This window comes from Cnephaeus nilssonii (genome assembly GCF_951640355.1).
Source record: "Cnephaeus nilssonii genome assembly, chromosome: 2".
Lineage (NCBI taxonomy): Eukaryota > Metazoa > Chordata > Mammalia > Chiroptera > Vespertilionidae > Cnephaeus > Cnephaeus nilssonii.
Genome location: NC_137073.1, coordinates 6,511,542 through 6,653,313, shown reverse-complemented (window position 1 = coordinate 6,653,313; position 141,772 = coordinate 6,511,542). Strand labels below are relative to the sequence as shown.

Genomic DNA, 141,772 nt, shown 5'->3' with positions numbered 1-141,772 from the left:
TCTCTGGGAGCGCTGGCTGCCAGGGAAGACACCCAGCCTTCACGTAGCTGTGCGGAGAGCCCAGCCTTCCAGGTCTCCCTGTCCACGTGCCACCCCTGTGAGCCAAGTCAAGTTGGACCTGCAGCCCTGTCTGCCCGCTGAACACCACAGTGGCCTCGGTCTACACGCATGCAGGATTGCCTGCTGAGCCTTGCCGCAGCCCGGGCCCACGGTCACCAGGTCAGTTCCATGGAGTGGCAGTTGTCTTGAGCCACCATGAATTAGGGTGATCCGCTGCGCCGTGACGCATCACATGACAGGCAGTGACTCCCTGGGAGGGTAGACTCTCCTGCCCGTTGACCTCAAGTGAGAGTGTGACCTGCTTCGGCCAGGGTGTCCAAGCAGACAGGGCGCACGCGGGTCCGCACAGACGCCTAGCCATTGTTCCCTGCAGCTCCTCGGCTTTCCCTCCCGTGGGAATGGCCTGTTCTGACGGGGCTGCGCCTGCAGCCTGGGTCCTGCGGCATGAAGTCACGTGGAGCAGAGTTGCAACTGACCCACAGGCAGCAGCATCGGTACCGAGTGAGCAAGAAGTCCCCTCCTGCTGTTACAAGCCATGGAGATGAGGTACAGGTCCTCCGCGGCCACAGCCACCCCTAGGTGAGGCACTGCACGCCATTCCTCTCTCCCCTTTCATCGTTACTGGGAAAGCTCGTTTTCCACGATAATGCCCATGAAAGAACACCCAAACCCATAGGAAAGTTTTGTAAGAGCTTATTTGAGCCAAATTGTTGAGGACATGCCTGAAAGCAAGATCTCAAGGGATTGAGAAAATGCTCCGGAAAATGGCAGGTTTGCCGTTTCTTTTATGCATTAGAATCAAAGGGGATACCAAAAGAGAGTTACAGGAAATCCACTGGTGGCCGCTAAGGAGGCGCGGGGGGCGGCGGGGGGGGGGGGGATGCGGGGGCAGGGGTAGCCAAGCCGGGAAATCTAGGACTGAATGAACACAAAGCTAAGTGGAGGAACGCACGCTTCGCTCACATTGGCAGGCACAGCATAGTTAGCTAACGTCCACAGCACACAGAGATGGAATTGGGCAGTGAGGTGACGATGCGGGGTTCTGGGGTCTGTGCTGCGGTGCTGATGGTTTGCCCGCAAGGGGTCTGGGGCAGACAGTTACTGTGACATCTCGAAGGCATGTTCTCCTAGATCATGAGAACAGTGGCAGGGCTCACTTAAGGTAAAGACTGATCTTTGCCAAGGAAGCTATAGGCCTGGGACATGACCACCTGCCATGACCTGACCAGTCGGGGACGTTTATGTTCAGACCATTCTGCATTGTTACTTTTGGCCACTGAGTTTGTGAGTCCTGCCATGCAGGCCCCCCCCACCCCCGAGCTTGTCAGATGTAGTAAAAGGCCCCCTTTCCATTCACAATAGAGTGAAAATGTCACATATGTTTCTGGCATCCCCGACAGCTACAGGTATTCTTGTTCTGACCCGTGACAAGTAAAGGGCAGTCTTTGAGGGGGGTGGACTTTGGTGAAAATTTTCCTCAGTGATCAAAATAGAGGGACATAAAAGGAATTGTGTATCTCTAGCCACTCAGACACCCTTTCTACACGCTATCCTATGAGGACGCAATGGCTAGAGCTACAGCAGCCACCTTGAAACCATGAGTAAAAAATCCTGAGAATTAAAAGCCAAAATATACCAAGGAGTGGAAAGTAAATAAGACCTTGGATCCTTGCCCTAGATGGTTTTGGACTGAAGGTCCCAGGTTCGATTCTGGTCAAGGGCACGTACCTCAGTTGCAGGCTCGATCCCCGGCCCTGCAACCAATTGATATTTCTCTCTCTCAGTCTCTCCCCATCCCATCCACTCTCTCTAAAAATCAATGGAAGAAGTATCCTCCTGTGAGGATTAACAACAACAGATAGATCTTGGATCCTTAAAATTGTTAGCCATTCAACAATTCTAAGACTGCCTACCACCAAAAAAAATCTTATAATGTGAGATAATTATCTTAATTGTTTAAGCCACTGTTAGTTTGTAATTCTGTTATTTGTAGCAAACCAAACTAATTAGCATATAATTATCTGTTGATTTTGCCTGCCCATATATAGCCCTCTTCTTCTGGTAACAGCATTCTGGTTTTTCTTTAGGGAATCAGCACACCACACACACACACACACACACACACACACACACACACGCACACAGAGTGAGATTGCACTCTCCAGTGTCTGGGGTGAACATGTGACCAGGCTGGCCAATCAGAATGGTGCATCCACCTGGCTGCAGTGAGGGGCTGAGGTTCGCTTCTGGGAGCTTGGGCAGGACTGTGTGGAGAGCTCTTCATTGCGATTGCTGCTTGAGCATGAAACCAGCACAAAGAAAAGCAGAGCTGAGACAGAAAAAGACTCATTTCTGACGACACCATGGAGCCTCGAGGACTCAAATTTTCCTGGTCTACCTTTGGACTTTCCTTCCAGGTATATGAACCAATAAAATTTTATTCTTCTATAAACTGGTTAACAGCGAAAAAAAATCCTATCATAGACCAGAGTTCTAGTTGACAGATAAGGCCCAGGGGCCTCCTCGGAAGTAAAGCAGGGGTGGGGATGGAGAGGGTAGGGGAAGGACAAGACACAGCAGCTCTGCCAGGTCGCTGCTGTTGGTACCTGCCTCTCACAGATCACAGGGCGCCTGCGAGCAGGACCTGCCGACTCAGTGACCAGAAGCAACAATGCAGAATGGTCTGAAGGGCAAAGTGCCCTCCCCAAGGTTGTACGGAGAATAATTAAAAGGGCCCAGACACAGTCTCAGAGCTCCGAACCTCAAGTTGTTTCTACTGAACCACACCCATTCTCAGGCAGGGCTATAGCAGGAGCCAGGCCTGCACATTGCCTGGTGAATATCGAGAGTTTTATTGGCGTTGGCTGGGTGGGGCTGAGGGCAACTTAGCTTCCTTCTATTTGAGAGTCGGGTTCAGAATTCTGACTGTCTTCCTGGTCAGCTAGGAAGAGGCAATGGTCGCCACCATAGGTCCCCCCAGTGTCGCCACTTGGGTCCTCTGCTTGCTCCTCTCCCTCGGGCTCCCTGCACACACTGTCTCAGTCAGTCACCTTGGCAACGGAAGGGGCTTGGTCTGGAGCTCCCATCTTCTCTCCAGGATATTTAGATGGCTTCTTCCAGAAAATGCCAGCTCAGCCCCGGCCCTTCCCAGCAGCTCTGGTGGAGCAAGTGGAACAGCTCCAGTGCCCCCCACAGCACTCTGGGCCCCACTCCAGTGAGGATCCGGGCCCAGACCCAGCGTCGCTGCACCCCGGCATGGCACATACCCTCCCCTGAGGACTCTGTCATCTCAGCCCAGCATGTGGGCAAGCTCAAGCCGGCCCCACTCCTGCCCCAGCCCTCCAAGCTCACAGTCTTACCAGGTCTGGACACAAGTGTCAGCAGAAGACAGTTGCTTTCAGCATGTCCAGCTCCGTAGTACAGCGTCTGTCCAATAGCCCTGCCACTCATCCCGGGACCTGACCTGGGGAAGGGCCTCCATTTCCCTGGCCAAGCTCTCCCGATCCCAGTCTGACCAGCAGGCAGCCTGAGGCCCAGGATGTCCAGCCACCGAGGCTGCCTCCACAATGGTCCCACAGGACGCAGACTCCCAGGACCACTTCCTCACAGCTGCCCCAGCCCGCAGCTCCCCACGTGTGGGAAGCAGACCCCTCATGCACACACGGTGACTTCCTGGGGGTAACACTGCAGCTTTAAATCACACTGACTCTTGCCCTTTTAGGCAAAGGAAACTAAGGAGAAAATAAACAAATGGGACTACATCAAAATAAAAAGCTTCTGCACAGCAAAAGAAACCACATCAAAATGAAAAGGGAGCCGAAACCGGTTTGGCTCAGTGGATAGAGCTTCGGCCTGCGGACTCAAGGGTCCCAGGTTCGATTCCGGTCAAGGGCATGTACCTTGGTTGCGGACACATCCCCAGTAGGGGGTGTGCAAGAGGCAGCTGATCAATGTTTCTCTCTTATCGATGTTTCTAACTCTCTATCCTTCTTTCTTCCTCTCTGTAAAAAATCAATAAAAAATATATATTTTTAAAAATGAAAAGGGAACCCACTGCATGGGAGAACATATTTGCCAATGATACGTCTGATAAGGGGTTAATATCCAAAATATATAAAGTACTCATACAACTTAGCAAAAGGAAAACAAACAACCCAATTTAAGAATGGGAAGAAGACCTAAATAGACATTTCTCCAAAGAGGACATACAAATGGCCAAGAGACATATGAAAAAAATGCTCATCGTTGCCGAGCTGGCATGGCTCAGTGGTTGAGCATCGACCTATGAACCAGGAGGTCACAGTTCGATTCCCAGTCAGGGCACATGCCCAAGTTGTGGCTCAATCCCCAGTGTGAGGGGTGCAGGAGGCAGCCTATCAATGATTTTCTCTCATCATTGATGTTTCTATCTCTCTGCCTTCCTCTCTGAAGTCAATAAATATAATAAATATATATATTTTTGTTTTAAATGTTCAAAGTTACTAAACATCAGAGAAATGCAAACTAAAACCACAATGAGATATCACTTCACACCTTTCAGAATGGCTACCATCAATAAATAAACAAACAAGTGCTGGCGAGAATGTGGAGAAAAGGGAACCCTCATGCACTGCTAGTGAAGAATGCAGATTGGTGCAGCCACCATGGAAAACAGCATGGAGTTGCCTCAAAAATTTAAAAATGGAACTTCCCTTTGACACAGTGATCCCACTTCTGGGAATATATCCTGAAACCCCTGAAATGCCAATCAGAAAAAATATATGCACCCCTATGTTCAGAGCAATGTTATTTACAATAGCCAAGATCTGGAAACAGCCCATCAGTAGATGAGTGGATAAAAAAGCTGTGGGACATTTACACAATGGGATACTGTGCAGCTGTAAAAGGGAGGTGTCTCTTACCCTTTGGGGCAGCCTGGATGGACCTGGAGACTATTATGCTAAGTGAAATAAGCCAAACTGAGAAAGACAAATATCACATGATCTCACTTATTTGTGGAATCTGATGAACAAAATGAATTGACCAACAAAATAAGACCTGAAGCATGGAGGCATGAAACAGACTGACCATACTCGGTGTGGAAATGGGGGGACAATAAGATATAAACCAAAGCACTTATACACTTACTAGAGGCCCGGTGCATGAATTCGTGCACCCGTGGGGTCCCTCGGCCTGGCCTGCAGACATCGGGCTGAAACCGGCAGTCCAATGCCACCTGCCACTCCTGCCTACTGCTCCCGCTTATCCTGGCCCTGCTATGCCTGCCTCGGGGTTGTGCCCAGTCAGTCCCGATTGGGAGAGGCTTGCATGCCGCAGCGGCACTCGCCAGCCATGAGCCCTGAGTCTGGCGCCCATTAGTCAACTGAGCAGTGCTCCCACTGTGGGAGTGCACTGACCACCAAGGGGCAGCTCCTGCATTGAGTGTCTGCCCCCTGGTGTCCAGTGCATGTCATAACAACCGGTCGACAGGTCGTTCAGTCGCTTAGGCTTTTTTAAAAAATATATATTTTATTGATGTTTTTACAGACAGGAAGGGAGAGGGAGAGAGAGCTAGAAACATTGATGAGAGAGAAATATCGATCAGCTGCCTCCTGCACACCCCTCACTGGGGATGTGCCCGCAACCAAGGTACATGCCCTTGACTGGAATCGAACCTGGGACCCTTGAGTCCGCAGGCCAACACTCTATCCACTGAGCCAAACCGGTCAGGGCTAGGATTTTATGTATAGAGATGTGCATAGCCCATGGACAGGGCAATAGGGTGGTAAAAGCCTGGGGGTGGGGGTAGGGAGGGAAATGGGAGACATCTGTAATACTATCAACAATTAAAAAAATATTTATTAAAAGAACAAAAATGAATAAATAAATAAAGCACACTGATCCACACAGTGAAAGGTGTTCCCTTTGCAGTTTTTTTGCCATCCTTTGGGTCACAAAGAGAATCTCTGTTTGGGGCAGGCACTTGCAAATCTCGCTTTTTAAAATATATATATATATATGTCAGAGAGGAAGGGAGAGAGAGATAGAAACATCAATGATGAGAGAGAATCATTGATTGGCTGCCTCCTGCATGCTCCCTACTGGGGATCGAGCCCTCAACCTAGGCATGTGCCCTGACTGGGAATCGAACTGTGACCTCCTGGTTCATAGGCGTGGCCGGGCTAATCTCCCTTTTTTATATTGGGTGTGTGTGTGTGTGTGTCTTTATTTTTGGCAGTTGGGGCTGATTTCTAATGTGCGGGGGTGATATTCAGTTTCCTTTATAAACTCAAATCTATTGTGTACATTTTAAATGAGCCCTTTCATAGACAAATAATAAGTAAGTATGGCACGGATTACAGGAACTGTGCGGTGATAATGAGGGTGGTAAACAAACGAGAGATTTGGCATCTGTGCTCACAGCACAGGGCTCCCCACTGGTGTCCTGAGGACCCCCAGAAACAAATCCACAGGCTTTTCTGGGCTTGATGTCCAGAGAGTGAGGTCCAAAAGCCTGTGCCCTGGCCGCCAGACTGCTGCTCCCTCTGCAGGACCGTCTCCCCGTCCTGAGCGAGGGAGGGGTCCGGGCGCTTTCATGCCCTCTGCTCCCCCTTCCACCAGAACAGGAGTGCAGTCTTGGGGATCCCCCAGTGACCCCCCCTGGTCGCTGGCACGGAGCAGGAGTGGATGGGAGGCCCAGGGTCTGCTCGGCGCTGTGGACACTGGGGAACCTCTGACGGACGCTGTCACTAGGAGTCGGTCTGGCTGGAAGCTTTAGGTCAGTGTTTCTAAAAGTTTGGTCTTTGGATGTCCCACATCTCTACTTTAAAATAGAGATTTTGGCGCTCTCCCTCCCAGGAACACGCCTTGTCTTTCCCTGCCCCTGCCCCTCCCCCTCCCTGCCCCAGGCACTTTACCATCAGCTTCCTCATTTCCAATCCCTGAGGGCCCTTCCTTTACCTCCATAACTGGTTTCCTCAGCCCCTTTCTTCTAGGAATGACTGCTTCTACCTCTGTGATTTACAAGAAAAATTGGTTTATTTGCATTACGCTTATTAATTTGTGCAGTTATTCAGTGTCTGGTAAGTTAATGTTCAAGAAAAAATATTAATTTTTATTAAAATGTTCTATTATTTTATGTTAACGATTACTGATTTATTTCAGCCCTTTGTATTCAGCATGTCTCTATCGAAATAAACCTACATTTCTTTTTTTTTTCTTTTTTTTTTTTATTGATTTTTTACAGAGAGGAAGGGAGAGGGATAGAGAGCTAGAAACATCGATGTGAGAGAAACATCGATCAGTTGCCTCCTGCACACCCCCCACTGGGGATGTGCCCGCAACCAAGGTACATGCCCTTGACCGGAATCGAACCTGGGACCCTTCAGTCCGAAGGCCGACGCTCTATCCACTGAGCCAAACCGGTTTCGGCTAAACCTACATTTCTATGAAAATTGAAGCTTTTGTTTTGTTGTGGCCCACATAAACTTACACCTTGTTTATTTGGCCCACGTTAGCCTTTGAGTTTGACATGCTTACTGTAGAAAGTCTGTAAAATGAATTTGGAACTGTCGATATAATGGTTAGGTCTGATCAAATAATTGAATCAGCACCCCCACGCCTGGGAACTGACATTTAGATCACTTTACAACCAACATTCCCTTTCGCTTAGACCAGCAGTCGCCAACCTTTCAGACCTCACGGACACCAGTGGTCCACGGACCACCGGTTGGCGACCGCTGGCTTAGACCACATTCCACTTGCTAAGACCGTCATCCTTCCCCTCGGGACCTTCCTAGGATCCGGACCCGCCCAGAGAGTTCTCCATCCAGAAAAAGCCTGCCCAGAGTCCTTTAAAATCTCTGACTCCCCACCCTGGGTGCTAGCACCATTTGGGGGCTCAGCCCATCTAGTATCCAGGTGACCTGGTTTGCAATCCCTTACTACTTTCGGCCTCCTGCATTCCTTTCAACGATCCTAGCAATTATGTCTTGTGCTTTGCTCAAGTTATGTTTCTTCAAACTGAAAGCGTGTCTAAAATGTCTTCGTCCAAGTCCATCTAAGAAATGCTGGTTGTTTGCTTTTTTGTTTATTATTGGAAATTGAGGTTTCTAAGAGTTCAAAGTTCAAATTAAGTTGGAAAGAAATTGTATGGTTTTGGTAATAGGATGTATAAGGTATGGAAATATATTTTGAAGGGAAAAGAAAGTGAATTGTTTTAAAGCTGGTTGTTTCTGAATGAGTAAAGAGAGTTGGGAAAGTTGTAGAAAGGTTTGTGAATGTTATAGAAGGTTTGTAAAGAGAAATGTTAAAAGGAAGTTATATAAATGACAGGCCAAATTGAAACTAAACTTAATACAGTAAATACATTGCTCTTAATTTGACTCTTTAATAAAAATGACAGTGATTTTAGGGGGAAAATGTGTTTCAGTAGACTCTAAAATACAGTTATCAATATTAGCCTCTACTTCAAAGTTTTATTTTTCACCTATGAGTTGAACTGGATCCTGAATTTTTCTAGTGTTCTTAAATATTTGACTACAACCCTCCAAACTAATGTTTCATTTTTCTCCAATCCTTTGACTTGGAATTAGTGAGAATTAAATGTTTTTTTTTCCTTCCACTGGACCATTTTTCCTAATTCTTGTCATTCTAGCTTTTGCCCCAATAAATTTTTTAAATAATATTTTTTATTGATTTTTTAGAGAGAAGGAAAGACAGAGAGAAATATCACCCAGGCTGGGGAGGAGGCCGCAACCAAGACATGTGCCCTGGACCAGAATCGAACCCAGGAGTCTTCTGTCCACAGGCCCATGCTCTATCCACTGAACCAAACCAGCTAGGCTGCCCCAATACGATTTATAACAGGGTTTGTCTCCACCAGGCTACAAGCCCTACTCACACTCAGGAAATACCACCTCTAGACACCATCGCCACCTCCTTGCCTGCCCAGGCCTCTTCGCCCCCTGACAGAGAGCGAGGAACTCTTGGCTCTGAAGAAAAACGTCACCCCTTTTCAGCAGGAAGCAGCTACAGAAGAGACCCTGTGCCCCTTTTCTCAGAAAGAATTCAGAGGCAAGGTCCTTGAGGGGGACATTGCAGGCAGTTAGACAGACATGAGCACAGTAAGGACATGGACCAGGTACTGGGGGTCACCAGGGAGGAAAGCCCCAAGTGCCAAGCAACAGGACAATCAATTGTAGGGTTTGGACCTCGCCCCCAGGGTGGCTCTTCCTCCCCTAGCACATCAATGGTCATGTGGTTTGGACCCCTCCCTACAGATAACATCTAGGCCTCAGTTGTTAGTTCAGCTCCAGGTCCAGCTGCGGTGAATGAGGACGCCCTGCCCTGGTGCCGGCCAATCAGTGGAGACCACAACCCTGAAAGGACACACCTGGAAAACTGCTGGCTATTTTAGTAAGATCTTCCCCTGGGACCTCCCCTAAAATCTCCACCTCCAAAACCCGTAGGAGGGAGGACCTGTGTGCTCGCCCTCCTGGGAGAACACCTGTGCCTTCCCCATTTCCTTCCCCTTTCCCTCCCGCTCCCGCCAGGCACCTTACATCACCGCCCTCACTCCCGGGCTCCACGGCCGGCCTTTACCGCTATAAATTGCTCTAAGCCCATTTCATCTAGGAATTACTTCTACCTCTGTGAGTTACCAAATAACTGTTCTCTTACAAACATAAATAAATAAATGAATAGATGATAGATAGATAGATAGATAGATAGATAGATAGATAGATAATAGATAGATAGATAGATAGATAGATAGATAGATAGATATAGATTTTTCTGGAGACTCAAGGAGCTCTCAAAAGGGGCCAAGGGTCTGAGCATTTTAATTCACGATATTTACCATCAACAAAATTTGAGAAACACTATAATGAGAAAAATAGACCCGTTATAAAGAAAGTCAGCCACCATCTATCATCTCTCTCCTCTATTTCTCTTTATATACAAATCTTCCCCACATTGCCTGGAAACAAGAGCCACTCTGAGTTTTATCCCCCCATATCCCCCCCCCCCCCCGCCTTTAACAGGCCCAGAGACTAAACCAACACCCTCAACCACAAAGTCTGTGTTCAGGTGACAGTCCTGACCAAAACCACAAAATCCCTCAGAAATCAAACACCCTCTTTGCTTCCTCCCCTGAACTAGGAGGCTCCTCTGTCAGAGTCACCCTGCAATGGGAACGCTAGCGTTGGAACGGGCTAGTGCCCACCGACAGTACCAGAGGCCCAAACGCACAGTCCTGCCCCGTGACCTCAGACTCCCAACGTCAGCAAATGCCAGGAGTCAGACACTCCCCCACGCAGCCCTCTCACAGCATCCACAGCACAGGCAGTGTGCGCCCCGTTCTGGAGGGTGCGCTCCGTCTGAGGCGGGCTTTGTCCAGAAGCGCCGGAGACAAGGCGCTGAGAGCCGGGTACTGGTGAAGTGACCCAGGAAGCACTGGCGGCAGGGAGACAGGACCAGCGGGGCCAGCCCAGGGCTCTCACAGCAGGGTAGCGCTGGGGCAAATGAGGCCCTGCCTGCTGGAGGTTTCTGAGACTGAAGAGAACGTGCCTGTAAGTTGTCCCTTCTGAGGGTAAGAAACAGTACTGACCACAATGTCTATCTGCCATTGGCTGAGGCCTGCTCCAAGGGTCAGTAGCTCCCTGGCGCTTCAACCTGCCCTTCACACAGGCTGCATGCATGCATAGCCAGCAAAGCCCTTGGGCAGTGTCACCCATGTTTGTGGGAAGAAGCCATTGAGGATCCTCAAAAAATTAAAATAGCCCTGGCTGGTTTGGCTCAGTGGATAGAGTGTCGGACTGCGGACTGTGGACTGCAGACTGCGGACTGAAGGGTCCCAGATCAATTCCAGTCAAGGGCATGTAACTCGTTTGCAGGCTTGATCCTGGCTCTAGTTGGGGGCCCATGCTGGAGGCAAGCAATGGATGTCTCTCTCACATCGCTGTTTCCGTCTCTCTCTCTGTCTGTCCTCCTCCCTTTCACTCTAAAAATCAATGGAAAAATAGCCTCGGGTGAGGATTAACATAAAATAAAATAGAACTACCATATGATCCAGCAGTCCTCTCCTGGATAACTACCCACAGGAAATGAAATCAGGGTCTCAAAGACACTGCACCCCATGTTCACTGCAGCCTTATTCACAGCAGCCAGGACATGGGAACAACCCAAATGTCTATCAACAGATGCATGTGGCGCGTACTATTCCAGTGTATGCTTGGCTCAGTGGATAGAGCGTCAGCCCGAGGACTGAAGGGTCCCAGATTCGATTCCAATCAGGGGCATGTACCTCAGTTGCAGGCTCAATCCCTACCCTGGTCAGGGCACGTGTAGGAGGCAACCAATCGACGTGTCTCTCTCACATTGATGTTTCTCTCAGTCTCTCTTTCCCTTCCACTTTCTCCAAAATCAATGGAAAAGTATCCTCCGGTGAGGATTACAAAAACAAAAAAGAGGAAATCCTACCCTTTGTGATAATATGGGGGGACCTGGAAGCATTATGCTATGTAAAATAAGGCAGCTACAGCATTCTTTCGGATGGCTTCTGTTAAATAAGGCCTCTAAAATAGTCAAAGGTATAAACAGAATGGTGGTTACCAGGGGATGGGGCAGGGGGACATAGGAAATCGCTGTTCAATGGATATAAAGCTACAGTTATACATGGTAAGTTCCAGAGCTCTGCTGTACCTGTATTAATAAGGTTCTGTGCACTTAAAAATTTGTTAAGCAGGTAGGCCTCATCGTAAGTGTTCTTACCACATAAATACAAAAACAAAACAAACAAAAAAAAACACTAAAAAACAAAGGGATTTTTTTTTTTTTTTGGAGATGACTGTGTATAACCTTAATTATGTCCAAACTCATCAAATTGTGTGCATTATGTGTTGCATACCAATTATAGCTCACGAAAGCTGGGGTCGGGAGCACTGGCACACGCAGTAGGTGAAGCCTGGCTGGTGCGCTAACCACAGGCTCTCCTAGGCCGCAAAGCCCTGCCTGTCGCCTTTGCCAATGTCTGCAGTGTGTGCGTTCCCACCACAGCCAATTCCACGGTGCGGTGCGACATTACTCCAGGCAGAGTTAGGGAGAGATGAGCACAGTTGCTCTCACGTGTTGATACAAGACAACTCTAGCACAGTCCTGGGCGAGGGCATGGCCAGGGCACCCAGCATCTCCCATAGCTACAGCCAAAGTGCTTTGCTACAGACCTAGGATCTTATAATTTTATGTGACTTTCACACTCCTTTTGTGAAAGATGTCAATCTAAACACCTTACCATTAAAAACAAAGGATTTACTCTCAAAAACTTTGATTTCATACTATAGAAAGGTATGTCTTATTTATAATTTATTATCTCTCTCCTCCCCTCACCCAAATCACACCAGCACGCACCCATGGGACCAAGAGAAAACCCATTTAAGAAGACCTCATGGTCAACTTCACAGTGATAGTAGCTCTTGTTCTGCCTGACCAGCACAGACAAGAGCTAATAGCCCTTCATTGTCCTGTAAGCAATCATCCCTTACCCCATCCTGAGTCCTCAGCACCTAAAATTCCCTGGCTCTAGCAGTTAGCACATGACACAGGTCTGGCCAATCAGAACGTTCCATTCTCCTGGAGAAGGGACCAGCCCAGGGAGCTAATGACACTCCTTGCTAGAAATTGTTGAAAAAGAAAACCTGTTCCCACTGGACTACCGAGGAGGCCAGGAGCCGCTGGTGGCCGTCTCCACCAGGAGGAAAGACCCTTCTAGAATGAAGCCGACACACACACAAATGAGAGAGAGGCTATCTGAGTCAGAGAGCATCATCTGAGCTCTCAGCTCCAGCTCTGCCTGGGGACACTTCCAGACTTTTACATGAGCCCACCACACCCCCCTTTTAACTGAAGTCCCTTTGATTTGGGATTTCAGTCGCTTGCGCCCAAAATATTGTTGGCTGATTTATAGATCTGAGATCAAATGAGTTGGACTTTAGAACACACCCATCCAGCTTTGTCGCCTGGAGCCTAAATAGAGTTCGGTGTAGAAGAATCGTTTATTGGAGCCCATCCCTCCGTGGGGGCTGAGAATGAACACCAGACAGAACTGGTCTTTTCAAGCTGGCCAGACGCACAAAGAAGGTCACTTCAGGATCCGGATGCTCATCTTCTGCTCAATGTTCATCTTCTCCAGGGACTGGTGGAGATGGGTGGCAGTTAAGAGAACTTGAACTCCAGCCCTCTATTCTTCCAACTTCCTCTCCCATCCCCAAGGCCCCCAGGGAACCCCTCTCTTTCTGCCCTCTTCCTCCAGGCTTCATTTCCCATGTCCATCTGTCCTAGGAACTCATACTTCCAACTCCTCAGGCCCCAAGGGCATTCTGACCTTGGTGAACTCCAGGAAGGACACAGCCCCATCCCCATCTTCATCGGCCTCCTGCACCGTGCGGTCAGTAATGCTTTCCAACTGCTCTTCTGTCACCTGTACCCCAACCATTAGCCGGAGTACCTGGGAGGTGGAGGAAAGAGACGGCCATAAAGAGGAGGCACAGGGACTACTAGCACCCTCCCCGAACCTTGTCCATATCACCCCAAAAGTTACAAAGTTATTAACAATTTCATAACCCACTCCTCATCCTTTGTTCACCCCCTTCCCACCATATCCACCAATAGTTTCCCCTACTGCTTCTCAATGTAAACCCTCACTATCCCTCATTCACCTCAACAGTATGCCCAGGCCCATTACTCACCTGCAGTCTCAGAACCCAGCCTCCACCCCATCCTCCACCTCATCCTCTAACCATTCCCAAATCCCCACTTCATTACATGTATCCCAGTTTTTCAATCTCAGCACCATTGCCCTCTGGGGCCAGATAACTCCTTGCTGGGGGAGGAGGGGCTATCCTTTGTAGTGTAATGTTTAGCAGCATTCCTGACTTCCACCCACTAGGTGCCAGTCCCACCACCCCGCGCCCCAGCTGTGATAACCAAAATGTCTCTAGATATCGGCGATGTCATTCAGGGGCAAAATCACCCCCAGCTGAACCACTGGTCTATTCCCAACCTCATACCCAACTGCTTCCCCATCTCTCAACTAACCCACACTCCAGCCCCACCCATTCCCATTGCCCAGGCCACACTCCAATCATCCGCATCCCCAAACCACCCCCCACAACCATTCCATTCAACCCCCCCCCTCCCCCTGCACACGTCACATCTCTGCTCTTGTGTCCTCCCAACCTGTAGCATCTCGTGCCTGGAGATCTTTCCATCTCGATCCAGGTCGTAGAGCTGAAATGCAACTGGGAAGAAAGTGGAGGGGAAAGGAAGGTGGGTTTCCCTCGGTTCTCCTCCAGAAGATCACGGAGGGGCGGGGAGGTCATAAGGGCTCACAAAGGGAGTGGGAAGTGCCTGGGGCCCTCACTGGTGTGGAAAATCTGGGGTCTCTCTTGGGGGGACCCTACCAACTCACAGCGAAGTTTGTTCATTCTGCTGTTGAGGGGTTCGGGTTCCTTGGGGTCCCGGGTTCCTGTGTCTTCATCATCTACAGGTCGGAAATGAGCCAGGACTCTGGCAAAGTCGGGGAAATCCACTCGCAGGCTCCTGGAAGGGTGGGGAAGGGGTGAAGCGGAGGCAGTGGTTGCCTTGGCCCTGCTTCCGCCCCCATCCCTATTCTCCCCCACCCAATCTCCCCCACCAACTCACCCCCACTTATTCTCTCCCCACCCAATCTCCCCCAACCATTCTGCCCACCCCCAATCTCCCCCATCCATTCTCCCACACCCAATCTCCCCCCACCCAATCTCCCCACATCTCCCCCACCCATTCTTGCCCCCACCCAACCTCCCCCACCCATTCTCCCCCCACCCAATCCCCGCACCCATTCTCCCCCACCCAATCTTTCCCCACTCAATCTCCCCCACCCAATCTCCCTCACTCATTCTCCTCCACCCAATATCCCCCACCCATTCTCCCCCACCAAATCTCCCTCACTCATTCCCCCCCACCCATTCTCCCTCACTCAATCTCCCCCACCCAATCTCCCCCACCCATCCCCCCCCCAACCAATCTCCCCCACTCATTCTCCCCCACCCAATCTCCCCCACCCAATCTCCCCCATCCATTCTCCCCCACCCATTCTCCCCCACCCAATCTCCCACACCCATTCTCCCCCACCCATTCTCCCCCACCCAATCTCCCACACCCATTCTCCCCCACCCATTCTCCCCCACCCAATCTCCCACACCCATTCTCCCCCACCAATCTCCCCCACCCAATCTCCCCAATCTCTCCCACTCATTCTCCCCCACCCAATCTCCCACACCCAATCTCCCCCATCCATTCTCCCCCACCCATTCTCCCCCACTCAATCTCCCCCACCCATTCTCCTCCCAACCAATCTCTCCCACCCATTCTCCCCCACCCAATCTCCCTCACTCATTCTCCCCCACCAAATCTCCCTCACTCATTCTCCCCCACCCAATCTTTCCCCACTCAATCTCCCCCACCCATTCTCCCCCACCCAATCTCCCCCACCCATTCTCCCCCCACAGTGCCACAAAAGCTTTTCCCTCCATCTCCCTCACCCATCAGGGAAGAAGCTGTCTATAATGCGATCCCCCAGGGGGTTCACGGCCAGCGCCCCGATCTGCTGCAGGTCCACTCGGCTGGAAAGGAGGTTCAAAGTGAGGAGGGAGGGAGGATGGAGACGGAAGATGAAGGGTCAAGGGGGCACGGGGAGGTCACAGGTCACCCCCTCACCTCAGGTAGCCCTTCTTGTTACTGTCCAGGGCCCGGAACCGGTGGTAGAGGCGGAGCAGGGTGGCCTGCGAGACTGAGGGCGGGAAGGCGACAGGGTGAGGCCCCCCGGGAGCTCAGGGGCCGGCCGGCCGGAGGGTGCGTGCTGCTCGGACCCGGCGCGGCCGGAGGTTGGGAGCGGCGTGCGCGCACCCGGAGGCTCTCCCGCCCCGCGCTCCCCTACGGGACCACCCGGCCACGCCACCCCTCGCCTCCGGGCCGGCACAACCCTGGTGCCCGAGCTCGGGGACCCCGCCCCGCGATCAGCCTCCCGCCGGCCCGCCCGCAGCCGGCGCCCCGCTCACAGCCGGTCTCCCGCCGAATGCTGTCCGCGTCGGGGACCTGCGCCGCGCGCGAGCCGCCGGAGCCCATGGCGCGCCGCCCGGACCGGGACGCTCTGTCCTCCCGCCCAGCGCGGCCGCCGGGTGCCCCGGGCCGAAGGCCACCGGCCTGGCGGGGCTCCAAGCTCCTGCACCCCGGCGGCCCGCCTCCCTCCGGCCCGGCGAAAGGAAGGCAACGCCCTGAGTGGCGGGGCAGAGGGCGGCGCGGAGCGCGGCTGCTGCAGGCCCAGGTGCGCGGTCGGCGCGGGAGAGGCTGGGCGAGGCTGGGCGAGGCCGGTCCCGCCCGCCCTCCGGGTCCTGCCCGCCGCCCCTCCCGGCCCGCGTTCCCACGCTCGGCCCCGCCGTCAGGCCGCCTCCCGCGGGCCCGGCCCTCCCAGCCCCGGGCTCCCGGGTGCCCGCGAGTAAGGCTGGGGGTCCCGACCTTCTTCCTCTGCGCACGGAACACAGGCCCTTCCGGGAGGGGGAGCGGAGTCAGCGTGTAGGTCCAGGCCCCAAGGGCCCAGCCGGGGCCCTCCCCAGGCAGGAGGGCCAGAGGGAGAGGGGTCAAGGACTCCCAAAAAGGGGGGGAAGGGGGGGTCCCGAGGCGCAGAGTGGGCGCTGGGTTGAGTGGAAGGAGCGCTGCATTTGGGCACTTGCATTGCCGCCCAGCTAGGCCACTGGCTGTCTCTTTTGTTTGGTCCACAGACGCTGCTGTTTAATGAGTCAGTGCTTTCCAATCAGGGGACTGGACCAAAACCAGATTCCCTGCTTCCCCGAGAGACCAGGAGTCCGACACCTCCCGGCCCGCGCTGCTGCCTGGCGCCCCTGGTTGCAGCTGGGAGAGCTGCCAAGTTCAAATGGAGCTCGGAGCGCTGTCCTGGTGCTGCAGTGCCCACCCAGCCCAAGCCTCTCGCTCTGAGCCCCAAGGGCTCTGGTAGATGCCCAGCCTGGGACTGACTCAGACCTCCGGCCGGCCCTCAGAGATGATGGGAATCCACAGACGGAGAGGCTTACACACTCACTGTGATGTGCGAAAGGAAGAACGGTGTGACGGCAGCAACATGGGCTCGGGGGTTTCAAGCACCCCGCTGTGCTGAGCGCTCGCTTGCATTAGCACACACACTCCACAGCACCTGCTAAACTGTTCCCCTGCTTTAAAAAAAAAAATTATATATATATATATATATATATATATATATATATATATATATATCTTATTGATTTCAGAGAGGAAGAGAGAGAGAGAAACATCAATGATGAGAGAGAATCATGGGCAGCTTCCTGCACGCCCCCTACTGGGGATGGAGCCCACAACCAGGGCATGTGACCTTGACCAGAATTGAACCCGGGACCCTTCAGTCCACAGGCCCACGCTCTATCCACTGAGCCACACCGGCTAGGGCTGTTTTCCTGCTTTCATGTGGCGGAGGCTGCTCAGAGAGAGCCAGATGTGAGCTATTGTAAAGCATGAGAGGGAACCACATGGCCCCCAAGGGATTTATGTATCAGGCACAGGTAGACATACAGTTTATGACTAGATGTACAGTATGTCAGCCATGTTAAAATTTCTCAGGAGAGGGGTAATTAAGAGGGGAAACTGTTCCTTAAGTGGGGACAATAATGAAAAAAGAAAGGCTGAGAAACTTGGCTGTAAAAGAACAAGCACCCCAGGTGTCCAGTGTGACTTTATCCTTCCCTGCCCCTCCCCCAACACAGTCACACATATACACATCCCCCAGGGGCCGCTCATTACTAGGGTTCAAGTTCATCCCCGCCCTGGAGAGAGAAAAGCTGGAGAAACAGTTGAAGCTCCAGCCCCAGGCAGAGACTTGCATCAGAGAAGCCTTGAAAATATTGATCTAAGAAGTGCTTGCTTCTCTTTCTGGTACCCCAAGGATTAAGCAAGTGGCAGAAGGAATGCTTGGTTCCCTTTCTCTCTCTCTCTCTCTCTCTCTCTCTCTCTCTCTCTCACACACACACACACACACACACACACACACACACTCCGGTACGCTGGGATCAGGCTGGGAGTGCAGTTGGGTTAGGTTCTGAACCAGGAGGGGGTACGGGTTCCTGGGACTTTGCAATAATCACCTCAGGCCAGCGTGGGATGCTGATCTTGGAAAGGGCCTCTACAGCTGTAATCTCTGAGTCAGCGCCACTTGAAGTAAATCGGGCCAGAGAGGAATTAACTACTCCCATCCCCGAGCCTACAGGAACACCTGCTGGAACCCACTCCTCTTCGCACACAAGTAGCATTTCCATCAGCTTCACGATATTCGTAGCCGCCTCCGTTCGGGGCATTGAAAGGGGAGATGTTTGGGGAGGATTTCACCTGCAGAACCAAATGGACTGGATTCAGGCTGAGGTTTGTTTTTTGCTTTTAAGCTGTATTAAATGTGCTAGCTGTTCTCAATGAAGGAATACTAAGATTCAAGTGGTGGGAAATGCAGATGCAAGAATAGTCAGGAAAATATAGAACTCTTACCACTCAACAACAAAAAAGACAAGTATCCCAACTATAAAAAAATGTTTTCATTGCTTTGTTTTTTAAATATTGGTCCACCTGGAACTTATATAAATCTCAAACATTAGTTAAGCAAACAATGCAAACCTATCTAAAAGAACTTTAAAGCTTACAGAGCTTTGAAAGTTCTTTAAAGTTCAACTTCTACACTGGATCTTAGCCAAAAGGCCGAGAAGCGATAAAAGTTCAACTTCTAGAAATATTGCAGAATAAACATTCTTTACAAGACTTTGAAGAGTTTGACTGAATTTTGAAATTATCATAGTGTGATAAAATGGACTGAAGAGGCAGAAACCAAAGTCATATGACCTTATCTTCCAACATAAATGATGTCAGTTAGGAAAAATGTAAATTATTTTTCTGGTAGATACTTTTACCCAGCTCTCTGGTCTGTTATAAAATGGCACATTCCAAATATTATTATAAGCAGAGAGCACGCCTTTCCTAACCATTTATGTCCATATATTCCCATGACTATGAATATTAAAGTGTTTACTGCCTTGAGCTCAATCAAGGTGTGGTGTGACTTTACAGTGAATCCTTTACTATCCTGTAAGGTCACGGCATAACTGATTTTATGTAGAATGGGTAGTTCTCATTTCTTAACTAGCTGCTCTGCTCTTGCTCGCCCACATTGGTACAGTATCCACGGTCACTCCTTGTCCTGCCGGGACCAGCGTCCCTCCACTTCCACGCGCCCCTTGGGAAAGGAAGCAGGAAAAGCTGCCCAGGGCTGTGTTGCCCGGTTTCCATCACCCAGTCAGATAAGGCCTGTGCACGGCAAGGCTTAGGACCTTCCCTCAGGACAGTCCCCCTGGACGTTGGAGAGCAAGTGACCACTTCGTCGGCTTTTCAGGAGGTTCTTGGGTGAATCAGGCCCCTCCTGCCGGGCCTGTCCAGCAGGTGGGGAAACGTGGGTAAAAGGCGGAGGAGTTCCATTTCTGCCGCTTCTCCATCAGGTGTGTGAGCACCAGCCGCGCCCCCCTCGGGTTTGTGACCATTGGCTGACTTCGGGGCTCAGGTCATCTGACAGAGCTTTTCCAGTTTTGCTCTCTCCTTCCCTGGCGAGGTTTCAGAACGTTCTCGGGGTATCTGCTGGCCTGTTCACCCTGTGCCTCTTGTTTTATTCCCCACAAGCTTTCACCTCTTCTCATTCTTCTTGTCTCCTTTCAGATAAACTTGGGAAGATTTAAATGAGGTAGCCATGAAGTAGTCACAGAAATAATTAAAGTAAGAAGAGCAAGCAGTAAGAAAATCCAGTCACACAGCACATTTATCTTTAATTCTTAGATCCGGGTCCCGAGCGGGAGCTCCAGAAATGAGGGGCCAGCAGAGAGGAGAAAAATGCCATCGTCCCCATGGATGCCATGGCAGCAAAAGCCCCAAGTCCAGGTGGAGGGAACCCAATTTTTAAATGAGCACAAAAACTTGCATAGATATTGCTCCAAAGAAGACATACAAATGGCCAATAAGCACACACACACAACATCATTAGTCATCAGGGAGATCCAAATAAAACCATACTGAGATATCACTTCACACCCACTAGACTGGCTGGAAATTAAAACAAAACAAAACAAAACAAAAACAACCGAAAATAGCAAGTCCTGGCCAGGACGCAGAACCCTCATGTATTGCCGGTAGAAATGTAGAATGGTGTGGTTGCTGTGGAGAGCAGTTTGGAGATTTCTCAGTGAGGGAGACACAACTTCCCTGTGAGCAATTCCACTCCTAAGTGTATAGCCCAAAGAATTAAAGCAGGTGCTCAAACAGAAACCTAGACATGAATATTCATAGCAGCATTACTTATAAATGAATGTAGTAGGTTTATATAATAGAACATTTTTTAGCCATAAAAAGGGATGAAGTACTGACACATGCCATACATGGATAAACCAGGAAACCACTACATTAAGGAAATAATCCAGTCCCAAAAGACCACATATTTTATGATTACATTTATTATAAAATGTCAAGAATAAGCAATCTATAGAGACAGTATATTCGTGGTGGCTTGGGACTAGGGGAGCCAGAGGGAAAGGTGGTTATAGCTAAAGGGTATGGCGTTTGTTTCTGAGGTGGTGAAATGTTCTAACATTGACCGCGGTGATGGTTGCATGTTTCTGGGTGCAATTTAAAGGGTGAATTATGCTATGTGAATTATGTCCCAATAAAGCTATTTTTTTTAAAAAAAGACAAGAATAGCCAGGAAAGCTCTGGAGGTTGAACTAACTCTAACGGATTTTTAAATACATTTAAAGGTCCAATAAGAAATGTGGAAATAGTGCAGGAATATACTGTATATAGACAGATAAAAAACACAAGAAAGTCAGAAATAGACCCAATACATATGGGAATTTGGCGTGTGATAAAAGTCACATTTCAAATCAGTAGGGAAATGTGGATTACTCAATAAAAAACACTTGGGACATCTGCCTTTTTGGGGGGAAATAAAGCTTCTTGTATCAAAATTAATTCCAGATAGAATAGAGGTTTAAATGCTAAACAAAACCATCCAATAGCAGAATAACACTTAGATAGATTTTGTTCCCATCCTGAACCGGAGAAGGCCTCGCAGGGTCTTACAGAGTCTTTTGGGCTGCAGGTTTTATTTAATTTATTTTATTTTAAGACACAGTTGTAGGGTTCTCAGCTGGAAAATGAGATAAAGCCATTTCTGTTTTGACCGCATCACAAGAATCGTTCTGGCTGCTGTGTGTAGATTTAACTGGGCAAGGAGGCAGCTGAGGGCCACAACAGTTCAAGAGGTGAGGGTGACCAGGGTGTGGCAGTGAAGGTTGTGAGAAGGGGTCACATTTGGGCCCCATTTTGAAAGGAGAGTCCACAAGATTTGTGATGTACCGGATGGAAGAAATGAGAGAAAGAGAGGCATCAAAGGTAACTCCAAGGTTTTAGTACTAAGCAACTGGAAGGTGCCATAGCTGAGATAGTGAAACAAGAAAGGAGTACCTTTCAAAGGAAGAAAAATGTAAAGTCTTTGTACTGCTCATTATACATCCTAATACAAATATCACATAGTTAATCAGATGTGCGAGTGTGGATTTCAAGAGAGAAGTTGGGACAAGGGTTATGTTTTCTATGTTGTGTTTTTACTTCCATTCATCTCAAAGTATTTTCTAATTTTCGCTGTGATTTCTTTGACCCATCGCTGTTTGAGAGTGTGTTTCGTTTCCTCATGTTTGTTAATTTTCCAGTTTTCCTTCTCTTATTGATTTCTAGTTTCATTCCATTATAACCAGAAAGAATGCTTTGTAAGATTTCAGTACTTTCAAACGCATTGACACTTGTTTTGTGGAATAGCATTGGACTTGTCCTGAAGACGGTTCCATGGGCATTGAGAAGAAGTATTATCTGCCATTTGGGTAGAGTCTTCTATATGTCTATTTAGTCTAGTTGTTTATAATGTTGTTTCAAGTCTTCTGTTTCCTTATTGATCTTCTGTCCAGATGTTCCATCAAATAGTAAGAGTATTGAATTATCAAACTATTATTGTAGAACTATTAGTCCCTTCAATTCTGTCGATGCTTGCTTTATATAGTTTGGGGGCTCTATTGTTTGTTGCATAGCTACACTAATAAAAGAGAAAGAATCAAATTGACCATACCTTTGTGACATCCACCAGCCAATCAGGAGTGAGTATGTAAATTAATACAACAAAGGTGGCATGTTAATTTGCATATGCAGGCGCTGAGCAGCGGGGGGCAGGGCGGGGTGCTTGCATCGTCTCCAGGGCGATGATACAGGTGTTCCGCACCGCCCCAGCAGCTCCGGGCCACTGGGCAGCCTGGGAAGGTGGGAAGGCGGCTCCGGCTGGAGTGAAGGCGGTGCCGGCAGCCAGGGGAAGGAAGGCCCATTCCTGCACGAATCTTTGTGCATCGGGCCTCTAGTATGTGTATAATTGTTATATCTTATTGGGGAATTAACAGGACTATATATTTTGGGAGTTATCAGTGTGTAGATAGTATTAAAACTATGAAATTTGATAAGATCATCTACGATGTGAATGAAGGGAGAAGAGAAGGCCCAGGACTAAGCACTGGGAACCCTCCAACATTTAGAATTTGTGAAGAAGAGAAGGAATTGACAAGGAGGTTAGAAGGAGTGGCCAGTGAAGGAGAAGGAAAATCCAGAGGATGGCTGTCCAGCTAAGTGAAGAAAGTAAGTCTGGTAGTAAGAATCAATATATTCAGCCCGGCTGGCACGGCTCCGTGGTTGAGTGTCGACTTGTGAACCAGGAGGTCACGGTTCAATTCCCAGTCAGGGCACATGCCTGGGTTGCAGGCTCAATCCCCAGTGTGAGGTGTACAGGGGGCAGCCGATCAAATGATTCTGTCTCATCATTGATGTTTCTATCTCTCTCTCCCTGTCCCTCTCTGAAATCAATAAAAACATAATTTTAAAGAAAGAATCAATATACTTATGCATGGAAGTTCACAGCTCAAATGCCAAGCTGGAGTTACAGGGCCGTGGTGTGGATTAGCTCTATCAAGGGTTGGCACACTTCTGCCAAGGTCTGACTATTTGAGGCTGGGTAAATCCCACAGTCTCTGTCACAGCTACACAATTCTGCTGTTGTGCAAAAAGCAGCCACAGGCAATTCTTAAACAAATGGATGTTGCTGTGCTCCAGTAAAACTTTACTTATAGACACTAAATTTTGAAATTTATACCATTTCCAGGTGTCACAAAATATTGTGGGGTTTTTCAACTATCTAAAAATGTAAACACTATTCTTAGCTTGTGGGCCAGATGAAAACAGGCAGGTGGTTGGTCTGGCCCATGGGCCATTGTTTGAAAATCTGCTCTAGATTATAACTTCTGTTCTCTATAGTTCTGTGCTCAGAAAACCAATACACTTTCTCTTTTAAGTTCCCCAGGGAAATGAGAATTTGCATGAAGACTGGCTTAAACTGGAACCCAGTGGATTTACCATCTTGAGTGTCTCAGAGGCTAATGGATGGCTGTGGAGACACCTGGCTTTAACCCAACAGTACCAAGCCATCATTTTGATAGACCCTTAGGGCAATTTCGCCCATCTGGGGAAGGAATCTCAGAACTAAAGCCAAAGGGGAGAGAAGGCTAGAGAATCGGTTTTGGGAAAGGGCATGAAGTAAGACAGTTCTGGAGGGCATGACAGCAGGAGTCATCCCTGGAACAGTGCAAGAATGACCTGGCTGACCTTGTAATTCCTAGGTGTATAGAAGGTAGATAACTAAAAAGAAGCTATAAAAAAAAGAGAAAAGAACACTTCCTACAAACTGATAAAGAGAGATCTCCAAGATGATTTAAATGAAAAGAGTAAATTGCAGAACAGTGTGAATAAATATGCTATCTTTTCTGTAAAAGGTTGGGAAATTCATCCTATATAATAAAAGCCTAATATGCAAATTGTCCCCTTGGGCGGTCGTTCGACTGGGGGTTCGACCGCTCGCTATGACGTGCGCTGACCACCAGGTGGCAGCACAGAACATAACTGGCATCGGCGACACAGTGCTGGCAGCGGCTGCAGTGGAGGCACTGCTGGCCCTGATGGACCTCAACAAGAGCGGACCGTGGCGGGATGGTGGAGCAGATGAGCGGGTGGCACCAGGCCAAGGCAGGGCTGCAGGGCTGCAAGGCTGGGGGTGCAAGCTGGGTCCTGATCCCCACAGGCCACCCTGATGGACCCCACCCATACACAAATTCATGTACCAGGCCTCTAGTTATCCTGTCTAATAAAAGAGAAGCATGCAAATTGACCATACCTCCGCTACGTCCACCAGCCAATCGGAGCGAGTATGCAAATTAACTTAACCAAGATGGCGGTGGCCATGGAGCTGGAGCGAGCAGGAGGCTTGGGTTGCCCCCTGCAATGGAGGAAGCCAAGCTTCCTGCCCGCCCTGGCAGGCCCTGGCTTCCACTCAAGGCTACAAAGTTTCAATTATAGAAAATAAATAAATTCCAGATACCTGCTTCCAGCCGGCCCTGGCCTCTGCTCAAGGAGGTGCTGAAAAGAAAAAGAAAAAAAGGAGGGGCTGGGAGCTTGGGTCGCTGGGGGCCATGGCCAGCCTGCAAACAGCCATCAGCCCCTCACCCAGGCTGGCCAGGCACCCCAGCGGGACCCCCACCCTGATCTGGGACACCCTTCAGGGCAAACCAGCCGGCCCCCACCCGTGCACCAGGCATCTATCTATACCAGTGGTTCTCAATCTTTTTAATGCTGCAACCCTTTAATACAGTTCCTCATGTTGTGGTGACCCGCAACATGAGGAACTATATTAAAGGGTCACAGCATTAGAAAGGTTGAGAACCACTGATATATACTAATAAAAGGGTAATATGCTAATTAGACTGGGAGACCTTCCAGGAGACCTTCCGGACGTTCTTCTGGACAAAGCCATGGTGGCAGGGCCAAGGTAGAGGTGGTTAGAGGCCAAGAGGGGACAGCAGTTGTGGGTGATCAGGCTGGTGGGGGGCAGGGCCGTTGGGGTAAGCAGACCAGCAGGGGGTCAGTTGGGGGTGAGCAGGCCAGCAGGGGGGCAGTTGGGGGTGAGCAGGCCAGTAGGGAGGGAACGTGGGGGTGAGCAGGCCAGCAGGGGGGGCAGTTGGGGGTGAGCACACTGGCACAGGGGGCAGTTGGAGGTGATCAGGCTGGCAGGGAGGGGGCATTTGGGGGCGAGCAGGCTGGTGGCAGGGGGCAGTTGGGGGCGAGCAGGATGGCAGGCAGAGTGTTAGGAGCAATCAGGCAGGCAGGCAGGCAGGTGAGCGGTTAGGAGCCAGCAGTCCCAGATTGCGAGAGGGATGTCCAACTGCCGGTTTAGGCCCGATCCCTGTAAACCAGCAATAGGACATCCTTCGAGGGGTCCCAGATTGGAGAGGGTGCAGGCCGGGCTGAGGAACACCCCCGCCCCATGCACAAATTTCATGCACTTGGCCACTAGTATATATATAATTTGCATAAGAAAATCTGGAAGATACCTAAGAAACTGGTCAAAGAGGTTACCTGGAAGGTGGGAGGGAGGACACGGCCCAGGATGGGCAATAGCACTGGAGGGGACTTTCAGACAGTTGAAGGCTGTCTCAAATAAACACAGTGGCTGCCACAGGACCAGACAAGGAGCCAGGCCGCCTCCCCACACTGAGGCTCCTTCGTTTCACATCTTGGTTGATTTTGATAACTGACCACTTGTTTTTTCTCTTGCCTGTTTTAAATGCTCTCTTAGGTTTTACATGCACCAGTAAAGAGTGCATGTAAAACCTAAGAGAGCATTTAAAACAGGCAAGAGAAAAAACAAGTGGTCAGTTATGATGCCCTGGAACATACAAGACCCCCTCAGTGGTATGATGCCCTGGAACATACAAGACCCCCGCGAGGTCCCAGGTAGAGAGAGCGTGCTCAGGCCTGGGGTTCTGTTTTTATTGGGGTCAAGGGCCTGTAAGTAATAAACTCTTTCCTGTTGAAGTTTCCTAAGGGTTTTTGCTGAAGGGTGTTTTGCAATTGTGATAAGAAGCACAAGGGTCAATCCAGTTGCAACGTTGGTTTGGAAAGGGAAGATGTCTGTGGGAAACAGGCATTCCCAGCAGAGGGCATTGCTACCAATAGACTGAGACCCGCCCAAAACAGTCATGTGTTGGCCCTAGGGCAGCTAGGATGACACTAGGCAGTAGAAAATTTTCAGCCCCATTATAATCTCATGAGACCACCATCATATATGATCATCATTCACCAGAACATCATTATGCAGTGCATGACTAATGTCCCATCTGTAATGCTTTAACCCATAATTATCTTGAAACTCAAAACAATGATGCTGAGTGAAAGCCAGACCCCCTCAAAAAAGAGTTTAAACTGTATGATGCCATTTATATAAAACTCCACAAAATATAAATCAATTCATAGTGAAAGAAAGCAGCTCATGGCTGATGGTGGACAGAGGAGCAGGAATGGCGGGAAGGAGCAATTACAAAGGCACACTGGGAAACTTCTGGGCATGGCGGTTATGTTCACAATCTTGATTGTGTGGTGGTTTCATGGGTGTATGCATATATCAAAACATTAAGTTGTGCCCGGCCAGCATGGCTCAGTGGTTGAGTGTCAACCTATGATCCTGGAGGTCACGGTTGATTCCTGGTCAGGGCACATGCCCGGGTTGTGGGCTTGATTCCCAGTGTGGGGAGTGCAGGCGGCAGCCGATCAATGATTCTCTCATCATTGATGTTTCTATTTCTCTCTCCCATTCCCTTACTCTCTAAAATAAATAAAAATGTATACCGTATTTTCCGGCGTATAAGACGACTTTTTAACCCAGGAAAATATTCTATACGCCCAGTAGTCTTATACGCCGGAAAATATGGTATATTTTTTAAAAACATCAAATTGAGCACTTTTAATATGTGCATTTTGTCAATTACACCTCAATAGTTTTTAATTTCACCATTTTTCTCTATTTTTAATTTCAATTTTGTTATATTTTATAACATGTACACCTATAATATTAGGACAGAAATTATGAATATAATTTACCAATGAAACTTTCTCATTGGAAGAGGTGTGTGATCACAAATGCATGGAACTACCTGGTTGAAGCCTGTGGCAAAGCCAGCTAGTGGCAAAGCCCACATGCTTAATTGCTGCACTTTACTGCCCCCTGCTGTCAGCAGGTTTTGTGGCCACTCCTTGACCTTCTAGACTTGCTTAGGATTTTAATGAGGAAATATGAATTCAGAGGCAAAGATTTTTATCAAAGATCCAGCTAGAACCAAATTATTCTACATAAAACACTCACATATAACCATGCATACACATACACACTCACACATATGCCCACACATACACATATATGCACACACACATAACCATGCATACATAACATATACACAATACACATGCACTCGTATACATATACACATGAATACACACCCCACACACGCACACATATACACACACATACACAAACACACACTCACTGCGGCTGGAAAATAGTGGTGGGAATCACAGTGCCTGTACACAAATAGACACTACACAACAGCATAGTTGCTCAGTAAGCCTGAAGCTGATGTGGAAAGGATTGTGTTTGGGGAATAAGGTTTCTATTACAATATATTTTATTACAAAAATTAATCAAAACTACCTGGGGGGGTGTCCTGGCTGCGAGGGGGGGGAATGAGAGATATCTGTAATTCTATCAACAAAAAAATATATATTTTAAAAATTTAAACAAACTGTTGTGCAGGAAGCCATCCTATTTTGACCATATGTCCATTGGCCTGCTTCTCTATTTGTTTTTAACCTTTTATTGAAATACATATACCCAGTGGTGTGTGGGTATATTTTTTAAAATATATTTTTGTATTGATTTCAGAGAGGAAGGGAGAGGGAGAGACAGAAACATCAAAGATGAGAGAGAATCACTGATAGGCTGCCTCCTGCAGGTCCCCCACTGGGGATTGAGCTCACAGCCCAGGTATGTGCCCTGACAGGGAATCCAACGGTGACCTCCTGGTTCGTACATAGGTCAACGCTCAACCATTGAGCCGCACGGGCTGCACGTGTGGGTACATTTTGAACAACCTGCTCTCTAAACACAGATCTGACATGCTCGGGTGGTTGGTATTTTTGTTTACATTAACAACTAGGAAGAGGAATGCAAAACCACGTTTCAGAACTTCACTCATTCTTCAGTGATACGAGCAACTTCTTGGCTGAATCAGATAAGAGGTTTTGAATACTGGAAGACTGTTTCCTTGATTTGTTCTGCCATTCACAGATAAAACACACTTTTAAGTTTAATCTGCATTATTAATATTTTCTTCATCGCTTTAAATCTAGGCAATCAACAAGATAACAAATCCAGCCCTGATCTACAGTGCCTGCTGATTTCCATGGTGTAAATATCCCACCATGGCTGACGTCAGCGGCTAATGTGATGTCACTGAGCATGGGATTGGGACGTGAAGCATGGTAGCACCACTCTGTAGTGTTCCACGTACAGATACCACAGATGTACATGACCTCCAGGGCAGAGAGAACAGAAAAATAATCAGGAGTATTTATTATTTTTGTTTTAGATGTAACATATTTAATTGTAAGTTTATGTGATTTAATTTTTAATGGCGGCCGTAATGAACTGACAGCTCACAAACTTCCGGAAAATGTAATGATGGGCGCTCGCGAAGCGACCCCCGCACACCAGTGAAATACAGGCAAAGTGTGCGCCTGCAACACGCGCCCGGGTCGGGAGAGACGCGAGCCTCCTGGCGCCTCCGGTCACCAGCCCCCTCTTCCCGGCGCCTCCGTGATAACCAATCCCTGACCCAAAGCCAGGGGTGAGTGTGCCTGCTCTGTGGGCACCCCGGGCACCCTCACCCTGCCTTCCAAGTGTGCCCACTGGAGGCAGACCCGCAGGACACGCCCCCAAACGCTGTCGGAGCTGACTCGCCCTCCTCCAACAGAGCCTGCGGGTTCCTGGCGCCCAGGGAGGAGGGGGGGGGGGGCGTACAGGACCCCGTTTGGGCAGAGGACCCAGCTGGGGCCGGGGCCTGGGACCTGGGCGTGCTCTGCCCGGAGCTGGCTGTCTCCTTGCAGTGCAGACCGCTTCTGCCCAGGCCCTGACCGGCCCAGCGGCCGCACGGGCTCCTCTCCCTGGACCAGGTGCTCCACACACAAGCACAGGCGGCAGGAACGGAGGTTACGCTCACAGCCGCGCCGGCCAAGCAGAGCCAGGTCTGAATCTGCCACTTCACTGACTTTGTTTGCAAGAACTTGTCCACTTTGTTAACGTGGGTGAACTGACCGCTGTGAAACTTACTTGGGTCATCTGTGGAACCGGAGCAAAGAAACCCTCCTGGCAAGTTAGTTCATGGATTAAGGAAGGTAATGTACACTGAGTGGCCAGATTACAATGATCTCTGAACACATAATAATCTGGCCACTCAGTGTATATCCTATAAAATAAGATGGCCAGCAGGGCATAGCAGTTGGAAGGGACCAAGCCTGCAAGGGAAGGCAGTTGGGGGCGATCAGGCCAGCATGGGAGGGCAGTTAGGGGTGACCAGGCCGGCAGAGGAGGGAAGTTGGGGGCAAACAGGCTGGCAGGGGAGCAGTTAGACATCAATCAGGCTGGCATGGGAGTGGTTAGGGGGTGATCAGGCTGGCAGGCAGAAGCAGTTAGGGGCAATCAGGAAGGCAGGCAGGTGAGCAGTTGGGAGCCAGCAGTCCTGGATTGTGAGAGGGATGTCCGACTGCCCATTTAGACCCGATCCCGGTGGGATCAGGCCTAAACGGGCAGTCGGACATCCCTCGAGGGGTCCCAGATTGGAGAGGGTGCAGGGTGAGCTGAGGGACACCCCCCCATGCACGAATTCCGTGCACCGGGCCTCTAGTATGTGTATATATATATATATATATATATATATATATATATATATATATATACACTGAGTGGCCAGATTATTATGTGTTCAGAGATCATAATAATCTGGCCACTCAGTGTATGTAACGCAAGGAGAGGGCCTTATATTTTTTCAGCAACCCTACTTGACACTCGGAGGATGGAGCTGTGAAGGCTTTCTGGCGGGCTGAATGCTCAGACTGGTGGGGTGTGGGACACGGGGGCTGCAGTTGCTGTGCATGGTACCTAGCTACTGCACTTGGCTAAGGACTCTCACAGCACGTGGTGTGCACAGCGACTTTTACATAAATGGGACAGAGCCGTGAGGTGTGTTTTTTAACAGCTTTTTTAAAAACTTTTTTTTTTTTTTGCTGATTTTACTCCTTCATTAATATACCATATCCCCTCCAGTCTACCACAAAACATTTGCTAACAAATCGATATATTGCTTCTGTGTTTTTATCCATACTCATATAAAATAATCTGCATCTCTATGGCTTTACAGAAATGGCTCCTACAATAACGGTCACCCACACATAACTAAAGCACGAGCTTTCCGACAGGCGCTACTTGGAATCTTCATGGTGACAAGTTCAGGCCCCTTTCCTTTGGAATAAAGTGAGTTCATTGTCCAAAACAGTAGATTCCTATGATGTCTGCAGCTTGCAATTCTTACTCAGTTGTAAGTCCTGGAGCATCTTTCCAGCGAATGAACACACTGCTGTTTGTAGCGGCTGCCTCGAGCGCAGGGTTCTGTAAAGAGGTGAGCAGTTTCTCCGTGGAGGGGTGCTTGCTCTGTTTCTAGGAACAGTGCTGCCATAGCACCCTTATACTGTCACCATTACACGCATTTTTATTGATTTTAGAGAGGAAGGGAGAGGGAGAGAGAGACAGAAACATCAATGATGAGAGAGAATCATCCTGCACACACCCCCGCTGGGGTTCAAGCCTGCAACCTGGGCATGTGCCCTTGACTGGAATCGAACCCGGGACCCTTCAGTCAGCAGGCCAATGCTCTATCCACTGAGCCAAACCAGCTAGGGCCATTATAAGCATTTTAAATATATATATATATATATATATATATATATATATATATATATATACACATTTTATGTAAAAATATTTTTCTATGGGAGTTTTCCAGGTCAAATGGGTCTTGCATTTTTATTTTAAACAATTGTTTCCAGATTGCATTCTAAAAAGTCTGTGAAAATTTACATTTCCGCCAGCCCCATGGGACAGCGTGCTCTTCGTCAAGCCCTGGCGGCAGTGGGCGTGGCCTTCTTCTGTGTGCTTGAGGTGCTTTTCCTGTTTCTTGTGGACATTCCTATGCATTTGAAAGTAGATAAAACAGTATGATGAGCCCCCTAATACTCACAAGTCAGCTTCCACAGTTATCAGCACCTGCCATCACGCAACCTTCTTTTTAATGTTTGCCAATATATGGGCATAATGTCATATGTTACTTTTTAAGTATTTGTTACTTTTAAAATTTTTATTTAACCATTTCCCTGACTGCTAGTGATTTTGAATGCGTTTTTGAATGGTTAAAGTGGTTCTGATGTAAGTGCCTACTCATAGCCTTTGCATATTTTGAGGTTGTTTTTTTTCTTGTCGATTTATACAAGCAGTGTGTATGTGTTAATCTTTATCTTCTATGTTGCTCATATTTTTCTAATCATGTGTTTATTTATGGTATCTTTTGCCCTTCTAATGTTTTTTTTTTTCTATACTGGAGGCCCGGTGCACGGATTCGTGCATGGTGGGGTCCCTCGGCCTGGCCTGAGATCGGGGCCAATCGGGGCGTCTCGCCCACTCCTGATCAGGGCAATGGGGGCCGGCCAGCCCCGGAGGGACCACAGGAGGGCTCCAGGACATATCCAGCCCTCTCGCCCAGTCCCTATCAGCCTGACCCCAGCAGCAAGTTAACCTACCGGTTGGAGGGTCTGCCATCTGGTGGTCAGTGCATGTCATAGCAACTGGTCCAGTGATTGACCAAATGGTCAACAAATCCGTCGGACACTTAGCATATTATGCTTTTACTAGAGGCCCAGTGCACGAAATTTGTGCACTCGGGGGGGGGGGGGTGTCCCTCAGCCCAGATTGCAAGAGGGTGCAGGCCAGGCCAAGGGACCCCACTGGTGCATGATAGGGGTTGGGAGAGACATGGGAAGTTGGCCAGCTGGGGAGGAAGTGTGGGAAGGCTCCAGGGCATGTCCAGCCCATCTCGCTCAGTCCCAATCGGCCGGACCCCAGCAGCAAGCTAACCTACTGGTCAGAGTGTCTGTCCCCTGGTGGTCAGTGCACATCATAGTGAGCAGTTGAGCGGCCTTAGCATATCATTAGCATATGACGCTTTGATTGGTTGAATGGCCAACTGGACACTTAGCATATTAGGCTTTTATTATATAGGATTATATAGGATGTTACAAATATATATTTTTTTTCTTTTATAGCTTCTACATCTTTTGTGCTGCTTAAGAAAATACCCACAAGCCCGGCCAGTGTGGCTCAGTTGGTTGAGCCTCATCCCATGCACCAAGAGGTCGCTGGTTCGATTCCAGGGGGCGGGGGGGGGGGCGGTGCAGGAGGCAACTTATAGATGATTCTCTCTCATCATTGATGTTTCTATCTCTCTCTTCTTCTCCCTTTCTCTCTGAAATCAATAAAAATATGTTTTAAAAAAAGAAGAACAAATAAAAATGCAGGTGAGCATGTGAGTGTTGCCATGAGTTTGGAGCAGCAATCCCTAAGGTCTCTGGGAACATGAGGAGGGGTTGCTGCGCCGAGGGCAGGTGGAGGATCCGTGGGTGCCCAGCCAACGGGCTCTGGAATAGGAACAAAAGATGGTTGGTATCATCTTTCCAGAACAGGATTTAGTTGGGTTGGAGGCAGAGCGAGGAAACTGAGATCACCAGTCATAGCGGACACTGGTCATAGCCTGCCACCTCCCCTCTAGAGACCCCGGCACCCCGCCCCCAATTGCTGAGCGTGGTTACTAAGGGCTCAGCCACTGGAAGCTGCCGTACCTGGGAGACCATAGCCAGCCCCTGGGAGCGGCCAGCAGCCCAGGCTGGCAGGCCCGGAGCACCAAAGCTGGCCTGCGGGACTCCCTGTGGGAGAGGCTGAAGGTCCCTCCAGCCGAGCCCCCATGCCGCTGGCTTCTTTCTCCTCTCCCTCCCACTCCCCCACAGTCCCCTGGGCTCTGCTTCTAGGAAACCCAGCTTGGGACGGGGATGCTGTCGGGGGTCAGTTGGGAGGGCTGCGCTGGACAAGCACCAGGAAGGGGCTGGAAGGGTGGGCAGAGTGCGGGGCGGAAGCAGTGTCCTTCAGGTCAGGGGCCGGTACAGGGAGGATGAAGGGATGGCGGCTGCGGGTGGGAAGGCAAAGCCCTTCGGAGCTGTGAGGAGGTCCGGGTGGGGGTCCGTCACTGCAGAGGCTCTGTCACCAGGCGGAGGGGAGGCTCTGAGCCGGCTGGCGGGGGTCCCGGCTGTGCGTGAGGTGCGGAGGGCCGAGGGGGACACGGGGGGCGAGACGAAGGCGGCAGAGCCAGGCTTCTGGCCTCAGATCGGCCAGGATTTTATACCGGATGAGGGAGAAGCGGCAGGCGAACCGACAGCCGATTGGACCCCTGGGCCAGCCGGTGGGTCTGCAGCCGCGAGGCCGGCCGTGCAGCGCCCCCCGCGGGGGACCAGCCGGTCTGCGGGGCAGCTCCGACTGAATGAGTGCGGGAGTCGGCCCCGCCGGCCGGGCACCCCCCGCAGAGGCCACGCCCTCGCAGAGCGCGCCCCGAGGGCCGGCCGCGACCCCGACCTGCAGTCCTGCGCCCCGTGTTCGGGTGTTCGCTGGGGCACCGCGGGGTGAGCTGGAGCTGCGTGCGCGGCGCTCGGCCGTGCTGGCGGGGCTGCCTCCCGGGAGCCCGCGCTGGCCTCGCGAGGGGCCGGGGCCGGCGGGTGGCGGGAGGGGCGGCGGGAGGGGTGCGCCAGCCCCGCGCACCCAGCGGGCCGCCGGGGCGGAGTCTCCGGGCTGAGCGGCCGCGCTGTCGCCGGGAGGCGCGCGGGGACCGGCCGAGCTGCTGCCCGGCCATGGCGAGCGCGGCCGGCGGGGCGGGCGGGCGGCTGGGGCTGCGGCTCGGGCTCCGGCTCTGGCTCCCGCTGGCGGCGCTGCTGGGGACGGCGGCGCGGCAGGTGAGAAGGGGCGCCGCCGCCTCCCAGGTCAGGTCCGTGGGCGCGGGGGGCGCGGGGGGCGCGGGGGCTGGAGCCGCGGGGCGGCAGGGCGCCTCGCCCTCCTCGGCCCGGTGACCCCGTGGGTCCCTGCGAGTGAAAACCTCTCCGTTTGGGGGAGTTGCCGGCGTGGAAAGGCGCGGGGGACCCAACACCCCGCCTGCCCAGCTCCGGTGCGGACTGCGGACGGGTGGGCGCGGGCGCTGGCTTTGCCTCGGGAAATGGGGCAACCGAAGGGTCCTCGGAGAAATGCGCCCGTGCCCAGTGTTACAGCCATTACCGGGGCCACACGTGCCTCCCTCCCCCAGAACGGCCGGGCTGAGGACCGGGGAGCCCGCCCGAGGGGAGGGGGCGCAGGCCGGGAGGGAGGCGCCCAGAAAAGCCTCGGGGGCAGGAGGCCCAGCCCGGACCCGGGCGGGGCGGCGCCGGCGCTGAGCTCTCCGGCCTGGAGCCCCGGGAAGGTAACGGACCCGCCAGTGGGCGCCCCACGCCCAGCGCCAGCGCTGAGTCCACCCCAGGGCTGCCAAGTGGGAATGTGAGCCCAGTGCGCTGACATCTGGTGTTTCCAGGAAAATGTGAAAAATCAGAGATCCAGATTTTAAGTAAAACCTTTCCAGTATTTTAATTGGCAGTTAATTTAAAAACTAATTTTAAATGCGATTGCGGTCAAACAACAGTCCTCTGTGAGCCAGGGCTCCGCGGCTCCTCCCACGCGGTGCAGGTGGCAGACCGGAGGGCGGCAGCTCCCTGACTCTCCACCCAGACCCAGGGTCCTGGGGCGGACGTGGCTCTGCCGGGGTGGCGGGCCACCCGGATGTGAGGGCTGCTGCCGGAGCTCAGCCTCACCCTGTTTGTCCAAGGAGGGGCGGGAGCCGGAGCTGGCCCAGCAGGGCCAGGTGGAAAAGCGGCTCCAGCCTCCCCAGCACCCCAGCCTCGATTGGGGGGGCCGCAGCCTGGCACCCAAAGCGCTGAGCTGGCCTGGGGAGGAAGGAAGGGGCCCTCCTCCGGAGAGGCAGACGGTGTGGCCAAGGAGAAAGAGACCTGTGCTGGGATGTCCGAGATGGTGGTTCCAGTCCCAGTCCTGCCGTTAGCTACCTGCGCGGCCCATGCCTTACCTTCCTGCGCGTCTCCCTCACCTCACAAAGGTGAGAGCACAGCCTGGCCTCCCAGGCCTAAGGACCAGCCGCAGTGCCTTCGATGTAAAGGTCTTCCTTCTCCTTTGGGGAACCCAGAAGGAACTGGGTGGGGGCGGGGAGGCACTTTGGACACAGCGGGAGCTGGGAGGTCTGGGCTCCGCTGTAATGGGTCCCTCTCCAGGGTCAAGGAGATCAATGGGCGGAGCCAGCAGCTTCCCCAGTCATCCTTCCTTCTCCCTCTGTCTCCAGGGGACCAAGGAGTCACAGCCAGCCCTGCCTGGGGCAAGAGCAAGGGACGGCCCCAGGCCTCCCAGAGGGTGACTTTGTTTCCCACTGCAGGTCCAGACCCTCGGGCCGGAGAGCCTCCTGCTTGTGTCCACCTTGGACGGGAGCCTCCACGCACTCAGCAAGCAGACAGGGGACGTGAAGTGGACACTGAGGGATGGTGAGCAAGGGCCGGTCACTCCTTCCTCCTTGGACCCCGCGTTAGAGTGGTGTCACTATGACATGGAGGGTAAGAACATGGGTCTAGAATCCCACAAGCCAGTGTCTGCAGCAGCTTCGCCACTTAGCAGCTGTGTGGCCTTGGGAGAGTCACTCTGCCGCTCTGAACATCAAGGTCCTCACTGTAGAATGAAGCCAAGGGTAACGGCCCTCCCTCGCAGAGCTCTCAGGGAGATTACAGTACACGCATGTCACATGCTTGGGCTGGGCCTGGCACTCGGCAAGCACCCAGTGAGTAGGCGCTATGATTGTTGGTGGGAGTCCGGAGGGGGCAACTCATGCTCCCCGTCCCTGTCCCTGCAGATCCCATCATCCAAGGGCCAATGTACGTCACAGAGTAAGTGAACCTGCAGCCTTTTAAGGAGGGGGCTTCTGGGAGATGGCTGTGGTGTCTGGAGGGAGTGTGGATGGGGGTGGGGGTGCATGATAGACGTAAGGGAGCACTGGGCCCAGAGCTCTGTGGTGCGTCCTGCAAGGGGTGGCTCCTACTCGCTAGGAAGTTGGAGGGAAAGGGCGTCTTTATGAAACCAGGACACGTGCATCCAACCCCCTCCCCCCGCCCCCATTCCTCTCTGCTCACAGAACGGCCTTTCTCTCAGACCCAGCTGATGGCAGCCTGTACACCTTGGGGACCCAGAAACAGCAGGGATTGATGGTGTGTTTCCTTCCGTCCTTGGAGGTGGGAGAGCCCGGGGCGTTTGTTAGGCAGAGCACTGAGGGGGCAGAGCAACAGTCTGGCTGGAATCTGAGTGTTCTCCAGAGGATGCCAGGGCTCGGCACACAACGGGAAGGTGTACAGCCTCACCCAGCGCACGCTCCCTTCTCCCTTCTCCAGCCTCACCCAGCGCACGCTCCCTTCTCCCTTCTCCAGCCTCACCCAGCAGATGCTCCCTTCTCCCTTCTCCAGCCTCACCCAGCGCACGCTCCCTTCTCCCTTCTCCAGCCTCACCCAGCAGACGCTCCCTTCTCCCTTCTCCAGCCTCACCCAGCGCACGCTCCCTTCTCCCTTCTCCAGCCTCACCCAGCGCACGCTCCCTTCTCCCTTCTCCAGCCTCACCCAGCGCACGCTCCCTTCTCCCTTCTCCCTTCTCCAGCCTCACCCAGCGCACGCTCCCTTCTCCCTTCTCCAGCCTCACCCAGCGCACGCTCCCTTCTCCCTTCTCCAGCCTCACCCAGCAGATGCTCCCTTCTCCCTTCTCCAGCCTCACCCAGCGCACGCTCCCTTCTCCCTTCTCCAGCCTCACCCAGCACACGCTCCCTTCTCCCTTCTCCAGCCTCACCCAGCGCACGCTCCCTTCTCCCTTCTCCAGCCTCACCCAGCGCACGCTCCCTTCTCCCTTCTCCAGCCTCACCCAGCGCACGCTCCCTTCTCCCTTCTCCCTTCTCCAGCCTCACCCAGCGCACGCTCCCTTCTCCCTTCTCCAGCCTCACCCAGCACACGCTCCCTTCTCCCTTCTCCAGCCTCACCCAGCGCACGCTCCCTTCTCCCTTCTCCAGCCTCACCCAGCACACGCTCCCTTCTCCCTTCTCCAGCCTCACCCAGCGCACGCTCCCTTCTCCCTTCTCCCTTCTCCAGCCTCACCCAGCACACACTCCCTTCTCCCTTCTCCCTTCTCCAGCCTCACCCAGCGCACGCTCCCTTCTCCCTTCTCCCTTCTCCAGCCTCACCCAGCAGACGCTCCCTTCTCCCTTCTCCAGCCTCATCCCACAGCGCCCTCTTTCTTGTCTTTCTTGCTTACTAGGGGGGTTGGGGTCTGCACATTGTACCATCCTGGAGACTCGAGTGGCTGGAGGGGCTACCGCACGCAGCCTGACATCCTGGCATCCGGTGGCTTGAATGAATGAATGAGTGAATGAATGAACTTCCCGCATCCGCAGCAGGTGCCCTCAGTCCCTTCAGGAACAGGGCCTTCCCCGTCCAGGTGGTGAGGGCCTCTTGGTGGTCCTCTATGCCCAGGAGCCCAGTTCTCTTCCCGTAGGACTGTGTCTCTGGGACACGTCTGGCAACAGCGCTGTATATGCAGTTTTGAGCTTTTTCTGTGTGTGTAACTTCTCATTTTGATATAATTTCAACTAGAAGAAAAAAATGCAAGAATAGTACAAAGAAATTCTTTATTCCCTTCACCCAGATTCATTAATTTTAACATCATATTTGCTTTATTGTTCTCTCTCGGTAGATGATAAATAGATTAATAGATAGAATGCTGAGAATATTGCATTTTTTCATACAAAATGCCTTTTTCTGAACCTTTCAAGAGCGAGTTGCAGGCACTATGCCCTTTACTTCTAAAGCGTCGTTGTGTATTTCTGAGAACAAGGCCTTTTTCCCACGTAGCCTGCGTGTAAATGACTGACGCCAGGAAGTTTACAATGGTGCATAGCATCACCTATTCGCAGCGCTTATTAGTTCTGCCAAGTGTCTCAGTGTTTCCTGCCCAGGGTCCCCGCCAGAGGCACCGGCCCAGGTGGTTGCCGTGTCTCTCGGTGTCCGTAAATCCACAGCCGTTCCCCTGCTTCTCAAAGGCAGAGCCCAGCTACTAGCCTCTCTGGGAAATGAAACAATAATAACCACTAGGAGAGGCTGTGTGAGTTCTTCCGCTCTCACTCCTCCCTGGAATGTTTCCCTCCTCAGAAACTGCCGTTCACCATCCCCGAGCTGGTCCACGCCTCCCCGTGCCGCAGCTCCGATGGCGTCTTCTACACGGGTAAGCAGCTCTCCAGCCCCAGCCTGTGGGGCCGGCCCGGCACCAGGGACGGGGACCTGGGTCCTGACGGGCCAGCGGGGCACAGGAGGAACCCTCTCCCGGCCATCTTGAGGGCTGGCACACTCTCCGCCTCCACAGGCCGAAAGCAGGACGCCTGGTTTGTGGTGGACCCTGAGTCAGGGGAGACACAGATGACACTGACCACAGAAGGCACCTCTACGCCCCGCCTCTACATCGGCCGCACGCGTGAGTCAGGCCCCAGCTGCTCCCCAGCCCCGGACAGCCCCCCCACTTTTGCTCTATCCAGGCCTGGCAATTGCTATCCAAGTTGAGTTGGGCCAGTCTGTCAATTTGTCAGTCAACGAATATTTCACTGAACAAAGAGCTGGAGATAGAGCAGCAACCAAGATAGACCTGGTTCCTGGGATGCCCCAGCCTCTACCCCAGGCTGGGTGCTCAGAAGCCCCACCCCCACAAGATGAGACCCGCTGAGGTGGGCATGGGAGGAGCATCAGGCGGGCATGCCTGGTAACCTTGCTTCGGGGCATCCTCAGAGTACACGGTCACCATGCAGGACCCCCAGGCCCCCGGCCAGCGCTGGAACACCACCTACCGCCGCTACTCAGCACCCCCCATGGACGACTCCCCTGGGAAATGTGAGTGCCACCTTTCTCTGGAGCAGTGTCCCCAACTCAGGGATCCCTGAGTGGCATCCATGACCAAGCTCACCACATTTTTACCCATTTGACCACTTCAGGGACCCCACACACTGAATGACCCCCTCAACACCCAGCATGACCCTCCTGTACCCTGAGCAGCCCTGACATCTTCACTCCTCCATACTCCAACTGAGCCAAACCAGGTCTCCCTACATCCTGGGTGACTCCAAGCAATCCACACATCCTGAGCAGTCCCCAAGTGTCCTAAGTGACCCCCAATGTTGAATGACCCCTGAAAGATGACCCTGAGTGACCTTTCCCCAGATAACCCTGACCACCTTCTTGATATTATGACTGTCCAACCAGACTTGCTGATTTACCGCACAGGTGCCCCTTGGCACCCCCTGGTTCCCTGACTCCATCACTTCACATGAGAGATGATGACACTGACACATCACAAGTGGCACCCCCAGGGCCCTGACTGACCTCCTTCACACTCCAAGTGATACCCAAGCGACCCACATGCCTCCAAGTCACCCTGTTACTCATCCTAAGTGGTCATCAGTCAGAGCATGAGTGACTGACTGCTCCACATCCTAAGTGATCTCTGTCAAGCAACACGAGTCACCTTCAGATGACCTTGACTGACCCCTACATTCTACACAGCTCCCAGTTGACCCAAGGGATCAAAGTGCCCCCAGTGAAATGACTGACCTTCCCATGTCCTGCAACCCTCCAGGTGATCTCATCTGAGCTCCACACCTGAGTGACCCTCCTGATGGTCCACCCCCAGCGCAGCTCCCCAGCCCAAGAGGCTCTGAGGTGCCTCCGTCAGAGCTCCCTGAGCACATCTCCATCTTTCTTGGCAGACATGAGCCACCTGGCATCCTGTGGGATGGGCCTGCTGCTAACGGTGGACCCAGGAAGCGGGGCAGTGCTGTGGACACAAGACTTGGGTGTGCCTGTGATGGGCATCTACACCTGGCACCAGGACAGCCTGCACCAGCTACCCCATCTCACACTGGCGCGGGACACCCTGCACTTCCTAGCCCTCCGCTGGGGCCACATCCGACTGCCTGCCTCCCGCCCCCAGAACACAGCCACCCACTTCTCTGTCTTGGACATCCAGCTGCTGTAGGTGCTCATGCCTGGGGACTGGGACTGGGGAGGACCCTCTGGAAGGATTGTAGCCCAGGCCCAATGGACAGGCATGAGGTCTGACCATGACATACCAGTACAGTTGAACTAGGGGTCAAACTATTTCAAGCTGGCTATTGACCAGCCAGTTTGGCTATTAATAAATAACTAGTGCCCTCATCACCCCTTGTGTGTTCCAGGACCCCCAGATAGCCCCACTGTTCAGCAAGTGACAGGGTCAGATCTGGCCGAGGAGGGGCCTCCCGGTCTCCACTCCAGTGCTGCAGCGGGCACCTGTTCTGCTTGGCAGGTGCTGTGCCTTATTGGTTGTTTGAGACTAACCGTCACCCTGCCTTAAAGCACTCAGAGCCTTAGAGTCCCCATCTTAGGGAGCCGAGAGACAGGCTGGGAAAATCAAGGATTATCCTCTCATTCAGTTTGTTCTGCAAATACTAACTGAGCACTTACTGTGTACCAGTCACTTGTTAGGCTCTGGGAATACAGTAATGCTGTCAGTGTTCCTACCTGCAGAAATCTTAGAGTCTAGTAGAGGAGACAGGTGTGTGAAGAGGCAATTGTGGTGTGCTAGAGGGTGGGATAATAGAGTAGGTTTGCCACGGGGATGTGCGGGAAGAGCACCTACATTGAGATGGGGGCAGGAGGGAGTGGCGGGACACTTCCTGGAGGAAAGGGCATCTAAATAGAAGAAACCTAAAGGATAAATAGGAAAAGGGGGGGGGGCGCTTCAAAACAACAAACATTTACTACTTTTCAAGCTTCTGTGCGTCAGCTGGCTGGTGTTCGGGTCTGGGAGGATTTAGTTAATGTGTGCGGTCAGCTGGTGGCTTGGCTGAGTCTGGATGCCCTAGGATGGTCTCACTCACCTGTCTCATAGTGGATGGGCTATTGCTTAGAGGGTGTCAGATAAGGTCTCTCTGACCTCGTCAGGCTAGCCTGGGCTTCCTCCATGGTGGACTTGGGGTTCCAAAGAACACACGTGAGGACAAGCCCCTTTACACAAGCACTTCTAAAGCCTCTACTTGTATCACATTGGCGATGGTCTCACTGTCCCAAGCAAGTCCCATGGCCAAGACCAGAACTGACGTGGGAGGGGACAATACAAGAACATGGTGCAACTGAAACACCACAGCCATTACTCATCCCTCTCCCCCTCCTCTCCCCCACCAGGATGACGCTGTATATAGGGAAGGACGAAGCCGGCTTCTATGTTTCCAAAGCACTGGTTCACACAGGGGTGGCCTTAGTGGTGAGAAGGGGTCTCTGAGGGGCTGGAAAGAGGGGCTGGAGCAGGAGAGCCCCCTCACTCATGACTCTCCATCTTCTGCCGCAGCCTCGTGGACTGACCCTGGCCTCCATGGATGGCCCCACCACAGATGAGGTGACACTTCAGGTCTCAGGAGAGCGAGAGGGCTCACCTAGCACGGCTGTCCGATACCCCTCAGGCAGTGTGGCCCTCCCTAGCCAGTGGCTGCTCATTGGTGAGATTCCCTAGCTCAAATTTGGGATCGATGACAATGAAGGAAGTGATCCTGGCTTCTGATCTGGAAGACTGAGGTCACCTTCAGCCCACGGACTTTCCCCTGCCCTTTAGGACACCATGAGCCACCCCCAGTCCTGCACACCACCATGCTGAGAGTCCATCCCACCCCCGGGAGTAGAACTGCTGAAACTAGACCCTCCAAGAGCCTGCAGGCCCCAGCCCTATTATTGGAGGTCAGTGCTAAAAGGGCAGAGGGCACCCTGGCTGGGTTGGCTGGTTTGATAGAGTGTTAACCCACGGACTGAAGGGTCCCAGGTTCGATTCCAGTCATAACTGGGCACATAACTTGGTTGCAGGTTTGGTCCCTGGCCCCAGTCAGGGCATGTCCTGGAGGCAACGAATCAATGTGTCTCTCTCACATCTATGTTTTTCTCTCTGTCTGTCCCCCTCCCTTCCACTCACTCTAAAAATAAATGGAAAAATATCCTCAGGTGATGATTAACCAAAAAAATAAACACATAAAAGGGCAGAGGGCTTGGAGGGAGACTTGGCAGGTGAGTGGGCAGCTATAGGACATTTCCCTCAGCCTTCTATGAATAACATTTGGAGTGGGCCAATTGACCTCACACAATTTCCCAAAAGGAAAACTATTTTTGTTGTTAGATGTGTCAAAAAGATATTGGTCATCTAAACTGTGAAACATGGGTCACAGTTTTCTTTACTCTTTTTCAGTGTAAAAGTTACAAAATGGTTATCAAGTGAGAAAGTTAAAACAGAAAACCTATGAAAGCATGCTCTCCTAGGAGAGAATTGGACAAAAATCACTAGTAGTTCAGGGTTAGAAGGAACAGCCATGCCCGGCCAGCATGGCTCAGTGGTTGAGTGGTGACCTATGAACAAGATCAAGGTTTGATTCCCAGTCGGAGCACATGCCTGGGTTGGGGGCTTGATTTCCAGTGTGGGGCCTGCAGGAGGCAGCCAATTAATGATTCTCTCATCATTGATGTCTCTGTCTCTCTCTCTCTCCCTCTCCCTCTATGAAATCAATTTTATTTATTTTTTATTAATTTCCGAGAGGAAGGGAGAGGGAGAGAGAGAGAAAAAAACCATCAATGATGAGAGAGAATCATTGATCAGCTGCCTCCTGCACTCCCCCCACTGGGGATCAAGCTCACAACCCGGGCATATGCCATGACTGGAATCAAACCAGAGAATTCCTGGTTCATAGGTGGACGCTCAACCACTGAGCCACGCCAGCCAGACTATGAAATCAATTTTTAAAAAAATTTTTTAAAGAAGGAACAGCCATGACCTGGAACAATAATTCTCAAGTCTGGTTGCTCATTAGAATCGCTGGATGCCCACTCCAGCCCCATGAATTAAGAATCTCTGGAGATTGATATCTACATTTTTTGTGTTGCCTCAAAACTATCTATTTTTTAGTGACACCCAGGAGATGCTGGTCACCAGCTAGGTTTGGGGCACCCTGATGCTTCAGGACCACGGAGAGCGCCCGCTCTACACCGTGCGGGCACTCATCGCTGCCCCTTCAGCACCACGGAGAGCGCCCTGTCCCCCACCACACGGGCCACTCACTCACTGCCCCTTAAACCAAACCCAGCCCTGTACTGGTGACAAAGGGTTTCCCAGTGACAGCAGGTGCTGAGTGAAAGCGCATGTGTTCCCAGCTCCTGAGTCTGAGTCGGGAGGAACCTTGGGACCTGGAGCTGCACCCTGAAGAGAACACCGCAGACCTGTATCTAGGACTGGGACCCCAAGACCTGCTGGTGGCCAGCCTCACTGCAGTCCTCCTGGGAGGGTGGATTCTCTTCTTCATGAGGCAGGTAAGCCTACCACCCAACCTTGGGTCTGTCGTAGGGGAGCCCGGGGAGAGCTCTGCCCCTCCTTTCCAAGACACTCAGCACTCCGATTCTGCCCCTGCCTTCCTCCCAGCGGCGCCCGAGCCCCTGTTACTGTGCTGTCTATGTCCGTAGTCCGGTGCAGGGCAACTCGGGCACAGCTGCTGGGACCCCCACGGGCAGGGCCTAGCAGGGCTGAGCCCTCCTGCGCCCTATGTTTCAGCAGCAGCAGCTGGCGGAGAAGCAGCAGCAGGCCCTCCTGGCACCTGCGGGCCCCCCTCCCACCTCACAGGGTGCTCTGCCCCAGCTCCCCGGGACCACCCCTCAGGACCAGAAGAGGCTACAAAGCCCCTCGGAGCAAACCCAGCCACTGGAAGACCCTGAAGGTGAGCTTAAGTGACAGGAAAGGGCTTGTCAAGGACAGAGAGTCGGTTTGTTAGGAGCCACTAGTGGAGTCGCTGAGCCTGAATGAGTTAGGGAGATAGTTTGAATAGTGCCTGCTATGTAGCTGAGCACTCTAGAAAGGTTTGCCGTTCTTTTTTATTATCGTCAGAGATTCTGGGTCAGACAGAACTGGGTGTGGACCCAGCACCATCTGTCACATGGAAATGATAACACCTAGTGACATCACCTCATTGGGAGAGACCACCCCATCATTATTAAATCACACAGAGGTGCCCGGCAGGGTGGCTCAGTTGGTTAGAGTGTTGTCCCCTGCACCAATAGGTTGCAGGTCCGATTCCCAGTCAGGGTACATACCTAGATTCTGGTTTCAATCCCCAGTTGGGGCTTGTACAGGAGGTAGCTTCTCTCTCTCTCTCTCTCTCTCTCTCTCTCTCTCTCTCTCTCCTGTATCTCTCTTTCTTTCAAATCAATAAAAACATATCCTCAGGTGCGGATTAAATTTTTTTAAATCAGCCCTGGCCGGGTGGTTCAGTTGATTGAAGCATCGTCCTGTGCACCAAAAGGTGATCGATTTGATTCCCAGTCAGGGCACATGCCTGGGTTGTGGCTCAATCTCTGGTAGGGGCCATGCAGGAGGAAGCCAAATGATGTTTCTCTCTCTCTCTCCCTTTCTCTTCCTCTCTCCCTAAAAATCAATAAAAAATTATTCTTTAAAAAAAATTTTATTTTTTAATTTGTCTTTTTAAAATATATTTTTATTTATTTCAGAGAGGAAGGGAGAGGGAGAGAGATAGAAACATCAATGATGAGAAAGAATCATTGATTGGCTGCCTCCTGCATGCCCCCTGCTGGGGATCGAGCCCACAACCCGGGCATGTGCCCTTGACTGGAATCGAATCCAGGACCCTTCAGTACACAGGCCAATGCTCTGTCCACTGAGCCAAATCAGCTAGGGCTAAAACACATACACACACACACACACACACACACACACACACACACACACACAAACTATTTAAAATCATACAGAGGTGATGGTATTAATATGTGTGCTAAAATAATATCATATTTGGTAACAGTGACAGTAAATTACCTAGATACCATTTGGTACCATTTCCCCTCTTCAGAGCTTTTTATTTTCTAAACATTCTCTTTTTCTCAATTTGCTCCTATAAACAGTCCCTTCAAGCCTCCTCTGGTACACAGACTGCCCTTGGGCCTTCCCCGTGCTCTCACTGGTCTCCTTCTACCAGTTCAGGCTACTTCTTCTTTGGCTCTGGGCGGGGCTGTCCTTCAGTCCTTCGCACAAACTGCTACTGGCACCTCCTGGTCACCGCTCAAACCACAGCCTCATGCCGTGGAGCCTAAACTCAGGCTGAAGTCCAACCGACACGTGGCTCGATGCTGCTCCCAACTTATACCTACGTGTTCACCTTCCTCTGCGGAGAGGGAACAGCTATCCTTCCTCAGGGGTCACCTCTTTTAGGAGGTCCCGCACCGAGCCCTTACAGGCTCTGGGGAGCTCCACTGCACCCCGACACACTCATCTCCTTGGTCCTTTGGACCTGAGCAGTCTTTCCCTAGACACCCCAGGTGGTTCTCGTCCGATGGCCCTGTACTGTCCTGTTGCTCTCACCACCACAGCCCATTAGGCCCCAGTCACTGACAGGATGTCCATTCCGCCCCAGGCGTCCTCTCAAGTACTTACACGTCACATCACCAGGCATCCTCAGAGGCGGGAGGATGCTGAACCCCAGCCCTGGCTCAGCCAGGACACCTTGTCATATAAAACACCTACTTTTTTACCCACTATAAAAAATAATCAAAGTGATCGCAGTCATTCAGTGCAAGCATCTAAGAACACAAAACACCCAGAGGGAGCCTGTTGTACTCCCTGGAGACACTCTATGTAATACTGGATTTCCTCTATTACATACATTTGGAAAACAGCAATGCCTTCACTTCTCTTGTTGAAAGTGCCTCCAAACTCTTTACTTTGGCATTCTCATGACTGCTAGGCGGAGCCTAGAGCAGACAGCAGCTGCTAGGCAGTGTGACACACAGGGGCACGCCTCAGGTGTGGGGGGATAGTGAGTGCCCTAAAGAGATGGCTAAGCTCTGGCCCCAGGATAAGATGAATTCCCCGAGAGAGCCGCGGGGAGTGGAGCGGAGTGGCCGGGTGGCACCCACAGCACCGGCAAAGGTTCAGAGATGAGGGAAAGCAGGTGCACACGCTGGAAGCTGGAAGGAGGGCTGCACACGCAGGCCCACGGGTAGGCCAGCTGGGCCAAGGAGCAGAGCCGCCGCTGGAAGAGAAGAGGGAGTGCTGGGGACTGTGCCCGCTGCGGAGCAGGTGCCGGGTCTGTGCTGCTTTGCGGATGAGAAAACCAAGGTCCCACAGTTAAGTGACTTGCCCAAGCGCACACACAGTGCGTGCAGCACCAGGCCTGGGGCCTGCGCGGTCTGGCACCAGGCTGGGCATGGAAGGGGGAAGAAAGGTGAAGGCAGGGCAGGGCTGGGCTGGGCAGTGGTGGCTCCCTGAGACCCCGCCCTCCTCTCCCCTAGCTGAGCAGCTCACTGTGGTGGGGAAGATCTCCTTTAACCCCAAGGATGTGCTGGGCCGCGGGGCAGGCGGGACTTTCGTTTTCCGGTGAGTGGCGGCCAGGAGCCAGGCTGGAGACGTGGCTCTCACAGCTCTTCCCGCATGGTCCCTTGGAGAGCTGTCCTAACCTTTGCCCTCTCTGAACCTCCATTCCCCCACCTACCAGGGGACAGTTTGAGGGGCGGGCAGTGGCTGTCAAGCGACTCCTTCGTGAATGCTTTGGCCTGGTGCGGCGGGAGGTCCAGCTGCTGCAAGAGTCAGACAGGCACCCCAACGTGCTCCGCTACTTCTGTACAGAGCGGGGACCCCAGTTCTACTACATCGCCCTGGAGCTCTGCCCTGCCTCCCTGCAGGAGGTGAGGCTGGGTGCAGGGCGGTGTGGGTGAGGGCCGGAGGGTCCTGGCCGCAGTGACCTTGCCCTTCTGCTCCTCAGTACGTGGAAAACCCAGAGCTGGACTGCTGGGGCCTGGAGCCGGAGACAGCGCTGCAGCACCTCATGTCTGGCCTGGCCCACCTGCATTCTCTACACATAGGTACCCACCCACCCCTCGCTCCCCATCTCCCCCCCTGCCTTCCCCACCTGCGCTCAGTGCCTCCCGCTCTCACAGTACACCGGGACCTGAAGCCAACCAACGTGCTCATCACGGGGCCTGAGAGCCAGGGCCGAGGCAGGGTGGTCCTCTCCGACTTCGGCCTGTGCAAGAAGCTGGCAGCCGGCCGCTGTAGCTTCAGCCTGCGCTCAGGTGTCCCCGGCACAGAGGGCTGGATGGCACCTGAGCTCCTGCAGCTCCCGCCCCCCGACAGCCCGGTGAGTCCTCCATCACCTGGCCTCCTGCCCAGGCTCCACATCACACTGTGTGAGCTGGAGCTTGCTTCTTCATCTGTAAAGGGGGCTCATTCATCCTTTCCTACCTAGAGCAGTGGTTCTCAACCAGGGACTATGCCACCACCCAGGGGCCCTGGGTAATGTCAGGAGATATTTTTGGTAACCACACGTGGTGGGTAGAGGGGTGTTACTGGCATCTGGTAGGTAAAGACCAAGGATGCTGCTAAATATCCTTTGACCACGCCCCATAAAAATTATCAGGCCCTAAGTGTCAATAGTGCCGAGGTTAAAATCGGAGCTAGAATGGTTTTACCTCTCCCCTGCGCTGCAGAATCACCGGGGAACTTAGACGAGTCAGCTGCCCGGCCCCACATCCAGTGACCCAGCCCGATCCGCTGGGGCAAGGCCAGGGTTTTCACATGCAGCCAGTGTAGGGAAGCGCTGGGTGGAGGCCGGGGAGCATCAGATGAGCGAACATAGTTGAAGCGCAGTGCCTGACCCTAGAGACATGCAAGTTTGGGGCCCCAGGTTTGTGTGGAAGTGACAGACATGGGCATGGATGACAGCGGCACAAGAGGAGTCGCTAGGCAAAGCTGCTCCCACCACTGAGGTCTAGAGAAAGATAGAGGGGCCACCTGCAGGCCCAAGGACAGAGGCACGGTTAGGAGCCTGTCAGGTCCTTCCGCTTTTTAATTAATCAGTGGCCAACATTTTCACTTCTGGAGTTCTGGAGCCTCTTGGGAAGTGAGAGCTCTGCCTCTGGAGGCAACCAGCAGAGCTCAGTGCAGGGCGGCTGTGGACAGCCCCCCCCGCCCCCCATCAGTCCTCACCTCCGCCTCCTGCCACGTGCCTGGCTGGCTCCACTTCCCGATGCTCCCTGCTAGATGTGCAGGAATGGCGCCAGGAAACCCGAGCTAGAAGCTCAGTAGGGGCAAAGATTTGGGGTGAAAACCATGGGACCCTTCAGTGGTGCAGAGGGGAGGGACCTAGGGCTGCGGGGCTGCCTCTCAGAAGCATCCCTGAGTTCTCTGAGCCAGACGCCCCTGGGGGAGGTTAGCCAGGCAGAGTTCCGGGCGGACTTCCTCCTTAACGCCCCTTCCTCCGGCCCAGACCAGCGCGGTGGACATCTTCTCTGCAGGCTGCGTGTTCTACTACGTGCTCTCCAGCGGCAGCCACCCCTTTGGAGAGAGTCTTTATCGCCAGGCCAACATCCTCGCAGGCGCTCCCTGTCTGGCTCACCTGGAGGAAGAGGCCCATGGTGAGAGGGCCCTGGCCCAGCAAAGGGAGGGAACAGGGCATGAGGCTGGGGGCCTAAAGCCACCCCTCCCCCCACAGACAAGGTGGCTGCCCGGAGCCTGGTGGAGGCCATGCTGAGCCCTCGGCCGCAGGCGCGCCCCTCTGCTGGGCAGGTGCTGGCACACCCCTTCTTTTGGAGCAGAGCCAAGCAGCTCCAGTTCTTCCAGGTCAGGGGGACCTTGGGGATGGGCTAGCAAGTCCCAAGGGTGGGTCCTGAGCAACAAGGGGAGGCCAGAGTGGCTGAGAACAGGGACTTGTCTACCTGCGCTAGGCAGCCCGGCTCCTTACCTAAACCAAGATGGAGCAAACTCCTAACCGTTGCCATCTTGGCGCTCCAGTCCACTCGTCACTCCGCCCCCCCCATGCCGCCCCTTGTGAGAGAGCACACCTGCTCCTTTCAGCCCTAGAGGTCACTCGTGCTGAACCTGTGCCCAGGTAGCCCATTCCATCGGGCACGACCCTGAGCAAAGCACTGTCCCTGAGCCCGTTTGCCCCTGTGAGATGGAGAACAGTGCCCACCCTGGGTTGGTGACGACCTGGTGGGACAACAGGAGGGCGGGCTCCTGGCCCTGAGGCCTCGGAAGCTGGTCCCAGGCTCAGGAGCTCTATGGGCCCTAGGACGTCAGTGACTGGCTGGAGAAGGAGTCCGAACAGGGGCCCCTGGTGACGGCGCTGGAGGCAGGAGGCTCCGCTGTGGTCCGGGGCAACTGGCACAGGCACATCACAGTGCCGCTGCAGACAGGTAGAGGCGGGGCACGAGGGGGGGGACTGGATGGGGAGCCCAATGGGGACCGCTTAGCCCAGACTTCCCCGCCCACAGATCTGCGAAGGTTCCGGTCCTATAAGGGGACTTCAGTGCGAGACCTGCTCCGCGCCATGAGGAACAAGGTGCGTCTGGGGCTGGGGTGGGCCTGGCTCCTGGAAAGGCTTGGTCTCCGCTTCCGCTGAGCCAGGCCCTGCTCTCACCCTGCAGAAGCACCACTACAGGGAGCTCCCGGGTGAGGTCCGGCAGGCGCTCGGCCAGGTCCCCGACAGCTTTGTCCAGTACTTCACAGACCGCTTCCCGCGCCTGCTCCTCCACACGCACCACGCCATGAGGAGCTGCGCCTCCGAGAGCCTCTTCTTGCCCTACTACCCGCCGGCCCCCGGAACCAGGGAGCCATGCCCAGGAGCTGCTGGGAGCGGAGGCCGGCCGGCCGAGGAGCCAGGCCTGGGCTGAGGCTGGCCTCACGTGGGAAAATTCCTGCAGAGGCTTGGAAGCCTGGGGATAGATGTTGGAGCAAAGATGTGCCGAACGCCCAGGTGCCAAACACCTCTCGGAATACAAGAAGGAAAAGAAGATTCTCATGTGTTTAATGTGCATAAAGGCAGGGAAAGGACAGTCCTGAATCCAACAGCAACATTCTGTACATACAGTGCGGGTGAGAGGGAAGGAAGGGGCCATAGAACCCACACGCAAACATGTACAAAAATAACTTACACAGCAGCCCCACCTGTAATGGCTCTCTCCACGCCCAGGGCTGGGGCACACTATAAAAACCAGCACCAGGGGAGCTGACCAGAACGGGCCAAGGTGCTGGTGGGGGTCCTGGGGGCACCAGTCCCAAGGGGGTGGGCCTACGAGGAGGCCTTGAGGCGGTTGGTGGCCGAGCGCGAGCTCAGCAGCTTGTCCACCATGGTGCGGGCGTATCGGAGCCGGCTGGCCAGCTCCTTGGAGCAGCCGAACTCCTCCAGGAGGCTCAGGCGGTACGTGCGGAAGTCCCGCTTCTCGTTGATGTAAGTCACGGCGGCCATCAGCGGGCACAGGATGAGCTTGGTGTGGTCCTAGGGGGAAGGAGGGACAGATGGTGACCAGTGAATTGAAGGTCCAGCTGTGTATGTGGGGGAACAGAAGGAAGACAGCCCAGCTGATTGGGGGCCCTCACCCCACTCCCTTCCCGCTGCCAAGGACAGGTCCCACATCTCCCACTCCCCGCCCGACCCGAGCCCCCGGACAGGCACCGACCCCCACGCCCTCCCCCGGCCCGGCTCACCTGGAAGAAATTGATCTGCACACAGCCATTGCTGAGGTGCAGGATGATGGCACTGCGGGTGCGAAACCAGGTGCGCAGGTAGGGCAGCCGGGCCAGCTCGTCACCTTCCCGGGGCGTGATATTGGCCCCTGCCTTCAGCAAGTGCTCGCTCATGTAGTTCCGGAAATACTTAAGGAGGGTGATCTAGTTGGAGAGTCAGAAGTCCAGAGTTAGCCCACCCCGGCCCATCTCCCTCCCAGCAGCATGGGCCACGCGGGCTGGCCAGCACCCACCTTCTTGATCAAGGAGTTGGGGTGGGAATTCACGGTGAGGTAGGACTCGGTGCCGTCGCGCTCTATGTACTGCAGGCTGTCACCGTCGTTGTAGAGGATAAGGCGAGTCGAGTCATTGAAGAGCACCCCCACGCTGTTGTCACACAGTTGATATCCTAGTGGAAGTGGGGGGAGACCTCAGAAAGGGGAGCAGGGAGCAGGGGGACATGGGGAGCTGGCACTCGGGGGTCTGGGATGGAGCTGGGAGAGTTGGGAGAGGACCTAGCAGCCAAAAAAGGCAGGAGGCTGGGACAGGTCAAAGGGTCACAGGCCGCACCGGGGCCACCCACCCACTCTGGAAGAAACCTACCAAGGCCGTACTTGTCCGAATAGTCCACCCACTTGCTGACCCAGAAGATGGGGATGCAGGCGGGATCCTCGGCCTCCTCTGGGACGGAAACAGACAGATGATTGGTCAGAACCAGGCTCTACCCTCAGTGAGCAATGAGCAAAACCCAGCCTTCATGGAGCTTGCATTCTAGCCATAGGGACAGAGACGAATCAAAATAAATATGAACAAAATATTTAAGTTGCTTCCATCATGGTGAGAGTCAGTGGCTGGCAGATTCTCTAGTTTTCTAAGTTTGAGGATTCAAATATTGTGAGAAGATAATTCCAAATACATCAAAATGTTATACACAGTGACTGCAATAACCCCTTCTCTAATACAGAAAACCAACATGGAAACTTCAGTCTGTGGGGTGAGAGGTGCTATAGATAATATGAAGCAGGCACGGGGGATGCCCAGTGCTAGGAGCGGTGCCAGGAAATGCTCGGGAGGGGCCACCAGAGCCGACATCTGAGAAACACGTGTGTGAGCCATGCAGAGATCTGCAGGAAGAACGCTCCGGAAGGGACAGTGTGCGCAAAGCTCTGAGGCTGGAGCTCATCCTGGTCTGTTATTTCAACCGTCTCGAAGGCCAACCAGGCATTCACTGAACAGAAGAAACTGTGTGCACAGGTACCCAGGCCGCAGTGAGGTGCTGGGAGACGGGGGACAGAACCCATGAGTCAGAAGGGAAGGGCCAGACCATGGAGGGCCTTGGGCGTCAGGCTAACTCATCGGGATTTAATCCACAGGAAATGGGGGAACTAAACATACTATGAGGACAGGGGCCTGGCCAAGGCCCACACTTTGCGGGCTGAGACTCCCTGGCCTCGCGAGATGCCCGGGGCAGCCTCGCCCCAGACGGCTGCAGTGCCCACCTTGCCTGACCAGCCCCCGCTCCGAGGGCTTGGCGGCGTTGACGCTGTGCAGCTGCTGCAGCATATCACCAAGGTGGCAGTCGACCGCCTCGCTGGTGTCCCGGACCACGGGCTCTTCTTTCTCTCGGGGCCGCTCAGGCACAGGGTTCTCCGTGCCTAGGAGGTGAGACGTGGTCATTAGCGGGCACAAAGCAGCAGGTTGGGAGGGTGCGGGACCCCGTGCCACAGCTGGTACTCTCTCCCCAGAGAAGACCCCTTTAGCTGCTATTGCTTTGGGTAAACCCAGTCAGTGTCAGGCTCTTAGAGCTCAGGCTCTCACTAGTACCCCGCACCAGGCAAGGCCTTTAGAAGGTCCACAGCCACAGTCACACACTGACAATTACAAGTACCTGCAGCATCCAGGAGAATGGGAGGGGTCAGTAAATGGCAGACCAGCAGGATGAATTAAGCAGGCACTTAACAAAAATGTAAGAGAGTTCCCACCCTAAAATGTGCTCTATATACTTATGTGACCAATGGCCTGAAAAGATCCACACTGAGACGGGACACTGGTCATTTCTGAGGGCAGAAGCATGATTTTGTCTAAAGCTTATCTGTGGAATCCTTTCCCACTACCATGTGCTCATTCCCCTCGTGAAATATGAAATCCTTCTCTACAATATTTACAGATCAGAGTTTCAATTTTAAAACGATGCTGTGGTAAAGACTTAAATGTGAAATATTTCAGATTTGCCTTTAAAACTCTAGCCAAAAAAAGGAGGAGCATGTGAAATAAATATAGGCAAACATAACTGATTGATTTCAGAGAGGAAAGAAGAGGGAGAGAAAGATAGAAACATCAATGATGAGAAAATCATTGATAGGCTGCCTCCTGCAAGCCCCCCACTGGGGATCGAGCCCTCAACCCGGGCATGCGCCCTTGACCGGAATTGAACGTGGGACCTTTCAGTTCGTAGGCCGATGCTCTATCCACTGAGCCAAACCAGCTAGGGCCCGTTCTCTCTACTTTTGGGTAAGTTTGAAAATTTCCAGCATAAGAAGTTTTTACAAAATGTTTTATGTCCAAAAATTAAAGCCAAAAGAAGAAAAAAAGCAATCCTTAAAATAGCACAATTACATGATAGCCCAAAGAATAAATAAATACCCATGAGTCCAGACTGACATAATCGAATAAATAAATACATGGGAGAGAGCACCAGCTCCTCCGTACGGAAGTATTCCCATGAATGAATGTGCAGGAGCCAGCAGAGAAACATCACTGTCAGAACACCATGGGAACAGCTGCCACGGCGAGAGCCACCAGGAGTGCTGGCATCGGTGGGCGGAGTCGGAGGAGCAACAGTCTCAAAGCAGCCCTGGCAAGGCACGTTTTAATCATCAAGAGAAAACAGTGATGCTGCAGTGGAGAAGCCCGTCAGACACCACCAAGACCAAGTGATCAAGACTGACATCACTGGCCTGGCCCGTGTGGCTCAGTGGTTGAGTGTCAACCCATGAACCAGGCAGCCACCGTTCGGTTCCTGGTCAGGGCATATGCCCAGGTTGCCAGCTTGGTCCCCAGTAGGGGGCCTGCAGGAGGCAGCCGATCAATGTTTCTATCTCTCTAAAAAATCAATAAAAACATTAAAAAAAAAAAAAAAGACTGACATCACCAGTAAAAGAAATGTCAAAAAATTAACCCCAAAAGAAAAACAGATAATCCTTAAAATAACAGTATTAGGTTATAACTGAAACAAATGAACTTATATATTAAATTAGTATATTTTAAATTGATGCTATATCAACACAGAAAAGTATTTCATTCAAGTGATCTTTTTTTCACACTATATTATCTTTAGTGAAATATATTCCCAGGACAAATAGAACTGCAAGAAAATAAAACATTCATTTAACAAAAGGAACTAGTTTGTATATGTTGAAAAATATATGTGTATTAAAGTAGGGAGACAAGATTTTCTGTTAAAGAGAAAAGAAATACAAATATAGCCCTAACCGGTTTGGCTCAGTGGCTAGAGCGTTGGCCTGCAGACTGAAAGGTCCCAGGTTCGATTCCAGCCAAGGGCATGTGCCTTGGTTGCAGGCACATCCCCAGTAGGGGGTATGCAGGAGGCAGCTGATCGATGTTTCTCTCTCATCGATGTTTCTAGCTCTCTATCCCTCTCCCTTCCTCTCTGTAAAAAATCAATAAAATATATATTTTTTAAAAAGAAATATAAAATCAAAGAAGTAAAAACCCTAAAACATTATGTTAGAATCACTTGTAAATTACCAAAAGAAAAGCAGTAACTTCACAGTTGAGAGAAAGATTGCTATAAAACAAGTTCGTATCAACATTAAATTTCCTGAACCTGATAACTGTGCCATGTGCTGTGGTTTAGTAAAAGAATCTTTGTTTGGGGATAAATACATTGAAGTATTAAGTTGTAAAGATTAGGGTATATAACTTACAAACAATTCAGAAGAAAGAGGGAGGAGAGGAAGAAAGGGTACTGATGAAGCAAATGTGAAAAAAATATGTCAATTGTGGATCTGGCTAAAGTGGATATAGGAGGTTTTGTCTATTCTCACACCTTTTCCCAAGTTTGAAATATAACAAGTTAAATAAAATGTTGAAAAAATGTGAATCAGGCCCTAGCCGGTTTGGCTCAGTGGATAGTCTCTTCGGACCCATTCCGTACCGCGGTTACAGACTCCTCCCCGGCCTGCGCCCTGGTCCGGGCGTGTGAAGGAGGCAACCAATCGATGTGTTTCTCTCACATCGATATTTCTCTCTCTCTTTCCCTCTCTTTGAGAAATCAATGGAAAAATATCCTCGGGTGAGGATTAACAAAAACAAAAGAGAAAAAAAATGTGAATTGGAAATATCACCATAAACTCAGGCCCCCCTTCCCCACCCCCACACACACTATGTATTTCCTAATTTGTCCTCTGAGGAGACCTAGAAACAATAATAACCTAATCAGTGGCATGTGGTGTGATAAGATGCCCATCCTTTTAAAGACAGACTCACTGAAGTTATAGGGGATAAAATGGTATGGTGTCTGCTATTAACTTCAAAAACTTCAGAGGAACAAACAGGAGATGAAGCACACGTGGCACACTCTTCGTGACACGAACCTGGTGGGTGCTCGGGAGTCCACTGCCCTCAGGTCTCTGTGGACATTTGAAGTTTCTCATAATTTTCTCAATGAACCACACAGGAGTGACGATTAGAATTTCTCGGTGTGCCGTTCAGTCCACTCTGCTCTTTGGGCCTGACAGGTGTGATTCAGCCGTGCTCGGTCTATCTAACACAGTGGTTCTCAACCTTTCTAATGCCGCGACCCTTTAATACAGTTCCTCACGTTGTGGTGACCTCCAACCATAAAATTATTTTCGTTGCTACTTCATAACTGTAATTTTGCTACTGTTATGAATCGTAATGTAACTATCTGTGTTTTCTGATGGTCTTAGGCTCTACAGCAGCGACCCACAGATTGAGAACCGCTAGCAGGGTCACCTAAGACCATCGGAAAACACAGATATTTACATTACGATTCATAGCAGTAGCAAAATTAGTTATGAAGTAGCAACGAAAATAATTTTCTGGTTGGGGGTCCCCACAACGTGAGGAACTGTATTAAAGGGCCGCGGCATTAGGGAGGTTGAGAACCACTGTCTAACAGAACCAAGGGCATCTTCCTATGGAGGACGGGGCCATGGGGCCAGAGCCTGTCCTGCTGCACCCCGCACGCTGGGCCAGCCACCCACACATTGGAAGCCTAGGCTCTTTGGGGGGAGGGGTCTGTGGTCTGCCAGGCCTTGTTTTACCTTTATTGAGGACTGAGAGAGGCTTCCGGTTGCTGGGGTCCAAGCTGCTGGGAGCAATGGAAAACCTGGGTGGGATGGTGAGGCAGGTGATGGGCAGTCGGGCGGGGATGTAGCCAGAGGTAAAAAACTCGTCGCTGAGCAGCTCGTGGACGGTGGGGCGGGCAGTGGGGTCGGTCTGAAGCATCTTCTGAATGAGGGAGGCGGCCACGGGGTTGATGTGCTGGAGCAGAGACGGGAGAGCCATAAGCCACGTGTCGAAGCCCAAGTGCAGCACGCACCAGGACCTGCAGCCTATTCCCCAGGCAGCCCTGGTACCACAGGCCCAGCCAGCAACTACAACAACGCAGTCCCCCTCAGCTGTGCTGAGCTGACAAGCGTGAGAATGGTGCTTCTCCCTCCTCTTGAAACTCCTACTCCCCACTAGACTCGAGAACACAGGCTTTGGGGTCACAGAGACCTGGTGTAAGTCCCAGTTCTGCCCACACCACCAGTTGTGACAAGTATCTTCATCTATAAAGTGGGGACACAGTACCAAGCCTGGAGCCCCAGTGAGACGGTTCCGTGGGCTATAACCTAGCACAGGTCAAATGCATAGTAACAGCTTAGCATTAACTCCACACCCACTGTGCGCCAGGGAACGATCCTAAACACACCCTATTATTCACCCAGTTAGCCTTCACAGAAACATGTAAGGGGTGGAGGCCTCTGTGACCACCGCGCCCTTGTAGATGAGGAAACTGAGGCACAGAGAGGTTATGTGCCTAAGAATATGCACTAAGTGTTAGAGCCAGCACCCACACGGAGGCAGTCTAGCAGCTCAAGGACCCACACCCTGAACCGTTCCATGCTGTGTCCGTCTGACAGCTAACTGACCCTTTAGGACTCTTTCTTCATGGGGACAGGGCTCTGGGCTGCACACAAGACAAGAAGACTAAACAGGAAAGCGGCCATGTGCCAGGTGCATTTTCACATCACGTGGATCATCATTCATGGTGATCCACGACTGTGAGCACCTGCTGTTTGCAGGGCACCGTGCGAGGTGCTGCAGAGGCAGCAGCTCTGGCTCAGACAGGGCCACAGTTCAGAAGGTCCAGGCCACTGGCCCATCTGCATCAAGTCCACTGCCAAAGCTGATGCAGCACTTCTCCTGCCTCCTATCCCATCCCATCTTTTTGGTGTTTGTTTTTCCTCTGAAATCGACAAACTCCCTTCCCCTGGAAAAAATGCTTTTGCGCACAGATGTTCAGTTCTGTATGCAGTTTCGGACATGGATCCTCGAAGGCTCTGAGGCTAGCTGAGGTGTGGAATTGACCTGTGTCCCCAGGTTCTAGCTGGGCTCAGTAAATAGCTTTGGGGGCGAGGGGGTAACAAAACATAATCAAGTTCAACTCCAAGTGTTTTTAGTCACCTTGGGAATACTGTAGTCATTCTTCTTGATCCGGAGGTAGGTCTCTTTTAGGCACGATGTCTCAAACGGTGGTTTGCCCACTAACAAGGTGTACCTGTAAGCACAGGGGGGTTTGGCTCAGGGCCAGAGTGAAGGCCAGGCATCCTCTGGACACGCCCTCTGTCCCTGAGGACAGTTCCCAAGCCCACGGAGCCGCCCAGAAACCAGGACACTGGCAGAGAGCCTCAGTAGATTAGAGGTGAGGAGAAGGATTCTTGTGGGCCAGAGATTTTTCAGCAAAAGCCAGCTGTGTTCTAGGGCCCCAGAGGCCGCCAGCCGATACAGACCACGTCACGATGGGGCTCCCCGCTCCGGCAGAGGCAGCTCTGTGTTTAAGAGTTCTGTACTTAAAGCCTGGAGTTTTCATTTGAAATAGCTCCACTGGAAAAAGAGTATGAAGGCCATTGCCACAACTCACTCTGACTCGTCCCAGGCCATCAAAGCCACACCTGCAAAGGCGCTCTCCCACCACTCAGCTCTGATGGCCCCGGCCTGGACAGGCCGCAGGCAGCTCTCCTGCAGCTCCAGCTCCTGGCCCACGCCCTCACGCCCTCACGCCCATGCTGCTTTCTAGATCAGTGGTTCTACAGCCTTTGCGCACGAGATCAGCCAAGGACTTGGTTAAAATCGGATTCTGATTCAGGTCCTCCATTTTGAACGGGTTTCTAAGTGATGGCATTGCTGGTCTGTGGACCACACTCTGAGTAGCAAGGGGCCCGGCTGCAGGAATCCTACAGCCTACACCAGTGTCAAGAAGAGATGGGGAATTAGGCTTTGTTTTGGGATAGTCTGCCCTCTGGAGCAGCCTTTTCACAGGCAGATCGGTTCACAGGTGGGATTTCCAAAAGAGCCCCTGCGGAGGCCAGGTGGGTCCCCCAACTTACATAATGCACCCAATGGACCACACGTCCACCTCGAAACTGTGCCCTTTCTTGCTCAGCACCTCAGGAGCTATGTAATTAGGAGTTCCGCACAGGGTCTTCTTCCTTTCCCCGTCGTATTCCACCTTGGTTGCCAGTCCAAAATCCCCTGGGACAGAGGGAGGAAGGGGCGTACTCAGATGCTAGCCTCCGTCATCTGTCAACACAGACTGCCTTTATGGTCCTGTTGGACCCCCGAGAACCAGGGTCATCTGAGCCCTCAAGCTCTACTCCTGTACGCTGCCAGGCCTCCCCAGGAATCCCCCACCATGCTGGCCCAAGGAGGGCGCCTCTCAATGACCCCCGCCCCCCGCAACCCCTGCTCTTAGGAAGGAGGGCTAAGCTTCTAAAAGGGAATTGGCAGGGAGAGAGAAACTAAGGGATCAAGCAGGCAAACTTCAGGACTGCTACTAGGCAAGTCTGTGAGGAGTAGGGAGGGATTGGGATTGTGGCAAACCGGGGGGAGTCTAAAGGGAACAGCTGCTTTTCAGCCCAGCGAAGAGCTGCCCGAGGGAATGCTGTCCTTGTACCGCTGGAGTGTTTAAGAAGAGCTGCAGTCCTGGCCGCTGTGGCTCAGTTGGTTGGGCATCATCCTGGACTCCAAACGGTTGCTGGTTTGGTTCCCAGCCAGGGCACATGCCCCGGTTGCGGGCTCAGTCCCGGTAGGTGTGCAGGAAGCAGCCAATCGATGTCTCGCTCTCACATCGATGTTGATGCTTCCCTTTCTCTCCCCCTCTCCCTTACTCTCTCTCTAAATATCAATTTAAAATCTTTAAAAATAAATAAATAAAGCGCTAAATCAAAACTTTAATGATCAGCCTCCCAATTTTAAAAATGGAAAAATCATTTAAATTCTTGTTTAAAAATAGTGTCAGAAATAACAAGTGTTAGAGAGAACTGGGGAAAAGTTCCTCATACACTGCTGGGAGGAACATAAATTGGTTCAGCCACTATGGAAAACAGTTTGGAGGGTCCTCAAAAAATGAACAGAGCTACCCTATGGCCCAGAAATCCTCTTCTGGGTATCTACCCCCAAATTTTGAAAGCACTTTTTGAAAAATGCCGAAACCGGTTTGGCTCAGCAGATAGAGCGTCGGCCTGCGGACTGAAGGGTCCTGGGTTCGATTCCGGTCAGGGGCATGTACCTTGGTTGTGGGCACATCCCCATTAGGGGGTGTGCAGGAGGCAGCTGATCGATGTTTCTCTCTCATCAATGTTTCTAACTCTCTATCCCTCTCCCTTCCTCTCTGTAAAAAATCAATAAAATATATTTTTAAAAATAAAAAAAAATAAAAAATATTTTTATTGATTTCAGAGAGGAAGGGAGGGGGGAGAGATAAACATCAACGATGAGAGAGAAGCATTGATCCACTGTCTCCTGCATGACCATTACTGGGATGGAGCCCTCAACTCGGGCATGTGTCCTGACCAGGAATCAAACCGTGACCTCCTGGTTCATAGGCCAACACAAACCACTGAGCAACACAGGCGGGGTGAAAACACTTATTTTTAAAGACATATGTACCCTTATGTTCATTGCAGCATTATTCACGGTAGCCAAGACATGGAAACAACTTAAATGTCCTTCAATGGATAATTGAAAAAAGATGTGGTACATATATACAATGGAATACTACTCAGGCATAAAAAAGGATGAGATACTGTCATTTGAGACAATATGAATGAATCTTGAAGAGTATTTTGTTAAGTAAAATAAGTCGGACAGAAAAGGACAAGAACCATGATTTCACTCACATGTGGGATACAAAACAGAAAGCAACAAACAAACAAAACAAACTCATAGACAGTCAACAGTATGGCAGTTACCAGAGGGGAATAGGAATGGGGGAGGATGAGGAGTAAAGAGGGTCAGATACATGAAGGAGACTAGACGCTGGGTGGTGAGTACACACTGCACTGTACAGATGATGTACATTGAAACTTACAGTGATCAACAGCCCAGGCTTCCTACCCCCTCTTCCTCCCTCCCGGCCTCCTCTTCATTCCCACTTCTTTGTTGTGTCCGGAACCCCTGCAGGCCCAGCACCTCACCTATTTTCACCTCTAGATCCTCATTCAGGAAGAGGTTGCCTAGCTTGAGGTCCCGGTGAATGACCCGGTTTCGGTGCAGGTACTGGCAGCCAAGGACCACCTGCCGCAGATAGTAGCGAGCCTCGGGCTCCGTCAGTGCTTTCCTCCGTTTGTGCAGTTCCAGGAGAGACTGGGGGGCGGGGGGAGAGGAAAGGAAGGAGGAGGAATGGGGGGTCGGTACTGAGGTCCTCAGGTGGAGGCGGTAACATTAGGTAAAGGCAGCCCAGGACACCCCACCCCCATCCCCGTCATTTCTCTTCCAGAACAGCTAGGATCTGGGCTCTCCCATGAACCTGGCCACACCGTTCATGGCACCCCCCTCTCCTACCAGCTCCTGCCCAAGCCCCTGACCTGGGACCCCTCTGCCAGCCCCACTCCCTCATCTCAGAGTCCCCAGTAATCCCCTCCCCGGTCTTTTCGCAGCAGCAGATCCCTTTCCTGAACCTCCAAAGTGTAGCTCCAACCACCCTCTCCCAGACACAAGCCCAATCCGGAAGCTCCAGGTCCATGGCACCATTCCCCCGGACTCCACCCTTAGCAACTCCGGAAGCCCTAGCGTCCATTAGCAGGGCTCCCCCCCCTCCACCCAACACCCCGCGTCCAGGAGCCAACTTCCCTGGCAGCAACAAGACGCGGGCTCCATTTAACCGAAACCCCCTCCTCCAGAAGCTCCGAGCTCTGCCCAGGAGCTTTTCCGCCGCTAGCTCGGTTCCCAGCACCTCCCCTCTAGGGCCTCCCGCAGCTCCGGCTCCCGGCGCTCCACCCCGGCCCCGGGCAGCTCCAGTCTCCCAACACAGACACTCACTCTCCGGCGGCAGAGCTCCAACACCACGAATACGAAGTCGTTGTCCTCGAAAAAGCCGTGGAAGCCTACGACATGCTGGTGGGCGAGGCTGCGGTGAATGGATATCTCCATGGACATCTTCTCCTTCTGGTGCGGCTTGAGCAGCAGCGACTTAGGCACGATCTTGCCCGCGAACACCTCCTTAGTGTCCGCGTCCGAGATCTCGAAGCACTTGGCAAAGCCGCCCTTCCCCAGAAAGCGGCCCCGCAGATAGCGCCGCCGGCTGCGTGGGTCCACTAGGACCTCCGGGATCTCTTTCCCCGGCGGGGCGGCCGCTGGAGCCCCCGGAGCTGCAGCGCCGGGGCCGCCGGCTCTCCCTGGGTCGGCCGGTGCCCGCGCCAGCTTCCCTGCAGCCGCCGCCGCACTCATGCTCCCGGACTCCCCGAGCCGATCTAGCAGGGTCTGGGCAAAGGCTGACACCGCTCGGCTCCTCCTCGAATTCAAACGCGGCGCCGGGAACGTTACAAAGGTCTACGCGCCGCTGATTGGCCGCGGGGATTTAAAATCCAAACCCGCCCGCCGCGCGGCACTCTGGGTGCGCTCGGCCCCACAGCCGCCTTTAAACAGCGCAGCCCGAGCGGCGGGAGGGGGAGGGGGGCCTTGATTGACAGGGAGTCGGGGACTGTAGACACGTGGGATGCCAGGGCCGTAACCGAGCCGGAGTTCTGGGTTTCTCCCTCTCTCGGAAGCCCAGAAGCCCGGGAAGTACCTCCTTCAGGAAGTTTTCCTTAAACCTTCCTCCACCCCCACCCCGTCTTCTAGAATATAAACTCCGAATAGAGACCCGAGAGAGAGCGTGGGAGAGCCTTAGAACCCGCCTCCCATGCCATCAGTTCTCTTCCGAGCCAACCCCAATAAACTAAAATCCAGGTGAAAACAGGATGCTTGCCATAAACTTGCATCTTCATGTCAAGGTCCCCACTCCTCTCCTTCAAGTAACAGCTGTTTCTGTGACCCTGGCTTACAGAGCAACGCTGCTCGGCGTATGGTCCAGGGCCCACCACCATTACCACCACCTGGGAGCTTGTTAGAAAGGCAACTTTTCAGGCCCCGCGGCAGACCTCCTGAGTAGAATCTGCCCAGGTGATGCCTACACATACTTAAGTGTGAGAAGCTCCATGCCAGAGCCCTCCACTGCACAAGCAGGTGTGGCGTGCTCACTGCTGTACTTCCCAGTGCCTCAAAGAGTAGACCCTCAGTGTTTGGTCAGAGGGAGGGATGGCTGGTTGGCACAGTGCCTGGCAAACTGACAGGCCAATGCCAAATCTGGCCCGCAGGGGTGTTTTGTTTGGCCCCACTTTTTATTTATTTTTTTAGCCCCCATTTAACATTTGGATTTAAAGCACTTAAAAATCAAGAGCTCTCACAAAATTCAGATCCATGGCTTTTCCTGCAAAACAAAAACAAAACTACTAGCTCTGGCAACTCTCTGCCTGCACATTTTCCCATTCTGACAAGGTTCCCAGCTCCCCACCTGCCACCTTTGACCATTTGCCTACCTAGCTACTATAGATACCTGAATGGCAACCCTGGAGTGGCAAAATAGCCCAGTTAGAAGCTCTCCTCTGTGCCCCTGTCACCCTACTGTGTCTCTGATAGAGCCCAGCAAAAGTCAACCACATCATAAGTACTCTTTACTTGCCTCCCAATAAACTGCTCAGCAATGAAGATGTCCTTCCTACCCCATGTCCCAAGCTCCCAGTGCAATGCCTGGTAAAAAGGAGTGGCAAATGGCCAAAACCGGTTTGGCTCAGTGGATAGAGTGTCGGCCTGCGGACGGAGGGGACCCAGGTTTCGATTCCGGTCGAGGGCATGTACCTTGGTTGCGGGCACATCCCCAGTGGGGAGTGTGCAGGAGGCAGCTGAATCAGTGTTTCTCTCTCATCAATGTTTCTAACTATCCCCCTTCCTCTCTGTAAAAAATCAATAAAGTATATAAAAATTAAAAAAAGGAGTGGCAAATGTTTGCTGAATAAAAGGGAGTGATGTTGTTGTTTTTAATTAAGTCATTATTTTTTTTAAATCTCTATGGTGTATAGTCTTCTATTTTCTTTTTATTGAAGTTGATTCTACATACAGAAAAAGTATACATATCATAATTGTATGGCTCAGGGAATTTTCAAACTAAACATCCCATGTAAACAGCACCCAGACTGAGAAAGAGAACACTACCGATACCTCAGGTGTCCCCCTTGTGTCTTGTGTAGGGGTCCCCAAGACCACTCCCCAGGTCGATGATTCACTAGGAGACTCACAGACTCAGAATACAGCCCTACTTGTGGCCGTATACGATGTATTACAGAGAAAGGCTGTGCAGCAGAATCAGCCAGGGCAAGGGCACACAGGCAAAGTGGGAAGGGAACCGGGCGCAAGCTTCCCCGAGTCCTCTCCCAGGGAAGTCACACAGGACACACTTAATTCCTCCAGCAATGCGTGTGACCACCCAGCAGAATGGGCTGATTAGGGACTCAGTGCGGGGCTTTCACTGGGGCTGGCTGCATAGGCACCGTCCGCCTAGTACACTCCCAATTCCAGATTCCCAGAGGGAAAGCAGATATCGCAAAAGCACGTCGTTTGCACACGGTTTGGGCACAGGGAGCCACTCATCGTTTAGTGAATGAGGAGAAGCCTCCTCAAGTCCAAGTTCCCAGTCGCCAGCCAAGGGTCAACCTTGCAAACAGGCCTTTGCAAGGCGAGCAGTCTCAGGCTGCTTTATTAACTCATTTCTACACAGTTGACCCTTGGCCCTGGGCCCAGGCTTCTTTGCAGCCAAGTTCTTATCTGTAGGACCCCACACAGGGGAGACCCGTCTGCAGGACCGACCTCCGCTATACCTATTAGGGTTCCTGGATTTAGCCGTTAAAATAACTCCCAATAACCGTAAAAGTCTATCTGAGAAAGCCAGATGGCCTCCTCCTTAGTTCCTGTCTGGCACGTTTTTACCTGGCCCAAGGTAAACTCAGGTACAGCACAGCTGTGGCCTGTAAGTTCCAGCTGCCCTGAAGCCTCCAGGGCCGAGCCAGTGCGGTGATGGGCACAAAGCACAACCCCCTGAAAATGAGTTTATTATGTTAGGGTACACCAAGGACAGACATTCGTCAGGCAGTAGAAGTTAACAACGCTCCAGTGTAGGTAGCTCCTACCATAGGATCTCCCTCCCTAGAGTTCCCAGGCCAGTATGAAAAATTCGTCCAGCCCAGCCAGTGTGGCGCAGTGCTTGAGAATCGACCCGTAAACCAAGAGGTCACATCCTTGATCCCCAGTAGGGGAAGTGCATGAGGCAGCTGATTGGTATTTCTCTCTCTTCGATGTTTCTATCTCTCTTCCTCTCCCTTCTTCTCTCTTTAAAATCAATTAAAAACATATTAAAAATTAAAAATTTTTTGTTCAGTTCTTGGTTTTCCAGGGATTGCCTGAAGGCTGCATGGAGGGAGGCTGTTCCCATATTTCGTGTCCATGGTACCAGTTTATGCACCTCAGGAGTGTGGACAGCACTTGAAGGTGTTCTGATGGAGAGTGCAGGAGCTTCCTCTGTTGTCATAGCCAGTGCTGCCGGGTGTAACCACAGACTCAGCAGTCTGAGCTCAGTGTCCGCTCAGTGCAGGGGGGGAAGCACTGGAAAGCTTCCAGGAATAGTTCTGATAAACTAAGATCAGAAAGCTCTCCCATCCCCAAGGCTCCCCAGTTTTCTGCTTTTTCTCCACTGTTACAAAGTCAGCATGCCACACCACTCAGCAATCCTAACTGTACATATATCTTTTCTTTAAAAAATATTTTTTATTGATTTCAGAGAGGAAGGGAGAGGGAGAGAGAGAAATATCAATGATGATAGAGAATACTGATCGGTTGCCTCCTGCATGTCCCATACTGGGGATCGAGCCAGCAGCCTGGGCATGCGCCCTAATCTGGAATCAAACCCTGACCCTCAGATTCATAGGTCGATGCTCAACTTTGAGCCATGATGGCCAGGCTCTTTTCTTTTTTTGATGGTTCTTCAAACTGCTTTCTTTTTAATTTTACAATGCACCATAGACATTATTCTATGCAACAGATGAGACTCTGCTATTGAAACATAGAGGGCTGCAGTTGGATAGGAAGAAAGACACCTAGAGCAAAGTATAAGCATAAGGTTAAAGCCCTGTGCTTAGCGAACAGGAGACTACACAAGAGGAATGTCTTCGACGCTCCTTTGTGGGGCCCTACAGCCACCCGAGTTCCCTTGGATCCCTTGGGTAGAAGGGGTCCTGTAAACTTTTTTGCATCCACATAACGCTGCCTCTTCCCCCACCCCCGCCCCCACCCTCCACCCCCATTTCTGTCTGGTTTTCTTCACCTCATCCTCTACCCGAGGCAAATCCTCAAATTCTCTTAGCTCCTCACGGCTCAAACGCATATCCATGTATGGCCTCTTTGCATTCCTTGAGGTACTGAGCCAGCCCCTTGTTCTTTTCCTTTCGGCTTTTCTGGGTACATCATCCCCAGCTGGGTGCTTTCCTACAGCCCTTGGTTCAATGGCTGGTTTTTCTTCTTTTGGTTTTCCCTGTCTGGCTCTCACTGGCTCTCCCTGGCTCTCTGGCTCCCTGGCTCCCCCTGGCTCTCACTGGCTCTTCCTGGCTCTCTGGCTCTCCCTGGCTGTCTCTGGCTCTCCCTGGCTACCTGGCTCTCCCTGGCTGTCTCTGGCTCTCCCTGGCTGTCTCTGGCTCTCTCTGGCTCTCCCTGGCTGTCTCTGGCTCTCTCTGGCTCTCCCTGGCTGTCTCTGGCTCTCCCTGGCTCCCTCTAGCTCTCTCTGGCTCTCCCTGGCTACCTGGCTCTCCCTGGCTGTCTCTGGCTCTCCCTGGCTGTCTCTGGCTCTCTCTGGCTCTCTCTGGCTCTCCCTGGCTGTCTCTGGCTCTCCCTGGCTGTCTCTGGCTCTCCCTGGCTCCCTCTAGCTGTCTCTGGCTCTCCCTGGCTACCTGGCTCTCCCTGGCTGTCTCTGGCTCTCCCTGGCTGTCTCTGGCTCTCTCTGGCTCTCCCTGGCTGTCTCTGGCTCTCTCTGGCTCTCCCTGGCTGTCTCTGGCTCTCCCTGGCTCCCTCTAGCTCTCTCTGGCTCTCCCTGGCTACCTGGCTCTCCCTGGCTGTCTCTGGCTCTCCCTGGCTGTCTCTGGCTGTCTCTGGCTCTCCCTGGCTCTCTCTGGCTCTCCCTGGCTGTCTCTGGCTCTCCCTGGCTGTCTCTGGCTCTCCCTGGCTGTCTCTGGCTGTCTCTGGCTCTCCTGGCTCTCTCTGGCTCTCTCTGGCTGTCTCTGGCTCTCCCTGGCTGTCTCTGGCTCTCCCTGGCTGTTTCTGGCTCTCCCTGGCTCTCTCTGGCTCTCCTTGGCTCCCTGACTCTCCGGCTCTCCCTTCTTCTCTGGTACTTCCTCATCTCTTGTCTCTCCCTTGTTCTTCTCTTTCCCTCATTTTCTAACTTTTCCTCGTCTTCCAAAGTACGAGCTCCTTCTGGCTTTGCAGCATTGAGGGTGTTCTTCATTGCCTGGCTTCCCTTCACTTTCCCTGCAGAGCTTTTTCCTGTTGAGATGTCCCCTCCTTTTCTTGTCCTGCGGGAATTCTGGACAGGTTCCTTCTTTCCTAGCCCAGCCATGTGCTGAGAACAAAGACACACAGACCTTTGCCCCCATGCCCATTCCTTCTCACTCGTGTTCCTCAGGCAGCGACAAGGCCTTCGCACTGACCTGAAAGAACCATTCGGAGTTCGCAGACGGCTCAGGGTCTGACCACAACCAAGGAGCTACATTTGTTCAATCACCTATTATTCTCAACCAGTCCTTTCGCGTGGAAGGATTGTACAAAAGAGGCATAAAAGCATTCAGCCAGAAAGACATGTTCAGGAGCTGGTCAGGCTGTGTGAAGGCTGAGCTGTCTTCCCCAGATTCCTATGCTGAGCCCTGACCCCAGCACCTCGGAACATGACCTCAAAGAGGTGATCAAGGTAAAATGGAGGCATTCGGGTGGGCCCTAACCCAATGTGACAGGTGTCCTTATGAGAGGAGATTAGGACATAGGCAACACAGACAGAGGGGTGACCATGAGAAGATACAGCAAGAAGGTGGCCATCTGCAAGCCGAGGAGAGAGGCCTCAGGAGAAACCAACTCTGCCAACAGCTTGATCTTGGACTTCTGACCTCCTGAACTGTGAGGAACTAAATCTTTGTTGTCTAAGCCACCCTCTCTGTGGTAGTTAATGGCAGCCCTTGCAGATTAATAGAGGATGAAACTGGGGCAGCGGGCGGAGAGCTACAGGAGGGCAGCAAGCTACTGGCAAGCTACTGGTGCACGGATTCGTGCACAGGGCTACTAGTATATGAATAATCACCCTGCCTTCCTAAGGTGTCTGTGTCGGGTGAAATAGGAAAGCAGAGTCAGGCTATCAACCCATTGTGGCAAGTTGCAGCAATCCAGAAAGCTGAACAATGCAATAACCCCAAAGGAGGCCCAGAGGCTGATCTGTCAAAAGCAGACAGAGGGGTCACAGTCCCTGTAATGTGTCCTCTAACTGACAGCTTTTGGCCAGGATCACAAGTTAGGATGCAATTAGCCACTGATCAGAGATAAAGAGCTGATCAGCAGCTTGATTTTAGATGATCCCATCAGAGAGCAAGCCCTTTCTATGGCATGTGTATGTAACCCAAATGGCCCAGCCAGCATCTGCGACACACATTTCCTAATTCAGAGCTCCACAGAGGGGATCCTGAGTCTCCAGTGCCCCAAGGCCTGAGTCCTGCTCACGGAGCCTGTGTCTGCTTTCAGTCCAGCACAGCTCCCGCAGAGGCTGAAAAGGCACGAGCAGCCAGTCTGCATTTTCAGCTTCTAGTCAGATGCCAGTGATCAGGATCGGTGAATTTGGGATTCCAAATGAGCCAGCTGCTTTCCTTCAACAGCAGCAAAGGTGTGCTGCAGTGCCAGAAAGTCCAAATCCAAGTGACAAGCACAGCTTCCTTCTTATCCTATATAATAAAAGGCTAATATGCAAATCGACCAAACAGCAGAATGACCGGTTGCTATGACACGCACTGACCACCAGGGGGCAGACACTAATGCAGGAGCTGCCCCCTGATGGTCAGTGCGCTCCCAGAGGGGGACCACCGCTCAGCCAGAAGCTCTGAGCTGGGCTCACAGCTGGCGAGCGCAGCCGCAGTGGCAGGAGCCTTTCCCGCCTCCAAGGCAGTGCTAAGGATGTCCGACTGCCGGCATAGGCCCACTCATAAGCTGTCCATCAGACATCCTCCGAGGGCTCCCAGACTGCGAGAGGGTGCAGGCCGGGCTGAGCCACCCTCCCCACTCGAGTGCACGAATGTTGTGCACCAGGCCTCTAGTCTTTTTATAAAAAATATGAAAGAGCCCTAACCAGTTTGGCTCAGTGGATAAAGCGTCTGCCTGCAGACTCAAGGGTCCCAGGTTCGATTCCGGTCAAGGGCATGTACCTTGGTTGTGGGCACATACCCAGTGGGGAGTGTGCAGGAGGCAGCTGATCGATGTTTCTCTCTCATTGATGTTTCTAACTCTCTATCCCTCTCCCTTTCTCTCTGTAAAAAAAAAAAAAAAAAAAAATCAATAAAATATATTTTTTAAAAAATATATGAGAGAAACACATCTATTGGTTGCCTCCTGCACGCCCCCTACTGGGGATTGAGCCTACAACCAGGCATGTGCCCTGACTGGGAATTGAACTGGTAACCTCTTGGTTCATGGGTCCATTCTCAACCACTGAGCCAGACCGGCTGGGCGCTTCCTTTTTATCTTGTCCATCTTAGAGTCCAAGCTGACCCACCCAAAAATACGCACATCAAACTGGGTAGTCATCAGCCAATCTGGGTCAGACATTTGATTTCAGCAAAGGCTCATTATCAATTTAACTGCATTTTCAGTTTCCAGATGTGCATTTCCATCCAGAGATTGCCTCTCTGTTCCTGTTGTCTCCCACTTTCCAGAGGCGCCAACAGACCAAATCACAGCAACAATCATCAGTTATGGAGATTTGTTCTGGTTTTAATACCCAAAGAATTTAAATTCTAACTCGCTGCTGGCAAAAAGCAAAAAAGTTGTATACCACCAACACCTTCTTAATTTAATTGTATCTTTCTTTGATTGGGATGATTCCTCTAGCATTTATGAAATTATAAGCATATAATATTTTAAATCAACTTTATCATATATCAAGATACAACAGCAACAAAAATACAAAGTCATGTTTTAAAATTTTTCCTTTTTTCTCATTGCAAATTTATTCAAACCCCTAGCAGAAAATTCAGCATTTACAGGGCTTCCATTTGAGGCCTGCAACATTAACTCTTTTCTGCACAGACCCTGTCCAGTAACAAACCCCAAGGGTAGCTGGTAGCTATCCACTCTCCTAAGGTCAGAGTTTTTGTTGTATTTTTTTATTGATTTCAGAGGAAAGGAGAGAGATAGAAACATCAATGATGAGAATCATTGATCAGCTGCCTCCTGCACACCCGACACTGGGGATCAAGCCTGCATCCTGGGCATGTGCCCTGACCTCCTGGTTCATAGGTTGAAGCTCAACCACTGAGCCACATTGGCCAGGCAGATCAGAGCTTTAAGCAATGTACTCAACCAATAAAAATACGTTAGAGTGTTTTTCATTCATACATTTAAAGGCCACTGAACACCCACTGCATGTCTGTTTTATTTGTTCCATTTAGAAACACTAAAAAAATAATGAAGAAACTTCCTTTAATTCCTTTTCACTTTTTTAAAAATATATTTTATTGATTTTTTTACAGAGAGGAAGGGATAGGGAGAGTTAGATGAGAGAATTAGATAGGGAGAGTTAGATGAGATATTGATAGGGAGAGTTAGATGAGAATTAGATAGGGAGAGTTAGATAGGGAGAGTTAGATGAGATATTGATGAGAGAGAAACATTGATTAGCTGCCTCCTGCACACCTCCCACTGGGGATGTGCCCGCAACCAAGGTACATGCCCTTGACCGGAATCGAACCTGGGACTTTTGAGTCCGAAGGCGGACTCTCTATCCACTGAGCCAAACCGGTTAGGGCTCCTTTTCATTTTTAACAGCTATTTTCATTTTCCTTCTAATCCTTGTCAACATGGAGTTTCAATTTCATATAGGTGCAGTGATGCCCTGTTAATACAATCGATCTGCATAGTGTCCAGCAAAAATACTATAACAGTGAGCCCTTACTGAGCACCTACTGTATGCCACACATGGGCGAAGAGCTTTACAGAAGTGATCTTGTTCAACCTTCACAAAGAGCCCAGGAGAGAAGCATTATTGTGCCCATTTGAAGATGAAGAAAGGAGCACTTCTGGATTAAGTTACTCGCCCAGGGTCACATAGACACCAAGTGACAGAGACTGAATTCCAACCCGTCCCTGTTGACTCCAAAGCACACCTGCTATCCACTGGCTCTCTGCACACTGCCTCCTTGGGCCTGGTCTGGCAAGCCCCAAACCCCAGACTCATTTGTTCACTTGCTCATTCCTTCCCTCAAAAAACAATGACATATTGGTTCAACTAATGGACTGCCCAGCCGGCACTGAATGTTGACCTATGAACCAGGAAATCACCATTCGATTCCCAGTCAGGGCACATGCCAGGGTTGCAGGCTCAATCCTCAGTGTGGGGTGTGCAGGAGGCAGCCGATCAATGATTCTCTCTCATCATTAATGTTTCTCTCTCTCTCCTTCTCCCTTCCTCTCTGAAGTCAATAAAAATCTATTTCTTTAAAATAAAATTAATAAACTCATAGACTAAAGAATCCTAGGTTCAAATGCCAGCCCCTCCCTAGCTGTGTGGCCTTTCTGTGCCCCAATGCCCACGTCTACACAATGGAGATAATGATGGTGCCCATCTCCTAGGATTCTGTCTATCTCCCGAGGCACTCGTGAAGAGGTTCTGTGAGTACAGCACCAGGCACACGTCATGTCCTTGTCGTTACTGAAGTAAAAGAACCCATGCCTACTCCCAGGATGCTCAGACTCTCCAGCAGGGCTTTTCTGTTCCCGGGCTCTCGTTTCCTTGTCCTCCCCCTCGGCTCTGGCCCTACTGCTCCCTCGGGCTCTTGCAACTCCCTGGGAAATCAGAGAGCAGCCAGCAGACCCCAAAGGCTGAGATAAATGCAGCTGAAAGGGAACAAGTAGGTGGGGCCAAGAAGAACCATAGGCTAAGATCTACACCCAAGGACTGAAAGGCAGAATGTGGACTCTACTCCTGCTTCTTTTCTTGGATGATTTTCATGTGCATGAACCATGTGCCTGATGTACACAGAACAAGCCGTTTCATCTCTTTGGGGAACCAGGATGTCCTGTGCTCTCTTCTCCCTTCAGGGTCCACATCAGAGTGCATAATGAAGCAGCCGGGGCCAACCCACCAAGGAAAACTAAGGATTAACTGACTGGACAGCAAGTGTAGTCCTCAGGGCCAAGTGCTTTGGAGGCCCAGAGCATAGGAGGAGCTGCATAAAACAAAGATTTTGCAGTAGGATAAGACCTGGCTTTAATTCCAGCTCAGCCATTTATTAGCTGTGTGACCCTGGGATAACTTACTTTTCTAGCAGTTTCCTCCTCTGTATAATGAGTTGTAAAAATTCATACTTTTTTGACAGTTGGGAGGATTCAATGTTTTCAAATACATGCTTAGCACCCCACAGATGCAAAGCGAGGAAGGGTGATTCCTTTTCCCCATCTCTTCATTGCAGCAGACTAATTATAAAGTTGTTCTTAATCTCAAAATTTTAAAAATGAGTGCTATACCTATACTATAAGGGGTTTCACTCAAGGTGTATCCTAATAATAGTAGTTAAAACGACCATTTATTGCCCTAGCCCAGTGGTCGGCAAACTGTGGCTCGCGAGCCACATGCAGCTCTTTAGCCCCTTGAGTTTTTAGCAAAGGCCAGCTTAGGAGTACCCTAATTAAGTTAATAACAATGTACCTACCTATATAGTTTAAGTTTAAAAAATTTGGCTCTCAAAAGAAATTTCAATCGTTGTACTGTTGATATTTGGCTCTGTTGACTAATGAGTTTGCCGACCACTGCCCTAGCCTGTTGGGCTCAGTGGATAGAGCATCGGCCCGAGGACTGAAGGGTCCCAGGTTTGATTCGGTCAAGAGCACATACCTTGGTTGTAGGCTCAATCCCTGGCCCCAGTTGGGGCATGTGTAGGAGGCCACTAATCAATACTAGTATGTCTCTCTGCCTTGCCATCGTGGCTCAGTGGTTGAGCATCGACATATGAGCCAGGAGGTCATGGTTCGATTCCCTGTCAAGGCATATGCCTGGGTTGCAGGCTCAATCCCCAGTAGGGGGTGTGCAGGAGGCAGCCAATCAATGATTCTCTCTCATCCTGGATGTTTCTATCTCTCTCTCCTTCTCCCTCTTTGAAATAAAAATGTGTGTGTGTGTGTGTGTGTATAAATGCCTCTTTCATATCGATGTTTCTCTCTCCTTCCCTCCTCCTTCCTTCCACTCTCTAAAAATCAATGGGAAATTATCTTCAGGTGATATAACAAAACAAAAATCTACCATTTATTGAGTGCTTACCCTGAGTCAAAGTCCTGTTTTACATATATGAATGCATTTAAATCCTCATTACAACCCTTATATATCTTCCCTATTTTATAAATGAGAAATCTGAAATCTGAGGTTCCTCAAGAGAGACAACTTGCCCAAAAGTGCAGGACTAGGATTTGATCTGCTACCTCCAACACCCGTGTTCTTCACCACTGTGATGACCCTCAAGAAAGGACCCTCAGGCCTCCATCACAGACCTCTAGTTTGTTTCCTTGGCTCCCCCCGCCCCCCGCCACTAAGCTGTAAGATCCCTATGGGCAGGGCCTGGCTCCATCTTATTCTCCACTGTATCCCCAGGACCTAGGGCAGTGTCTGGAAGTCAGCAGTGGCTCAGTAAGTAATAAATGAGTGATGTAGCATGATGTTGGGCCCCTCTTCCTTGCCCTAAAGGGCAGCAAGTGCATGTTCTACAAAAGCATCCCCCCTCCCTGGGGGCTCGAGAAGTGCTTCATTGACCAGGGACTATGGGCGCTGGTCTAAGCTGGCAGCACATTTTGCTAACACCTGTTTTGAAATGACCAGGCATCTGGACACATTGTCCCAACACTGCCAGTGCTGTTTCAGGGGACTTGCAGCTCCACAGAAGCTATCCCAGATCAACCAGCTAGATCTGACCACCCATGGCAACCATCCAGGTCTGTGAGATGCCAATCTGTCCTGGAGATTAGCTGAGGTCGAGTCAGAACACGGTTGGGGCTCCGTGTTCTGAATACCTGTGGGCTCTCACCAGCCAGATCAAGGTGCGAAAAAAGGCCTCCCTAGCCAACAAGATCTCTCCTTTATGCAAAGAAACTCCCAAGGATGTGTTAAATAGGAGCAATGTTTGTCTGATTTATTTCAAGTCTGCCATTACCGAAATGGGTCGGAGTGACTAAGAAAGGAACTGTGGCCTTAGGCTCTGAATGAATTGGCTCATGCAGAATGATTAATTCAGAAGCCACCACAGATCCCAACCAACCACAAGGGCCCCGTGCAGCCATGTGGAACAGAATCTGTCAACAAACAGGAGGCTCACAAGTCAACCAGTCAACCTTGTTCCCTGCACCTGGGGTCCTGCAATGTGACTTATCTGGCCTAGGGGGAAGTTAGCGAGAAGGGGGATTCACATTCAAGTAATCACCCCATTAAGTATGTGCTGGATACTGCCACCTTAGGAGCTCATGGCTAGTGTGGATTCAGACAATAACTAGAATTCTACCTAGACCTTGACAAGGATCCCGCCATAGGTACTACAGGTCCATAAAGAAGCAGTTCCAAGCACAGGAGCATCCTCCAAAAGGCTCTTTATTGAATATTCTACTTTGGACAAGCTTCATCCTCCCTGTGCCCCCTAATCTAGGCCCAGGCACCACTCAGGAGGTACCCCTCCCCTCCCAAGACCATGAGTGCTAGATTGGGCAGGGGTAAGGGTAAGCAGGGAGAAAGAGAAAAGTGAAGACATCCAGAGAAAAGGAAAAGGCCTGACCTGGACATCTGATGGTTTTTCCTGTTGGCACCCATTCTTCCCTCTTCTGGTACTATCACCTCCCCCCAATACCACCACCAGCCCCAACTCTCAGTCCACAGGCATATGTGCCCCAGGCCTACCCGATCAGTGTATTCTATCTTCCTGGCCACAATGATTCCTTGAGGCTGGATACCTCCCTGTTTTGGACCAGTGACAGCCAGGTCCAGGGGTTTTGTCAGGGAAGAGGAGCTCTTTCTACCAATAACGAGCTATGGGGGTCACTCATGAAGCCTGAGGAAAGCAGCATAGAGAGCTGAAGAGACAGGCCCCTGACGATGCTGTTGTGAGTTCTAGGATCCAGTCTGACACCCAATCTAATCCTGACCTTATAAGCTAATGAGCCATTAATTCCCCCTGTCCCAAGCCAACTGGAAAGAGTCCCAACCAAGGGCTCTCCCATCTGCCCGCTCTACTGGGAGTATTCAGAAGACAAAGATACTTTCTTCTCTGGGATGGTGAAGTAATTGTCTGATGACAGGTTGTCCCCGGGGAAGCGCCCCCATGGAGAGAGAGTCCAGCTGGCCTTTCCCAGTACACACACTTATAACCATCAACACACTTTCAAACAGTACCAGTCCATGCAGACTGGATTTGCAGTAGCTGGTGTTTTGGTCTTCTCAGCACCTTGTTTTGTTAGTGGGCTATGCTATTTCTCCACCATGAAGGGATGAAGGAAAGGTCATGGCCCAGATCAGATTGATTACAGTGCTGTACACCCTTGGCCACAGGGAGTGATCAAAGAGGACATGGGACTCACAACAAACCACTGAGAATCTTTCTCTTGGATTTTCCGAATTAGAACTGGAGGGAAGAAACCTTTATTTCAGGGTCATCGAGCTGGGAGGACGTCAATCTGGAGATGTCAGCTGCCACCTGCCCCAGTGCATGGAGAAAGCCCACTTGCAGTCGGAGAAAAGGAAGCAAGACACAGCTGGGAGAGCTTGCTTTGTCTCCCAATGTCCTCAGTGTTTTCTGCCCAGCTGGAGGCTAAATTTACAATCGCCCTTATTGCTAAATGTTGCCATGTGACAAATAGTACGAACTTGGGGGCCTGGTGACATGGAAGAGCCCAGCCACCGACCTACCTGGATCACCTGCCTACCCCTGCACTGTTAGGTGAGAGAGAAATGACCTTCTAGCTTGTTTGAGCCACTGTATTTTGATGATCTGTTACCTTTATTAATGTGATGAAAAATATATAAAAACTAACGGTCCTGATGGGGCTTAAATCTCAGAATACCACTGTCCTTTCAATGATGATGTTATTACTTCCTTCTAAGTGCCAGGAACTCGCCTTAATTTTTACATACAATGCCTCATTTCATCTGCACCAACCCTACAGGGTGCCACTGGAATTCCCATTGTACAGCTCAGGACACAGAGACTGAGTAACTTGCCCAAGGTTCATATCTCATTGCCTCCCAAGCAAGTTTTTTCCATGATTTGTTGTGTAAGCCAATAAAATCCCTTTTTTTGCTTAAACTGGTTCAAGCTGGATTTGTCACTTGTAACAAAGTGGTTTTAATTGGATTTTTATTTCAACTAGTTTGTACATTCCTCTATGGAGTGCCAACTGTATGGTACAGAATTTTCAGACACTATTAATGACTGAAAGCAAGATAATTATCCTAAGACACCTGCTCGCATTTAACTACTCAGACCACAGGTGTAGCTACAAGACAGCAGGGCACAATGCAAGGAGACTACCTTCTCAGAGGAGACACTAGGCTTATTGCCTGTGGCAGACATCATTAGATGGTTCACCCCAAACCCATTCCCAATCCCCTTCTCTTGCCTGCCTGAAAAACCAAAATACTCGTTTTCTCAGCTTTCTGTACAGCCAGATGGCACATTCTGGGGCAATGAAAGGTGTAACTGGGAAGGATTCCAGCACAGTAACTAAAAGTATGGACTATAGAGACAGAATGCTTAGGTTCACTGTTGCATGAGCTCCATAAATTTGGGCACTTGACTTAACCTCTGTTCCTTGGGGAGAAAAAGTGCACCGACCTCATGGTGGCTGTGGAGATTAGATGAATTAACAAATGTAAAAGAACTCAGAAGAGTACCTGGTATGTGGTAAACACTATGTGTTAGCAATGGCTATTTTAATCACCAGTGTGTGCCAATATGGAGCAATTTCTAAAGTAGATTGTTGATTCAGAGCAGTGAGGTGCAGAACAGCACAGATCATGTGTGATCGCACTTGTATGATCATGGAGGGGCCGGTGTGTGCACATATACTAGTACACACCTGCTTGTGCATATACAGGCTGCCTCTGCCAGGAGAGACCAGAACCTGCCTAGAGCGGTGGCCTCTGGGATTCTGGAGTGAGAAGACCTACTTCATTACATGGCCCTTCTTTCCTAACTGGGCTGGACTTCTGGAATCATATACTTAAAGATTTTAAAATTGTTTTTGTTTTAGGAGACTCAACCCCCTTCCCACTTTCTCTTAGTTTGCATTGTTCCCCAACAAAACGGGCAGTCAAAAAATTATGGCAATTATATTTCAACTAGAGGCCCAGCGCACGAAATCGCGCGAGCTGCGAGTCCCAGCCCGCGAGAGGTGCTCCATGCACCTCCTGGTGACCGGCTGTTTGGTCGTTCTGCCATTACGGCGTCACAACCACAGGCCTTTTATGATATAGATAAAGCTGGAAAAAATTACCAAATAAAATGGACAGTTAGTTGCATAAAGTGGTAAGCTATCCAAACACAGGTAGGATGGAAATCTGTTGGACATGCCCTGGAAGATTTCTCTAGTGAGCAACAGGTTATATTCTACCAATTCTAAGATGCACCTTTTTTGTGGCACAAAAGGAGAAGGGAGCTGGAGAGGCCAGGGTATGATAAAAAAATGTGCAATTATCACAGGTTGCTGGTGCAAACAGGAAGCACAGCAGGTGTGCTCCAAGGGCAAGCTTGTCCCTTCTGAAGAGCCTGGACTCTAGAGCCAGACAGACAGCTGTGGCTCCTGGGTCAGCTACTCCTTGTATTGGACCAAGTTACCTAATAGTCTCATCTGTAAAGTGAGAATAACATACACCTTACAGGGTCATAAAGTGCTCGAAGAATAGAGGTAGTCATCACTGGAGGGCAAGAGTGATCACCTTCAAATGAGTTGTTTGCTTGTCAATCTTTTAATGTACAAACATAAAAAAAAGACAAAGCAGAAAGCAGTTTTACATTGAATGAGTAAAGATAATTACATACAGCTGCCAACCCCACAGCTGGATATTGAATCAATACAGCTCCTACTAGATCTTAACTCCAAGGCTGAATTGTCCCACCCTCCTCACAGAAGAATCAGAGCATTAAGCAAGGCCAACATCCCCAGCCTTCACTTCTAATCCTCCTTCTAAACCAAGAGGTCAGAGCAGAACTAGGGAGTGTTGCACTATTACCCAGAAGACAATATGAATGGCACTGGCGACCTCCCTGACTGCTCGGGACTCTGCCACAGAGTGACTTTAAGAGGCCCCTGTGTATACAGATAGTTTGGTCTGAATTGTAAGGTTTACAGTAAATACAGGGTGGGTCAAATAGTTCTAGGCCAGGGAACAATTGTCACAAATGTCATGTCTTCAGTGAAACAAGACATATACTGCTGCCCCCAAATACCCTGAGGCAAGGAGTGGCTGCCTGACCAGTCCATCCACATGGGGGACTCAAACCTGGGACTTCGCAAAAATCAAATCTGGGTACTGAGGGTCCTCCTTCTAGTGAAAGCCAGTGGCCCTACAACAGAATGCTAGAACGTCTTTTCTTAGTCACCCTTGGTTAAAATGACAGTTCAGGCCCTAGCCGGTTTGGCTCAGTGGATAGAGCATCGGCCTGCGGACTGAAGGGTTCCGGATTCGATTCCAGTCAAGGGCACATGCCTGGTTGCAGGCTCCATCCCCAGTGGGGGGTGTGCAGGAGGCAGCCGATCAATGATTATCTCTCATCCTGGATGTTTCTATCTCTATCTCCCTCTCCCTTCTTATCTGAAATCAATTTAAAAAATTTTTTTAAAACGACAGTTCAGGTCATTTGGGAAAGAGATAAATATTAACCACCCTTCCTTTCATGTTTCAGTAGCCAACAGGAATCCGGGCCCTGAAAATCCACAAACACTTTTTCTTCACAATTATGAGCAATTGCAGCAACTGGCCAAATGTGTTAGCAACAGGAAAGCTGAGAGCGACCCACGTGAGTGGGTCTCACGGTGGGAACTCATGGCCACAAGCAGCACACTGGCTTCATGACTGCCATGCTGGACAGAGTGCCCTGCTCTGCAGCCTGTCTCAGCAGCACCCAGCCATCCACAGGACCAAGAGTGGGAGTGCTATGAACAGATGATTCTGAGTCCCACAGATAACGGTATGAAGTGACTGTTAATAGGTACGGTTTAAGCGGAGCTTTTGGAGACAACGCCTCCAGATGGTCTATTATTAAAGTCTTAGGAGCTCAGAGCCGAGGATGACTGAGAAATTCATAAGAATTAAACAAAACACCCAACAACAACAAAAAAGGGCGGGTAGAAGGTGTCAAAGACTAAGAGCTCATTGTAGATGCTGACTGGCTCACTTTGTCCCCAAGTTCATCTTAGAGCTCAAGCGAATTCAACACATGAGACAGAGACATTAGACCTGAGTCAAGGGCAAAAACTTCTGGTAGTAGCTCTTGGTGACGTCGATCATCAGCTCCTGGGTACATTCGGGAAGCTCCCCCGAGAAGAGTCCTGGGGAAAGAAAGACCTGGTCAAGCATGGGGAGCCAGGGAGTCCTGCAGCTGAGTCCCGTTTAAACCCCTAGAGAGCCTTTTCTTTAGTCAAAATACTAGGTTTTCCATCTTTGGTGCTAACAGAATACTTCCACTGACCACCTTCTGGACGATAAGAATGTTTATTTGTGGGGAAATAAATAATACTGCTCTCAAAATGGAGAAATCTATTCCAAGTAAAAGAGCTTAGCACATTATTGCATGATCTGAAGTTAAGGCAACTCTGACTACATCAGGGGTTGTTCCAGACAAGGACTGGTCCATCCCTTGGATTCTGAGGTGACACCTCCTGGGCAAGTCAGGGTGTGCATTCTCAAGGTAAGAAACTGCCCTGCTATTCATACAATGGAATGAATCCAACATGCACCAGACAAAATATGGGTCAGAGTAGGACAGAAATGTGCTATATACAGGGAGAGAAAAGATGGGCCTCAGATTGAAGGATATGCAGGAGAGAGGCACTCTCCTACGCTATGGCTGGAAGTGTAAACTCATATGGCCATTTTGAGGAGTAATTAAGGAATAGCTAGGAAAACTTTTACAAGTTCATACCCTGTGATCTGACAATCCAACTTCAAGTATCTTTTCCACAGATAATCTTGCCCAACTGCACAAGGTACATAAAAGCATCAATGCAGCCCTGGCCGGCTTGGCTCAGTGGATAGAGCGTCAGCCTGCAGACTGAAGGGTCCCAGGTTCGATTCCGGCCAAGGGCACATGCCTGGGTTGAGGGCTCGGTCCCCAGTGGGGGGTGTGCTGGAGGCAGCTGATCAATGATTCTCTTTCATCATTGATGTTTCTCTCCTTCTCCCTTCCGCTCTGAAATCAATAAAGAAATGTATTTTTTAAAAAATAAATAAAAGCAGCAATGCAGCAGTTTCTAATCATGAAAACCCAGGTACTATACAACTTCTAATGACACCTTATACAGGGCACAAACTAATTATGCTGTGGTACATTTATGCATTCAAAGGAATGAGGTGTGCCTTGGACAGTGTGGCTCAGTTGGTTGGGAGTTGTCCTATGCACTGAAAGGTTGCTGGTTCAATTTCCAGTCAGGGCACATGCCTGGGTTGTGGGCTCCATCCCCGGTGGGGGACATGCGGAGACAGCCTATCGATGTTTCCCTTTCTCCCTCTCCCTCTAAAAGTCAATTTTAAAACATTAAAAAAAAAAAAAAAAAGGAATGAATCTCTACATACTGACAAGAAAAAAATGTCCAAAATGTACTGTTAAGAAAGCAACTTTCCACACAGAATAGAGTATGATTTTGTTTATATATGCATAAACAGTTTCATATATTCATATTATATACCCATATGCCTATACACTCATATACATACAAACACATACATATGCACTTTTATATATATATATACACAGTGAGAGAAAATAACAGGTAGAAAAAGTGGTCTAAAAATTAACACAATTTTGGGGGGGACAATTGATAATTCAGGCACCTTTTACAAATAAACAGCCCATGTTAGGTTTGAAAATACATTTGGTCTGCTCAGTATTTAATCTTTCTTAAAAATTAGTAGCCAAGCCCTAGCCGGTTTGGCTCAGTGGATAGAGCATCGACCTGTGGACTAAAGGATCCCAGGTTCGATTCCGTTCAAGGGCACATGTCCAGGTTGCGAGCTCGATCCCCAGTGGGAAGAGTGCAAGAGGCAGCCAATCAATGATTCTCTCTCATCATTGATGTTTCTATCTCTCTCTCCCTCTTCCTTCCTCTCTGAAATTAATAAAAATATATTTTTAAAAATTAGTAGCCAACATTTAATAATTCAGAGATATCACATAAACAGATTTTTAGCTCTTCGTGATATTTAAGATCTCATAATATCTCTCTCCCCCTCCCTCCCTTCATCCCTCAATCTTTAAAAAAAAAAGTGCATTGCTAGAGAAATCTCTTAATCTCTTTTAAAGGTCCTTAGAACCAACTTATGGCTGACAGCAGAAGTCAGGGAAACACTGCTAAATATTTCAAATCCAAAGAAACACTGTGTTTGGTGCTTCTGATGAATCCAAGCTGCCTGGGACCTTGGTGGTCATTGTATAAATGAGGAAACTGAGGCCTAGAGGGTGGGTTGTTCAAGGTGTGAGAGCTGGTTAGTGAGGAAGCCTTGATGTGCACTTTGAGCCCTTATTTAGAGTTTAGTACTTTCTGCACTGTAGTAAGATACTTCCCATGTTCATTTTATGTAGTTTCACAGCAAATGCTAACCATCTAAATGCTTCTGTTGGCAATCTCCATCTATACTAATAAAAGGGTAGTATGCTAATTAGACTGGGAGACCTTCTGGACGTCCTTCCGGACAAAGCCATGGTGGTGGGACCGAGGCAGAGGCAGTTAGGGGTGAGCAGGCTGGCGGGGCGCGGGGGGGGGGGGGCGGGGGGAGGAGGGCATTTGGGGGTGATCAGGCCGGTAGGTACAGTGGTTAGGGGCCATCAGGCAGGTGAGCAGTTAGGAGCCAGTGGTCCCAGATTGCGAGTCAGACATCCCCCGAGGGGTCCCAGATTGGAGAGGGTGCAGGCCGGGCTGAGGGACACCCCACCCCACCCCCACACCCACCCCCGTACAAATTTCGTGTACCGAGCCACTAGTCTTTAATAAGAGGCACAGGGTTTCAGGAAAACTGGCATTTGTGTTCATAACCAGCTATGATGGGCTATTACACTTGACCTTAGCCAAAAGGCCAAGCAGTGATAATGATGGGCTATTACTTCAATCATTTGCATAATCTGTCTGGCCTGGGGGCCTCTGAGTTTTTGGCTCCTGGCCCAGATTCTTTCTGTATGATTTGGCTCTCAATTTGTTCCGTGACTCAGTTTCATGGTGTGGAGCCCTCCCTGACTTCTGCCATCAGCCCTAAGTTGGTCTAAGGACCTTCAATAAGTTAAAAGACATTAGGAGATTTCTCTAGCAATGTACTTTTTTTTTCTTTTTTAAGAGAGAGAAAGGGAAGGAGACAGGGGGTGAGGGAGAGAGAAGAGAAAAGAAGAGAAGAGAAATAAAATATCAATGTGAGAAACACTGATCAGTTGCCTCCTGTACGTGCCCAGAATGGAGATTGAATCCACAACCTAGGTATGTTCCCTGACTGGGAATCAAACCCACAACCTTTTGGTGTATGGGACAACACTCCAACCAACTGACCCACCCAGCCAGGGCACAATGCACTTCTCACCTCAAATGAGATGTTTATCTGGCAATCTGACCTAGCACTGGCTGAGAACAATTAGACTTCTTCTCAGTGGAACTCCATATGAGGAGAATTGCTAAATTTGTCTCTTCTTCCTCTGCAAAAGCAGAGATGCATGAAATAACAGAATGGCCAATTTCCGCCCCAAAGAATCTGGGTGGACAATACTGTCCATCTTTGAAACTCATATTCAGTTATCTGAGTAATGAGACTGTTTAAACTGGAAAAACAATTAAGCCACACAGTAGCAGATATCTATCTATGAATTTGTGATGTGCCTGAGTATACATCACAGAATTTCAATCATGTAAACACGTATACTAAGAAATAACTGTCTCCCTGGCCGGTTTGGCTCTGTGGATAGAGTGTCAGCCTGCAGACAGAAGGGTCCCGGGTTCAATTCTGTCAAAGGCACATGCCTGGATTGCGGGCTCGATCCCCAGTGGGGGGCGTGCTGGAAGCAGCCAATCAATGATTCTCTCTCATCACTGATGTTTCTAACTTTCCCTCTTCCTTCCTCTCTGAAATCAATAAAAAATATATATTTATTTAAAAAAAGGAAATGATGCTTAGGGTGGGGGAAATATGAGGTTCCATGTTCCTTTGATTTCAGTGTTTTCCAAGCTTTCTAGGATAAGCATGTATTACTTGTTTCCTCATATGCTGTGTAATTAGGAACTCTTAGCTCAAGAGGGGTTTTACCTAAGAGCATTCTGTCAGTCAAGGTTGAGAGGTGATAATTTACTTCTCTCAGCTGTCCTAGAGTTGTCACTGGTATTAGACCATGCTGTAAGTTAACTTTTCAATTTGGACATTCCTGGGCAGGGCAGGAAGTATAAGTTCAAATCACCAACTAATGTGCGCAGAAGGCCGTAGTTGGAATTCTCTGGAGAGACTTCTTTTCCCATCTAGCCGCCCACGCCAAGAGAGACATGCCTCTCTCTGCTCTTCCTGTGCTGGTGGCAGACATGTTCTACATCAGCTTTTATGGAGGGACACCCTCCTAGAGGCCCTCTGCCATGTGTGGATGCAAGGCTCTCTCTCTTCCCCACACAGTATCACTCCCTCAGCCACTCCTTTCTGAAGACAGCGTCAACTGAAGCGTGCTCCCAGTGTCCACTTCGTTTCCTCTTTACTTCTGACCCGTGAGAATGTCTTATCCAACTATGCATTTAAAAGGATACCTGTCATATTGTAAGCAGCATTCTCACGTACTTTGTAGCAGAAGAATGTTTAAGTCAGCTAGACTAACATACTATCAGAGACAGAAATTGCCTGCATTGCTTTTGTGAAGGAAAAGAAACGAGTTTTCATAATCAGTACCGACGGTTACCTGGGCAGCCTGAGAAGACGGTGAATGGTGGGACCACCGTTTCTGGAGGTAATACTGTGTTGTCAAGAATTTTGCAGCAGTCTTTCAACACACACCGGCGCCCCTGAAATTACAATATTATTAACAGGAAATAGATCAGGAAATAAGAATAAACATGGACGGCTATTTTATATTTTCTTCATCTGTGATATCTTACAATAGCCAGGGATAGTGACAAGAGGCTTGGCCACAATTCCCTGCTTCAGATGGTACCTGACAAGCAGGAGGAGGTAGGAATATGAGTGCGAGTGTGCGTGTGAGTGTGTGTGTGGGGGTGCACATTTCAGGTGGAGGTTATATGATGGGGACAGTCCAGGTTATCTTAAGCATTACAGACTATATGACATTCAGTCTTATAAGGGTTCTGTTTAATTTTCTTTTCTTTTTTTAATTTAATGGACATATGTTTCGCTTGCTCAACATCTGTTCCCCTTTCCTCTGGTAACAGAAGGTATTTCTGTTGGGAACTACCCCTATGCCCAGCTCAGCCCATGTGCTTCCATTTCCATCCCACACTCTAAACGCCAAGCTGGCCACAGAGACTGGTCTAGAGCAGTGATTGCCAAACTTTCGGACCTCACGGACCACCAGTGGTCCATGGACCACCGGTTGGCAACCGCTGGTCTAGAGAATTGGCATGTGAGCCAAAAACCAGTCTGATGAATCTCAACATCAGGAATTCTGCTGGGACCACTGGGGGGAAAAGCTCTTCTCAACAAAGTTTCTAAAGGATGGGACAGAAACAGGAGCGCTATCTTGTTTCCATGAGGAAAGACCCTGCCTGAGAAGCTCGCACAGAAAAGCAGAAAGGAAAAGGAGGCTGATTCTCACTTCTTCATTTGAAGCCCTAGAGCCACTTATGCAGGAAATTAGAATCCACTTCTACACTAATGATTCGTATTAGTCCATTCATCTGTTTGAAGGTGTAGACTGAGCCTTATGTCTGACTTTATCCACTGCCATCACCCACGGCATTCTGAGGATAAGAGAGGATGTCTGGGAGAGCCATCTGTTCCATGGGTTAAAGGGAAGGAGAGGCTCTGAAAACAGTTTAGAGGTGCGCCTCAGGCTACTTGCTCTAAGTTTTGTTCTGTACCAACTTACGTTTACATCACCAGGGCCTGTAATTCACACAGTGAATTTTACCAAAGAATATGAAAGATACTTTCATTTGGTTGTGACCAAATTTTCCCCATTATTAAGTACCCAAATATACCCAAATTGGATGCATTTCCAGGAATTAAAAGATAGATTTACAGATAGATTGCCAAATGAATTTTTTACCTCTAAAGCACTTATATTTCTAAGGTCCGAATTTCTTAAGTGTCTACTAATTATCTCTAGCTGGGTGGACAATAGCTTTGGCAATACTTGGCAACATCTTTAGCTCAGAAGCAAGTCATTACTGCAGCTATTCATCCTCCTTGCAAAGTTCTCTTCCATGAATTCCCTGATATTGGCAATTTCAAAAATCCAGCTGGTGACCAGCTCCCTCATAATTTCCAAATGACTCAAAGATGGTATCTTAGCTCCTAAAAACTCAGACTAAGCACATGGAGCCCTGAATGACAGGAAAGAGAACGTGCTATGTAAGGCCGATACATTCACATACAGAGATCTGTGTATAGTGGGCCCTGACAAAGAGGAACAAGGGCCCTGGCTGGTTTGGCTCAGTGGATAGAGCGTGGGCCTGCTGCAGACTAAAGGGTTCCGGGTTTGATTCTGATCAAGGGCACAACTGTGGGTGTGGGCTTGACCCCCAGTAAGGGGCATGTTTCTCTCTCTCCCTCTCTGAAATCAATAATATATATATATATATTAAAAAAAGAGAGAGAGAGAGAGAGATGTAACAAAACAAGAGGAACAAAGGACACGAATCTTCTCACTGTGTACTACCAGCCTGCTTTGTCCACTGGCTGACCATTCTGCCCACTCAGAGAATGATGTTCATTTTGGTTTCAGAGCTTTCTGGGTAAACAGATCAATTAGATATCAGCAAAATAAAAAAAAAAATGTAGGTACTTCTTAGGCATAATCAATCGGCAATAGTGGAGAAGGTTAACAGCTAAAACTACTTCTTTTTCTTTCCTGGAGAATTTTCCTGAAGGGGTCAAGAAGTGCATGTTGCTAGCATGAAGCAACCTATATCTCCTAATACAAGTTATTCAGCATCTCTGAGCCTTAGTGTCATCTATGAAACAGGACATAAAACCAACCTCCAGGGATGCTGTCAGGATCAGAGTAGTAAATGCAAAACTCACAGCACAACAGCGCCTATTAATACTGCCTGTTGGACTTTTCCCGCGGGCATCTGGGCAATTCTGATTAATACCTAAAACCTCACATATTCAGTCAGACTACCACGTGGATGCTATAGGAAGGACCTGTGTGTCATGAGGCACGCCAGACTCTTTGAAAAGATCCTCCCATTACTTAAGAATCTGTAAGGTTCAGCATAAGGGCACAGTACTACCACTACTGAACAATGACTATGACATGACAGTCAACTGATACATTGAAAAGTGACCCAAGCATCAGAGCACCTGACAATGGGACTAGACTTCCCCAGGCCTGGGAATAGCATCTGGCTATGACCTTTCAAATGTCTGCTGCAGGGCTAAAGGACAGGGCTGAAGGACTAAGCTGCTACGCTGAGGTCTTCTTGGCCACAGGACATACCGGAAAAACCCAGCTGTGGCTTGGAAAGCCAGCTTGTCAGTGGGATGAGGGACAGGCTGGATTTCACTATCTTCCCCCTTCCTTCCACAGCAGGCCAAGACAAAGCCTTTCTGTCTCTAACACTAAGCACTCTGGAGGAGCACACCTGGCAAAACAACCACCCCCCTTGATTCTGAGTAACAAGTCAGGTTGGAAGGTTCCTCGCAGCAATGTGTTCTGCCCTGCACGGTGCCTGTGGCTCCTGGAACGTTAGCTGCACAGCTGCTACGAGTTTTCTGATACTCCAGGATCAGAGTCTCATCCAGAGCAGAGAGCCAGCTCTGTATTATTAGGAGCAGCCAAGAAAAAATATTGGCTTTTCCTAGAAGCTGAAGTACAAATTTAAAGTGAAGGAAACATTTTCCCTAAACAGAGTTTGGCTCTGATCATTAACATTCTTATAAATCCTGCCTGAAATCAAGCTCCTCATCTGTGAAATGCCAAGAAACACAGCCTTGTGAAGCACGAGTGGGACCAAACAAACTGACGCCAAGTCTCCTGGGACCAGATCCTACAGGTTCTGCTGAGCAAGGTGCTCCCATGCACCCTGCATGCCCATCACTCCCAACTACCTGCAGTTCCCCTGAAGTCATGTCCTGTGGTGACTCTGAGCCTTACACATGCCAGCCTCTTAACCGAAATGCCCATCCTCCCCTCGTCTCTGAGCCAGTTTTACCTCACTCTTCACTCACCCCTCACCCCACCAGACAGTAAGATCCCTGAGGTAAGGCAACAGGCAGGACATATAACAGCATGACCATTCAATACCACCTGGATTCAAATCCCAGCTCTACTTAATAGCCTCATCACTCCTATAGTATCTAAGATCTTCAGTCTTCACATCTGCAAACAGGGACAACAAATAGCAACTACAACCCTCTTGGATGACTGTGAGGAGTAAGTGAAAAATTAAAGGAAAGTGTTTAACATCACAAGGAAGAGGTTCAATAAAGATCAGCCATGATCATGAATGCCTAGGAAAAAGCTACAAATAAAATAATAATGCCAGCGGACCAGAAGCTACTTCTGCCTTGTCTGGTCACAGAAGCAGAGGCCCACTGATGGGAGGGACAGGAGCTAGAGGGCAGTGAGGCTGCTTAGTCACCAAGTCACCATACTCACAATCACACAGTTCTTGCCAACGTGAACGTAAGAGCCAATCTGAGCTGCGTTGACCACACAATCTTCCTCAATAAAAACATGGTCCCCAATATGTAAAGGGAAGAATGCAACCCTATAGAAAAAAAAGATGAACAATGGTCAAGGTGATGTATTTCTGGTCAAGGCTTATAAAACTACAGATCCTAATCTCAAGTTCATCATCTTGTCTTATTAAAACTGTTCCTAGCAAGGAAGGAATCCTCAGGCTAGAGAAATTCTATAATTTCCCCAGTATTTTGTCAGAGATGGCAAATTTACATTTCAAACTTTATACCATTATACTCTATAAATTTTCCTACTAGTTCAATATCAGAAATATTAGAGCAAGGAAACAGCAAGGCAGAAGGGGCAAGATATTCTAAGCTAAAAGCACTGGCACCAAATAAAAATGAGCGCCTGTGTGCTCTCATTCCTGCTTCCTTTGAAAATGCTCACAGATCACAGTTTTAATAATCCTATATAATAAAGAGCTAATATGCTAATTAGACTGAATAGCCTAATGACCTTCCAGACATCCTTCCAGATGAAGCCGGGCCTGCGAGGGGCTGTGAGGGCTGAGCCCCTTGCACGAATTTCCATGCATCAGGCCTCTAGTCTGCTCTATAATATGCCAGGGACTGACATCAGGTTTGTGGGATATAAATGCTAGCACCCAACAATCTGAAAATGGATATATTCCTTCATTTTGCTGAGTGCCTACTATATGTCAGACTCTATGCTAGGAATTGGGGAAACAATGGCAAAGATAAACAATGCAACCCTTCCCACAATGCACTTACAATAAAGAGAACAAAATTAAATAAGTGATTATAAAGCAAGTAGTTAGTTAGTTAGTTAGAACTGAGGAAATGCTACAGAGGAAAACTACCATGTCATGTGAGAATATAACAAGGAATGGAGGTTTGGTAAAAGCTTAATTGAAAGTGACATATATAAACCAGGACTTGGACGGGAGTAGGTGTCAGTAGGCTTTCTGAGGGCTTCTAACATTGCTCTCATTCTCCCGGTTTCCTAAAGTGTCACGGACAGTGGTTCTGTGATCATATTTACAAGTAATTTCAGTACCTTAGGATGGAAAACATTTGGATTGGAATGAACATAAAGTAGGTGGATGCTCCTTGCCTCTTTCCAGCCCTGGGTTCTATTTTGTCAGGAGTATTTTGTCAGAGATGGCAACTTTATATATATGTGTGTGTGTGTGTGTGTGTGTGTGTGTGTATACACACATATATACACACATATACATACATATACATACATATACATACACATATACATATACACTGAGTGGACAGATTATTATGATCTCTGAATGCATAATAATCTGGCCACTCAGTGTAGACTGACCACAGAGTTGGGATTTTAAAATAAGTTTTTTCCATGTATAAGAACTGCATTGTGGGTAGTTGGAAAGAAGCAGAGGACTTACCAGCCAGAGGCTGGGGGCCACTATCTCCTGGTCCCTTAACATATCAAGATCTCCAAGCTTTCCCTTATACATAAGTACACTGAGTGGCCAGATTATTATGCGTTCAGATATCATAATAATCTGGCCACTCAGTGTGTGTGTGTGTGTATTTATATTTATATTTATATTTATATTTATATTTAGAAAGCGATATCAAATTTAAATACTCTTTAAATTTTCCTGAATTCACATTTTTAGTCTGTACACCTTGTGTGGCAATGAAGTCCCTGATCTCATCATAGTCTACAGCAGTACCATTAGTTCTTTAATCTTAAGTTAAAAATTCCAAACTTTATATCATTATCAGGTTCTGGGACATGCATATGTGTGGAACAAAATCCCTATCACCTCCTGTTCAGGTATTGTTGCTATTTATACTTTCACATTTCTATATTTCTCACGTGGACCATTCTTATTTACACATCCCTCCACTCACCAACAAACCCCTACAATATGCCAGACTCTATACGAGGAGTTGGGGATACAATGGCAAGGATAAGCAATGCAATGCTCGTTCTCGATGCTTTTCTTGGACCATACCTAGCCCAATAATGCTTTTAGCACAAAGTGGAGTCAACACCTCCAGCACAGTATCGGTCACTACACAAAATCACAAAAGGGAATCTATCACAAGGTTTTCTGGTTTCCCCCAATAGCCTTCTGAGCTAATGAGTGAATAATTTCTTGTGAATGCTTTAGCATGACTCGCTACTCCAATCCCCTTATATCATGGAAAGCCTGGAGCCCAACATCATTAGGAGAGATGCAGGATTATCCCTGCATGATTCACTCCTAGCTATTAAAGTTAGTCTGAGTTAGCGGCTCTCTTCTCTGTTCCCACCTTACCTTGTTCAGTCCCATGTGACAGGACTATCACATTACATAGTGGTGATCACATTATATACTAGCTATGTGTTTATGTAAATACTGGTGTCCTCATGCACGGATTCATGCACATTGAGAGGAAATTAATTAGAAGAAATATTTTAATATTGCTATTCACCCTTACTCTATAAATATCAACACGAAGCAGATTATTATTGTAAATCACACAGGGAGAACAAAGGGTAAAATATTTAACTGCAGCAGTGTTTGACTATATTTTGCGCAGTGAGAAAACCTGAAGTTATTTTCAAGGTCCTCCATTTCTTGCTTCTTTTTAGTCAGGTCAAGTTTCTAAACTTTCTAATTCTCTGTTTTCTGGCTAATGAAAAGAAAATAGGATTCTACCGAGTCTCCTATCTACCTACTCCAGAACTTCTGTGAGGATCAAATGAGAAGAGGCATGTGAAAACGCTTCACAGACATTTGGTTAAAGTGTAAAATGTGTGCACCTGGCTATAAAGCAAGTCGTGTTCCTGGGCTGAAGAAACTCCAAGGAGGCTAGCTGCTAGGGGAAAGGAAGCTGGGCCTTGCTATATGACGTCATTACCCGGCGCCCACAGCAACTGTTTCCAGGCTGGGCTGGGCTGGGCTGTGGGCCGCATTTTGCGCCATGGGGTCTTGGCAGTGTTGGCTGCGATTTGGTGGGGTGTTGTTCCCAGGTGGTGGCAGGGCCTGTGTGTTGGGGGAAGCCGAGTGTTGGTTTGTCAGCGCCAGGTTCATGGTGCTGTGTATTTTTAAGTGGCCAGTGCACGTCATGGCAGCTTCTGCATTGAGTGTCTGCCCCCTGGTGGTCAGTGCACATCATAGCTACTGGTCAGATGGATGGACACTTAGCCTTTTATATATATAGATTTCTACCACTAGGTTTGAAGAACCTTGAGGTAGGCCCTGGCCAGGTAGCTCAGTTGGTTAGAGCATCATCCTGATACGCCAAGGTTATGGGTTCAATCCCTAGTCAGGGCATATACAAGAATCAACCAATGAATACATAACTACATGGAACAACAAATCAATGTTCCTCTCTCTCTCTTCCTCTCTCTCTCTCTAAAAACAGACACACACACAACCTTGAGGCAGGAATGCTATTTTATCCATCTTTATATGCCCTGCTTATAACTTAGTGACTGGCATAAGGAAGTATTCAATAAATGCTTGTTGAATTACTGGATGAAATGTAGATGGTGTCACATGTAGGAACCAGGAGAGTAAATTAGCTAAGGAGAAGGGAAACAAAGAGAATACCACCATGTAGGTAGAGTGGCCAGTTTTCCTGCCCTGTCCATGGCCTTTCTTGACACTCCTTATTCCCACTGTGAGATCAGTGGGCATGACTTGACCTGCCCTCGGGTCACAGCTATTAGACCAGGGGTGAACACTTAACTCATGCTGAGCCAAGCAATTCCCTCTCCCATAAATTTTAAATAAGACCTAAGATCTCTAGTTGTTATCTGCTGGAAGTCTAAAAGGAGAAATGATATAATAAGGGGCTGCAGTAGCAAGGTCAGCTCCAGAGGAAAGGGGAAAGACAATCCGAGAAAGAGGAGAGGGAAACAGAAGTGCAGAGAGGACAGATAAATACAAAGTATCATTTTGGAGACAGATACTAGATATACAGAACAGTTGTCTTGATTCTGGCAAGGTGACTACTTTGGGGTTCTAGTTCCTCATAAGGCTTGGCCTCTTTTTCTACCCTGAGGTTCCATCAAATATGCCTGTGTCTCTTTAATAAGAACCCCCTTTGCTTTTGCCAGCTTAAGTGGATTCTGATTCTGACAACCAACCAACCATCAACTGGACTAGGACGACAACCACCAGAATTCTTACTCAGCATCTCTAACAACAGCGTAGACCCATTCCTTGCACCACAATCAACACATGGAGAACACCACCATTTGCAGCAGCTTGCCCAAGACTGAAACAAGATAATTAAGTTACATACCCTTTGCTGAATTTCTTGAACGGTGGCCTTATGACACTCCGACTTTTCACAACACAATGACGTCCAACTCTTACATTTGCCAGATCCCCTCGGATAATACAGTCATTCATCACAATGGTCTATAAAACAAAGCACACTTATAATTATCAAATAGATGAAAACATAACAACAAAAAGAGCAGGTTACAAGACCCTGACTGAGAATTGTGGTATGATTTACTGCAAGCATGTCAAACTCACGGCACACGCCGCATTTAAATAACGAGTTTGGCCGCGAGTTTGACACACTTAATCTACTGAGTCTAATGTCCTACCTAAAGGTATAACTTGTAAGATTAAGACCTTGTATGGAGCCAGATTTGAACAAACCAACTGTAAAAAAATATCTTGAAATACTGGAAAGACTAAACGTGGATTGAGGATTAGATGATATCAGGGAATTATTAATTTTTTTAAAACTTGTAAGAGAATTGCCCTCATAACACTGACTGCATGGTTTACTATTAAAGTTCCGTCTCCGTAGCCTTTCTTGAGCCATGGACAGTGACTTTTATCTGCATTATTACATGTGTGCGTCACAAGGGTAAGTTCAGCCCAGTGGAAAATTGAGATATGCCAACAACAGCAATTACAAAAATGTCATGATCAGAAAAGAGGTTTATATACACAAAAGTGTGATGGAGAAACTGAAGAGAATTGCTGACAGTGAAATCACCAAAGAGAATGATGTTGTGGCCTCCCCCAACCGAGTGGGCTGGCAGGAGCTTGAATTCATTATTGAAGATGAATACAATTCTTTCACAACATCAAAAATTAGTTTTGTTGCCCAGCCAGTGTGGCTCAGTGGTTGAGCATCAACCTATGAACCAGGAGGTCACAGTTTGATTCCTGGTCAGGGCACATGCCTAGGTTGCAGGTTCAATCCTCCATGGGGGGCGTGCAGAAGGCAACCAATCAATGATTCTCTCTCATCATTGGTGTTTCTATCCCTCTCTCCTTCTCCCTTCCTCTCCGAAATAAATTTAAAAATGTATTTTAAAATATTGGTTCCCTTATCAATGTCAATCAATCCAAGGACCCGAGACTTAAGAATATTTTATTATCTTGTCCGGGATCTAAAGTGTTTGGTCTTCAGTCTTACTGTATTACACTTCAAGATTAGATTGAATATTGGTGTGGAAAAAAGGGTGGTAAGAGTAGCAGTTTTTAATTACCATTATCAGGAAATTTTTGTGTAGATCAGGCCAATATTTTTTATAAACTATAAGTGATTCTTTTTTAATTTAAAAAAAATATTTTTATTGATTTCAGAGAAGAAGGGATAGGGAGAGATAGAAACATCAATGATCAGAGAAAATCATTGATCAGCTGCTCCTGCATGCCCCCTACTGGGGATCAAGCCCACAACCTGGGCAAGTACTCTGACTGGGAATCGAACCATGATCTCCTTGTTCATAGGTCATCACTCAACCACTGAGCCACACCAGTCGGCAATAAGTGATTGTCTTTGATAAATACATAACAAAATGCAATTTTTATTGTTTTATAAAGATTTGAATGTGTGCAAAAAAACCCACAACTGCTTGTAGCTGAAGATGTTCCCCTTATATCACAAGCTTTACCCGGAACAGCCTTTGACTAGGCCTCCCTGAATGAACATTTATTGGGAACACTGGAGTAGACCTAGTTTATGCACCTCCTTGCATTTACTCAGATCCACCTGCCCCCACGCCATGGCTGCTTGCTCAACAAGAGTCCTGGTGGCTCCTGACTTTGCCTTATCTGGTAACACAACTACCTCCAACTTCATGCTCCCAGAGGGGGACTCACTGTGGTTCTGGTACCTCTCCCAATGTCTGGACTCAGATTAAGTGCTACTCTGCAGGGTGTGATATCTGGCTTCCCCAGAGATTGCCCAGAGAGGTTGAATAACAAAACCCAGAAAACTGGGGGAACTAATGCCCCATATTTGTTAAAGTGTAGGTATTCTTGAAATGTCTGTTGAATAAATGAATGAATGAGGTAAAAAAAAAAAAAGTGTATATGGCTGGGATTGCAGCTCGAACCGTAAACAAGGCACCAGATCATGAGGAATTACATATGCTGAGCATAGAAGCTTGGACTTTTTTCCTAGAGGATATAAGGATTCAATGAAGATATTAGCCAAGGATTGGAACAAGTGAATGTTCATTTTAGAAATATTACTCTTGAAGAAGTCTAGAATCTGAATGGAGGAGGGAGAACTTTTCACTGTAAGGAAAATAACCCTTTAGATGACTACAGTGGATGAAGGTAAAAAGAGATAATGAGCCTTATCTAAGTTGATAGCTGGGCTGAGGAAAAGAAATAAACTAGAAGTACAGGAATCTGACCAAGCCTCTAGATCTAACTACCAATTTACAGGGAGGAGGGGGGAATGTTAATACAATCAGCCAAATTCAGAAATTTGAAAATTCTACAGAAGAGTGATCCAATTTCCTCAATATAAAGATGGCATAGGGAGCCCTGGCTGGTGTTGCTCCCTGGTTAGATCGTCAGCCCCTACACCGAAGAGTCACAGGTTCAATTCCTGGTCAAGGGCACATACCTGAGTTTCAGGTTCCATCCCTAGCCCCAGTTGGGGTGCATTTGGGAAGGCAACCAATTGATGTGTCTCTCTCACATTAATATTTCTCTTTCTCTTTCTCCTTCTCTCTCTTTGCTCTTCCTTGCTCTCCCTCTCTCCCTCCCTCCCTTCTGCTCTCTCTAAAAATCAATGGAAAAAATATCTTCAGGTATCGGGGGGAAATGGCATGGGGAGAAGAAGGGGGTGGAGAAAAAGAACTGTGACAAATTAGAAACTTAAGAGACATAGTAAAAACACAATGTGTACTTGACCTTGTTTGGATCCTATTTTAAAGAAACCAAATGTATGCCCTGGCTGGTTTGGCTCAATGGATAGAGCGTCAGCCTATAGACTGCAGGGTCCCAGGTTCGATTCCAGCCAAGGGCACATGCCTGAGTTGCTGGCTCGGTCCCCAGTAGGGGGCGTGCAGGAGGCAGCCGATCGATGATTCTCATCATTGATGTTTCTATCTCTCCTTCTTCCTTCTTCTCTAAAATCAATAAAATATATTTTTTTAAAAAGAAAAGAAACCAAATGTAAAAAGACATCTTGAGATATTAGAAAGACCATGGACTGAGGATTAGATATTAGGAAATTACTGCTTTTTTGAAAAAAAAATTGTTACAAGGATACTCAATTATTTAAGTCTATAAATATTAGTGATACATATTCAAAATATTTATGGGTGAAATAATATGATGCTTGCAATTTGCTTTAAAATACTCCAGGTCCCCTCCTCACCCCAGTGAAAATACGTTTGGGAAATGATAATGTCAGAATATTGCTAATTGTAGAAGCTGGTGATTTTATTATATGGTGTCTCTACTTTTGTTCATCTTAAAAGTTCCATAATAATACTGCTCATATAACAAGGAATGAACTACTTATTCACTAATATATGGAAGAACATGAATAAGTCTCAATAACATTATGCTGAAAGAAGAAAGACATCAAATATTAAGTTATTTCAATTATATGAAACTCTGAAAAATGCAGAACTAATCTGTATCAGTTTTACATCACTGATTACCTGGGGCCAAGAATAGAAGGTGGACTGATTGCAGAAGGCACAAGGAAACGAGGGTGATAGAAATATTTTATATCTTGATTGAGGTAGTGGTTGCATAGCATCAGCCAAAACTTGTCAAACTGTACACTTAAAATGGGCGCATTTTAATATATGTAATTTATACTTTAATAAAGATAATAATTTACATTGCAAAATGTTAAAAAAAGAAAAAAAGAGAATTTATATGACTTAGTCATTGTTTAATGTTGGGGGTAAGAGAAAGAGTCTAGAATGGGGTGAGCAATCCTGGGGAATTAGATGAGAAATTCATTTGTAATGCTGACTTTGAGGTATCTGTGGGATGACCAATATGCAGCTCTAAATAAAGATCCGATGCCCAGGACAGAAGGTCCCACTAGAGGCAGATGAGAACACCTCGCGCATACAGGTGAATTTAGATCAATTGCTGGCCTAAACACCAAGCCCAGAAAGGACACTAAAAAAAAAAAAATGAATCCAGCCCTGGCCAGTGTGGTTCAGTTGGTAAGAGTCGTCCCGTACAGTGAAAGGTTGCAGGTTCGATTCCCGGTCAGGGCACATACCTAGTTGTGGATTCAATCCCCAGTCAGGGCTCATACAGGAGGCAACTAATTGATATTTCTCTCTCACATGGATGTTTCTCTCTCTCAAAAAAAAATAAAAATAAAAAAGAATGGACTGATACCTGAAAGAATTTACCAATCTCACCTGCTTATGCTGTCTATAAAACATCCACCAGTAAAAAGAATCTTTCACCACTGCTGCTGAGTATAAAGTATTACAGTTCTTCTTAGTTTTTAAAAGCCCTCTTCTTTCAAGCTAAAAGAGAGGTCTATTTCTAGTAAGTACTTCTTTCATCTGAGGGCTATGATTTACTTCAACCATTGCTGTCAGTTTATGTTTCCATCTACAATCAATTTTTGTTTCCATCTATAATTAGTGCCTTTTCTTTTGGAAGAAAACAGAATTCCAAGAGTTCTGAGTATTTGGCAATGGGTGATGTCATCTTATTATCTTACCTAATTATAGACAAACATGTAAATTGACCGTACCTCTGCTACGCCCACAGCCAATCAGAGTGAGTATGCAAATTAGAAGGCCAAAGATGGCAGCCACCCAGCTGCTCCAGACGCGGAGTGGCCAGGCGGGGCAGGACGCCTGCTATGAGAGGGAGGGCAGGGGGTGAAGGGATCTACATGAGCGGAGTGCCGCAGCAAAGACAAGACTGCAGACTCCAGAGTCTGCAGCGAAGACGAAGATGGCAGACTCCAGCCAGAGTCTGCAGCAAAGACGAAGACTGCAGACTCTGGCTGGGGTCTGCAGCGAAGACGAAGAAGGCAGACTTCAGCTGAAGTCTGCAGCAAAGACGAAGATGGCGGACTCCAGCTGGAGCAAAGGCCTCGGTCCTGGTTGCCGGAGGAAAACCGGTGCTGGAAGCCAAGGTAAGGAAGGCCTATTGCACGAATCTCTTTGTGCAATGGGCCTCTAGTGTTTTTAATAAAGATAACAATTGTAGAAAAAAATAAAGATAAGAATCGTTATCTGGAAATAAAGAAAACCCATGTAAGTCCCTCTGTCAACCTCAACTACACTCCCACTGAAGCAGCAAACACAAAAAAACGTAAGTAAATCATATCTCGAGTGGTCAATGAAATTAGCAAGAGGAACTCAAATCCTGGATTCCTATCTATAGAGTGCAACTGGCCCTAACCAGTTTGGCTCAGTGGATAGAGCGGACTGAAAGGTCCCAGGTTCGATTCCGGTCAAGCCCGATTCCGTACATGCCCTTGGTTATATATGCAACTGAAGAAGAGAAGTGATTCAAAATAGAGGCAACAGTGTGTTAAAATGACAGGAGGTGCCTCTAAGACCCTTACAGGGAAGAAAATGGTACTGAAGCAGAGTTCACTGCACTCAACAAGGGAAAAGGCAGAGGTGGAAGTTGGAGGCCCACGGATAGCACCTGGAAACCTGTTTTGTGTGGCCCAGACAACATTTTTATCATTTAAATTAACTGGTATTATTTGAAAAGTAGGACATTTTGCATTTTTTAAAAATCCAGATTTCTAGTTTCTTTTGGGAAAATCAGAAACTCTGGAAATATAAGCATATTTTCTCACTTGAAACAATCAACTTGGGTTTAACTAGGACAGTGGTCGGCAAACTCATTAGTCAACAGAGCCAAATATCAATAGTACAACGACTGAAATTTCTTTTGAGAGCCAAATTTTTTTAAACTTAAACGTCTTCTAACGCCACTTCTTCAAAATAGACTCGCCCAGGCCGTGGTATTTTGTGGAAGAGCCACACTCAAGGGGCCAAAGAGCCTCATGTGGCTCATGAGCTGCAGTTTGCCAACCACAGAACTAGGACATGTATTATCCGAAGTCACCAGGCCCAACACTATTGTTTACACCCAGTGTTTATAGACACACACACACACACACACACACACACACACACACACACACACACTAGAGGCCCAATGCACGAAGATTCGTGCAAAAATGGGCCTTCCTGCCGAAACCGGTTTGGCTCAGTGGATAGAGCGTCAGCCTGCGGACTGAAACGTCCCAGGTTCGATTCCGATCAAGGGCATGTACCTTGGTAGCGGGCACATCCCCAGTGGGGGTTGTGCAAGAGGCAGCTGATCGATGTTTCTCTATCATCGATGTTTCTAACTCTCTATCCCTCTCTCTTCCTCTCTGAAAAAAATCAATAAAATATATTTAAAAAAAAAAAATGGGCCTTCCTTCCCCTGGCTGCTGGCACCGCCTTCGCTCTGGCCAGAGCCGCCTTTCCACTCTGGCCCAGAACCACCTTTCCGCCTTCCCATGCTGCCCAGAGGCCTGGAGCAGCTGGAGTGGTGCAGAACTCCTGTGTCATCGCCATGGCGACGACGCAAGCTTCCCGCCCTGCCCCCGGCCACTCAGCGCCCATGTATGCAAATTAACCTACGATCTTTGTTGGGTTAATTTGCATACTCACTCCTAATTAGCTGGTGGGCATCGTGAAGGTATGGTCAATTAGCATGTTACTCTTTTATTAGGTAGATACACACACTGGAGGTCCGGTGCACGAAATTCATGCACTGGGGCAGGGGGAGGGTTGTCCCTCAGCCCAGCCTGCACCCTCTCATAATCCGGGACTGCTGGCTCCTAACCACTTGCCTGCCTGCCAGCCTGATCACTCCCTAACTTAAGCTCCCCAGCCGGCCTGATTGACGCCTAACTGCTCCCCTGCCAGCCTGATTGCCCCCAACTGCCCTCCCCTGCAGACCTGGTCCCACCCAACTGCCCTCCTCTGCAGGCCTGGTCGCCCCCAACTGCCCTCTCCTGGCGGCCTGATCACCCCCAACTGCCCTTCCCTGCCGACCTGGTCCCACCCAACTGCCCTCCCCTGCCAGCCTGGTCGCCCACAACTGCCCTCCCCTGCCGGCCTGATCACCCCCAACTGGCCTTCCCTGCCGGCCTGGTCACCCCTAACTGTCCTCCCCTGCCAGGCTGTTCGCCCACAACTGCCCTCCCCTGCTTGCCATCTTGTGGTGGCCATCTTGTGACTACGTGGGGGTGGCCATCTTGTGATGATGCGAGGGGCACCTAGGCTTTTATTAGTATAGATATTGATTAACTGATTTCAGAGAGGAAGGGAGAGGGAAAGAGAGATAGAATCATCAATGATGAGAGAGAATCATTGATCAGCTGCCTCCTGCACACCCCTCACCAGGGATGGAGCCTGCAACTTGAGCTTATGCCTGATGGGAATTGAACCATGACCTCCTGGTTCATAGGTCAATGCTCAACCACTGAGTCAGCTACACCCAGTCTTTTTATTCATTTTATCCCTGTCTACTCCTGCAGGTGCTGTGACACCTGATATAAAGGCTCAGAAAAACAGAAGTGTCAAAGTTCTCAAAGGGACAAGAGCTAGAAACTTACATGGATTGTTCATAATAGCAAAACTAGAAACAAAATAACAAGTTATCCACCAACAGGTGAGGGGAATAAATGAAATTGTACACAGCAGTGAAAATGCACAAACTACATGAATCTTAGAAACAAGTGTCATATTAAATGTTTTCTATTGTCATTATTATATGTTAAAAAAAGTCACAGAAAACCAAGTAATGTTAAACAATTTATATAGGTGTCCCCAAAAAATGTATACATATTTTAACAAATGATTCTATTACATATTGAAAATGAAATGTAGCCGAAACCGGTTAGGCTCAGTGGATAGAGCATTGGCCTGCGGACTCAAGGGTCCCAGGTTCGATTCCGGTCAAGGGCATGTACCTTGGTTGCGGGCACATCCCCAGTAGGGGGTGTGCAAGAGGCAGCTGATCGTTGTTTCTCTCTCATCAATGTTTCTAACTCTCTATCCCTCTCTCTTCCTCTCTGTAAAAAATCGATAAAATATATAAAAAAAAGAAAAAGAAAATGAAATGTATTTTGAATGAATGAATAATATAATTATTCAAAGTGTGTATACATTTTTTGGGACACCCTGTATTATTTAGGGACACATATGTTTGTGGTAAAACATTTTTTTAAAATAAAAAATTTAGCCCGGCTGGTGTGGCTCAGTGGTTGAGCACCAAATTATGCACAAAGAGGTTGTTGGTTCAATTCCCTGTCAGGGTACATGGCCAAGTTACAGCTCGATCTGGCAGCCGATTGATGTTTCTCTCTCATCGATGTTTCTATCTGTCTCTCCCTCTTCCTCTCCTTTCCTCACTCTGTAAAATCATTAAAAACATATTTTAAAAATAAACAAATAAATAAAGAATTACGTGAAACAAAGTTCAGGATAGTAATTTCCTCTTGAAAGGAGGTAGAAGAAAGGAATGGGAGAGGAATACAAAGGTAGCACCGTATTATATGTTACAGTTCTACATTTGGATGGTGGGTTCCTATTGACTTAATTTTTATGCTTTATAACAATATATCACATAGTACCCTTTTGTATGCACCAAATAGTGCCAAATAAAACATCTTTTTAAAAAGAAACAGATGGGCCAAACAACGAAAACAAGCTTGAAAAAGGACGAAGTTGGAGGACCCATACTTTCTGATTACAAAATTACTGCAAAGCCACAATAACCAAAACAGTATAGCATTGACATAAGAACAGACATATCAACCAATGGAGCAAAACTGAGAGTCCACAAAGAAACCATGCATCTATGGCCGATTTTCTACATGATGCCAAGACCAAAATGGCAGACAACTGGATTTCCACATTTCAAAAGAATTAATGAATTAGGACCCCCTATATCACACCACATACAAAAATTAATTCAAAATGCATCAATGAGCCCTAGCTCATTTTTCTCAGTGGTTAGTGTGTTGGCCCTCGGGCTGAAAGGTCCCAGGTTCAATTCTGGTCAAGGGCACATACCTTGGTAGCAGGCTTCATCCCCAGCCCCAGTAGGAGCAAGGGGGAGGCAACCAATAGATGTGTCTCTCTCACATCAGTGTTTCTGCTTCTCCCCCTCCCTTCCATTCTCTTTAAAAATTAATGGAAGAAATATTCTAGGGTGAGAATTAACAAAAAAATAAACTAAAAAATGCATCAACAACCTAAACACAAGTGCTAAAACCAAAAAACTATTAGAAGAAAATATAAGAGTAAATCTTGTGATCGTATGGGATTCTTAGCTATAATAGTAAAACCTTGATGAACAAAAGAAAAAAAAAGATAAATTGGACTTGATCATAATTAAAAACTTTTGTGCATCAAAGAGCATCATCAAGAAAGTGAAAAGAGCCCTGGCCAGTGTTGCTCAGTTGGTTGGGCACTGTCCTGTGCACCAGGAGGTTGCTGGTTCAATTCCCGGTCAAGGGCACTTGCCCAGGTTGTGGGTTCAATCTCCAATAGGCAGCTGATCGATATTGTACTCTCACATCAATGTTTCTCCCTCCCTTTTCCTTCCTCTCTCTCTAAAAAATCAATAAACTTCAAAAAAGAAAGTGAAAAGATAATCTCAGAATGATAGGATTTATTTGCAATCATATATCTGATAAAGATTTAATATGCAGAATATATAAAGAACTCCTATACCCAACAACAACAAGACAACACAATTATTAAATGGGCAAAGTACTGAACAGATATTTCCCAAAGAAGATATACAAATGGGCAATAAGCACATTAAAAGATGTTCATTGTCATTAGTTATTAGGGAAATACAAATCAGAACTACAATGAGATACCATTCATACCCACATCCAAAAAACGAAAAATTACAAGCGTTAGTGAAGATGTGAAGAAACTGGTACTCTATTGCATTGTGGTGGAAACCTAAAATGGTTCAGACCTTGTGGAAAATAGTTACAAAGTCACAAAACTAAATACAGAATTACCACATGGCCCAGCCAGTGTGGCTCAATGGTTGGGTGTCAACTCAGGAACCAAGAGGTCACCAGTTTTTGTTTTAAATATATTGTTATTGATTTCAGAGAGGAAGGGAGAGGGAGAGATAGAAACAACAAGGATGAGAGAATCATTGATCGGCTGCCTCCTGCATGCCCTCTACTGGGGATCGAGCCCACAACTCAGGCATGTGCCCTTGACTGGAATCAAACCCAGGACCCTTCAGTCCACAGGCTGACGCTCTATCCACTGAGCCAAACCAGCTAGGGCGAGGTCACCTATTTGATTCCTGGTCAGGGCACATGCCCAGGTTGTGGGCTCAATCCCCAATAGAGGTGTGTACAGAAGGCAGCCGATAATGATGCTACTCTTTCATCGATGTTTCTCTCTCTCTATCCTGCTCTCTTCTTCCTCTTCTTCTCAAATAAATAAATAAATAATAAAAGTTTATTTTTAAAAAAAGAATTACCACATGACCCAGCAATCCGATTCCTAGATATATATACCAAAAAAAAACTGAGAACAGCTACTGAGGATTGAGCCCGCAACTCAGGCATGTGCCCTGACTGGAAATGGAACCGTGACTTCCTGGTTCATAAGTCGATGCTCAATCACTGAGCTATGGGGGCTGAGCGCAGAAAATGTTTTATAATTAGCTGAAAGATTTCCAAATGAGTCAAATGAAGTTAATGGAATTTCCTATTTCTGTGCTAAACTGTGTCTATAATTACTAATTATATCTATTTACTGAACTATTTTTCCTTTCCATTAAATCTCAAATGGAGATGATGGGCTAATGAAGATAGAAATTGTATCTTTACTGAAAATATTTGTGATCTCTTGATTACAGTTAGACTATTTTCCCTCTGGAGGTTAAAGGTGTAACATTTCAAGGAAAATTTAGTATTCCAGATGGCAGGAGACACAGACTTCAATGTTTATTAGTCTCAAATATATCTTAATATTTTCTATGGTTCTAAAATGTTCTAATATTATCTTCAAGTTTGTTTTTAAATTTTTAAAATCCTCCCCCAAAGATATTTTTCCATTGATTTTTAGAGGGAGTTGAAGACAGAGGGAAAGACAGGGCCCGGGTCAGGGAGGAGCCTGTAACCAAGGTACATGCCCTTGACCAGAATCGAACCCAGGACACTTCCACTGAGCCAAATTGGCTAGGGCTATCTTCAAGTTTATATTTATCTCTCTGCTATTTTGATTTATTCAGACTAAAGATTTTGAGCCTTTCATATTCCATTTTACAAATTGGTCTCAAATTGTACTCTTTTTCCAAATTCTCACATTAATTCTAAGTGTTTCAGTTAGTACTGATTCAATAATTATTATCAAAGAAATAAATATATTAGTATTACCTTAGTTTCTGCACTAAACATTTTGTTACATATTTATGTTTTGTGTCCAGTATTTCAATATTGGGTAATAATTTCAGTTGTAGGTGCCATTGTATTATGTTCCTGGCATAAAAGGCAAAAGGCTTTCTGTTGCCTCCTTTTATTGAACCTCTTTTGTATTTAATAAATCCAATCTGGAAAATTAAAAGAGAGAATCTATGTATATAAAAGCCTAAGCAACCAGAACGACCAGTCGCTATGATGTGCACTGATCACCAGGGGTCAGACGCTCAAAGTAGGAGCGTGGTGGTCAGTGCACTCCCAAGGCCAACCTCCCCTGGCTGGCCAACCTCCCACAGTCCCTCCCCCCGGCCCGTGGGCTGGGACAGGGAACCGGTGGTAGGTGGCAGCAGACACGACCCCTTTCCCAGGGGGGCCGAGGGCCAGCTCCCTCCTCGGGGTTGGTGGCCAACCTCCCGTGCCCTGTCCCTTCCCCTGGCTGGTAGGCCCTGATCGGCCCGCTGCCCACCCACCATGGTGGTGGTGCAGAGGCGAGGGAAAGGGGGTGGAGGCAGGGAACCACATGGCGGCGGGCCACCGACAATAGTGGCATCAGCGTCCGGCGTCCATTCCTTCCACGCCCAGCCTGATGGCCGTCACCTCCTCTCCAGCTGGGCCCTGATTGGTCTAGCTCCAATTGGCCCTGATCACCCGGCCAGGCCTAAGGACCCCATCTGTGCATGAATTTCATGCACTGGGCCTCTAGTTTTTAATATACAGCAATAAATGGGAGATGTGGCAACATTTTATCTGCCCTGCTGATGTAATAATTTGTGAAAAGAAAGCAAAGGTATGCATCCAGGGGGTGGCTTTGTCCCTTACCTTGCCATTGAGAACGATGTTCTGACTTCCGCACAACACTGACTGGCGACTAACTTTGTTCCCAGATGCCTGAAAGGAAACAGCAGGAAATGAGAGGGAGCAAGCGGAGTGGGTTTTGAGCTATAGGTTTCCATCAAGCAAGTTCATACTGGAGAGAGACTTGAAAATAGGGTGTAGTCTACAAAGGAATGAGTCCAGAATTTTAATAAAGCAAAGGTGGATTAGGAAACTATAGCGATTCAAGGAATAGATCCAGAATTTCGATGTGGTATGTCTGTCTATAGCCTAGTGGCATCAGAGACGTGGATTCAAGTCCCAATTCTATACCCCAATTTTAAAGCTCTAACCCCAGGATAATGACTTCATCAATATCATAGAGTTGTGAGAATTCAATGAAAAACAAAATTATAGTAGTAAGGTTGACTGAGCAATTTACACACATCATATATTGACTATAAAGAACCAAACAGTCTTTAGCACATAGTAATCAATTACGACAGGTTCGCTTTTAAAAGCCCCAAGTCTGGAGCTGTAATTAATATTAGGATGGACGAGACTTGTCCTGCTTTCTAGAAAGCACTTTATCTCTACGAGGAAATCGGGATTCAATGAAAAAGCCTAAACTGGCCATTTAAGGAATAAATAAGGCCAGACCTATACACGCCCATACATGCCACAGGGACCCGGGGTGGGGCAGGGACAAGATGGGGGCACAGGCCCCAAAGGGACCCAGGCCTGGAAAGGGAAGCGCCGACGTGTGGACACCGCGCACCGTCTCGATGTACTCAGACTTGTTGTAGAGCAGCTCGCCCAACTCCATGGCCACCTAGTCCTCTAAGCAGCTCGGGCTCCAGTCAAAGCCTGTCAGCCGCTCAGTCCGCCGGGGATGCCGGAACTTCCGGCGAGCGCTGCACTTCCGCTCCCAGGCTGCCTCGGGTCTCATCCCCAGCTCCGCCCCCGCGAGGCGGCCCCGCCCGGCGCTCAGCAGTCCCGGCTGCGCGTGCGCGACCCAGCGCGGGACTCCATTGGCCGGGTTGAGGGCGCGCGGGAGCTCGCTGGTCGCGCGCTGCGGGTGCCCCGGGCGCCCCATTCCTTCCCGGGGTGCTGGCGGTGCCCGGGCCCACAGGAGTCCTCGAGTCCGCAGCCCCGGGGCCGGCGACGGCTGCTCTTCCCGTTCGTTCGCCGGCCCGATGGAAGAACCTCCAGGGAAGCCCCTCAGTTTTGAGGAGAAGGAAAAGGTGCGGGGGTGCGGGAAGGGCTGACTCGGCACTCGGACCCCTTCGCCAGGACTGCGGGCCGGTCTGCGTGCCCGGCGACCGCGCCGCACTCCCCTGTGGCCTGCGCTCTTTGGACGCGCGCTGCCCAGGGAGTGGAAGTGTGGAAGAGCGCTGTACTCGCCTGGCATTTAAAGACACTTTTTTTTTTCTTGCAGCACTAACATAAATACAAAAAGTAAAACTAGACAAAGCTAAAGTCCCCATCGACACCCTCCCGCTGCCCCCACACTCTCAGCCGTAGCTTCGCCCACCCACCCCAGCCTTAGGCTGGTGGAGGCGCGCCCTTGTAGTCTCTAACCACCAAACAACGGCGTGTGTTTTTTGGAAAGGAGAATGTTCATACAGGGTACAAGCAGGATGGTTCTGCAATTTCCGTTTTCCTCCTCCATGATTGACATCCATGTTAGTACATGTTTATCGACCCCATTTTTTTAGGTTCTGTATAGTATCCTGTAGTGTGGAAGTGCCACCTTTAGCTATTACTCTGCTGAGAGACAGGTGGTTCCTGCTTTTGCTTCTACAACAGTAACAGTGTTGCTCCAGCCATCTGTACTATGCCAACTTGTGTTTATGCTGATATTAGCTAGAATGTATCTTGTGCTGGCTGTGCCAAGCTTTGTGCTACACTCTTCATTCACATTAACTCGGCAGTCCTCTTATCGCGGCCTACTTTCTTTTTCTTTTCTTTTCTCTTTTTAATTTTTCAGAGAGAGGAAGGGAGAGAGAGGGGGGGAAACAATGATCAGTTGCCTCGCACACGCACCCGGGGATGGAATCTGCCGTGACAGGGAATTGAACCCATCACCTTTTGGTGTATGGTTGACGCCCCAACCAACTGAGCCACACCAGCCAGGGCCCGGCCTACTTTCCAGTGGGGGTGAGAAGGGCATTTACAAGTCAAGATAATTCCCAGATACTTGATAAGCCGGGTGGCGAATAGGACGTTGTAAGAAGCAGTCTGGCATAGATTTTAGAGCACAAACCCTAGAGCTGGACTGCATGGGTTTGAATTACATACCATTTATAAACTGGGTGGTCTTAGACAAACTGCTTTCCCTCTGATCTTCCCTTGCCAGCTCCTTCCTACTCAGGTCTAGGGTCAAATGGTAGTCCTTAGAAATGATCCCTGGCCACCCTATCTAAAGTAGTCCATTCCCGCAACTCAGGAGCTCCCGTTTACCTAGATATTGATTACCATGTGAAATCATGTTTATTTGTTTTCTGTTCATTATCTGCATCATTCACTATCTATAAGCTTGGCCACACTGTATGTCTAGCACCTGGAACAATAGCTGATACCCTTAGGAACTGATACAGCTATTGTCCCCAGGTGGTAGAGAGATACCTGGACCAATAATTGACAAATAAGAGATTCCATTTTCCAAGTGAATGTCTGAGGGTGACAGCTCTTTGTTGTTAATCCTCACCTGAGGATATATTTTCCGTTGATTTTTAGAGCAAGTGGAAGGGAGGGGGAGAAACAGAAACATCGATGTGAGAGAGACACATCAAATGGTTGCCTCCTGCACACACCCCAGATGGGGCTGCGGATCAGGCCTGCAACTGAGAGGTACGTGCCCTTGATCAGAATTGAGCCCGAGACCCTTCAGTCCGAGGGCCAAAGCTCTATCCACTGAGCCAAATGGGCCAGGGCAAGGGTGACAGGTCTTGCTACTTAGGAGGATCTCACAGTGAGAATGAGGTCTGGGGGAACAGAGAGGTAAACAGATAACAGTAATAAATACCATGATAAAGGAAGCACAGAGGAGAAGTGGACTGTCTACCTGGATTGAAAAAGAGCCTAGAAGTCTGTTCCAGGGAAATAAAGATCTAAGCTGAGCATGCGGAATCGGTAGGAATCAGCAAAGTGAGTTGGGGAGGAAATGCTGCAGGTGAGAAGAACAAGCTGTGCAGAGGTTCTGAGACAGGAGAGGGCGTGGTGCTTTGTGAGAAGGGAGAGTAATGTGGGCTAGTGCCCTCCACTGTCTGGCCGAGGGACCAGCTGAGCACGGCACACTCGTGTCTGGTAGGCACTGTACCCCTTCTCTTTCCACTGCTCAGAATTGTCTGGTGTTTTTCTTCTTTCAGTTGAAGGAAAAATTAGCATTCTTAAAAAGAGAATATAGCAAGACTCTGGCCCGTCTTCAGGTAAGTGAATCTTATTCTCTCAAATTGAGGTATTGTAGTACAAACTATGAACAATTCTTCATCATAATGAAGCGTTAAAAAAAAATTATTTGCCCATAAATTCGTTCCTTGAGCTGCTTTTGCTTTCTCTAGCGGGCCCAAAGAGCTGAAAAGGTTAAGAATTTTATTAAGAAAACAGTGAAAGAACAAGATTATTTGCTCCAGCCAGAAGTTTCACCTCAGCTAAACCTCTCAGGTAAATCTAACCATTCACTTATGCTTGCTTTATTATTCATTTTCCTGGTGTATTTGGCTGTGGTTCTTTTCCTCTTGAGGATGCCAATGGACTCTTTAAAGTGCACAATTGGATGGTTCTTTATATATATTCACAAGAGCATGAAAACATCATCACTATTTCTAGAACATTTTCACCATTCCCAAAAAGAAACCCCTTACCCATCCCACCCCTAACCCCTGGCGACCACAAATCTACTTTCTGTTTCTGTGGATTAACCTTTTCTGGACAATTCATATAAATGGAATCATATAATATGTGGCCTTTTGGGACTGGCTTCTTTTACTTAGCACAATGTTTTCAGTGGTCATTCACCCAAACATACATATATCCAGGCATGCATCATTACCCATTCCCTTTTGCAGCTAAATAACATTCCATTGTATAGGTGTACCATCATTCGTTAATCCTCACCCGAGGGTATTTTTTCCCCATTGATTTTTAGAGCAAGTAGAAGGGAGGGGGAGAGGCAGAGAGAGAGAAACATTGATGTGAGAGAGACATGTGCCCCGACTAGGGCCAGGGATCAAGCTTGCAACCGAGGTACGTGCCCTTGACTAGAATGGAACCCATGACCCTTTAGTCTATGGGCCAGTGCTCTAACCATTCATCCAAACCAGCCAGGGCGAAGTACCATCATTTGTATATCCATTCATCAATTGATGGACATTTGGGTTGTTTCTGCTTTTTGGCTAGTGTGAATTTGGGTTATTAAGCTACCATAAACATTCATATACAAACATTTGTGTAGATATTTGTTTCCAATTATTTTCTATATTAGGGGTCCAGTGCACGAAATTCGTGCACTGGGGGGTCGGGGGTCCCTCTCACATACTGGGAGCCCTCAGGGGATGTCCTACTGACGGCTTAGGCCCGCGCCCCACGGGGAGTAGGCCTAAGCCTCAGTCTGGCCTCCCTTTGTGGGAGGCAACTGGGCTGATCAGGGGAAGGCACCAGCCCCATCACCCTGCTGCTGCAGCCACTGCTAGTCACCGCAGCCACCAAGGTGTTTTTATCAACACGGACTCCATTCCCTTCACCAAGAAAAAATGACAACTTTCTTTAGGCATTTTCAAGATGTGTCTTTCCTAGGATATGCATTTCTTTCTTTATTTTTTATCCTCACTGAGGATATGTTTCCATTGACTTTTAGAGAATGTGGAAGAGAAAGGGAAAGACAGAGAGAAACATCAAAGTGAGAGGAACACTTTGATTGGTTGCCTCCTGCATGAGCCCTGATCTGGGCCCCGGCCAGGGAGGAGCCTGCAACCTAGGTACATGCCCTTGATCAGAATCAAACCCAGACCCTACTGTCTGCAGGCCCAGGCATTATCCACTGAGTCAAACCGGCTAGGGCAGAGTATGACATTTCTTAGCCCTCCAGCAGTGGACCTTCATTTTTTTCTCCAGAAGTGTGGTGGAAAAACCCTAGATCACCTTTTTGGATTCTTATTACCCAAGTTACTAAGAATATTACCAGTGGCATACAGGAAGCTTAGCCAATATGCAGTCAGAAAAGGTGTTTCCTCTATAGTTCACACCAATCGAGGGCTGGGCCCTGCCCAGGCCTAAAGCCTCTGCCTAAAGCTTTAGGCCTGGGCAGGCCCCTCCAGCTCCCTCTGATCACCGGCTCAACCCTGCTCAGGCCTGCCCAGACCGAAAGCCTCTGGGGCAGGAGTGGAAACCCAGCTCCCTGCGATCAATTGCAGGGGGTCCCCTCCTGCCCAGGCCAAAAACAGACCCCCAGCTCCCTGCCCAGGCGATCGATCACAGGGGGTCCGCTGGTGCACCAGGTCGAAGCAACCCCCAGCTCCCTGCGATCGATTTCAGGGGGTCTGCTCCAGCAGCAGGCCACAGCGGACACCTAGTTCCCTGTCATCAATCACAGGGGGTCCACTCGTGCACCGGAGGCTTTCGGCCTGGTGCCAGAGCAGACCCCAGCTCCCTGCGATCCGTTGCAGGGGGTCCGCTCAGGGCGCCTATGTATGCAAATTATCCGCCATCTTGGATGGGTTTATTTGCATACTCGCTCTGATTGGCTGGTGGGCGTGGCTTGGCTGATGGGTGTGGTTTGTGTAGTGGAGTGGTGGTTAATTTGCGTATTGCTCTTTTCAGTTCACAGGCCGATGCTCTATCCACTGAGCCAAACCAGTTAGGGCAGCATATTGCTCTTTTATTAGAGAGGATATGCCTAGGCATGGAATTGCTGGGTCATATGGTAATTCCACATTTAACTTTTTTTTTTTAATTGATTTTTAGAGAGAGAAGAGAGAAAGAAACGTGGATTTGTTGTTCCACTTATTTATGCATTCATTGATTGATTTATTGTATGTACCCTGACTGAGGATTCAACCTGCAATCTTGGCTTATCAGGACAATACTCTAACCAACTAAGCTAGCCAGCCAGGGCTATGTTTAACTTTCTGAGGAACTGCCAAACTTTCCTATAGCAGCTGCACCATTTTGTATCCCTCTACAATGTGCGTAAGGATTCCAGTTTCTCCACATCCTCGCCAGTACTTATAATTTGCCATTTTAAAATTATAACCATCCTTGTGGATGTGAAGTGGTATCTAATTTTGGTTTTAATCTGCATTTCTCAGTGACTAATGATGTTGAGCATCTTTTCATGTGTTTAGAGCCCATTTGTCTTTTTTCTTTAGAGAAATGTCTATTCAAGTCCTTTGCCAATATTTTAGTTAGGTTATTTGTTTTTAATTCTGGGGTTGTAAGGGTCCTCATATTATAGCTATTTGACCCTTATTAGATGCATGATTTGTAAATACTTTCTCTCATTCTATGAACAATAAACTATGCTTTCAGTTGGATTGTTTATTTAGTGCTCTTTTTCCCTCTCAACTTTTAGTAATTACACTTAATGCTTAATTATTGGAAAGATTTTTTAAAATATATATTTATTGTTGGATTGTTTATTTAGTGCTCTTTTTCCCTCTCAACTTTTAGTAATTACACTTAATGCTTAATTATTGGAAAGATATTTTAAAATATATATTTATTGATTTCAGAGAGGAAGGGAGCGGGAGAAAGAGAGAGAAATATCAATGACGAGAAAGAATCATTGATAGGCTGCCTCCTGCACACCCCACACTGGGGATTGAGCCCACAACCTGAGCATGTGCCCTGACTGGGAATCGAATCATGACTTCTTGGTTCATAGGTTGATGCTCAACCACTGAGCCATGACAATAGGGCTGGAAAGATTTTAAAATTAAATTTCTACATATGTACAGAGAAAAGTGTCTGGCTGGAAATACTCTAAAAAACAATGGTCATGCCCTAGCTGGTTTGGCTCAGTGGCTAGAGTGTCAGCCTGCTGACTGAAGGGTCCCAGGTTCCATTCCGGTCAGGGTTGCAGGCTTGCTCCCCAGTAGTGGGCATGCAGGAAGCAGCCGATCAATGATTCTCTCTCGTCATTGATGCTTCTCTTTGTCCCTCTCCCTTCCTCTCTAAAATCAATAAAAATATACTAAAAAAAACCAATGGTCATTTCTCATGTTAATACTTAGGTCATTTATAATCATAAAATTGGAGGCTATTGAAATAGGAATAAGGTATTAAAATTACTTGAGCCCTGACCAGTGCGGCTCAGTTGGTTGAGCATTGTCCCATGCACCAAAAGGTCACTGGTTCCATCCCCAGACAAGACACATGCACAGATTGCAGATTTGATTCCCAGGCAGGGCGCATACAGGATGCAACGGATCGATGTTTCTCGTATCAATATTTCTCTCTCTCTCTCCCCTTCTCACTTCCTCTCTGTCTCTAAAATCAATAAAAATGTATTTTTAATTATTTGAGCAAAAAAACAAACAAACATGAAATAAAAAATTAAGTGAGATATGGGGAAATGGGGAGATATTGGTCAAAGGGTACAGAGTTTCAGTTACACAGAATGAATAAATTCTAGAGATCTAATGTACAGCATGGTGATAATAGTTAATTGTGCATGTATATTGTATACTTGAAATTTGCTAAGAGAACTGATCTTAAGTGTCCTCAACATACACAAAGATATAACTATGTGAATTGATGGATATGTTAATTAACTTGATTATGGTAACACTTTGTAATGTATACATATATCAAAGTATCACATGTATACCTTAAATTTATATAGTTTTTATCAGTTGTACCTCGAAAAAGCTGCAAAAAAACTAAGAAAAAAATGACTTCAATAAAAATAGGTAATCTTTTAGTTTAAAAGTCATTCTTTCTAGCACAATTCTATTTGTTTACACTTATTTAAATTATGATTAGATTATGAAAAATTTGAACTTTGATTTGCTGGAATGAAATACATCGACTCTTAAGTAAATATTTATGTGTAATATTTTTAAATAATATAGTATTTATATGTAATATTTAAAAATAAATGTGGAATTTTTGGTTTCATTTTAAAAGAAAAATATTAATTATATAAATTTTTCTCCTTAGAACCTAAAACTAAACTATCTTCTTATGATGCATTACAAATCAACGCCCGTCTCAATGAAGAAACTGGAGACGTTGAGCCTGAGTCCTCCAATGCTAGCCACGGCCCAGTGGAAGGATTACACATTCAGAGAGCAGATGATATACAAGAGCATTTTGCCTACAGTGTCAGTGACCCTGATGGTGAGAAAAGGCAGAGTAAGCAGCCAGGGAGAAGAAAGAAGCAACAGAAGAGAACATTTATTTCACAGGAGAGGGAATCTTCCTTTGACACTGATCTACTTATCCTGTCTAGAAAAAAACTAAAGGAACAAGAAGAAATCAATAGAGAAAATCCTGAGACACCTGTAGCTAAAATAAGAACTAACTTTCCAAGTCAGTCTGACCGTCCAGATTCTCAAGCACCAATTACAGAAACTAATGGAGGGAGTGTATTAATTCCACCAAATGCCAAACCACAAAGCAGTGTGGATGCTCTTTTAGGAGGGAATCATTTCCCCAGGATGTCCCCACCTCCTTTGCATACTCCATCAGACAGCAGTAGTGGTCAGCACCTTCAACATAAGCCTTCTAAAAGGAACTGTGAACTTATTGTTCATGGCTTAAAAAACATTAGCCCTACCTCACCTGTAAACTTAGAGGCACAGGACAAAAAAATGACTGTCTTTACAGGTAACCCTGAAGTAAATAAAACTATAAGTCCAAGTGGCCAGCTGCCTAGAAGTCCTGACTTAGAGGCTGATAATGCATATTCTGTAAATGAATTTGCTTGTAACTTATCAGCAAATGAAAACCAAAACTTAAAAGAACAAAATCACACAGAGAAGGCTTCAGTACCTCCCAGTAGTGCTCTTGAAGGTAGAAATGAACATTTTCAGGAAAATGAGGTTCTGAGTCAGTGTAAAAGTCTTGGCCCAGAAATAATCTCTCCTGTTTCTGCAGAAAATCAAGCACATTCTTGCACCATGCTCGAAGGCCTTTTTCCTGCAGAGTATTATGTCAGAACAACACGACATATGTCAAATTGCCAGAGGAAAGTAGCCCTGGAGGCTGTAATTCAGAGTCACTCGGGTGTCAAAAAGAAAGGCATTAAAAATAAAAAGGAAGCTACTAAAAATTTAAAATTTTCCAATGAAGAAACTAACCAAGAGGAATTTAGGGTGTGTGACAGGTATACAGAAAAAGCAAGTTCCAGAAGTCCTTTTCAGAGACTTCTCTCACTAACTGAAGTCAGCTCTCCCACGGGGCACACCACGGATGATTTTTCTAGGACATCGGTTACCCAGTCCTCTGGTAGAAGACCCAGAGGGAAAAGGAAGTCAATCCGCACCCCTACATTACATCATCATGAACTACTTTTGCCCACTTCTGGCACATCAGATGTTAATAGGTCCAAGGACAAAGATCAGAATGAAAAAGCAGTTATTCATGGTAAGAGGGAAGTTCAAGGTAAATCAAGGTGTGGTGGAGGATGCTGATGACGATGGCCTCTAATGCTTATTATGTGCCTGGCGCTTTCTGAAGGTCATACAGACACTAACTCATTGAATCATCTCAGGAGGTAGAATCTGTTTTTATCTTCACCTTACAGATGAAACTAAGGCATAAGGAGATTAAAGTGCTTTAATTAATTAAAGTGACAGAACTGGGGTTCAGACCTGGCCATGTGATGCTAGAGTTCAATATTCTGGTTGGAAAAGTTGACACAGAGGAAAAATATATTGAAAGCTTACCTAAAATTAGTATTCAGGTACAACATAGTCTTTATCCAAGGGTAGAAATATAACTAATATAGAAAGTGTTTCTAAAGTAAAATGAAATATGTGTCAGAGTAAGAGGTCATTGACAGACTCTCACAGGAATGATTGTGGAATAAAATACAATCAGTCTGAGCAACTTTTTTGAGTAAAATAGCCAATATAATCTCTCTGAGCTCTGTGGGATACAAGATTTTGGAAGCTAGCAAGTGAGTATTTTTTCATTTACTTGGGAGTTATATCTGATAAACTGAGCATGAAAACTGGATAACTCACTCTGCTTCTATACTAGAGGTCAGCAAACTTTCTGTACAGGGCCATGTAGAAAATTGTGCTCTATCAGAGCTACTCAAGTAGAGTGCAAAAATAGCCACAGACAACATGTAAATGTGACCAAATTCCAGTAACGGTTACAAAAATAAAGCCTGCTTTCTCTATATCCTTGGACTCAGGCCCTGGTCTGTGTGCTATAATTAATCTATCTATCTAGATATATAGATATAGATATATAAAAAAGCCTATCTAGATATATAGATATATAAAAAAGAACAACCAGTCGCTATGACACTCACTGACCACCAGGGGGCAGACACTCAATGCAAGAGCTGCCCCCTGGTGGTCAGTGCGCTCCCACAGCCAACCTCCTGCGCTGGCCAGGCTGAGGAACTGCATTTGTGCACGAATTTGTGCACTGGGCCTCTAGTTAAAAATAAGAGTCATTATGATGTATCATCTTCTAAGTCAATAAGAATACAAAGGAATAGAAAGTAGGGCAATATAATAATAAACTAGAAACTTCCTTTTGTATATGTTGACATAATCTGCTATTTTAGTAACCTGCAGCTACATTTAAAAAAAAAATTTTAGGTGACCTTCACATACGAATAATTCAGTGACATTTAGTACATTTACAACATGCAACCGTGATGCCTACCTAGTTCCAAAACATTTTCATCACCTGACATGGAAATTCTGTACCCACTAAGCATTTGATGGTCATTTCTTCTCGCCCAGCCATTGGCAACCACCAATCTATTCTATATGGGTTTACTTATTTCATGTCAATGTATTATACAATGTGCGATCTTTTATGTCCGGCTGCTTTCACCTTGCTTTCAAGATAATCCATGTTCTAGCATGTATCAGTACTTCATTCTTTTTTTATGACTGAATAATCCATTGTATATATGTGTACTAGCATTTATTTATTCATTTATTAGGTGATGGATGCAGCTGCATTTTGAATGGCATAGAAAAATTCCAGTCGCTAAGAATCCTGTATAATAAAATCCTAATATGCAAATCGACCGAATGGTGGAATAACCAGTTGCTGTGACATGCACTGACCACCAGGGGACATTGTAAATGCAAGAGCTGCCCCCTGGTGGTCAGTACGCTCCCACAGGGGGAGTGCTGCTCAGCCAGAAGCTGGGCTCATGGCTGGCAAGCACAGCAGCCATGGTGGGAGCCTCTCCTGCCTCTGAGGCAGCGCTAAGGAGGAGCCAGCCCAGCTTCTGGCTGGCAAGCACAGAGGTGGTGGTGGCAGGCGGACATCCCCCGCGGGGTCCCGGACTGCAAAAGGGTACAGGCCGGGCTGAGGGACACCCCACACCCCCCAGTGCACTAATGTCGTGCACCAGGCCTCTAGTAGTAAATAACTTTTTGCTTGAAAAGGGGACTAAGTTTTCTTCAGTGAGAAGAGCCAGCATTTTGTAGACTGTATTCTGATAGTTTGTTGGAATCATAGTTTTAGAGCAGAAAGGACTTTAGAGATTCTTAGTCCACTTCCTTTCTGAGGGACCAGGGAAGGTAAAGTGCATTGACTTGCCCAAAGTAGCACAGCAAGTCAGTGGCTGAGCTGGGAGTAGACCCCTGTTGTGACCCAACTAACACTGTCAACACCTGTTTGGGCAACTGTACAAGGAGAGCTGCCAGTTAACCACAAACCTGTGGCTGATTTTTGAACTGAGGTTTCAGGGTCATGGAGGGGAAAAGTGATGCACCTGTTACATCCTGTTGGAGGTTAGAAGTGCACTGTTTTGGGGGGTGTTAATGTCTCTTGTTGGGTATTTGTTATTGTTGTTCCTTTCTGTTTTAGGGAAGGAAGGTCACTGCCAAAAAGAGGACTCCTTTTCCATTAATAACGCTTATTTAGCTTTGGGTGGTACTGCTTCCAGTGCTCCGTCTCATCAGAATGAAATGCCGAGTTTAAAGCAACTGTCGTCTTTTCTCAAAATCACAGACTTTCAGTTACCTGATGAAGACTTTGGGTCTCTTAAGCTTGAAAAACTGAAGTTCTGCTCCGAAAAGCTGATTGAGCCTTTCAGATCAAACGTGTATGGAGAGAGGCATCTGGAAGAGGGAAATTACCTTGATTTGGAGGAATTGACTCCTAAGCAAATCCACATGGAAATGGAGGACTTGGGAGAGGAACTGATTGTTCTACCAGGAAAGGCACCCCCTGAAATGCCAAAGCAAAAAAGCCAGCCTGGGCATAAGGGCCTTTCCTCGTCCACATTACTCTTCACTCCTGTAAATACTGTTACACCTGATGGTAATGGCAGACCGACAGCAGAGGCGTGCTCCCCCGCTTTCCCCGTCTTGGGCACTACTCCAGCGCTTGGCTCCCCAACACGCTCTGACAAAGTGTCTGCAGAGGTTGTTGAACTAACTTGCTCTTCACCCCAGCTTTCTCCTGGGAAAGCTAGTGATAGTAAGCAAGGCCACAGTTGCACCAGCCAACCAAAATTAGATGGCAGCCTGCGTGTGACAGGAAGGGAGGGACAGCCTGACTGTGCCTACGATTCTGGCCCCCAGGCAACACCTTTCCCCGCTGAGTCAGGCCCTTCCAAAGAAAATCCGCTCTGTGGAAGCACATGCCTTGACTCATGGAAACATTCCATCGAACAGGTACAATCTGCTTCCTTTGTGACATTTTCTCTGAAGGAATGAAACACCTCAGTGACTTCTGTACACATTGGCTGCTCGGTGTTTAAGAATGCTTTGATACGTTTCCTTGATAGGACATCACTGTAAACTTTTAAGTTCATTCTGGGGGAATTAAAGTTCATTTTAAAATGTGTTTAATAATGGCTTTGTCATCAGTGAAGCAGTTTGCCATAAGAAGTAGGCATTCTGATGAGTGAGCGGTGCAGCAGATGTCGTACGTAAAGTGTAGATTAATGGTGTGGCTTTTGTTTCTACAGACTGAATTAGCAGACGTTCCTACTTGTGACAGCTTAAACCCAGGCAACCTACAATTGGTTTCAAAGTTAAAGGTCAGAACACTGTTACCTTCTAATGTGTCTTTGTCTTACATGTAAAAAATGTGATGAATAGGAAAACGGAGAATTTTATTAGATAGATTTTCATTTTTTTAAAATATATGTTTATTGATTTCAGAGAGGAAGAGAGAGAGAAACATCAATGATAAGAGAGAATCATTAATCAGCTGCCTCCTGCACTGCCTCCCACCGGGAACCGAGCCCACAACCCAGGCATGTGCCCTGACCGGGAATCAAACCATGACCTCCTGGTTCACAGGTAGACACATTCAACCACTGAGCCATGCTGGCCAGGCTATAGTTTTTCATTCTTAACTTAATACTATTAAATAAATTTGGTAAAAAAATGATTCAGAAAAACAGATTTAAGTTCTTTGTTTTTCACAGTATTTACCTGTATTTATATTTTGAGATCATCTGAAGAAGTTTGTGTGTCAAGCTATTGCCAAGGAAACTTAAACTCATTAACTCAACTTATCTAAATAAAAATCAGATATTAACAGAGGGAGAGAAAGAAAGAGGAGTCATTTGTGACTCTCCTACCCAAATCATCAAATGTTTCTAGAAGAACCACTTATGGTGATATATCAGAAAATGGGTAGCAGTTCTTGATTGTGATGTGGTGAATGGTTAATCTTCATATGCTGTGTGATATATGTGGTTCTAAGAAATATAAGTTACAATATTCTGTTAATGAGCCCTGGCCAGTTGGTTAGAGTGGTTAAACTTGGCATTCTGATATGCCAAGTTTGCAGGTTCGGTCCCCTGTCAGGGCACATACAAGAAGCAACCAGTGAATCCATAAAATAAGTGGAACAACAAGTTGATTTCTCTCTTTCCCTCCCTCTCTCTTTCTCTGTCTTTCTTTCCCCCTTTCTCTCTCTCTCTCTCTCTCTCTCTCTCTCTCTCAACTCAATAAGTTTTTCTTAAACTGATCATTGCATTAAAAAAAACAATATTCTGTTAATGACACTTTAGTAAATCCTGGGAATTAGATTTGACCTGTGACTTAATTAACTTAGTATTCATGTGTAGAGTATGGTTTCTCAGTTTCAGCACCGTTGACATTAGGGGCTGGATGATTGTTTGCTGTGAGAGGTTGGGTGACCTGTGCATTGTGGGAAACCAGTGATAGTAACAACCAAAATGTCTGCAGACATTGTCAAGTCTTCCCCAAGGAGGGTTGCAAAATTGCCCCCAGTTGAGAACAATTGGTACAGAAGAAAGAGCTTAAAACCCACATAAACTGTTTGCCAATTATTGGCTTTGTGACATTGGGCAAATCATTTAGCCTCTGAGCTCCAGATTCCTTTTCAATAAAAGATACATAGTAATACTTATGTCATTTCAAAGCTATTCTTGAATCAATTTTAATAATTTAGTTTCTTCAGGAATCAACCATTTCATTGTATCTTCAAGTTTGTAAGTAAAATCCCCCATTTCTAAAAAATATTTTTTTTCCTACATCAGATTTAAGAGATTTGTCCATTCTGCTGGTCTTGTAGAAAATTAGTTTTTGGTTGTATTGATTGTTAGTTGATGTTTTCATTTCCTATTTCATTTACTTTTGTTTTTACCCATAGTAACTCCTTCCTTCTGTTTTTCATTGTGCTCCTTTTATTGTTTTTTTACTTTCTTGAGCTGCTTGCTTACTTTATCTTTCTGCTTTTTAATAAATGCATTTATGATTGATTATACAGTTTTTTGGGAAATCTTGCTTTGGGCCACATGCTGCATGTTTTGATGCCTAGTGCTCTCCTTGCTGTTCATATAGAAATAGTATGTTATTTCAGTCCTGAGGGGTTCATCAGGATGTTTAATTTCTAAGTGGGTAAGTTCTTATGGGCTATCTTGGTGGTTAAATTTGAATGTATTCTATTCTGGAGTAGTCTATTCTTTAATTTCTTATTTTTTAAGGTTTTTGTTTGTGTTTTTTGAGAGAGGAAGAGAGAGAGAAACATCAATTGGTTGCCTCCTGTATGCGCCCCAACGAGAGATTGAACCCGTAACCTAGGTCTGTGCCCTGACCTGGAATCCAACCTGCGAACTTTAGGTGTATGGGACTATGCGCCAACCAAGTGAGCCACCCAGCCAGGGTGGAGCTATACTTTTAAATTACATCATGAGATGAAGGTGTATGGGCAGTTTTTTTTAGTTACCTGTAAGACCCACCATGCCTCTGTTTTGACCTGCATAAAACTTTCATTACACTTACTTGGTATTTAATTAATCCTTGTCATGCATCACTTTCCATATTTATTTTTTTCATAAAACAGACCCCAAGTATCCCTTTAGCATAACATTATTGCCACTCTGGTTAGAATCATTCAGGTTCCTGCTCCGTGGATGTGAGTGCCGTGTGGTGGGAAATAGCTGGTGTCAAAGAGCCGTGTATCATAACTGCTTGTGAATATGCAGTTTCTCTTTGGAAACTTCTGGATACTGGGCAGTGGGAAAAAATGTATTCCTGGCACTTTGCAGAGGTGAGTCCAAGTCTAAAAGAGATCTTGGGGTTATTTGCATGATGATGGATGGGCAGCTCACCAAAGAGGGAGCGGGGTCTGTGACTGCAGAACAGAACAGAGATAAGCTTTATTAGGAGAATTCAAACATAGCAGAGAAGTTGTGCAGTGAGCACCATGTCCCTGCCATCTGGTCTACAGTTCACATTGTGCTTCATTAGCTTTATCGCACGCTCATCCAGAAGTGGATCATGATCTCGATCTGATGAAGCAGCTTGGCATTTCCGTCTGTTCTGACTTCTAAGCATGCTGACACCCATCGTTCCTGCTGCTTTTCCGCGTGTGTTTTCTTCCAGGTCCCGTCCACCTTCATACATATCTCTCTGGTTCCCCCTAGTGGCTTACAATTTTTAAACTGCTTTTTCTCACTTAGCATATAAACATTTCTCCTTCATACTTATCTATGTAGAATTTTATTTATATTTCCAGATTTATTCAGGCATAATTGACAAATAAACTTGTAATATGTCTAACGTGTACTCATTGATCATTTGCTATGTGTATACATTGGGAAAGGAATCCCACAATTAAGTGATGGGAACACATCCATCACTTTGCATAATTACCTTTTTTTTCTTTTTGTGAGAACCTTGAAGATCTAATCTCCTCTCTTAGCAGATTTCATTCTTGTTCTCTAGTATATCCACAGCTTCTTGCTCTGTGCTTGATAAATACTTGTTCAGTGAATAAATTTATTTTAATGGTTGTATTGGCTCAAATGCCAGAATTTGCTTAACTGTTCCCCTGTTGGTAGGAGCATAAGCTGCATTAATAAACGCTGCAGTAAACACTGTTATGCATGTAGCTTATTTGGATTTACGACTCATAAAAAAGGGTGTTTGCTGAACCTTCTCACATTTCCAAATGTTGGAAACTATCCTGGTATAGTAAGAATAAAAACATGCAATAAATTTTGGAAAATTTAGATTGATTAAAAATGAAACAACCAAACATTATTTTGGCTCTTATTTTATTTAGGTTCCAGTGTTACAGATAGTTCCTGTGCCTGATGTGTGTAATCTTGTGTGTGTGGCCTTGGGGAATTTGGAAATCAGAGAAATCAGGTGCGTAGTTCTCCAGAAGTTTTCTTTTCCTTTATCTTTCACTTGACCCCGCACTGAAGTTTCCTTTTAAAATTTGAACCTAGTCCTTTACTATTAAAGACTTATTTTCTGCCCTGGCCGGTGTGGCTCAGTTGGTCGAGCGTCCCGTGCACTGAAAGGCTGTAAGGTTCGATTCTCGGTCAGGGCACGTGCCCCGGTTTCGGCCTTGATCCAAAACCTGGGCTTCCCTGAGCCTGCCCCACATACATGTCATTTAAAAGGTCAGCCAGCCGAAGCCGGTTTGGCTCAGTGGATAGAGCGTCGGCCTTCGGACTCAAGGGTCCCAGGTTCAATTCCGGTCAGGGGCATGTACCTTGGTTGTGGGCACATCCCCAGTGGGGGGTGTGCAGGAGGCAGCTGATCTCTCTCATCGATGTTTCTAACTCTCTATCCCTCTCTTTTCCTCTCTGTAAAAAATCAATAAAATATATTTTAAAAAAAAAAAAAGTTTAGGGCTCTTCTCTGGCTCTCTACTTTTGGGGTTTCTCTGCCTCACTTTCCCGCTGAACCTGTAGGACAGAAGGGAAGCAGCCAGTGGATATTTCTCTCTCTCCCTCTCCCTCTTTCTGTAAAATCAATTTTTAAATCTTATTTTTTTTTAAAAAGACTCCTGACTTCTCTGCTTTTTCTTATGTTTGGCTTAGGGCGTTACTTTGTTCCTCTGATGGTGGATGTGAAAAGCAGGTGCTCCTGAGGACTGGAAATATACACGCTGTGCTTGGCCTGACACAGAGGAGGCTAGTCAGCAGCAGCAGGACCCTCTGTGATCAGCAAGTGGAGGTCATGACATTTGCAGAAGGAGGGTAAGAAAAGCACCAGCTGGTTTAACCATCAGATAAAGAATGATTTCATCCCAGGGTTTCAGAGAAAGTGGATCCCCAGCATCTTGTCTTTCTATGCTGTGGGCGTGGTGTCGCAGGGTCTGCTCAACACTGGAACGTAGAGCAGTTAGAAGGGTGGAAGCGGACGTGCAGGGAGGAAGCCAGCGCAGTGGAGAGGCTCAGCAAATGTTGCTTGTTCCTTTTGTCTTCTTTGAAATCTCTGTGTGCCCCTTAAATATTTCAGGTACCTCAAGATTCTAGACCCTTCTCCTGCTCCACACACTTGGTTTTCATGGCTTCAGTTACTGTCCAGATGCTGACTACTTGTGAGCATACATTTCCAGCTCTGAGCTCTTTCTTGACCTCTAGACCTGTATGCCTCTTTATTAGACATCTGGGGTTCCCTCGGATCCAACACGTTGAAAACGAAGCTCTGAGTTTCCTCTGTGTCTGTTGTGTACTCATTTATATACTTTATTGTGATTATTAATCTGTCTTTTCTGATAATAGACGGCATGTCTTTTTATAAACTGCTGCAGTAATCTAGACGAGATAAATAATTATTTGCTTAAATTAGGGAAGTGTTCGTGGAGATGGGGAGAAGCAGACAGATTTGGCGTAGGTGAGATGATAAAATCATTAGGACTTGGTGATGGAGGAGCTAGAAAGGAGGGAGACAAGAAAAATGTCCAGGTGTCTGGGCCGGCCACCTGGGTGATGGTGCCATTCGCTGAGATAGGAATGCAGAAAGAAACACAAAGTTTAAGGAGAGGGCTGGTGAAGTTAGTTGGATATGATGAGTTTGTAGTGCTCGCAGTATATCCAGATGGATAATTAGAAGTAATGCATGTTTGTTGTAGAAAGTTTAGCATATACATGTTTTCTGATTGGATCTTTTTTCTGGTATTGGGTTAGTATTTATTGTACAGAGTTCGATAATATGTAGAAGGGCTGCTTAGAAAGTGCTTTGCTACAAAGTGCTGGGTTTTAATACTATTTTAAATGCAGAAGTGAAGAAAAACAGTTTTTGATGCCTCCTGAAGAGACTGTACTAACTTTTGCTGAGGTTCAAGGGACGCAGGAAGCTCTGCTTGGTACCACTATAATGAACAACATTGTTATTTGGTAAGTTTTCCCTCAAGATCTTCAGTTTTCTCTTCTGTAATATAAGGATATACCTCTAATTTCACAGGGTCAGTAAGATGAGATAAGAGGCTGTAAATATGATAGTTTTTGTTTGTTTACTGTCAGGTGCTAGATACTTAATAAGAACATCATATTAATTCAGACATTGTGAAAAGTATCAGTCTGAGTAGACTTCAATGAATGAAATTTTATTGGCAAAAATGTATGATTGTTTTTGCTTCTGGTTAATGCTTGAGTGGCTTCTACCAGAGACCAACTCTCCTACTTCAAGTAACTATAAACTCTGGAATAAATATAAAAATCAATTAACTGAAAACACTGGAGAGTGAGGAAAAGAAGAAAGATACTGGGGGGCAGGGGGGCGGTTCGACCCTTCGAGACAGGAAATGTCACTGGACAAGGTTCATGTTCTTATGGCTTTTAGTAGAGGGCAGGCTCCACTCCACACACGGAGTGGCCAAAAGCTTGATAGAAAACCTTCTGATGTGTTGTAGAATTGTACACCTGAAACATGTATAATTTTGTAAACCAGTGTCTCCCCAATACATTCTTTTTGTTGTTAATCCTAACCCAAGAATATTTTTTCCATTTTTTTAAAGAGAGCGTGGAAGGGAGAGAGGTGGGAGAGAGAGAGAGAAACATCAATCTGAGAGACACATTAATTGGTTGCCTCCTGCACGTGCCCCGACTGGGCCAGAGAGAAAACCTGCAATCCAGGTACATGCCCTTGACCTGGAATCGAACCCTCCGCCCTTCAGTCTGAGGGCTGACGCTCTAACCACTGAGAAAACCAGCCAGGGCTCCCAAATACATTTAATAAAAAGAAAACTTGCTGTCCTGCTGGTTCAGTGTGAAAGTGAGGCAGAGAAATCCCAGAAGTAAAGAGCCAGAGAAGAGCCCTAACTCTTGCTATAGTCTCTGCCTCAATATCTGACCTTTTAAATGACATGTATGTGGGGCAGACTCAGGGAAGCCTAGGTAAGGCAAAAAGAACTGAACTAGGTTTTCAGCAACTGGAATTTGAGGTTAGCCAAGTTACCAGGTTACTGGGGGGAGGTGTGGGGCCAGAATCAGTATTCTTCAGGGAAACCTAAGAGAATCCAGAGTTTATGCGAAGTGTCATTTGTGATGTCTAGAATATAATCCAGAATTACTAGATACATAAAAAATGGTTCATTACAGGATCCAAATTAATAACTGTGATAGGGAAACTGACGTCAAGGAGTCCCCAGCCACCTCTCTTCCCTGATCACAGGGAGAACCATGCCTGGCCATCGGCACTTGCAGGGTTAATTTGTATTAGAATAGTGATTTTTTTTCTCAGAAGCTTTTCCATTAACTGTTTCCTTGGAGCTAGAATGGGTCTTGAAAAGAGAAGTTATGATATTAATGTCACTATCACCTACCTCTTCTGCACTGCCCATTGCTAACCTTCTGGGAGTAAACTAGGAAAGCATGGCGCTGAGAGTAGCCTTGCCCTCCTCACCAGGGAGCCTGGAATGGGACCGTGTTCTGCCCTGCCAGCAGCCCTGTGCTCACATGTCCTGCCATCAGAGCAGCAGGTTCCCACTGAGCACTTTCCTCAGGTCTCAGGTCTTACTCGAGGACAGTGTTCTTTACAAAGTTCTCTTTTCTATTCCTTCTGCTGTTTCTAGAGTCCAGACCTTCGTTATTTAGCCCCGAGGCTATTAATTTAATCTAGTAATTGCCATCAATCAATATTCAACCTCCAGATCATCTCTTATGCTATTATTTCATAAACACTCTTACTCCCAGCCCTCTCCCCTCTGCCCCAGAAAGAAAACCTTTTGTGGAGCCCATATTTGCCTTTCTTCAGCTTCCATTTCCCAGGCTGTACTACAAAAATTCCCTTTTCAGTGTTCCATACAGCTTGGCTCCCTTGTTTCTTCCCATCCCTCATTTCCCCCCTTTTGCTAATAGTTGTCTTTTGGCATCTCGTATATAATGGATCACAACAGAATTTGGGATTAGGGTGGGACCTCTGTACTAAGAGTAAGTTTGAGCCCTAGCCGGTTTGGCTCAGTGGATAGAGCGTCAGCCTGCGGACTGAAGGGTCCCAGGTTCGATTCCGGTCAAGGGCATGTACCTTGGTTGCGGGCACATCCCCAGTAGGGGGCGTGCAGGAGGCAGCTGATCGATGTTTCTCTCTCATCGATGTTTCTAACTCTCTATCCCTCTCCCTTCCTCTCTGTAAAATATCAATAAAATATATATATTTTTAAAAAAAGAAGAGTAAGTTTGAGTCCTAAGGGGTACCTTCCCCCCCAGTTGCCTTGAGTTCTGTCATATCACCTCAGCCCTTGTTGGCATTTCCCTGTCTGAATTCATGGGCCCTGATTTTTAATTTAGCGTGTGCTACTTTGTATTATGGAAGTCCCTGAAGATAGTGCCATGTCTTATATCAGTTCTTAGTGCCTGTCTTAGCTGTTTGCTTAGGGTAGCTACTCAAAGATGTGTGGCTCATGCTGTCTATCAGAAGCTATCTTTTACCTTTGGGCTCTCTATAACTATAAGATGTCCCTCAAAAATGTATATACACTTTGCCATGGCCGGTTTGGCTCAGTGGATAGAGTGTCGGCCTGCGGACTGAAAGGTCCCGGGTTCAGTTCTGGTCAGGGGCACGTGTCTGGGTTGTGGGCTGGGTCCCCGGTGGGGGGCATGCAGGAGGCAGCCAGTCGGTGATTCTCTCTCATCATTGATGTTTCTATTTTTCTCTCCCTCTCCCTTCCTCTCTGAAATCAATAAAAATACATTTTAAAAAAAAGTGTATGTACACTTTAACAGCTGATAGCTCAATTTTGAAAACGAAATGTATTTTAATAAACACTGCCTTTATAACTATTCAAAGTATGTATGTACCTTTTGGGGGACACCCTATACTTGTACATATAGTAGTTGTTTACCTTTCCTGTGGGACTCCTTATTTGTAGGATGCCTAAAGCAATTCATATTACACTCCAGGTTCAAGTGGCATGTTTTTTAATAATTTTTTCTGTTTTTATTGACTTGAGAGAGAGAAGAAAGGAGAGGGGGAGAGAGAGAGAGAAAGAGAGAGAAACATCGATGTGAGAGAGAAGCATGCAGAACACACCCCTACTGGGGATGAGGACCCACAATGTAGGCATGTTCCCTGACCAGGAATCGAACTAGCAACCTTTTGGTGCAGGGGATGACTCCCAGCCAACTGAGCCACACCAGCCAGGGCTCAAGTGGCTTGTTTTGAAACTACTGCTGAAGTTTTAAATATTAAATCTTGGTCAAGCTACATTAACTGAGTACCGTCTTTCACTTATTTAATAGCTATTTGAGTCTCTACTTCTCTGTGAGGGACGTAAATATGAATCCTGGCCCCAAGGCCCCTAAAACCTAGTAGGTAAATAAGATTGCTTCACAGTTCCTAGTGTCACAATAATAGAGATTTGGACAGAGTGCTTTGGGATTTGGGAGAGAGCAATTACTATCTACAGAACGTGCACTAACCTCTGTAAGGGATATACCTGCTCTGGTGTCCCTGTATGAGAAAACCTTGCATACTTGCATGAGAATTTAGCTCCCTGTCTTTAGTTTTGTATACAATGCCTGGGCCATAGAAGTTCAGAAGTATGTGTTGAATGATTACATTCTACCCTATTACAGTATACATTTATTACATTAAAAGTAAGGCATGTGTACAGTACTATATGGAATTGGAGGTGAGGAGACTTCTGTGGACTGGTGCAGACAGGGAGGAGTGAGAGAGTCTAAACTGAGCTCATGCTGCTGGGAGAAGGTGGGACATGATCTGGGCCGTAAGAAATGGATGGGTGTTGGTCTACACAGGGATGGGTTGGCCAGTAATGGGAGGGCATGCGGAGGGATAACTTGAACAAAGGCAGAGACTGGGAACATGCATAACATGTTGAACAGGCAGTGAGCTGTCGGGCACAGGAGCAGTGTGAGTAACACTGCTACAGGCTGGCTTCGTGAGGACTAAGTTCCGTGAAAAATTACTTGAACTTCATCCGTGGCTAATGGGAGCCAACTGAAAGGGTTTCATAGGCAGAGTCACACGATAGAACAGGGTTAATGTCACAAGTCCTCAAGCTGAGGAGTGGTTCCAGCAAACTTTCTTTTTTCTTCTCTTTTACATTTAGCCTCTCCTTTCACCCTTTTTTCCATTTTTCACCCCAGCTCAGTCTTTCCTTCTTTCTCCATTATCTTGGGCTGGCTCTAGAATAAGCAGATATTATAGAGACATAATTACAAGTCTCTTTCAGGTGTCATCTCTTGCCTAACCAGATTTGGTTTCCTGACCATTGTCCTCCATGGAAAATTTAGGTATAACAAAAATTGTGACAAAATCATAATGATTAGAGCTATACCATGTAATTTTAATACCAAGTAAAATGAGATAATTGAAACCCTTTATCCTGGAATTTGGAGAGATTTCTCCCTAGTGGCATAGCAGAGGGCTAAACGATCAAATTAAACTATTAGCCAGCCCTGGCAGGTGTGGTTAAGTGATTATAATGACAGCCTGCACACCAAAAGGTCACAGGTTCAATTCCCCATCAAGAGCATGTACCTGGATTGCAGGTTCAATCCCTGGCCTGGGTCTGGACATGTGTGGGAGACAACCAATTGATGTTCTCTCTCTCCCTCTCTCTCTCTCTCTCTCTCTCTCTCTCTCTCTCTCTCTCTCTCTCTCTCTCATCCTCTCCAACCTTCGCTCCCTTCCACTCTCTAAAAAAATCAATGGAAAAAATATCCATGGCAGTGGATTAACAATAACAGAAACAAAAACCATTGACCAAATTAACCAAATTAAACTATAGTGCTATTTTTAGCTCAGGCTGTGACTAAACAAATCAAAGGTACTATGTCCCTTAGTTTGCTCTCGGTCCCCTCCAAAAGGATGCCATGATAAATAAGAATATGATGTGCAAACCAGTTTCCTGGAAGAGTGTTATCAGCTTATCTATTTTTGGTGTCTAAGGAATTTAAAAACTGGTCAGCTCCTGAAAAAGATGCACATTGGTGACTCCTACCAAGCCTCCGTCTGTCACAAAGCCTATTCTGAAATGGTAAGTGCCAATCAGCCGGGACCATTCCATGTCTGTTCTGAGTGTTACTCTTGGTATTCCTGAGTGACAGCAATAACTTAGTGAGTAGTAATTAATTGGCCCTCCTTGTTGCCTATTTTTTTCAAAATTGGATAGCAGTGTTTGTTCTTTCTTGAAATGGATGAAAATAAGTGTTGGTATCGTATGATTGCTTGGTGAATTTTCTGGCTGTATGACTTAAGGGCAATCATTAATTTTTGGCTGTGAATTTATACTGAGAAATATTATCCTGTTAACAGAATTGGCTCCCAACCACATTGCCATAAGTGATTTATGATGTGAATGAATATCCCGAGGAAGGATGATGAAATGGTCACAGACACGCTTTCCTCTTAGACTTTAGTGTTCTCGTATAGAAACGAACCACAGCCTCTTAGCCATTGTGTTAATACAGTTGGCTTCCAGTCTGGTTTTGGCATCTGAACGGGTTGGAGGTAGTTGTCCCAGGGTCAGGAGTAACTGCTCATGCTGTTGAGCCACAAGCAGAGGCAGAAGCAGCCAGCTCAGTGCAGAATGGAGACTCCCTTGCCCAGCCCCATGGGCAACCCCGCGGGCCTCAGCACGGGGAGGCTCTGAACGCAAAGGGTGCATCTCTCCCTAGCCCAGAGCATCTGTGGACATGAATGCAACAGTTTTGTGGGCTTAGGTAATCTGTCACATAGTCTTGAGGCTTATTATTCATCCTAAAATAAAAGGGTCGAATTCGTCTCTGGAATTATTAAATTTATCTACTAAGCGTTTATCTTTGGTATTACAACATTAATACCTATTTCATTTTAAAACATGAGAACAGAAATAGAAAAAAACAGTAAGAGTTCCCCATGAAGCCAACCTCCAGAAATAATAAATTATACTTGAGTGCAGGAATTGGCAAACATTTCTGTAAAGGGACAGACAGTAAATGTTTTCAACTAAGCAGTCCACACGGTCTCTGCTGTAGCCACCTGCTCTGCCACTATCGCACAAAATCACGCAGAGATGATGTAAGAAATGGGTGTGGCTACTTTCCAATAAAACATTTTGGACAATAAAACTTCCCCTTATGCCTTGAGCCAGATTTTACCTGTGGGCCATAGTTGGCCTACCCCTAGTTAAGTGTATGGCATTTAACATTTTTTAACTCTCAGTTATTTTCTAATTTTAAAGGTAATGCATTCTCATTATAAAAATTCAGTTATTTGCCAAAACCGGTTTGGCTCAGTGGATAGAGCGTCAGCCTGCGGACTGAAGGGTCCCAGGTTCGATTCCGGTCAAGGGCACGTACCTTGGTTGCGGGCACATCACCAGTAGGGAGTGTGCAAGAGGCAGCTGAATCGATGTTTCTCTCTCATCGATGTTTCTAACTCTCTATCCCTCTCCCTTCCTCTCTGTAAAAAACCAATAAAATATATATATAAAAAAAATTTTCAGTTATGCCGAAACCGGTTTGGCTCAGTGGATAGAGCGTTGGCCTGCGGACTGAGGGGTCCCAGATTCGATTCCGGTCAAGAGCATGTGCCTTGGTTGCGGGCCATCCCCGGTGGGGCGTGTGCAGGAGGCAGCTGATCGATGTCTCTCTCTCATCGATGTTTCTAGCTCTCTGTCCCTCTCTCTTCCTCTCTGTAAAAAATCAATAACATATATTTAAAAAAAAAAAATTCAGTTATTCTGGCCCTGGCCAGGTGGCTCAGTTGGCTGAAGTGTCATTCAATACACTAAAAGGTCTCAGGTTTGATTCCCAGTCAGGGCACATAACCAGGTTGCAGGTTTGATCTCCAGTTGGGGAGTGTGCAGAAGGCAACTGATCAATGTTTCTCTCTCACATTGATGTTTCTCTCCCTTCCTCTATTTATTTTTTTAAATATATTTTATTGATATTTTACAGAGAGGAAGGGAGAGGGATAGAGAGTTAGAAACATAGATGAGAGAGAAACATCGATCAGCTGCCTCCTGCACACCCCCTACTGGGGATGTGCCCGCAACCAAGGTACATACCCTTGACTGGAATCGAACCTGGGACCCTTCAGTCAGCAGGCCGGCGCTCTATCCACTGAGCCAAACTGGTTACGGCTCCCTTCCTCTATTTAAAATCAACTTTAAAAAATTTTTTATGTAGTCATTCTGGGAATGTATAAGGTAGAAATGAGTGTTATTAATCCTAAGATGGCCCAATAATTAATTTTCCCTATTTTACCCCCAAAGATAATTATTTTCAACGTATAGCATACATATAGACATGTATACATATGGGTGTGACAAGTATCTTCACAAACAATAATGTTTATGAGAACATGTAATTTTTGCCCTGGCCAGTGGCTCAGTTTATTGGAGCATCATCCCATATACCAAAATGTTGCGATTTCAATTCCCGGTCAGGGTGTGTATTTGAGGCAACAATCAGTGTTTCTCTTCCTCCCTCCCGCCCTCTCTCCCTTCCTCTCGTCCTCCCTTCCTCTCTCTCTCAAATCAGTGAAAACATATCCTTGGGTGAGGATTAAAAAAAGAAGAACAGGTAATTTTAAAGCTGGGAGAGGTTTGTGACACATTTTCCCACCTGGGTCATGGTGTATTTTTTTGGTCACTCGCACTCTATAAATACAAATGAATAAACTGTTATAGGCTGGCCTAAACTCTAGTTGCAACTTATGATTGTATTTATGGGCATATGTGTTCCGAATGTTCAAAAACCAACTGACAAATGAGTATTTCTAGTTGGAGGTCTCCCATCATGTGTTTATTTGCCCTCTTTCTCTGAGCCAGCGTTTTCTCAAATGGGTGGCCTGGGGTGTTAGCCATGTCTAAGGTGGAGGGCTGCTGCATTAGCCCAATTCACGCCTGCAGAGACGGGGAATGGCTGGGAGCCTGACAGGTCTGTTGATCTTTCCTGTGAGTCTTTCGTTTTGTCTCTGCCAACTCTTGCTTTTTCTCACCATAGTCCTAATGATTTCTTTGGTTATTAATTTTTCTTCTAAATCAGGGACTCCTTTTTGTTGTTCTGAGTCATCCTTGTGCCAAAGAGAGGGAGCCATCGGGAAGCCCCGTGTTCCAGCTTATTGCGATCAACCCCAAGACGGCCCTGAGCGTGGGTGTGATGCTCTACTGTCTTCCTCAAGGGCAGGCTGGGAGGCAAGTGTGCGACTGCTGGGCAGTGAGTGTGATCTTTGAAAGGCACCTGTGCTCATACAGAAACCAAATGTTTTTCTGTCATTTAGATGAATGGAAACATGAAACCCTATACATAGATCAAGATAAAGAATGTTAAGAAGTATAGTGTTCAGCCTTAGCGGGTTCAATTCCCAGTCAGGGCACATACTCAAAGTATTGGATTCAATCCCCAGTCAGAGTGCATGCAGAAGGCAACCAATTGAGGTTTCTCTCTCACATCAGTGTTTCTCTCTTCCCACACACTCCCGCCCCCATCTCCTTCCTTCCTCTCTCTATAAATCAATTTTTTTAAAAAGTGAAGTAGAATGTTTAGTAGACCTGAGTCAAGCCTCAGGTTCCTTGTATACTGATCCCACCAGCATGGCGTTGGATAAGTATTTTATGTGTATTTACGCCCTGTTTTATCCCATAATGAAAACATTTTAAATACAGAGTAATTAATATTCTCTACAGGAGATTTATAATTTATGTTATTTCCATTGAGAAAAGTTTTAAATGTACTTTAGGAAGACAACTTTACTTCGAAATTTGAGCCTCCACCATGTAGGGAGCTAATATTGATCTACTAGAGGCCCGGTGCATGAAATTCATGCACTTGTGGGGGGGTCCCTCTGCCCATCCTGTGCCCTCTAGCAGTCCAGGAGCCCTCTGGGGATGTCAGACTGCCTCGGAGGTGAGAGAGGCTCCTGCCACCTCCGCTGCGCTCACCTGCCGTGAGCCTGGCTCAGGGCTTCTGGCTGAGCGGCTCTCCCCCTGTAGGAGCACACTGACCACCAGGGGGCAGCTCCTGCATTGAGCGTCTGCCCCCTGGTGGACAGTGCATGTCATAGCGGCCCGTCATTCTGCTGTTTGGTCAATTTGCATATTAGCCTTTTATTATATAGGATTAATAAATATTTAACTAGGGGTTTTTTAAGGTTTTTTTGTGGGGGCGTTTTTGAGAGAGAGGAAAGAAGAGGGAGAGAAACATCAACCGGCTGCCTCACTGGGGATCAAGCCCACACAGCCCAGGCATGTGCCCTGACCAGGAATTGAACCAGCAACCTTTCAGTGCAATGGACAACACCCAACCAGCTGAGCCACACTGACCAGGGCTAATATTGAACTATTGACTGTGAGAAGATCAGTTTATGGGTCGCACTCTGCACGGTGCTGGTGATATGGCAGTAAGACAACATGCATTTTCATTAAGCACTTCCTGAGGGTTAGGACTGTGCTGCCAACTGTTTCGTGAAACCTCACAATAATCACCATGTCCCCATTTTACTGCTGAAGTTAAATAATTTGCCCAGAGCCACACAGCTCTTGCTTTGTTAGAATTCAAAGCCAGGTAGCTGACTGTAGAGCCCCATCTTAAGAAGACAACCAGACTTCTGCCTTATGATTACACTCTTGTGGCAAAGATACCCACCACATTGTGACAAGTGCTGTGAAGATAGAAACAGGTCATGTGATACAGTGTGGGTGGATAGACAGGGACTAGGTATGACCTTTCTGCAGAAGCAACAGCCTGAGTAATAACTAAAGCCCAGCCACGCTAAGGACTAGGCTTAGAGCCTGCCAAGGGGAGAGAATACCAAGTGCGAAGACACTGAGGAGACTGCGTTTGGCCACGGTGAGCTAGGGTGCACGGGGTATAAGATGCATCAGGAGAGAGGCAGGGACTGCACAGGTGTTCATGTCCCGAACGGCAAAGAGAAGCATTCCTATTTCCAGGTATTTTTGTTCATGTTGCTTTGGGGAGGATGGTTTTCGCCTCTTTAAAATACGCATATATAAATATCCTATATAATAAAAGGCAATCGACCGAACAGCGGAACAACCGGTCGCTATGATGCACACTGACCACCAGGGGGCAGACGCTCAATGCAGGAGTTGCCCACAGGCCCCAGGCCAACCAAGGCAATTGCCAGCGGGCCCCTCCCCCCTCATCATCCCACCAGTCACCCCGCAGAGGGAAGCGACTGGTGGCAGGGGGCAGGGCCGGACAAGGAGGGAGTCAGCAGGGGCCCCCCCCCATCACCCCACCAGTCGCTCCTCAGAGGGAGACGACTGGCGGCAGGGGGCAGGGCTGGCAAGTGGGCAGTGCCAGGCCGGCCAAGGCGGGTGCCAGCAGGGGTCCCCCAATCACCCAGCACAAATCCCACAGATCGGTCCTGATCACCAGCCAGGCCTAGGGACTCTACCCATGCATGAATTTCGTGCGCCAGGCCTGTAGTATATAATATGGTTTGAATCGTTTCTTCTCTGCTTGACATTAGGCTCCTGGAAGGTGATGTGAAGGATAATTTCGCAGCAGCGGTATTGACTTCTGGAACAATTGCCATTTGGGACTTACTTCTCGGTCATTGCACTGCTCTTCTTCCACCCATCTCTGACCAGAACTGGTCTTTCGTTAAATGGTCAGGTACAGATTCTCATTTGCTTGCTGGACAAAAAGACGGAAACATATTTGTATATTTAATAAGCTAGGGTAAGGTGAAAACACGGTGTTCTGGATATATTTGGCCTCTTAGTATTCTTTTGAGTTGTAACTATAAGGAAAGTATCTGAATGGCATTTAAAGTAATTATTTGTATTCTTTTAGACAGACTTTTTATTCTGATGGTGGTGGCCCTACTGATCTTTAATGCTCATTTATACATTGGGGAAAAGGACTTGAGGTTAATTTTTGTAATTCCTCCCTTTGTACATTTGCTTTTAAAAGTGTACATAAAGATTCAAATGTTAATAAATATTTATTTTGCATACTCTCCCTCCTGGGCGCATGCCCACACCTTTCTTGCCCCTTTCTTTCTCAGGCGGCTTTTTCTCCCTGAGTTCTAAGGGTCCCATGAGACTTATAACCAGGGGAACCAAGGTGGCGGTAGCTAGTCCCGGGCTAACCCCTGAACCTGCCTCCTAGATCTTGACTTTTCAATGAGGCAAAGCAGGCCCGCCTAGTCCCTCTCCTGTTGCTTCTTCTAGTCTAAGCCCTTCCTTGTTTCACTGTTCCCAGTTTTAATAAATGTACTCTCGCCCTGGCTCGTTTGGCTCAGTGGATAGAGAGTCAGCCTGCAGACTGAAGGGTCCTGAGTTCGATTCTGGTCGGGGGCACATGCCTGGGTTGTAGGCTCGGTCCCTGGTGGGGGCGTGCAGGAGGCAGCCAATCAATGATTCTCATCATTGATATTTCTATCTCTCTCTCCCTCTCCCTTCCTCTCTGAAATCAATAAAAATATATTTTAAAAAAATAAAAAATAACTGTACTCTCAAAATAAAAAATAAATATATATTTTGATTCATTATGCTTGGTATGTTATTTTTTTCTCATCCTATTAAGATCATTTTACAAATAGAATAGTCAATGATGTTTGCATAGTAAGAGTAAATTGCAGTTAACTTACTATACTAACATGCAGTATATGCTTATGCCATTTAGCTTTATTACTACACTAGAAGCCCGGTGCACGAAATTCGAGCACTTGGAGGGATCCCTCAGCCAGGCCTGTGCCCTCTCACAGTTCAGGAGCCCTCAGGGGATGTCTGACTAATGGCTCCCATGGGGAGCAGGCCTAAGCCATCAGTCGGACATTCTTAGCGCTGCTGTAGAGGCGGGAGAGACTCCCACCACCACCGCGGCACTCCCCCTGTGGGACTGCACTGACCGTCAGGGGGCAGCTCCTGCGTTGAGCATCTGCCCCCTGGTGGTCAGTGCACATCATAGTGACGGGTCAACCGGTCAACTATCTGCCCCCTGGTGGTCAGTGCACATCATAGCGAGCGGTTGAGCAGCCTTAGTATATCATTAGCATATTATGCTTTGATTGGTTGACCGGATTATCGGACACTTAGCATATTAGGCTTTTATTATATAGGATATCTATTAAAAGTAATATAAGACCTGTTGAAATATGTTAATTTAGAAAGTTGTTCTTTGTTGGTACCTGCATCCGTGACACGAGTGTCTGCGTTAGACTGGAGTCACTGCACAGCTGCACTGAGGATGTGTCCCCTTTCCCTGAGTGAACTGAGAGATGGAGGTGTCTTAAAGCCCTAATCTGGTGGTCATTGGGGATTTTGTTGCAAGCTACAAGTCATCCTCATTGATAGTGTATAGTATGATCCATATAATGTAACTATTTGCTCTATTACTTCTTTTCTATGATACCTTTTTACGGTGTTTATTGGTTTTTGCTAACTTCTTTATTACCTTTTAATATATTTGTGTAAAAGATTTAACTTTCTCTCCTGTACTAATTCTGTTTCCACAACTTCACATTTGCTAGCACATAATAGATAATAGAAGACTTTTCACAGATTTCATTGACTCAAAAACCCTGAGAAACATATGTGATATTGATTAAAGAGTTAAGAAAACTGAGGAGCTAAGCAATAATTCCAGCTCATTAAAGTTGAACAAACACCAAGCATGTACTTGACACAGTCGCTATGAAGATGATTGCCATGAGGCCACTGCTATTCAGAATACACAGTCCAATGAGGGAGACAGAGTGCAAAGCAATATTAAATACTGTGTTTCAGATTTTCTTTATTGTTTAAAGTATTACATATGTCTCCTTCTCCCCCATTGACTTCTCCCCAGCTGTTCCCACCCCCACCACATTCCCTCACCACCCTACTGTCTGTGCCCATGGGTTGTGCTTATATATATGCATACAAGTCCTTTGGTTGATCTCTTAACCCTTCTGCCCTCCCCTGCCTTTCCTCTGAGGTTGGACAGTCTGTTTGATGCTTCTCGGTCTCTGGATCTATTTTTGTTCATCAGTTTATGTTGTTCATTATATTCCACAAATGAGTGAGATCATGTGGTATTTTTCTTTCACTGACTGGCTTCTTTCACTTAGCACAGTGCTCTCCAGCTCCATCCATGCTGTTGCAAATGCTAAGAGTTCTTTCTTCTTTATAGCAGCGTAGTATTCCATTATGTAGATGTACCACAGTTTTCTAATCCACTCTTTTGCTGATGATCAATTAGGCTGTTTCCAAATCTTAGCTATTGTAAATTGTGCTGCTATGAACATAGGGGTGCATATATCCTTTCTGATTGGTGTTTCTGATTTCTTGGCATATATTCCTAGAAGTGGGATAACTGGGTCAAATGGAAGTTCCATTTTTAATGTTTTGAGGAAACTCCATACTGTTTTCCACAGTGGCTGCACCAGTCTGCAATCCCACCAACAGTGCACTTGTCATTTGTTGATTCCTTGATGATAGCCATTCTGACAGGTGTGAGATGGCACCTCATTTGTGTTTCAGATTTAAAGGGTGTGTGTACAGTGCTGCTATGGAAGCTCAAAGGATGGGCAGTTAGCACGACATGGGGTTTCAGAAAAGCTTCGTGAAGGGTGACAATGGAGCTGAGTCTTGCTGGGTCAGTCAGTGCACAAGCAAAGGATACTCCAGGCCAAAGTATGGTGTGAGCCATAAACAGCTCGGTACACGAGAATTACGATGGGGGAATGGAGTCAGAAAGCTAGAAGGTAGCCAAGAAGCTTATGAGGTATGTTAATAAAATGGGGCTTTATTCGGGAGACAAGGGGAGATTTGGGAGGAAAAAGAAACGAGCAGGGCTGAGTGCAGGATTAGGTAAATGAAGGAGGCTTACATTTCTAGTTTGGTGGGCAGGGTGTCAGCAATTGGAATAGAGAACACACAGGGGAAGATAACGCATTTGCATGTTTATAGACATCTGGTAATAGACAGTTTGACACAGGGCCACGGAGCTCACAGAAGAGTCTGGGGCTGGATGCCGGTGGGAATTAAAACCTCAGGTGTGAAACAGTTCTGAAATTTTGTATTTTTTTGTTTTTATTTAAACAATGAATAGAGGAGATAGAGCCATGAAAAGGGCAGAAAAGAAATGGCCAGCAAAGGTCTATCTATTGGACTTGACAATTTAAGATGTAGTGGTGAGCTTTATGACAAGCTTCAGTGGTTGTGCAAATAGAGGGTTCAAAGAGAGTATAGATTTGAGTGGATTAAAGAGTGAATAGGAAGTGAGGAATTAAAGACAAAGTGTAGTGTTGTTTTTTTCAAGAAGCTTGCTTACAAAAGGAGGAGAAATGGTAATATTAGAGATATATGAAGGCCAGTAGATGGGGCCTGTGGCCTTGTTTTTAGGCCAGGAGAAACTGGCATGTTTATCGGCTCAAAGAAGAAAGAAGAACGAAATAAAGAATGAAGATGTCAGAAAGAAGAGATAACTGGAGGTACGTGGTCCCAGGGGACCAGAAGGGGCTGAGACAATAGCGCAAATGGGCTGGAAGGAGGGAGGGATAACTGCTGGGTTGGTGGGGTGACGTGTGCTGGAAGTTGACATAGTTTATCCTTATTTATCCTTTGATGGGAGCGCTACTGAGAAGCAGAAATGTCCTCTTTTAAATCTTCCCAGCTGCTAAGGACTTGGTCTCAATCTTAATATTGAACCATTTACCCACAGATCATGTAGGCTGACATTTTCTCTTTGCTGAAGGGAAAAGTAGCTCTCCCAAAATACATCATTTAAATAAGAGGTGATTTATTGTTTGACCAAAAGGATTCGATGGAACACAAATATAAATAGGTCATGGGTAGAGAGGGTCTCAACTTAGTAAGCAATAAGGCTCTCCCTGACTTTTCCCTCTTGTCAATGCTACCTGTCACCATCACGGGTCTATCCCATGGGTCTGTCCCAAAGTGTGGCCTGGAAGGCATGATCAGAGGCTGGGGTGTTGCTGGTGATTTGCACAAACCTTATGGGCCCTGGTCCTTGGTCTCCATTCTGATTTTAGTGCCAATCAGTTTTCTACAGAAATGGAGCTTGGCCATTTATTCACTGACCATTCCAAAGAGGTGTTACAATTGTTATTCCAGTTGCATAATAAGCAGTGGAATGGTGGTGGTGAAGTCAGGGTGCAGGAGAAGCCTGGCATCGACTGCTAGCACTGCCATAGAACTCTGATTGGCATCACCAACAGCACGATGGTTCCTGAGGCTCTTCCTCCTGATTGGTTAAATCAAATATACCTCCTAAGAAAGGTCTTCAGGGACCACCCTACCTAAAGTCACACACCTCCTGTACTCCCTCACTATTCCCCTCCCCATTTATTGGTCTTCCTTCTATTTGTCACAGCTTCCTGCAGTTGTTTATTGGGGGGGGGGGTAATATTGTTATTTGTTTATTGTCCATCTTCCCACTAGAATGTAAACTCTGTGGGAATAGACTGCCTGTCTGGCTTGCTCAGTGCTGTAACCTCCACAACTAGCACATTGCAGCTACTCCATTTTTTAGTGAACACATAAATAGAAATCTTTTACAACAGTGGGATCATATTATGCATTCTTTTTATACATATATATATATATATATATATATATATATATATGTGTGTGTGTGTATATATATATATTTTTATTTATTTATTTTTTTTTTTTACTGATTTTTAGGAAGGGAGAGGGAGAGAGAGAAATATCGATGTGGGAGTGTGACATTGATCAGCCTGGCCAGTGTAGCTCAGCAATTGGGTGTCGACCTATGAACCAAGTTCACCTGTTAGATTACTGGTTAGGGCACATGCCCAGGTTTCAGGCTCAACCCCCAGTAGGGTGTGTGCAAGAGGCAGCCGATCAATGTTGCTCTGTCATTGATGTTTCTATCTCTCTATCCCTCTTGCTTCCTCTCTCTATATATAATCAATAAACATATTTTTTTAAAAATTGATCAGCTGCCTCCTGCACACCCCCTATCAGGGATTGAGCCTTCAACCTGGGCATCTGCCCTGACAGGAATTTGGTCCATGGGACAGCTCCCAACCAACTGAGCCACCTGGCCAGGGCTCCCTTTTTTTTAAAAAAAAATCCTTAGCCAAGGACATGCTTAGAGGAAGTGTGTGTGTGTGTGTGTGTGTGTGTGTGTGTGTGAGAGAGAGAGAGAGAGAGAGAGAGAGAGAGAGAGAAACATCAATCAGTTGCCTCCTGCAGGTGCCCTGACTAGGCATCCAACCCAAAACCTGAGTATGTGCTCTGATCGGGAATCAACCCACCACCCACTCCAAACAACTGAGCCACCCTGGCCAAGGCTATTTGACTTAAATTTAATAAAATAAAAGAAACATGTAAAATTGAAAGCATTGTTAGATTGTTCATCCAGGCAGGATCCACAGTTTGGAGTTATACATTTGGATTTCTGTATCTTTTAAATCCCTGCTAAGAAATGTGAGCAAATTAGCATACTTAAACTTCTGTGAACCCATTTTTGTGAACTATATTATTTATACACTAGCGTTCCCGTTGCAGGAAAAATCCTGCAATAGGGTTTCCTGCTGCACTCTACCCCGCCCTGCCTGCTCTCCTCCCTTGCCCCCCTCCCCCGCGTTCTCCGCCAGCCCCCCTGCTTTTCTAATTTCTCCTTGCTCTGTCATTGATGTTCCCTTCGCCCCCGGCCCCGCCCCTTCTCCCCCGGCCCCGCCTCCGCTCCTCCCTTCTCCTCCCCCCAGCTTGCTTGCTTCTCTGCAGCTTTGCTCCCTTCTGCAGCTCTTGGCTTCTTTCTACGCTGCCTTGATATGCAAATTAGCCGCCATCTTTGTTGGGGTAATTTACATATTCATCCTGATTGGTTGGTGGGTGTGGCGTGGCTGGTGGGCGTGGCTTGGGCGTAGCGAAGGTGCGGTCAATTTGCATATTTGTCTATTATTAGATAGGATTGTTTAACATGTATATGATATTTATTGTAATTCCCACACTTATTAGTTTTACATATTTATTTATTTTTATAAAACTGGTTGTTGTTTTTTAAATATATTTTATTAATTTTTTACAGAGAGAAAGGCAGAGGGATAGAGAGTTAGAAACATCAATGAGAGAGAAACATCGATCAGCTGCCTCCTGCACACTCCCTACTGGGTATGTGCCCACAACCAAGGTACATGCCCTTGACCAGAGTGGAACCTGGGACCCCTGAGTCCGCAGGCCGACGCTCTATCCACAGAGCCAAACCGGTTAGGGCTAGTCTTACATATTTAAATCGACTCATTTTCACATTCGTATTTTATACTGTTTTGACATATTAAATAGTTTTAATCGCTAGGAAGAATCGCAGCATCAAAATTTTTAAATAAATGTGTTTCAGAACCTTCAGAGTAGGTGGAAGGAAGTTCCTTCCTTGTGTCAATGATTTCTGCTCAGGGACCCTGAAGACTGCCTGGTTGTAGTCTTGGCCCCGCCTCTGGCTGGAATGGCTGGGCCGGCGCCCCGAGGGTGCAGTGCCGCCAGGGGCCGCCAGGGGCCGCCACCGCCGAGTGGGGCTCTGCAGCGCCGCTCTGTGCGTCGCCCGCGCCAACGGGAGGGGACTAGATCCGCGGGCGCGGCGCAGCGCAGTGCAAGCTGGGTCGGCGTAGCCATGGCGGCTCGTGTCCTTTCCTCCTGTGTCCGCCGCCTGCCCGCGGCCTTGGCGTCGCTGCCCCGACTTCCCACGCTGGCCGCCGCCCGGCCGCTCAGCACCACGCTGCGCCCCGCGGAGACCCAGTCGAGGCCCAGGGCTCCGGGCTCGGCGCTCGCGCAGGTGACTCGTTGTGACTTTGCTGGGCTCGGCAGGGGTCAGGGACCGGGCCCTGGGGGTGGGGGGGGACCCGGGCCGCGCTGGCCTAGCGGGGTGCCGGGCCTCTGGCCAGCTCCTCGCTCCCAGCGCCCCTGGCTGACGGTGCTCGGATGACCCTGCTGGGAGGCCGTGCGACCTCGTGGCACCCCTGGGTTCGCATGTCGCCGCCACTTAGGGAGACTTGGGACTAGTGTCCTCCTGGCCCAGCCGCTGCCTGTGGAGCTGCCTGGAGGCTTGGAGGAGACCGGGCCGGCGGAGCACCGGGGGCGGCGCTTGGCGAGCTCGCAGTGGCCGGCCCCCTGCACCCAGCGGGAATGTCAAGCCGGTGATAGCTTGCTAGGGGGGAACTAAGGCGCAGGGTGCGGACCTTCTGCCTGTTGCTGGGCCTCCTGGAAATGAGGATAGGAAACAAGTAGCATCAGCTTTTATATGGGATGGAGCCTTTATGAGGATGAAAGCCCTTGCACCCTCCACCCGCAGTTCGGATTTCCCTTTGGGATGAGGCCCTGGCGTGGGTTTTGGTTGAAGCTCCCCAGGTGACTCTGAAGTGCACCAAGGTTAAAAACGTGTCTTAAGGTAGGATAGACGCCCAAGATCAAGCTGAGAACCCCTCAAACTCCAGGACTTCGCTGTAATAGTGGTTCCAACCTTGACTAAGATGTCAGAATAAAAACTAAGGATGCCCCGG

General features: G+C 47.9%; 6 protein-coding genes across 10 annotated transcripts in view; 3 read left to right on the top strand and 3 right to left on the bottom strand.

Moving 5' to 3' along the window:
* Window positions 1-12,996: 12,996 nt before the first annotated feature.
* Window positions 12,997-16,256, bottom strand: CHP2 (calcineurin like EF-hand protein 2). Its single transcript, XM_079791247.1, has 7 exons — window positions 16,137-16,256; window positions 15,796-15,868; window positions 15,621-15,701; window positions 14,507-14,637; window positions 14,275-14,336; window positions 13,421-13,543; window positions 12,997-13,231 (listed from the first exon to the last, which is right to left on the bottom strand). Exons 1-7 carry the CDS (start codon window positions 16,201-16,203, stop codon window positions 13,178-13,180), a joined length of 591 nt encoding a protein of 196 aa, XP_079647373.1. The 5' UTR covers window positions 16,204-16,256; the 3' UTR covers window positions 12,997-13,177.
* Window positions 16,257-34,155: 17,899 nt separating this feature from the next.
* On the top strand, window positions 34,156-50,142 carry ERN2 (endoplasmic reticulum to nucleus signaling 2; the record flags this gene model as incomplete). The annotated part of the gene is made up of 22 exons (XM_079789149.1): window positions 34,156-34,257; window positions 35,769-35,874; window positions 36,237-36,270; window positions 36,516-36,588; window positions 38,566-38,638; window positions 38,777-38,884; window positions 39,193-39,294; window positions 40,167-40,431; window positions 41,623-41,701; window positions 41,786-41,933; window positions 42,047-42,168; window positions 43,624-43,779; window positions 44,018-44,180; window positions 46,765-46,849; window positions 46,968-47,157; window positions 47,235-47,334; window positions 47,410-47,609; window positions 48,738-48,885; window positions 48,963-49,090; window positions 49,542-49,665; window positions 49,744-49,811; window positions 49,897-50,142. 22 exons carry the CDS (start codon window positions 34,156-34,158, stop codon window positions 50,140-50,142), a joined length of 2,820 nt encoding a protein of 939 aa, XP_079645275.1.
* Window positions 50,143-50,276: 134 nt separating this feature from the next.
* On the bottom strand, window positions 50,277-62,368 carry PLK1 (polo like kinase 1). The gene is made up of 10 exons (XM_079791938.1): window positions 61,547-62,368; window positions 60,703-60,871; window positions 58,615-58,759; window positions 57,692-57,785; window positions 56,284-56,503; window positions 52,474-52,629; window positions 51,578-51,655; window positions 51,229-51,383; window positions 50,957-51,139; window positions 50,277-50,747 (listed from the first exon to the last, which is right to left on the bottom strand). Exons 1-10 carry the CDS (start codon window positions 61,952-61,954, stop codon window positions 50,541-50,543), a joined length of 1,815 nt encoding a protein of 604 aa, XP_079648064.1. The 5' UTR covers window positions 61,955-62,368; the 3' UTR covers window positions 50,277-50,540.
* Window positions 62,369-69,243: 6,875 nt separating this feature from the next.
* On the bottom strand, window positions 69,244-105,362 carry DCTN5 (dynactin subunit 5). Its single transcript, XM_079790827.1, has 6 exons — window positions 105,229-105,362; window positions 104,457-104,525; window positions 92,199-92,317; window positions 87,868-87,979; window positions 83,989-84,091; window positions 69,244-79,408 (listed from the first exon to the last, which is right to left on the bottom strand). Exons 1-6 carry the CDS (start codon window positions 105,274-105,276, stop codon window positions 79,311-79,313), a joined length of 549 nt encoding a protein of 182 aa, XP_079646953.1. The 5' UTR covers window positions 105,277-105,362; the 3' UTR covers window positions 69,244-79,310.
* Window positions 105,363-105,512: 150 nt separating this feature from the next.
* Window positions 105,513-134,556, top strand: PALB2 (partner and localizer of BRCA2). Of its 4 annotated transcripts, none has more exons than XM_079796654.1 (13): window positions 105,513-105,694; window positions 107,822-107,881; window positions 108,014-108,116; window positions 112,611-114,038; window positions 116,463-117,274; window positions 117,571-117,642; window positions 119,970-120,131; window positions 121,149-121,234; window positions 121,918-122,076; window positions 123,103-123,219; window positions 128,237-128,324; window positions 131,320-131,474; window positions 133,769-134,556. In XM_079796654.1, exons 1-13 carry the CDS (start codon window positions 105,647-105,649, stop codon window positions 133,977-133,979), a joined length of 3,501 nt encoding a protein of 1,166 aa, XP_079652780.1. In that variant the 5' UTR covers window positions 105,513-105,646; the 3' UTR covers window positions 133,980-134,556. The 4 variants fall into 4 exon arrangements, with proteins under 4 accessions (XP_079652780.1, XP_079652777.1, XP_079652778.1 ...); XM_079796651.1 differs by having other exon boundaries at window positions 131,320-131,424; window positions 133,769-133,921; XM_079796652.1 differs by lacking the exons at window positions 128,237-128,324; window positions 133,769-134,556 and having other exon boundaries at window positions 131,320-131,481.
* A 6,286-nt stretch (window positions 134,557-140,842) lies between these two features.
* The window catches only part of NDUFAB1 (NADH:ubiquinone oxidoreductase subunit AB1), a 9,823-nt gene continuing 8,893 nt past the window's right edge, over window positions 140,843-141,772 (top strand). The window contains exon 1 of one of the 2 annotated variants that reach the window (XM_079799631.1): window positions 140,843-141,048. In XM_079799631.1, coding sequence (XP_079655757.1) covers window positions 140,887-141,048 — 162 coding nt within the window. In that variant the 5' untranslated portion in view covers window positions 140,843-140,886. The remainder of the gene's footprint in view (window positions 141,049-141,772) is intronic. The other variant, XM_079799630.1, reaches the window with a different exon arrangement.

What these genes read in the sequence shown, in the direction of transcription:
- CHP2 (XM_079791247.1), bottom strand. Translation starts at nt 16,203, where the DNA reads ATGGGCTCCGGCGGCTCGCGCGCGGCGCAGGTCCCCGACGCGGACAGC. An exon ending in CAGAATGAACAAACTTCGCT is followed by an intron (nt 14,337 to 14,506) that starts GTGAGTTGGTAG and finishes CTTTCTTCCCAG; the next exon opens with TTGCATTTCAGCTCTACGAC. An exon ending in CCTTCCTGGAGTTCACCAAG is followed by an intron (nt 13,232 to 13,420) that starts GTCAGAATGCCC and finishes CATCTCCACCAG; the next exon opens with TCCCTGGAGAAGATGAACAT.
- PLK1 (XM_079791938.1), bottom strand. Translation starts at nt 61,954, where the DNA reads ATGAGTGCGGCGGCGGCTGCAGGGAAGCTGGCGCGGGCACCGGCCGAC. An exon ending in GGATCTAGAGGTGAAAATAG is followed by an intron (nt 58,760 to 60,702) that starts GTGAGGTGCTGG and finishes CCTCTGTCCCAG; the next exon opens with GGGATTTTGGACTGGCAACC. An exon ending in TGGTCCATTGGGTGCATTAT is followed by an intron (nt 57,786 to 58,614) that starts GTAAGTTGGGGG and finishes CTGTGCTTACAG; the next exon opens with GTACACCTTGTTAGTGGGCA.
- DCTN5 (XM_079790827.1), bottom strand. Translation starts at nt 105,276, where the DNA reads ATGGAGTTGGGCGAGCTGCTCTACAACAAGTCTGAGTACATCGAGACG. An exon ending in AGTCTGAGTACATCGAGACG is followed by an intron (nt 104,526 to 105,228) that starts GTGCGCGGTGTC and finishes GTTTCCTTTCAG; the next exon opens with GCATCTGGGAACAAAGTTAG. An exon ending in TTGGCAAGAACTGTGTGATT is followed by an intron (nt 84,092 to 87,867) that starts GTGAGTATGGTG and finishes TTGTAATTTCAG; the next exon opens with GGGCGCCGGTGTGTGTTGAA.
- PALB2 (XM_079796654.1), top strand. Translation starts at nt 105,647, where the DNA reads ATGGAAGAACCTCCAGGGAAGCCCCTCAGTTTTGAGGAGAAGGAAAAG. An exon ending in ATGAACAACATTGTTATTTG is followed by an intron (nt 123,220 to 128,236) that starts GTAAGTTTTCCC and finishes TTGGTGTCTAAG; the next exon opens with GAATTTAAAAACTGGTCAGC. An exon ending in GGGCAGGCTGGGAGGCAAGT is followed by an intron (nt 131,475 to 133,768) that starts GTGCGACTGCTG and finishes GCTTGACATTAG; the next exon opens with GCTCCTGGAAGGTGATGTGA.